Here is a 144,179-nt window from a genome sequence, read left to right on the forward strand (position 1 = left end):
AATGGGATATATCTGAGCACATTGAAGCTTATGTTGACAAAGGAAATATTCTCAGATGAAAAATAAAAGAAGCTTTCTGAGAAACTGCTTTTTGATTTGTGAATTTAACTCACAGAGTTACACAATCATTTTCATGGAGCAGTTAGGTAGTACTGTGTTTGAGAAATTTGAGAAGGGATATTTTGGATCACTTTGAAGCCTATGATGAAAAAGATAATATCCTCAGATAAAAACTAGAATAAAACTTTCTGAGGAAGGACTTTGTGATGTGTGAATTCATCTCACAGCGTTACACCTTTCATTTCATGGAGCAGTTTGCAAAATCTCTTTTCTTGGAATCTGCAATGGGATATTTGGGAGTGCATTGAGGCCTATAGTGAAAAAGGATATATCCTAAGATAAAAACTAGAAAGAAGCTTTCTGAGAAACTGCTTTGTGATGTGTGAATTCATCTCAGAAAATTACGTGGTTCTTTTCATTGAGCAGTTAGATACCTCTGTTTTCATTTAATCTGGAATAGGATATTTGGGAGTGCAATGAAGCCTATGGTGACAAAGGAAATATCCTCAGATAAAAACTAGAAAGAAGTTATCTGAGAAATTTCTTTGTGTTGTGTGAAATCATCTCACAGAGTTAGACCTTTCCATTCATGAAGCAGTTTTCTAACTCTGCTTTTGTGAAATCTACAAAGGTATATTTGGGAGCGCATTGAGGTCTATGGTGAAGAAGAAATATCCTGGGTTAAAAACTAGAAACAAGCTTTCTGAGAAACTCCTTTTTGATGTATGAATTCATCTCACAAATTTACACTGTTCTTTTCATTGAGCAGTTTGCTAACACTGTTTTCTTGGAATCTGCAATGGGATATTTTGGAGCACATTGAAGTTTAGGGTGACAAAGGAAATATTATCATATAAACACTAAAAAGAAGCTTTATGAGAAATTGCTTTGTGATTTGTTATTGCTTCTCAAATAGTTACATGATAATTTTCATGGATAAGTTTCTTAGCAGTGTTTTTAGGGAATCATGAAGGGATATTTTGGATCTCATTGAAACCTATGGTGACAAAGGAAATATCCTCAGATAATATCCAGAAAGAAGCATTCTGAGAAATTTGTTTGTGATATGTGAATTCATATCACAGAGTCACACCTCTATTTTCATGGAGCAACTTGATAACACTATTTTTGGACAATCTGCAAAGGGATATTTTTGAGTGCATTGAGGCCTATAGTGAGAAAGGAATTATCCTAATATAAAAACTAACAGGAATCTTTCCGAGAAACTGCTTTTTGATGTCTGAATTCACCTCACAGAGTTCCACTGTTCTTTGCATTGAGCAGTTTGCTTACTAGTTTTCTTGGAATGTGCACTCTGATATGTCTTATCACATTGAAGCTTATGGTGACAAAGGAAATATCCTCATAGATAAACCAAAAAGATTATTTCTGAAAAACTGCTTTGTGATGCGTGAATTCATCTCACAGAGTTACACCATTTTTTTCATTGAGTAGTTTGATAATATTGTTTTTGTGGAATCTGCAATAGGATATTTGGGAGCACATTGAAGCCTCTGGTGACAAAGGGAATAATCTCATAGATAAATCAAAAAGAAACTGTCTGAGAGACTACTTTGTGATGTGTGAATTCATCTCACCGTGTTACACTGTACTTTTCACTGAGCAGCTTGCAACACTGTTTTCTTGCAATCCTAAATGGAATATTTCAGAGTGCATTGAAGCTTATGGTGACATAGGTAATATCCTCATAGAGAAAGTACAAGGAAGCTTTCTGAGAAACCACTTTCTGATGGGTTAATTCATCTCACAGTGTTACACGATTCTTTTCATAGATCAGTTTGGGATCACTGTTTTTGGGGAATCTGATAAAGGATATTTTGCATGGCATTGAAACCTATGGTGACAAAGGAAATATCCTCAGGTGAAAACCATAAAGAAGCTTTCTGAGAGAGTTCTTTGTGATGTGTGAATTCATTGCACAGAGTTACACCATTGTTTTTACAGGGCAGTTTGCTAACACTATTCTTGTGAAATCTGCAAATGGATATTTGGGAGGGCATTGATGCATATCGTGAATAACAAAATATCCTCAGATAGAAACAAGAAATAAGTTTTCTCAGAAACTGCTTTGTGATGTGTGAATTTATGTCACAGAGCTACATGATTCTCTTCATGGATCAGTTTGGTAGCACTGTTTTTGGAGAATCTGACAAGGTATACTTTGGATCTCATTGAAGCCTATGGTAACAAAGGAAATATAGTCAGATAAAAACTAGAAAGACACTTTCTGAGAAACTGCTTTCTGATGCGTGAATTCATCTCACAGAGTTACACTGTTCTTTTCATCGAGCAGTTTTCTAACACTGTTTTCGTGGAATCTGCGAAGGTATATTTGGAATCTCATTGGAGCTGATAGTGACAAAGGAAATTCCCTCATGTAAGAACTAGAAAGAAGCATTCTGAGAAACCATTTTGTGATGTGTGAATTCATCTCACAGGGTTAAATTGTTCTTTACATTGAGCATTTTGCTAACACTGTATTATTGGAATCTGCAATGGGATATTTCAGAGTGCATTGAAGGTTATGGTGACAAAGAAATATCCACAGACAAAAACTAGTAAGAAGCTTTCTGAGAAACTGCATTGTGATTTGTGAATTCATCTCAGAGACATACACGATTCTTTTCATGCAGTAGTTTGGTAGCTCTGCTTTTAGGGAACCTGAGAAGGGATATTTTGAATCATATTGATGCCTATGGTGACAAAGGAAATATACTTGGATAAGAACTAGAAAGAACTTTTATGAGAAACTGCTCTGTGGTGCGTGAATTAATTTCACAGAGTACACCGTTCTTTTCACTGAGCAGTTTGCTAACATTGTTATCTTGCAAACTGCAAGGGGATATTTGGGAGTGCATAGAGGCCTATGGTGAAAATGGAAGTATCCGCAGATAAAAACTAGAAAGAATCGTTGAGAAACTGCTTTGTGATGTGGGAATTCATATCACAGTGTTACACTGTTCTTTTCATTGAGCAGTTTGCTAACACTGTTTTCATGGAATCTGCAAAGGGGTACTTCGGAGGGCATTGAAGCTTAAGGTGACAAAGGAAATATCCTCACATGAAAACTAAAAAGAAGCTTTCTGAGAAACCACTTTATGATGTGATAATTCATCTCACAGAGATAAATGATTATTTTCATGGATCTGTTTGGTACCTCTGTTTTGGGGAATCTGAGAAGGGATATTTTGGATCTCTTTGAAGCCTATGGTCACAAAGGAAATATCCTCAGATAAAAACTAGAAAGAAACTTTCTGAGAAAGTTCTTTGTGATATGTGAATTCACTTCACAGAGTTACACCTTATTTTTCATGGAACCGTTTCCTAACACTGTTTTTGTGGAACTGGCAAACAGATATTTGGGAGTGCATGCAGGCCTATAGTGAAAAATTAAATATATTCTGATAAAAACGAGAAAGAAGCTTTCTGAGAGACCGCTTTGTGTTGTGATAATTCATCTCACAGTGTTACACGATTCTTTTCTGTATCAGTTTGGTAACACTGTTTTTGGGGAATCTGAGAAAGGATATTTTGGATCAGATTGAAGCCTATGGTGACAAAGGTAACACTCTCTGATAAAAACAAGAAAGAAACTTTCTGAGAAAGTTCTTTGTGATGTGTGAATTCATCTCCTGGAGTTACACTTTTCGTTTCATGGAGGAGTTTGCTAACACTGTTTTCCTGAAATCTGCAATGTGATATATAGGAGTGCATGGAAGCTTATGGGGACAAAGGAAATACCCTCATATAAAAACTAGAAAGAAGCTTTCTGAGAAACGGCTTTGTGATGTGTTAATTCATCTCAGAGAGTTACACAATTGTTTTCATGGATCAGTTTGGTAGCACTGTTTTTGGTGAATGTGAGAAGGGATATTTTGGACCTCATTGAAGTCTATGGTGACAAAGGAGATATCCTCAGATGAAAACTAGGAAGAAGCTTTCTGAGAAAGTTCTTTGTGATGTTTGTATTCATGACACAGATTTACACCTTTCTATTCATGGAGCCATTGCTAACACTGTTTTCTTTGAATCTGCAAAGGGATATTTGAGAGTGCATTGAGGCCTATAGTGAAAAAGGAAACATCCTCAGATAAAAAATAGAAAGAAGACATCTGGGAAACTGCTTTCTGATGTGTGAATTCATCATTCAGCATTACATCATTCTTTTCATTAAGCAGTTTGCTAACACTGCTTTCATGCAATCTGCGAAGGGATATTTTGGAGCTCATTGAAGCCTATGGTGACAAAGGAAATATCATCGCACAAAAACCAAAAGGAAGCTTTCTGAGAAGCTGCTTTGTGATTTGTGAATTCATCTCACAGATGTACACGTTTATTTTAATGGAGCAGTTTGCTAACACTATTTTCGTGTAATCTGCAAAGGCATATTCGCAAGCACATTGAGGCCTGTAGTTAAAAAGGAAATATCATACAGAAACCAGAAAGAAGCTTTCTGAGAAACTGTTTTGTGATTTGTGAATTCATCTTACAGAGTTACCTGATTCTTTTCATGGAGCAGTTTCATAGCACCGTTTCTGGTGAAACTGAGAAGGGATATTTTGGATCGCATTGAAGCCTAAGGTGACAATGGAAATATCCTCAGAGAAAAACTAGAAAGAAGCTTTCTGAGAAAGTTCTTTGTGGTGTGTGAATTCATCTCAGAGAATTAAACCTTTCTTTTCATGGAACAGTTTGCTAACACTGTTTTCATGGAATCTGCAAAAGGATATTTGGGAGCACATTGAGACCTATGGTGTAACAGGAAATATACTCAAACAAACTAGAAAGAAGTTTTCTGAGAAACTGCTTTGTGATGTGGGAATTCATCTTACAGAGTTTCACCGCAGTTTTCTTTAAGCAGTTTGATAATACTTTTTTTTGTGCAATCTGCAGTAGGATATTTGGGAGTGCATTGAAGCCTCTGAAGACAAAGGAAATATCCTCAGATAGAGACCAAAATGAATCATTCTGTGAAACTGCTTTGTGATGTGTGAATTCATCTCACAATGTTACACCATTCTTTTCATTTGGAAGTTTACTAAAACCTTTTTCATGGAATCTGCAATGTGATATTTGGGAGTGCATAGAGGAATATGTTGAAAACGACATATCCTTAGTTAAAACCTAGTAAGAAGATTTCTGAGAAACAGCAATGTGATGTTTGAAATCATTTCACAGAGTTACACCATCCTTTTCATGGATCAGTATGGTAGCGCTGTTTTTGAGGAATCTGCAATAGTATATTTTGGAGTACACAAAAGCCACTGGTGACTAAGGAAATATCCTCAGGGAATAACTAGAAAAAAGCTTTCTGAGACACTTCTTTGCGATTTGTGAATTCATCTCACAGAATTACAGGACTCTTTTCATGGATCAGTTTGGTACCACTGTTTTTGGGTAATCTGAGAAGGGATCACTTGAATCGCACTGAATCCTATGGTGACAGAGGAAATATCCACAGATCAAAACTAGAAAGAATCCTTCTGAGAAACCTCTTTGTGATGTGTGAATTTATCTCTCAGATTTACACCATTCTTTTCACTGATAGGTTTGCTAACACTTTTTTCATGGAATCTGCAATGGGATATTCAGGAGTTCATTGAGGAATATCTTCAAAAAGGAAATATACTCAGATGAAAACTAGAAAGAACCTTGTTGAGAAACAGCTTTGTGATGTGTAAATTCATCTCACAGTGCCACACCATTCTTTTCATGAGGCAGTTTAGTAGCATTATTTTTGGGGATCTGTGAAGGGATATTTTGGATTGTATTGAAGCCTATGGGTATCTGTGAAGGGATATTTTTGATTGTATTGAAGCCTGTGTTGACAAAGGAAATAACCTCAGATAAAAATTAGAAAGAAGCTTTCTGAGAAACTTCTTTGTGATTTGTACATTCATCTAACAGAGTAACACCTGTCTATTAATGGAGCAGTTTGCTAACACTCTTTTTGTGGAATCTACAAAGGTATGTTTGTGAACACATTGAGGCCTATTGTGAAAAAGGAAATATCTTCAGTTAAAAACTAGAAAAATGCTTTCTGAGAAACTGCTTTGTGATGTGTTAATTTATCTCACAGAGTTACTAGATTCTTTTCATGGAACAGTTTTGTAGCCCTGTTTTGGGGAATCTGAAAAGGTATATTTTGGATCACTTTGACACCTATAGTGACAAAGGAAACATCCTCAGACAAAAACTAGAAGGAAGCTTTCTGAGAAAGCTCCTTATGATGTTTGAATTCTTCTCACAGATTTACACTTTTCTTTTCATGGAGCAGTTTGCTAACACTGTTTTTGTTGAATATACGAAGGGATATTTGGAAGTGCATTGAGGCCTATAGTGAAAAAAGAACTATACTCAGATGAAAATGAGAAGGAAGCTTTCTGAGAAACTGCTTTGTGATGTGGGAATTCATCTTACAGATTTACACCATTCTTTTCAATGAGCAGGTTGTTAAAACCTTTTCATGGAATTTGCAGTAGGATATTTGGGAGTGCATTGAAGATTATGGTGACAAAGGAAATAACCTCAGACAAAAAACAAAACAAGCTTTCTGAGAAACTGTTTTGTGATGTGTGAATTCAACTCACTGATTTACAAGTTTCTTTTCATGGAGCAGTTTGCTACCACTATTTTCGTGAAATCTACAAAGGGGTATTCACGAACATATAGAGGCCTATAGTGAAAAAGGAAATATCCGCATACAAAAACTAGAAAGTGGCTTTGTGAGAAACTACTTTGTGATTTGTGATTTCATCTCACAGAGTAACTTGGTTCTATCATGGAGCAGTTTGGTAGCACTGTTTTTGGGGAATCTGAGAAGGGATATTTTGGATTGCATTTGAAGCCTATATGGACAAAGGAAATATTCTAAGATAAAAACTAGAAAGAAGATTTCTGAGAAAATTCTTGGTGATGTGTGGATTCATCTCAAAGAGGTACACCATTTTTTTCTTGAGAAGTTTGCTAACACTTTTTTTGTGGAATCTGCAATGGTATATTCGGGAGCACACTGAGGAACATGGTGAAAAAGGAAATATCCTCAGATTAAAACTAGAAAGAAGGTTTCTGATAAACAGCTTTGTGATGTCTGAATTCATCTCACAGAATTACAGCTTTCTTTTCATGGAGTAGTTTGGTAGCCCTGTTTTTGGGGAATCTGAAAAAGGGATATTTTGGATCGCCCTAAAACCTATGGTGAAAAAGGAAATATCCTCAGATAAAAACTAGAAAGAAACTTTCTGAGAAAGTTCTTTGGAATGTGTGAATTCATCTCACAGAGTTAAACCTTTTTTTCCATGGAGCAGTTTGCTAACACTGATTTTGTGGAATCTGCAAAGGGATATTTTGGAGCACGTTGAGGTCGATAATGAAAAAGGAAATATCATCAGACAAAACGAGAAAGAAGCTTTCTGAGAAACTGCTTATTGAAGTGTGAATTCATCCTACAGAGCCACACTATTCTCTTCATTGAGCAGTTTGATGACACTGTTTTCCTGCAATCTGCAATATTATAATAGGGAGTGCATTGAAGTCTATGGTTACAAAGGAAATATCCTCAGATAAAAACGAAAAAGAAGCTTTCTGTGAAACTGCTTTGCGATGTGTGAATTCATCTAACAGACTTACACTGTTCTTTTCATTGAGAAGTTTGCTAACACTTTTTTTGTGGAATCTACAAATTGATATTTGGGAACACTTTTAGGAACCTGGGGAAAAAGGAAATATCCTCAGATAAAAACTAGAGAGAAGCTTTCGAGGAAACAGCTTTGTGATGTGTGAATTCATCTCACAGAGTTACAGCATACTTTTCATGAAGCACTTTGGTAGCCCTCTTATTGGGGAATCTGATAAGGCATATTTTGGATCACTTTGACACCTGTGGCAAAGAAGAAAATATCCTCAAATAAAAACTAGAGAGAGACTTTCTGAGAAACTGCTTTGGGACATGGGTATTTATCTCACAGAGTTCCACGATTCTTTTCTTGCAGCAGTATGCTAACTGTGTTTTGGTGGAATCAGCAATAGGATACTTGGGATCACATTGAAGCCAATGGTGACAAAGGATATATCCTCAGACAGAAACCAAAAAGAAGCTTTCTGAGAAACTGATTTGTGATGTAGAAATCATCTACCAGATTTATACCTTTCTTTTGATGGAGCAGTTTGCTAACACTATATTCGTGGAATCTGCAAAGAGATATGCAAGCGCATAGAGGCCTATGGTGAACAAGGAAATACCTTCAGACAAACAATAGCAAGAATCTTTCTGAGAAACTGCTCTGTGATTTCTGAATTCATCTCACAGAGTTACAAGATTCTTTTCACAGATCAGTTTGGTTGCAGTAATTTTGGGGAATCTGAGACAGGATATTTTGGATTGCATTGAAGTCTAGGGTGAAAAAGGAAATATCCTCAGATAAAATGACTTTATACACCGTTCCTTTCATAGAGCAGTTTGATCACGCTGTTTTCATTTAATCTGCAATTAGATGTTTAAGAGCACATTGAAGCCTATGGTGACAAAGGATATATCCTCAGATAAAAACCAAAAAGAAGTCTTCTGAGAAACTGCTTTGTGATGTGTGAATTCATCTCACAGAGTTACATTGTTCTCTTCACTGAGCAGTTTGCTAATACTGTTATCTTGGGATTCACAATGGGATATTTCAGAGTGCATTGAAGTATATGGGAAGTATATGTTGAAAAATGAAATATCCTCAGAAGAAAACAAAAAGCAGCTTTCTGTGAAACAACTTTGTGATGTGGGAATTCATTGCACAGAATTATACCCTTCTCTCCATGGCACAGTTTGGTAGCTCTGTTTTTTGGGAATCTCAGAAGGGATATTTTTGATCGCATTGAAGCCTATGGGGACAAAGGAAATGTCCTCAGATAAAAACTAGAAAGAAACTCTCTGAAAAACTTTTTTGTGAGGTATGTATTCATCTCACAGAGTAACACTTTGCTTTTCTTGGAGCAGTTTGCTAACACTGTTCTCGTAAAATATACGAAGCGATATTGGGAGCGAGTAGAGGCTTATAGTGAAAAAGGAAATATCCTCAATAAAAATTAGAAAGAGCTTTCTGAGAAACTGTTTTGTGACATGTGAATTCGTCTCACAGAGTTACACCACTCTTTTCATGGAGAAGATTGGTAGCATTCTTTTTAGGGTATCTGAGAAGGGATATTTTTAATTGCATTGAGGCCTATGGTGAGAAAGGAAATATGCTCTGATTAAAACCAGAAAGAAGCTTTCTGAGAAAGTTCTTTGTGATGTGTGAATTCATCTCACAGTGTGACACTGATATTTTCATTGAGCAGTTTTCTACCACTGTTTTCTTGGAATCTGCAATGGGGTATTTCAGAGCACATTGACATTCATGGTGACAAAGGAAATAACCTCATGTAAAAACTAGAGGGAAGCTTTCTCAGATACTGCTTTGTGCTGTGTTAATTCATATCACAGAGTTAAATGACTCTTTTCATGGATCAGTTTAGTAGCACTGTTTTTGGTTAATTTGAGGAGGGATATTTTGGATAGCATTGAAACATAGGGTGACAAAGGAAATATCCTCAGATAAAAATTAGATAGAAGCTTTCTGAGAAAGTTCTTTGTGATGTTTGAATTCACCTCACAGTTACACCTTTCCTTTCATGGTGCACTTTGCTAACACTATTTCCCTGGCATCTGCAAGGGGATATTTAGGAGTGCATTCAAGCCTGTAGTGAAAAAAGAAACGTCCTCAAATAAAAACTGAAAAGAAGTTATCTGAGAAATTGCTTTGTGATGTGTGAATTCATCTCACAGAGGTACACTATTCTTCTCATTGAGCAGTTTGCTAACACTGTTTTGTTGGAATCCGCATTGGGATATTTCGGAGCACTTTGAAGCTTATGGTGACAAAGGAAATATCCCCAGATAAAAAGAAGTAAAAAGCTTTCTAGAAACTGCTTTGTGATTTGTAAATTCATCTCACAGAGTTACACTGATCTTTTCATTGAGCAATTTTCTAGCACTGTTTTCTTGGAATCTGCAATGGAATATTTCAGAGCACATTGAACCTTATGATGACAAAAGAAATAACCTCATATAAAAGCTAAAGGGAAGCCTTCTCAATAACTGCTTCATGCTGTGTTATTTTATATCACAGAGTTACAAGACACTTTTCCTGGATCAGTTTTGTAGCACTGTTATTGGTTAATTTGAGAAGGGATATTTTGGACAGCATTGAAACCTAGGGTGACAAAGGAAATATCCTCAGATAAATGTTAGATAGAAGCTTTCTGAGAAAGTTCTTTGTGATGTTTGAATACATCTCACAGAGTTACACCATTCTTTTCATGGTGCAGTTTGGTAACAGTTTTTCCCTGGAATCTACAAAGGGATATTTGGGACCGCATTCACGGCTGTAGTAAAAAAGGAAATATCCTCAAATAAAAACCAAAAAGAAGCTCTCGGAGAAACTGCTTTGTGATGTGTGAATTCGTCTCACAGAGTTACACTGTTCTTCTCATTGAGCAGTTTGCTAACACTGTTTTGTGGAATCTGCAATGGGATATTTCGGAGCCTATTGAAACTCATGGTGACAAATGAAATATCCTCAGACAAAAAGTAGTAAGAAGCTTTCTGAGAAATTGCTTTGTGGTTTGTGAATTCAACTTACAGAGTTACACGTTTCTTTTCATGTACCAGTTTAGTAGCACGTTTTTGGGGAATCTGAGAAGGGATATTTTGGATCGCATTGAAGCCTATGGTGACAAAGGAAAAAACTCAGATAAAAACTAGAAAGAAATTTTCTGAGAAACTGCTTTGTGATATGTGGTTTCATATCACAGTCTTACACCTTTCTGTTCATGGAGCAGTTTGCTAACACTGTTTTCGTGGAATCTGCAAAGGGATATTCCAGAGCACCTCGAGGCCTGTAATGAAAAAGTAAACATCCTTAGATAAAAACTAGAAAGAAGCTTTCTGAGAAACAGCTTTGTGATATGTGAATTCGTCTTACAGTGCTACACTGTTCTTTTCATTGAGCAGCTTGATAACACTGTTTTTGAGGAATCTGCAATAGGACATTTTGGAGGGCATTGAAGCCTAGGTGACAAAGGAAATATCCTCAAATAAAAATCAAAAGGAAGTTTTCCGTGAACTTCTTTGCAATGTGTGAATTCATCTCTCAGTTTTACACCTTTCTTTTCATGAAGCAGTTTGCTAACACTATTTTTCTGGAATCTACAAAGGGATATTCATGAGCACATTGAGGCAAAAAGTGAAAAAGCAAATATCCTCAGACAAAACAACAAAGAAACTTATGGAGAAACTGCTTTGTGACTTGTGAATTCATCTTTCAGAGTTACTTGATTCTTTTCATGCGGAAATTTGGTAGCACTGTTTTTGGGGAATCTGAAAAGGGATAATTTGGATCACATTAAAGCCTATGGTGACAAAGGAAATATCCTCAGATAAAAAATTGAAAGAATCATTCAGTGAATCTTCATTATGTGTAAATTCATCTCACAGAGTTACACTGATCTTTTCATTGAGAAGTTTGCTAACACTTTTTTCATGGAATTTGTTATGGGATATTCCAGAGGGCATTGAAGAATATGGTGAAAAAGGAAATATCCTCAGATAAAAACTAGAAAGAAGCTTTCTGAGAAACGTCTTTGTGATGAGTGAATTCATCTCACAGAGTTACACCATTCTGTTCCTGGAGCAGTTTGGTAGACCTGTTTTTGGGGAATCTGAGAAGGGATATTTTGGATCACATTGAAGCCTATGGTAACATAGGAACTATGCCAAAATAAAAGCTAGAAAGAAGCTTTCTGAGAAACTTGTTTGTGATGTGTGAATTCATCTCAAGCAGTTACAGGATTCTTTTCTTGGAACAGTTTGCTAACACTGTTTTTGGGAAATCTGCAATAGGATATATGGGCACACTTTGAAGCCTATAATGATGACGGAAATATCCTCAGACAAAAACCAAAAAGAATCTTTCTGAGAAACTGCTTTGTGAAGTGTAAATTCTTCTCACAGTTTTGCACCTTTCTTTTCATGGAGCAGTTTGCTAACACTGTTTTCGTGAAATGTTCAAAGGGATATTTGGGAGCACTTTGAGGCCAATGCTGACAAAGGAAATATCCTCAGATGAAAAATAGCAAGAAGTTTTCTGAGAAAGTGCTTTGTGATGTGTGAATTGATCTCACAGAGTTACACTGTTCTTTTCATAGAGCAGTTTGCTAACACTGGTTTCTTGGAATCCGCAGTGGGATATTTCGGAGCACATTGAAGCTTATGGTGACAAAGGAAATATCCTCATATAAAAACCAGAAAGAAGATTTCTCAGAAACCGCTTTGTGATGTGTTAATTCCACTCACAGTGTTATACGATACCTTTCATGGATCAGTTTGATATCACTGTTTTTGTGGAATCAGCAATAGGATATTTGGGAGTGCATTGAAGCCTATGGTAACAAAGAAATATCCTCAGATAAAAACTAGAAAGAAGCTTTGAGAAATTTCTCTGTGATGTGTGAATTCATCTCACAGAGTTACACCTTATTTTTCACGCAGGAATTTGCTAACACTGCTTTCATGGAATCTGCAAAGGGTTATTTGGGAGCACACTGAATCCTATGGTGAAAAAGGAAATATCCTCAGATATTAAATAGAAAGAAGCTTTTTGAGAAAGTACTTTGTGATGTGTTAATTAATCTCACAGAGTTACAATGTCCTTTTCATTGAGCAGTATGCTAAAACTGTTTTTTTGGAATCTGCAACAGGAAATTTCGGAGCTCATTGAAGCTTTGGGTGACAAAGGAAATATCCTCAGACAGAAAGTAGAAAGAAGCTTTCTGAGAAACTGATTTGTGAGTTGTGAATTCATCTCACCGCCTTACATGATTCTTTTCATTGAGCAGTTTCATAGCACTGTATTTGGGGAATCTGAGAAGGGATATTTTTGATCACATCGAAGCCTATGGTGACAGAGGAAATATCCTCAGTTTTAAAACTAGATAGAAGCTTTCTGAGAAATTTCTTTGTGATGTGTGAGTTCATCTCACAGAGTTACACCTTTCCTTTCATGGAGCAGTTTGCTATCACTGTTTTTGTGTTATCTGCAAAGGGATATTTGGGAGCTCATGGAAGCTGATGGTGGAAAAGGAAATATCCTGAGATAAAAACTAGAAATAAGGGCCGGGCGCGGTGGCTCAAGCCTGTAATCCCAGCACTTTGGGAGGCCGAGACGGGCGGATCACGAGGTCAGGAGATCGAGACCATCCTGGCTAACACGGTGAAACCCCGTCTCTACTAAAAAATACAAAAACTAGCCGGGCGAAGTGGCGGGCGCCTGTGGTCCCAGCTACTCGGGAGGCTGAGGTAGGAGAATGGCGTGAACCCGGGAGGCGGAGCTTGCAGTGAGCTGAGATCCGGCCACCGCACTCCAGCCTGGGCGACAGAGCCAGACTCAGTCTCAAAAAAAAAAAAAAAAAAAAAAAACTAGAAATAAGCTTTCTGAGAAATTTATTTGTGATGAGTGAATTCATCACACAGTGTTACCCCTTTGGTTTTTTTTGTTTGTTTGTTTGTTTGTTTTTTGAGCAGCTTGGTAGCACTGTTTTTATGGAATCTGCAAAGTTGTATTCGGGAGCTCCTAGAGACTTAGGGTTAAAAAGTAAATACCTTCAGGTAAAAACTGGAGAGAGGCTTTTTGAGAAACGTTTTGTGATGTGTGTATTCATCTCATAGAGTTTAACTGGTTTTTTTTGTTTTTGATGGAACACTTCACCATCACTGTTTTTGTAGTACCTGAGAGGAGTTATTTGGGAGCACATTGAGGCCTTTGGTGACAAAGAAAACATACTCAGATAACAACCAAGAAGTAGCTTTCTGTGAAACTGCTTTGTGATGTGTGAATTCATCTCACAGAATTTTACCATTCTTTCCATTGACAGATTTGCTAACAATTTTTAAGTTTAATCTGCAGTGGGATATTCGGGAGTGCATTGAGGAATATGGTGAAAACTGAAATGTCCTCAGATAAAAACTAGAAAGAAGGTTTCTGAGAAATATCTTTGTGATTTGTGAATTCATCTCCCAGAGTCACATGAGTCTTTTCATGGAACAGTTTGGTATCACTGCCTTTGGGGAATCAGAGAAGGGATATTTTGGATCACATTGAAGCCTATGGTGACAAAGGAAATATCCTCAGATTTAAACTAGAAAGAAGCTTTTTTAAAAACTTCTTTGTAATGTGTAAATTAATCTTACAGAGTTACACCATTCTTTTAATTGATGAGTTTGCTAACACTGTTTTCATGGAATCTGCACAGGTATATATTGGAGCGCATTGAGATCTATGGTGAAAAAGAAAATATTCTCAGATAAAAAGTAGAAAGAATCTTCCTGAGAAACTGTCTTGTGATGTGTGAACTCATCTCATAGTATTATCCTATAGTATTCATTGAGCTGTTTACTAACACTGTTTTCTTGGAATCTGCAATGGGATATTTTTGAGTGCATCGAAGCTTATGTTGACATAGAAAATATCTTCATATAACAACTAGAAATAACCTTTCTGAGAAATCATTTTTTGATGTGTTAATTCATCTCACAGAGTTACACAATCCTTTTCATGGATCTGTTTGGTAGCAGTGTTTTTGGGATATCTGAGAAGAGATATTTTGAAATGCATTGAAGCCTATGGTAACAAAGGAAATATCCTCAGATAAAAACTAGAAAGAGGCTTTCTGAGAAAGTTCTTTGTGATGTGTCAATTCATCTCCGAAAGTTACACCTTTATTTTCTTGGAGCAGTTTGTTAATACTGTTTTCAAATAATCTGCAATGGGATATTCTGGAGCGCATTGAGGCCTATAGTGAAAATGTAAATATTCTCATGTAATAACTAGAAGGAAACTTTCTGAGAAACAGCTTTGTGATGTGTGAATTCACCTTACAGAGTTACAACGATCTTTTCATTGAGCGGTTTGATAACACTGATTTCGTGGTATCTGCAATAGGGTAATGGGGAGGGCATCGAAGCCTATGGTGACAAAGGAAATATGCTCAGATAAAAACGAAAAAGAAACCTTCTGTGAAGCTGCTTTGTGATGTGTGAATTAATCTCACAGAGCAACACCGTTCTTTTCATTGAGAAGTTTGCTAACACTTTTTCGTTTAATCTGAAATTGGATATTTGGGAGTGCATTGAGGAATATGGTGAATAAGTAAATATCCTCAGACAAAAACTAGAAAGAAACTTTCTGAGAAACTGCTTTGTGATGTATGAATTCATCTCACAGAGTTACACTGTCCTTTACTTTGAGTAGTTTACTTACACTGTTTTCTTGGAATCTGAAATCTGATATTTTTGAGCGCTTTGCAGCTTATGGTGACAAAGTAAATATCCTCATATAAAAACTAGAAAGAAGCTTTCTGAGAAGCCTCTTTCTGATGTGTTAATTCATCTCACAAAGTTACATGATTGCTTTCATAGAGCAGTTTGGTAGCACTGTTTTCGGTGCATCTGAAATGGGATATTTTGGATCGCATTGAAACCTATGGTAACAAAGGAAATATCCTCAGATAAAAACTAGAAAGAGGCATTCTGAGAAAGTTCTTTGTGATGTATAAATTTGTCTCAGAGAGTTACACCTTTCTTTTCAAGGAGCAGTTTCGTAGCACTCTTTTGGGGGAATCTGCAAAGGGATTTTCTGGAGCTCAGAGAGGCCTATGGCAAAAAAGGAAATATCTTCAGATAAAAACTGGAGAGAAGGTTTTTGAGAAACTGTTTTGTGAGGTGTGTATTCATCTCAAAGAGATAAATCATTTTGTTGATTGAGCAGTTTTTCCTCACTGTTTTGTGGTGTCTGGGAAGCGATATTTGGGAGCACATTGAGGCTGATGGTGGAAAAGTAAATATGCCAAGAGAAAAACTAGAAAGGAGCTTTATGATAATTTTTTTGCAATGGGTGAATTCATCTCCCAGAGGTAACTGATTCTTTTCATTGAGCAGTTTGGTAACCCTGTTTTTGTGGTATGTACAAGGGGATATTCAGAGCACAGAGAAGCCTATGGTGAAAGAGGAAATACCCTCAGATAAAACTAGAATGAAGATTTCTGAGAGACTCTTTTGTGATGGGCGAATTCATCTCACAGAGTTAAAGCTTTGTTTTCATTGAGCAGTTTGTTAGCACTCCTTTTGTGGAATATGCAAGGGATATTTGGGAGCAGATAGAGGCCAATGTTGAAAAAGGAAATATCTACAGGTAAAAACAGGAGAGAAAGTTTCTGATAACTCGCTTGTGATGTGTGCATTCATCTCATAGAGTCAAAGCTTTCTGTTGAGAGAGAAGCTTGGCATCACTGTTTTTGTGGTGTCTGAGAAGGGATATTTGGGAGCGCATGGAAGCGGATGGTGGAAAAGGAAATATCCTGAGATAAAAACTAGAAAGAAGCTTTCTGAGAAATTTCTTTGGGGATGGGTGAATTCATCACAAAGAATTACATGATTGTTTTCTTTGAGCAGTTTTGTAGCACTGCTTTCATTGATTCTGCAAAGGAATATTTGGCAGCTCCCAGAGGCCTATGGTGAAAAAGGAAATAATTGCAGATGAAAACTGGAGAGAAGCACTTTGAAAAATGGTTTTGTGATGTGTGGATGCATCTCATAGAGTTTAAAATTTTTGTTGATTGAGTAGTTCATCATCAGTGTTTTTGTGGTATCTGAGAGGTGTTATTTGGGAGCACATTGATGCATATGGTGAAAAAGGAAATATCCTCAGATTTAAACTAGAGAGAAGCTTTCTGAGAAACTTTTTTGTGATGTGTGAATTCATCTCACAGAGATAAACCTTTCTTTTCTCTGAGCAGATTGGTAACACTGTTTTGTGGAATATGCAAAGGGATATCCTGAGATACCCCTTCTCAGATTCCCGAAAAACAGTGCTACCAAATTGATCTATGAAAAGAATCGTGTAACTCTGTGAGATGAATTAACGTATCACAAAGCTGTTAGTCAGAGAGCTTCTTTCTAGTTTTTATATGAAGATTTTTCCTTTTCCACCATAGCTTTAATGCCCTCCAAAATATACATTCTAAGACACCAGAAAAACAGTAATGCCAAAGTGCTCCCTCAACAGAAACATTTAGCTCTATTAGATAAATGCACACATCACAAAGGAGTTTCTCCAAAATCTTCTCTCCTGTTTACCTGAAGAATTTTTTTTTGTTACCTTAGGCCTCTATGTGGTCCCAAATATTCCTCTGCATATTCCATGAAAAAGTGCAAACAAACTGCTCCATGTGATGCTGTGAGATAAATGGACCTATCACAAATTAGTTTCTCAGGATGCTTCTTTCCAGTTTTTGTCTGAGGATATTTCCTTTTCCACCATAGGCTTCAATGTGCTCCCAAATATCCCTTCTCAGACACCACAAAAACAGTGATGCCAAAGTGGTCCCTCAACAGAAACGTTTAGCTGTATGAGATGAATGAACTCCTCACAAAGGAGTTTCTCAGAAAGCTTCTCTCCAATTTTTACTATAAGATATTTCTTAATATATATTAAGGTAAATTTTACCTTAAGATATCTTAAGGTAATATTTTTGATCACATTAAAGCCTATGGTGACAAAGGAAATATCCTCAGGAAAAAAAAAAAAAGAAGCTGTCTGAGAACTTTTGTGATGTGTGAATTCATCTCACAGAATTACACCTTTCTTTTCATGGTGGAGTTTCCTAATACTGTTTTTCATGCAATCTGCAAGGAGATATATGGGAGTGCATTGAGTCCTAAGAAATATCCTCAGATAAAACCTAGAAGAAGTTTTCTGACAAAGAAGCTTTCTGTGAATTCATCTCACAGTGTTACATTGCTGTTTTCATTGAGCAGTTTCCTGTAACTCTTTTGTGGAATCTGAAAAGGGATATTTGGGAGCACATTGAGACCTATGGTTAAAAAGGAAATATCCTCAGATAAAATCTAGAAAAAAGCTTTCTGAGAAACTGCTTCGTGATGTGTGAATTCATCTTACAGAGTTACACTGTTCTTTTAATAGATAAGATTGCTAACACTGTTTTCTTGGAATCTCCAATGGGATACTTTAGAGCGCATGGCAGCTTATGCTGACAAAGAAAATATCCTCATATAGAAAGTAGAAAGAAGCTTTCTGAGAATCCGTTTTGTAATCTGTCATTTCATCTCAGAGACTTACACGATTCTTTTCATGGATAATATTGGTAGCACTGTTTTTGGGGAATCTGAGAAGGGATATTTTTGAGCGCATTGAAGACTATGGTGACAAAGAAATATCTTCAGATAAAAGCTAGAATTAAGCTTTGTGAGAGAGTTCCTTTTGATGTTTGAATTCCTCTCATAGATCTTCAAGTTTCTTTTCATGGAACAGTTTCCTAACACTGTTTTCAAGGGATCTTCAAAGGGATATTTGGGAGCACATTGAGGCCTATAGTGAAAAAAGAAATATCCTCAGATAACAACTAGAAAGAATAATTCTGAGAAATAACTTTGTGATGTGTGAATTCATCTCAAAGAGTTACACTGTCCTTTTCTTGGAACAGTGTGGTAACACTGTATACATGGAATCTGCAATAGGATATTTCGGAGCCCACGGAAGCCTATGGTGACAAAGGAAATATCCTCAGATAACAACTAGAAGGAACAATTCTGAGAAACTACTTTGTGAGGTGTGAATTCATCCCACCAAATTACACATTTCTTTTCATGAATGAGATTGCTAACATAGTTTTCGTGGAATCTGCATAGGGATATTTGGGAGTGTTTTGAGGCCTATAATGAAAAAGGAAATATCATCAGAAAAAAAAAAAAAACGAGAAAGAAGCTTTGTGAGAAATTGCTTTGTGATGTGTGAATTTATTTCACAGAGTTACACTTTTCTTTACATGGAGCAGTTTGCTAACACTGTTTTCATGGAATCTGAAATAGGATATTTGGTAGCGCATTGAAGCCTATGGTAACAAAGGAAATATCCTCTGATAAAACTCAAAAAGACGCTTTCTGATGAACTGCTTTGTGATGTGTGAATTCATCTCACAGAGTTACACCTTTCTTTACATGGAGCAGTTTGCTAACACTGTTTTCATGGAATCTGCAAAGGGATATTTGAAGTGAAAAAGAAAATATCCTCAGATATAAACAAGAAAGAAGCATTCTGAGAAACGACTTTGTGATGTATTAATTCACCTCACAGTGTTACACTGTTCTTTCCATGGAGTGGTTTGCTAACACTGTTTCCTTTTAAGCTGAAATGGGATATTTCAGAGCACATTGAAGCTTTTGGTGACATGGGAAATATCCTCATAAAGAAAGTAAAAAGAAGCTTTCTGAGAAACACCTTTGTGATATGTTAATTCAACTCACAGAGTTACACGATTTTTTTTCATGGATAAGTTTGGTACCACTGTTTTTGGGGAATCTCAGAATGGATATTTTGGATCGCATTCAAGCCTATGGTGGCAAAGGAAATATCCTTGGGAAAACTCTAGAAAGAATCTCTCTGAGAAAGTTCTTTGTGATGTGTGAATTCATCTCACAGAGTTACACTGTTCTCTTTATTGAGCAGTTTGCTAACGCTCTTTTCTTGCAATCTGAAATGGGGTATTTAGGAAGGCATCGAAGCTTATGTTTACAAATGAAATATCCTCATATAAAATCTAGAAAGAAGCTATCTGAGAAACTGCTTTGTGATGTGTTAATTCATCTCACAGAGTTACATGATTCTTTTCATGGATCAGTTTGGTAGGACTGTTTTTGTGATGCCTTCGAAGGGATATTTCGGAGCATGTGAAGCCAATGGTGTAAAAGGAAATACCCTGAGATAAAAACTAGATTGAAGCTTTCTGAGAAATTTCTTTGTCATGGGTATATTCATCACACCGAGTTACACCTTTGTTTTCTTTGAACACATTGGTAGCACTGTTTTTGTGTAATCTGCAAAGTGATATTCGGGAGCTCCTTGAGCCCTATGGAGAAAAAGGAAAAAGCTTCAGATAAAAACTGGAGAGAAGATTTTTGAGAAATATTTTTGTGATATGTGTATTCATCTCAGATAATTTAGCCTTTTTGTTGCTTGAGCATTCAGGCATCACTGTTTTTGTGGTATCTGAGAAGAGATACATGGGAGCACATTGAAGATTATGGTAAAAAAGGAAGTATCCTTAGATTTAAACTAGAAAGAAGCTTTCTGAGAAACTGCTTTGTGATAGGTGAATCCATCTCACAGAATTACACCTTTCTTTTCTTTGAGCAGTTTGGTAACACTGCTTTGGGGAATCTGCAAAGGGATATTCAGGAGCACATAGAGTCCAATGGCGAAAAAGGAAATAACTTCAGGTAAAAACTGGAGAGAAGCTTTCTGAGAAACCCTTTGTGATGTGGGTACGCATCTCATAGAGTTAACATTTCTGTTGAGGGAGCACTTTGGCATCACTGTTCATATGGTGTCTGAAAAGGGATATTTTGGACTGCATTGAAGCCTATAGTGGAAAAGGAAATAGGTTAATATAACAACTAGAAAGAAGCTTTCTGATTAACCACTTTGTGGTGTGTTAATTCATCTCACAGAATTACATGATTCTTTTCATGGAGTAGTTTGGTAGCAATGTTTTTGGGGAATCTGAGAAGAAATATTTTGGATCTCATTCAAGTCTATGGTGACAAAGGAAATATCCTCTGACAAAAACTAGAAAGAAGCTGTCTGAGAAAGTTCTTTGTGATGTTTGAATTCATCTCACAGAGTTACACCTTTCTTTTCATAGAGTAGTTTTCGATCACTGTATTCCTGGAAACTGCAAAGGGATATTTGGGAATGCATTGAGCCTATAGTGAAAAAGGAAATATCCTCAGATAAAAACTAGAAAGAAGCTTTCTCAGAAGCTAGTTTGTGATATGTGAATTCATCTCACAGAGTTACACTGTTACTATCATTGAACCGTTGGCTAACACTCTTTTCTTGGAATCTGCAATGGTATGTTTCAGAGATCATTGAAGCTTAGTGTGACAAAGGAAATATCCTCAGACAAAAACTAGAAAGAAGGCTTCTGAGAAACTGCTTTGTGATTTGTGGATTCACCTCACAGAGTTACACGATTCCTTTCAAGGAACAGTATTGTAGCACTATTTGTGGTGAATTCGAGAAAGGATATATTCAATCGCATTGAAGTCTATGGTGACAAAGGAAATACCCTCAGATGAAAAGCAGAAATCAGCTTTTTGAGAAGCTTCTTTGTGATGTATGTATTCATCTCACAGTGTAAAGCTTTCATTCATGGAGCAGACTGTTAACACTGTTTTCATGGAAGCTGTAAAAGTATATTTGTGAGCACTTTGAGGCCTATAGTGAAAAAGGAAATATCCTCAGATAAAAATGAGAAAGAAGATTTCTGAGAAACTGCTTTGTAATGTGTGAATTCCTCTCACAGAATTACACACTTATTTTCTTTGAGTAGTTTTGATAACATTGTTTTCTTGGAATCTGCAATAGGATATTTGGGAGTGCATTGATGGCTCTTGTGATAAAGGAAATATCCTCAGATAAAAACCAAAAAGCATCTTTCTGTGAAACTGCTTTGTGATGTGTCAATTCATCTCACAGAGTTACACTACTGCTTTCACTGAGAAGTTTGCTAACATATTTTTTCTGGAATCTGCAATGGGATATTCTGGAAAACATGGAGGAATATAGTGAAAAAGGAAATATCCTGAGATAAAAACTAGCAAGAAGCTTACTGAGAAACAGGTTTGTGATGTATGAATTGATTTCACAGAGTTACACCATTCCCTTCATGGAACAGTATGGTAGCACTGTTTATAAGGAATCTGCAAAAGGATATTTGGGAGCACATTGAAGCCTATGGTGACAAAGGAAATATCCTGAGACAAAAACCAAAAAGAAGCTCTCTGAGAAACTGCTTTGTGATGTGTGAATTCACCTCATAAATTTACACCTTTCTGTTCATGGAGCAGTTTGCTAACACAATTTTCGTGGAATATGCAAAGAAATATTTCTGAGCACACTGAGGCCTAAAGGGAAAAAGGAAATATCCTGACCAAAACTAGAAAGAATCTTTCTGAGGAACAGCTTTGTGATTTGTGAATTCGTCTCACAGAGTTACACAATACTTTTCATGGAGCAGTTTGGTAGCACTGTTTTTGGGGAATCTGAGAAGGGACGTTTTGGATCGCATTTGATGCCTATGCTGACAAAAGAAATATAAACAGATAAAAACCAGAAATAAGGTTTCTGAGAAACTGCTTTGTTACATGTGTATTCATCTCACAGAGCAACATCTTTCTTTTCATGGAGCAGTTTCCTAACACTGTTTTTGTGGAATCTGCAAAAGGGTGTTTTTTAGGGTATTGAAGCCTATGATGACACAAGAAATATACTCAGACAAAAAACAAAAAGAAGCTTTCTGAGAAATTGCTTTGTGATTGGTGAATTCATCTCACAGAGTAACGGTGTTCTTTTCAATGATCAGTTTGCTTACACTGTTTCCTTGGAATCTGCAATGGGATATTTCAGATTGCATTGAAGTTTACAGTGACAAAGGAAATGTCCTCAGATAAAAACTACAAATAATTTTTCTGAGAAAGTTCCTTGTAATGTGTGAATTCATTTCAAGAAATTACCTTTTCTTTCATGGAGCAGTTTGCTAACACAGTTTTCATGGAATGTGCGAAGGGATATTTGGGAGTGCATTGAGGCCTATGGTGAAAAAGGAAGTATCCTCAGATAAAAACTAGAAAGAAGCTTTCTGAGAAACAGCTTTGTGATGTATGAATTCAACTCACATAGTTAAACCATTCTTTTCATGGAGCAGTTTGGTAATACTGTTTTTGGGGAATATGAGAAGGGATATTTCGATGGCATTAAAGAGTATGGTGACAGGGGAAATAACCTCAGATAAAAACTAGAAAGAAGCTTTCAGAGAAACTTCTTTGTGATGTGTGCATTCATCTCACACAGTAACAACTTTCTTTTCATGGAGCAGTGTGCTAACACTGTTTTCATGGAATATACAAAGGGATATTTGGGAGCGAGTTCTGGCCAATGGTGAAAAACTAAATATCCTCAGATTAAAAACTAGAAAGATGCTTTCAGAGAAACTGCTTTGCGATGTGTGGATTCATCTCACAGAGTTACACAACCCTTTTCATGAAGCATTCGATAGTACTGTTTTGGGAAACCTGAGGCGGGATATTGTGAATTGCATTGAAGCCCATGGTTACAAAGGAAATACCCTCAGATAGAAACTAGAAAGAAGTTTTCTGAGAAATTTCCTTGTGATATGTGAATTCACCTCACAGAGTTACATGATTTTTTTCATGGAGCAATTTGGAAGTACTGCTTTTGGGGCTTCTGAGAAGGGATATTTTGGATCACATTGAGGGCTATGGTGACAAAGGAAATATCTTCAGATAAAAACTAGAAAGAAGCTTTCTGAGAAAGTTCTTTGTGATGTGTGAATTAATCTCACAGTGTTACACATTTCTTCTCATGGAGCAGTTTGCTAACACTGTTTTCGTGGAATCTGCAAAGGAATATTTGGGAGTGCCTTGAGGCCAATTTTGAAAAAGGGAGTATCCTCAGATAAAACTTGAAAGTAGTGTTCTGAGAAACTGCTTTGTGATGCATGAATTCATCTCACAGAGTTACACTGTTCTTGGCATTAAGCAGTGTGCTTACTCTGTTTTTTTTTTTTCTTTTTTTTTGGAATCTGCAATCTAATATTTTGGAGTGCATTGAAGCTTGTGGTGACAAAGGAAATATTCTCATAGAAAGGCCAAAAAGAAGCTTTCAGATAAACAGCTTTGTGATGTGTGAATTCAACTCACAGAATTGCACTGTTCTTTTCATTGAGCAGTTTGCTAACACTGTTTTCTTGGAATCTGCAATTGGATTTTTCAGAGAGCATTGAACCTTAGGGTGGCAAAGGAAATATCCTCAGACAAAAACTGGAAAGAAGCTTTCTGAGAAATGTATTTGTGGTTTGTGAATTCATCTCACAGAGTTACATGATGCTTTTCATGGAACAGTTTGGTTGCACTGTTTTTGGGGAATCTGAGAAGGGATTTTTTGCATCACATTGAAAAATATGGTGAAAAAGGAAATATCCTGAGATAAAAACTAGAAAGAAGCTTTCTGAGAAAGTACTTTGAGATGTGTGAATTCAACTCACAGCGTTGCACCTTTCTTTTCATGGAGCAGTTTTCTAAAACTGCTTTCCTGGAATTTGCAAAGGGATATTTGGAAGTGCCTTGAGGTCTTGAGAAGCTTTCTGAGAAACTCCTTTGTGATGTGTATTCATTTCATAGAGCTACACATTTCCGTTGAGGGAGCACTTTGGCATCACTGTTTTTGTGGTGTCTGAGAAGGGATACTTGGGAGCACATTGAAGCCTATAGTTTAAAAGGAAATATCCGCATATAAAAACTAGAAAGAAGCTTTTTGAGAAACTGCCATGTGATGGGTGAATTCATCTCACAGAGTTACACCTTTCTTTTCATTGAGCAGTTTGGTAGCACCGTTTTTCTGGAATCTGCAAAGAGATGTTCAGGAGTGCATAGAGTTCAATGGTGAAAAAGGAAACAACTTCAGGTAAAAACTGGAGAGAAGTTTTCTGAGAAACTCCTTTATGATGTGTGTATTCACCTCATAGAGCTAAACGTTTCTGTTGAGGGAGCACTTTGGAATCACTCTTTTTGTGCTGTCTGAGAAGGGTTATCTGGGAGCACATTGAAGCTTGTGGTTTAAAAGGAAATATCCACATACAAAAAATTAGAAAGAAGCTTTCTGAGAAACAGCTTTGTGATGTGTGAATTCATCTCACAGTTACACCATTCTTTTCATGGAGCAGTTTGGTAGCTCTGTTTTTGGGGAATCTGAGAAGGGATATTTGGATCACATTGAACCCTATGGTGACAAAGGAAATATCCTCAGAAAAAAACTAGAACGAAACATTCTGAAAAACAGCATTGTGATGTGTGAATTCATCTTAGAGTTTCACCATTCTCTTCATTGAACAGATTAATAGAACACTGTTTTCATGTAATCTACAGTAAGATATTTCAGAGTGCATTGAAGCCTATGGTGACAAAAGAAATGTCCACAGATTAAAGTCCAAAAAGAAGCTTTCTGTGAAACTGCTTTGTGATGTGTGAATTCATCTCACAGAGCTACACCATTGTTTTCATTAAGAAGTTTGATAACACTTTTTTCCTTTAATCTGCTATGGGATATCGAGGAGCGCATTGATTAAAATTCTGAAAAAGGAAATATCTTCAGACAAATACTAGAAAGAAGTTTTCTGAGAAGCATCTTTGTGATATGTGAATTCATCTCACAGAGTTACACCATTCTTTTTGTGGAACAGTTTGGTAGCACTGTTTTTGGGGAGACTGAGTAGAGTTATTTTGTGTCACATTGAAGCCTGTGGTCACAAAGTAAGCATCCTCATTTAAAAACTAGAAAGAAGATTTCTGAGAAACTACTTCATCATGTGTGAATTCATCTCACAGAGTTACGCCGTTGTTTTCATTGAGCTGTTTGATAACACTGTTTTTGTGGAATCTGCAATAGGATATTTGGGAGCGCATTGAAGCCTATGGTGACAAGGAAAATATCCTCTGAGAAAAATAAAAAAGAAGTTTTCTGTGAATTCATCTCTCAGAAATGTACCTTTCTTTTCATGTAGCAGTGTGCTAATACTGTTTTTTTGGAATCTACAAAGGGATAGTTGTGAGCGCTTTGAGGCCAATGGTGAAAAAGGAATTATCCTCACATAAAAACTAGAAAGAAGCTTTCCCAGAAACTGTTTTGTGATGTGTAAATTCATCTCATGGAGTTACAGTCTTCTTTTCATTGAGCAGTGTGCTAACACTGTTTTCTTGAAATCTGCAATGGGTTATTTAGGAGCACATTGAAGATTATGGTGATAAAGGAAATGTCCTCCTATAAAAACTATAATGAAGCTCTCTGAGAAATCTGTTTTGATGAGTTAATTGATCTCACAGAGTTACAGGATCCTTTTCATGGACCAGTTTGGTAGCACTGTTTTTGGGGAATCTAAGAAGGGATATTTTGGATTGCATTGAAGCCTTTTGTGACTAAGGAAATATACTCAGATAAAAACTAGAAAGAAGCTTTCTGAGAAACTTCTTTGTGATGTGTGAGTTCATCACACTGAGTTACACCTTTTTTTTCATGGAGCAGTTTGCTAAGACTTCTTTCCTGGAATTTGCAAAGGGATATTTGGGAGCACCTTGAGGCCTATGGTGAAAAAAGAAACATCCTCAGATGAAAACTAGAAAGAAGCTTTATGAGAAAATGCTTTGTGATGGGTGAATTCATCTGACATAGTTACACCTGTCTTTTCATTGAGCGGTTTGATAGCACTGCTTTTGGGGAATCTGCAAAGGGCAGTTTGGGAACTCATAGAGGTTGATGTTGAAAAAGGTAATGTCTTCAGATAAATACTGAAGAGAAGGTTTATGAGAAACTGTTTTGTGATATGTGTATTCATCTCAGAGAGATAAATCATTTTGTTGATTGAGAAGTTTGGCATCACTGGGTTTGCGCTGTCTGAGAAGGGATATTTGGGAACGCATTGAGGCTCATGGTGGAAAAGTAAATATGCTGCACAGATGAAAGCTAGAAAGGAGCTTTCTGAGAAATTTCTCTGTGATGTGTGAATTCTCCCAGAGGTAAACCATTCTTTTCATTGAGTAGTTTCTTAACCCTGATTTTGTGGAATCTACAAAGGGATATTCGGAGCACAGAGAAGCCTATGGTGAAAAAGGAAATACCCTCTGATTAAAACTAGAAATAAGCTTTCCGACAGGCTGTTTTGAGTTGGGTCATTCATCTCCAGAGGTAAATCTTTCTTCTCATTGAGCAATTTGGTAACACAGTTTTTGAGGAATCTGTAATGGGATATTTGGGATCACGTAGAGGCCCTAGGTGAAAAAAGAAAATTCTTCAGGTAAAAATTGGAGAGAAGCTTTCAGAGAAAATCCCTTGTGATTTGTGCATTCATCTCATAGAGCTAAATGTTTCTGTTCAGGGAGCACTTTGGCATCACTGCTTTGTGGTGTCTGAGAAGGGATATTTTGGAGCACATTGAAGCCTATGGTTCCAAAGGAAATATCCACATATAAAAACTAGAAAGAAGCTTTCTGAAAAAATTATTCATGATGTGTGAGTTCATCTCACAGAATTCCACTGTTCTTTTCATTGAGCAGTTTTCCAACACTGTTTTCTGGAAATCTTCTTTGGAATATTTCAGAATGCATTGAAGCTTATAGTGACAAAGGAAATAACCTCAGACAGAAACAGGAAAGAAACTTTCTGAGAAACTACTTTGTGATATTGAATTCATCTCACAGAGTTACACTATTCTTTTCATGGAACAGTTTTGTAGCACTGGTTTTGGGGAATCTGAGAAGGGATATTTTGGATCACATTGATGTCTATGGTGACTATGGATATCCTCAAATAAAAACTAGCAAGAAGCATTCTGAGAAATTTGTTTCTGGTGTGTGAATTCACCTCATGGAGATATAACTTTCTTTTTATGAAGCAGTTTTCCAGCACTGTTTTTGGGGAATGTGACAAGGGATATTTTGAATTGCATTGAAGCATCTGGTGACAAAGGAAATATCCTCAGATAATAATTAGAGAGAAGCTTTCTGAGAAACTGTTTTGTGATGTTTGAACTCATCTCACAGAGTTACACTGTTCTTTTCATTGAGCAGTTTGCTAATACTGCTTTCTTGGAATCTGCAATTGAAAATTTTGGAGTGCATTGAAGCTTATGGTAACAAAGGAAATAACCTCGTATAAAAATGAGAAAGAAGCTTTGTGTGAAACTGATTTGTGCTGTGTGAATTCATCTCACAGAGTTACACCGTTCTTTTGATTGAGCAGTTTGGTAACATTGGTTTTGTGGAATCTGCAAAGGGATATTTGGGAGCGCATTGAAGACTACGGTGAAAAAGGAATTCTCCTCCAGTAATAACTCGAAAGAAGCTTTCTGAGAAACTGCTTTGTGATGTGTGAATTCATCTCACAGTTACATCGTTCTGTTTATTGAGCAGTCTGATAACACTGGTTTCAGGGAATCTGTAATAGGATACTTGGGAGTGGATGGAAGTCTATGGTGACAATGGAAATATCTTCAAATAAAAACCAAAAAGGAAGCTTTCTGAGAAACTGCTTTGTGATGTGTGAATTCATCTCGCTGATCTAGACCGTTCATTTCACTGAGACATGTGCTAACACTTTTTTCGTTTAATCTGCAGTTTGACATTTGGGTATGCATTGAAGATTATGGTGAAAAAGGAAATATCCTCCCATAAAAACTAGAAAGAAGGTCTCTGAGAAGCTCCTTTTAATGTGTGTATTCATCTCACAGAATTACACCACTGTTTTCATGGAGCAGTTTGGTATCATTGTTTTTGGGGTATCTGAAAAGGGATATTTTGAATTGCGTTGAAGCCTATGGTGACAGAGCAAATATCCTCAGATAAAAAGTAGAAAGAAGCTTTCTGAAAAAATTCTTTGTAATGTCTGAATTCATCTCACACAGTTACACTTTCCTTTTCACGGAGGAGTTTTCTAACACTCTTCGTGGAATCTGCAAACAGATATTAGGGAACGCATTGAGGCCTATAGTGAAAAAGGAAATATCCTCAGATTAAAACAAGAGAGAAATTTTGTCAGAAACCACTTTTTGATGCGTTAATTCATCTCACAGAGCTACATGATTCTTTTCATGGATCTGTTTTGTAGCACTGTTTTTGGGGAATCTGAGATGGGATATTTTGGATTGCATTGAAGCCTATGGTGACAAAGGAAATATCCACAGATAAAAACTTGAAAGAAGCATTCTGAGGAAGTTCTTTGTGATGTGTGAATTCATTTCACAGAGTGATGCCTTTCTTTTCATGGAGCATCTTGCTAGCACTCCTTTCATGAAAACTGCAAAACTATATTTGGGAGCCCATTGAGATGTATAGTGAAAAGTGAAAAATCCTCAGATAAATACTAGAAAGAAGCTTTCTGAGAAACTGCATGTGATGTTTGAATTCATCTCACAGAGTTACACTGTTCTTTTCATTGAGCAATTTGCTAACACTGGTTTCTTAGAATCTGCAATGGGATATTTCAGAGAGCCTTAAAGTTTATGGTGACAAAGGACATATCCTCAAATAAAAACTAGAAAGAAGAATTCTGAGAAACCGCTTTGTGATGTGTTAATTCATCTCACAAAGTTACAATATTCTTTTCATGTAGCAGTTTGGTAGCACTGTTTTTGGGGAAACTGAGAAGGGATATTTTGGATTGCATTGAAGCCTATGGTGACTAAGGAAATATCCTCAGATTAAAAACTAGAAAGAAGCCTTCTGTGAAACTGCTTTGTAGTGTGGGAATTCATCTCACAGATTTACACCTTTATTTTCATGGAGCAGTTTGCTAACTCTGCTCTCTTGGAATCTGCAAAGGGATATTTGGGAGCACATTGAAGCCTGTAATGAAAAAGAAAATATCCTCAGATAAAAGTTAGAAAGAATCTTTCTGAGAAACTGTTTTGTGATGTGTGAATTCTTCTCACCAAGATACACCGTTTTTTTCTTTGATCAGTTTGCTCACACTTTTTTCGTGGAATATGCAAAGGGATATTTGGCAGTGCATTGAAGCCTATGTTTACAAAGCTTTCTGAGAAAGTGCTTTATTATGTCTGAATTCATCTCACTGAGTTACACTGTTCTTTTCATTGAGCAGTTGGCTAGCACTGTATTCTTGGAATCTGCAATGGGATATTTCAGGTGCACTGAAGCTTATGGTGACAAAGGAAATATCCTCATATGAAAACTAGAAAGAAGCTTTCTGAGAAACTGCTTTCTATATGCTAATTCATCTCACATAGCTGCATGATTCTTTTCTAGGATCAGTTTGGTAGCAGCGTTTTTGAGGAATCTGAGAAAGGATATTTTGAATCACATTGAAGCCTTTGTTGACAATGGAAATATCATCAGATAAAATCTAGAAGGAAACTTTCTGAGAAACTTCTTTGTGATGTGAGAATTTATATAACACAGATACACCGTTCTTTTCATTGAGATGTTTGCTAACGCTTTTTTCATGGAATGTGCGATGGGATATTCCAGATCACCTTGAGGAATATGGTGAAAAAGAAAATATCACCATATAAAAACAAGAAAGAATCTGAGAAACAGCTTCATGATGTGTGAATTCATATCATAGAGTTCCACCGTTCTTTTCATGGATCAGTTTGGTAGCACTGTTTTTGGGGAATCTGAGAAGGGATATTTTGGATTGCATTGAAGCCTATTGTGACAAAGGAAATATCCCCAGAAAAAGACTGCAAAGAAACTTTATGTGAAACTTATTTGTGATGTGTGAATTCGTCTCACAGAGTAACATGATTCTTTTCTTGAAGCTGTTTTGTAACATTGTTTTTGTGGAACCTGCAATAGGATATTTGAGAGCACATTGAAGCCTATAGTGACAAAGGAAATACCCTCAGACTAAAACTAGAAAAAAGCTTTCTGAGAAATAGCCCTGTGATGTGTGAATTCACCTCTCAGATTTACACCTTTCTTTTCTTAGAGCATTTTGCTAACACTCTTTTTGTGGAATCTACAAATGGATATTCGGGAGCACATTGAGGCCTGGTGTAAAAGGAAATCCTCAGATAAAAACTAGAAAGATGCATTCTGAGAAACTGGTTTGGATTTGTGAATTCAACTCACAGAGTTACACTTTTTTTCATTTAGCAGTTTGTTAACACTGTTTATGTGGAAACTGCAAAGGGATATTTGCAAACGCCTTCACTCCTATAGTGTAAAAGGAAATATCCTCAGATAAAAACTAGAAAGAAGCCTTCTGAGAAAGGACTTTGTGTTGCGTGAATTCACCTCCAAGAACTACAACTTTTCTTTCAAGAAGCAGTTTGCTAACACTGTTTTTGTGAAATCTGCAAAGGAATATTTGGAAGCACATTGAGCCCCACAGTGAAAAAGGAAATATCCCCAGCTAAAAAACTAGAGAGAAGCTTTCTGAGAAACTGTTTTGTGATGTGTAAATTCATCTCACAGAGTTACACCGTTCTTTTCATTCAGTAGTTTGATAACACTGTTTTTGTGAGATCTGCAATAGGATATATGGGAGCATATTGAAGCCTTTGGTGACAAAGGATATATCCTCAGATAAATAACAAAAAGAACCCTTCTAAGAGACTGCTTCATGATGTGTAAATTCATCTCACTGAATTACACTGCTCCTTTCTTTGAGTAGTTTGCTAACACTGTTTTCTTGGAATCCGCAGTGGGATATTTTGGAGTGCATTGAAGCTTATATTGACATAGGAAATATCCTCAGATAAAAACTAGAAAGAAGCTTTCTGAGAAACTGCTTTCTGATGTGTGAATTCATCTTAATTAGTTCCAACTTTCTTTTCATGGAGCAGTTTGGTAGCACTGTTTTTGGGAAACCTGAGAAGGATGTTTTGGATCTCATTGAAGCCTATGGTGACAAAGGAAATATCCTCAGATATAACCAAAAAGAACTTTCTGAGAAACTGCTTTCTGATGTGTGAGCTCATCTCACAGAGTTATAGTGTTCTTTTCATTGAACAGTTTGCTAACACTGTTTTCGTGGAATCTGCAATATAATATTTTGGATTGCATTGAAGCTTATGGTGACAAAGGAAATATCCCCCATGAAAACCAAAAAGAAGACTTCTGTGAAGTTGCTTTGTGACGCTTGATTTCATCTCAAAAACTTAAACCTTTCTTTTCATTGAGAAGTTTCTTAACACTTTTTTCATGCAATCTGCAATTTGATATTCAGGAGCTCAGTGAGAAATATGGTGAAAAAGGAAATATCCTCAGATAAAAACTATATAGAAGATTTCTGAGAAACTGCTTTGTGATGTCTGAGTTCATCTCACCGAGTTATACCATTCTTTCCATGGAACAGATTGCTAACACTGTTTTCATGTAATCTACAAGGGGATATTTGAGAGTGTATTGACGCCTACAGTAATAAAGGAAATATCTTCAGATAAAAGCTAGAAAGACGCTTTCTGAGAAAGTACTTTGTGATGTGTGAAGGCATCTCACTGAAATACAGCTTTCTTAACAGGGAGCAGTTCACTAACACTGTTATCGTGGAATCTGCAATGGATATTTCGGAGCACATTGAAGCTTATGGTGAAAAAGGAAATATCCTCAGATAAAAACTAGAAAGAATCTTTCTGAGAAACTGCTTTGTGATGCTGAGTTCATCTGACAGAGTAACACTATTCTTTTCATGGAACAGTTTGGTAACACTGTTTTTGGGGAATCTGAGAAGGGATATTTTGGATCCCAATGAAGCCTAAAGTGACAAAGGATATATCATCAGATAAAAATTAGAAAGAAGCTTCCTGAAACCCTTCTATGTGATGTGTGAATTTACCTCACAGTGTTACACCTCTCTTTTCATGAAGCAGTTTGCTAACACAGTTTTTGTGGAATCAGAAAATGAATATTTGGAAGCACATTGATGCCTATGGTGAAAAAGGAGATAGTCTAATATAAAAACTAGAAATAAGCTTTCTGAGAAAGTGCTTTGTGATGTGTGAATTCATCTCAGAGATTTACACTGTTCTTTTCATTCAGCCGTTTGCTAACACTGTTTTCTTGGAGTCTGCAATGGGATATTTCAGAGCACATTGAAGTTTATGGTGAGAAAGCAAATATCCTCATAAAAAAACTTGAAACAAACTTTCTGAGAAACCACTTGTGATGTGTGAATTCACCTCTCAGAGCTACACGATTCTTTTCATGGAACAATTTAGTGGTACTGTTTTTGAGGAAACTGAGAAGATATATTTTTGATCGCATTGAAACCTATGTTGACAAAGGAAATATACTCAGATAAAAACTAAAGAAGCTTTCTGAGAAACTTCTTTGTGATGTGTGAATTGATTTCACACTGTTACACCTTTCTTTTCATGGAGCAGTTTCCTAATACTCTTTTCTTGGAATCTGCAAAGGTTTACTTGGGAGTGCATTGAGGCCTATGGTGAATAAGGAATAAGGATATATCCTCAGATTAAAACCAAAAATATGTTGTCTGAGAAACTGCTTTGTGATATATGAATTCTTCTCTCAGAGTTACACTCGTTTCCTCATTGAGCAGTTTGCCAACACTGTTTTCTTGGAATCTGCAATGTGATATTTTGGAACATGTGGAAGCTTATGTTGACAAAGAAAATACCCTCAGACAATAACTAGAAAAACGCTTTCTGAGAAACTACTTTATGATTGGATGCACTGTTTTTGGGTAATCTGAGAAGGGATATTTTGGTTTGAATGGAAACCTACGGTGACAAAAGAAATATCCTCAGACTAAAACTAGAAGAAGCTTTCTGAGAAACTTCTTTGTGATGTGTGAATTCATCTCTCAGAATTACACGATTGTTTTCATGGAACAGTTTGGTAGCCTTGTTTTGGGGGAAAAGGAGAAGGCATATTTTGGATTCCATTGAAGCCTATGGTGACAAAGGAAAAAACCTCAGATTAAAGTTAGAAAAACGCCTCATGAGAAATTGCTTTGTGAAGTGTGAATTCATCTCACAGAATTACACTGTTCTTTTCATTGAGCATTTTGCTTACACTGTTTTTGAAGAATCTACAAAGGGATACTTGGGAGCGCATTGGTGCCTATAGTGAAAAAGGAAATATCCACAGACAAAAACTACAAAGAATCTGTCTGAGAAACTGCTTGTTGATGTGTGAATTCACATCACAGGGTTACACCATTGTTTTCATTGAGCTGTTTGATAACACTCTTTTTGTGGAATCCGTGAAGGGATATTTGGGAGCACATTGAGGCCTACAGTGAAAAAGGAAATATCCTCAGATAAAAACTAGAAATAAACTTTCTGAGAAACTGCTTTGTGATGTGTGAGTTCACCACACAGAATTGCACTGTTCTTTTCATTGAGCAGTTTGCTAACACTGTTTTGTTGTAATCTGCAATGGGATATTTCAGAGTCCATTGAAGCTTATGGTGACAAAGGAAATATACACAGAGAAAAACTAGAAGGATCCTTTCTGAGAAACTTCTTTGTGATTAGTGAATTCACGTCATGGAGTGACATGATTCTTTTCATGGAACATTTTCATAGCACTACTTTTGGGCAATCTGAGAAAGGATATATTGGATCACATTGAAGCCTATGGTGACAAAGGAAATATCGTCAGATAAAAACTAGAAAGAAGATTTCTGAGAAACACCTTTGTGATGAATGAATTCATCTCACAGAGTTACACTATTCTTTTCAATGAGCAGTTAGCTAACATTGTTTTCATGGAATCTGCAAAAGGATATTTGGGAGCACAATTAGGCCCATAGTGAAAAAGGAAATATCCTCAGATACAAACTAGAAAAAAGTCTTCTGAGAAACCGCTTTGTAATGTGTGAATTCAGCTCAGAGTTACACTGTTTGTTTCACTGAGCAGTTGACTGACACAGTTTTCTTGAACTCTTCAATGGGATATTTCAGAGCACATTGAAGCTTATTGTGAAAAAGGAAATACCCTCAGACAAAAGTTAGAAGGAAGCTTTAAGAGAAAGTGCTTTTGATTTGGTGACAAAGGATATATCCTCATGTAAAAACTAGAAAGAAGCTTTCTGAGAACCTGCTTTGATATTGATTAATTCATCTCATAGAGTTCCACTATTCTTTTCATTTATCACTTTGGTAGCATTGTTTTTGGGGAAAGTGAGAAGAGATATTTTGGATTTATTTGGGTTGCTTTGAAGCCTATGGTGACTAAGGAGATGTACTCAGATAAAAACTAGAAAGAAGCATTCTATGAAAGTTCTTGTGATGTGCGAATTCATCTCACAGAGTTACACCTTTTTTTTTCATGTTGCGATTTGGTAACACTGTTTTCGTGGAATCTGCAAAGGAATATTTGGGAGCACATTGAGGCCTATAATAAAGAAAGAAATGGCCGGGCGCGGTGGCTCAAGCCTGTAATCCCAGCACTTTGGGAGGCCGAGACGGGTGGATCACGAGGTCAGGAGATCGAGACCATCCTGGCTAACACGGTGAAACCCCGTCTCTACTAAAAAATACAAAAAACTAGCCGGGCGAGGTGGCGGGCGCCTGTAGTCCCAGCTACTCAGGAGGCTGAGGCAGGAGAATGGCGTAAACCTGGGAGGCGGAGTTTGCAGTGAGCTGAGATCCGGCCACTGCACTCCAGCCTGGACAACAGAGCGAGACTCCATCTCAAAAAAAAAAAAAAAAGAAAAAAGAAAGAAATATCCTCACATAAAAACAAGAAAGAAGTTTTCTGAGAAACTGCTTTGTGACGTATGCATTCATTTCAAGGAATTACACTGTCCTTTCCATTGAGCAGTTTGACAACACTGTTTTGCTGGAAACTGCAATAGGATATTTGGGAGCGCATTGAAGGATATGGTGATAAAGGAAATATCTTCAGATAAAAAACAAAAAGAATCTTTCCGAGAAACTGCTTTGTGTTGTCTGAATTCATCTGACAGAGTTACACAATTCTTTTCATGGATTAGTTTGAAAGCACTGTTTTGGGGGAATCTGAGAAGGGATAATTTGGATCACATTGAAGCCTAATGTGACATAGGAAACATCCTCAGATAAAAACCAGAAAGAAACTTTCTGAGAAAGTTCTTTGTGACGTGTGAATTCATCTCACAGACTTCCACTTTGTTTTCATGGAACAGTGTGTTAACACTGTTTTCGTGGAATCTCCAAAGGGATATTTTGGAGCGTATGGAGGCCTATGGTGGAAAAGGAAACATCCTCTGATAATAACTAGAAAGAAGCTTTCTGAGAAACTGCTTTGTGTTGTATGCATTCATCCCACAGAGTTACACCTTCCTTTTCATTGAGCAGTTTGCTAAAACTCTTTTCTAGGAAACTGCAATGGGATATTTTCCAGCACATTGAAGCTTATGGTGCAAAAGGAATTATATTCAGACAAAAACTAGAAGGAAGCTTCCTGAGAAACTGCTTTGGGATTCATGAATTCATCTCACAGAGTTACACGATTCTATACATGGAGCAGTTTGGTAGCACTGTTTATGGGGAATGTGAGAAGGGATATTTTGGATCGCATTGAAGCCTATGGAGACCAAGGAAACATCTTCAGATAAAAACTAGAAAGAAGATTTCTGAGACAGTTCTTTGTGATGTGTGAATTCATCTCACAGAATTACACTTTTCTTTTCATTGAACAGTTTGGTTGCACTGTTTTTGGGGAATCTGAGGAGGGATGTTTTTGGATCACCATGAAGCCTGTGGTGACTAACGAAATATCCTCAGATAAATACTAGAGAGAAGCTTTCTGAGACAGTTCTTTGGGATGTGTGAATTCATCTCACAGAGATACACCTTTCTTTTCTTGGAGCAGTTTGCAAACACTGTTTTTGTGGAATCTGCAAAGGGATATTTTTCAGCACATTGATGCCTATGGTGAAAATGGAAGTATCCTCAGATAAAAACTAGAGAGAAGTTTTCTGAGGAACTGCTTTGTGATGGATGAATTCATCTCACAGAGCTATGCCATGCTTTTTTTAGAGACTTTTGATAACACAGTTTTCATAGAGTCTGCAATAGGATATTTGGGAGTGCAATGAAGTATTTGGTGACCAAGGAAATATCCTCATAGAAAACCCACAAGAAGCTTTCTGAGAAACTACTTTGTGATGTGATAATTTATCTCACAGAGTTACATAATTCTTTTCATGGATCAGTTTGGTAGCACTGTTTTTGGGGAACCTGAGAATGGGTATTTTGGATTGCATTGAAGTCTATGGTGACTAAGGCAATATCCTCAGGTAAAAATTAGAAAGGAGCTTTCTGAGAAAATTCTTTGTGATATTTGAATCCATCTCACAGAGTTAACCTTTGTTTACAAGGAGCAGTTCGCTAGCAGTTTTTTGTGGAATATGCAAAGGGATATTTTGGAGGGCATTGAGGCCTATGGTGTAAAAGGAAATATCCTCAGATAAAAACTGAAAGAAGCTTTCTAAGAAAGTGCTTTCTGGTGGGTGTTTTCGTGTAATGTGCAAAAGGATGTTTGGGAACGACTTGAGGCCAATGGTGAAAAACGAAATATCCTCAGATTAAAACGAGAAAGAAGCAATTTGAGAAACCACTTTGTTATGTGTTAGTTCATCTCACAGAGCTACACGATTCCTATCATGGATCATTTGGTAGCACTGTTTATGGGGAATCTGAATAAGAATATTTTAGATCGCATTGAAGTCTATGGTGGAAAAGGAAATATCCTTAGATAAAAACTAGAAAGAAGCTTTCTGATAAAGTTCTTTGTGATGTGTGAATTCATCTCACAGAGTTGTTACACAAACCTTTTCATGAATCGGTTTCCTAACATTGTTTTCATGGAATCTGCAAAGGGATATTTGGGAGCGCTTTGAGGCCTATAGTGAAAAACGAAATATCATCAGAAAAAAACGAGAAAGAAGCTTTCTGAGAAACTGCTTTTTGATGTGTGAATTCATCTCACAGAGTTACATGGTCCTTTTCAGTTATAAGTTTGATAACACTGTTTTCGTGGAATCTGCAATAGGATATTTGTGAGCGCATTGAAGCCTATTGTGACAAAGGAAATATTCTCTGATGAAAACCAAAAAGATGGTTTCTGAGAAACTGCTTTGTGATGTGTGAATTTTTCTCACAGAGTTACACTATTCCTTTAATTGAGCAGTATGCTAACACTGTTTCCTTGGAATCTGCAAAGGGACATTTCAGAGTACATTGAAGCGTATTGTGACAAAGGAAATATCCTCAGACAAAAACTGGAAAGAAGCCTTCTGAGAAATCGCTTTGTGGCATGTTAATTTATCTCACAGAATTACACAATTCTTTTCATGGAACAATTTGGTAGCACTGTTTTTGGGGAATCTGAGAAGGGATATTTTGGATCTTATTGAAGCCTATGTTGAAAAGGAAATATCCTCAGATAAATCTTTTAAAAAGCTCTCTGGGAAAGTTCATTGTTATGTGTGAATTCATCTCACAGAGTTACAAGCACTGTTTCTGGGGAATCTGACAAGGGATTCTTTGGATTGCATTGAAGCCTATGGTGACAAAGGAATTATCCTCAGACAAAAATCAAAAGGAAGCTTTCTGTGAAACTGCTTTGTGATGCATGAATTCATCTCACAAAGTTACACCATTGTTTTCTTTGAGAAGTTTGCTAACACTTTTTTCGTGGAATCTGCAATGGAATATTCGGGAACACATAGAGGAATATGGTGAAAAACGAAATATGCTCAGATATAAACTAGTAAGAAGCTTACTGAGAAACAGCTTTGTGATAGTTGAATTCATTTCGGAGAGTTACATTCTTTTCATGGAACAGCATGGTAGCACTGTTTTCGGGTAATCTGCCATAGGATATTTGAGAGTACATTGAAGCCTATGGTGACTAAGGAAATATTCTCAGACAAAAACCAAACAGAAGCTTTCTGAGAAACTGCTGTAATGTGTGAATTCCCCTCACAAATTTACACTTTTCTTTTCATTGAACAGTTTGCTAACACTATTTTTGTGGAATCTGTAAAGGGATATTCGTGAGCTCATTGAGGCCAATGGCGAAAAAGGAAATATCCTCAGACAAAAACTAGAAAGAAACTTTCTGAGAAACTGCTTTGTGATTGTGAATTCATCTCACTGAGTTACACCTTGAGCAGTTTGGTACCACTGTTTTTGTGGAATCTGCAAAGGGATACTCAGAAGTGCCTACAGTCCAATGGTGAAAAAGGAAGTATCTTCAGGCAAAAACAGGAGAGAAGCTTTCTAAGAAACTCCGTTGTGATGTGTGTATTCATCTAATAGAGTTAATAGTTTCTGTTGAGGGAGAACTTCGGCATCACTGTTTTTGTGGTGTCTGAGAAGGGATATTTGCCTGACTTGTCATCGAGCAGTTTGCTACCACTGTTTTCGAGAAATCTGCAAATGAATATATAGCAGTTCATTGAGGCCTATAGTGAAAAAGAAATATCCTCAGATAAAAACTAGAAAGTATCTTTCTGAGAAACTGGTTGGTGTTGTGTGAATTCATCTCACAGAGTTACATTGTTCTTTTCATTCATCATTTTGCTAACACTCTTTTTGTGGAATCTGCAATAGCATATTTTGGGGCACATTGAAGCATATGGTGACAAAGGAAATATCCTCAGGTAAAAACTAGAAAGAAGTTTTATGACAAACAGTGTTGTGATGTGTGAATTAATCTCACAGAGTTACACCATTCCTTTCATGGAGCAGTTTGGTAGCATTGTTTTTGGGGAATCTGAGAAGGGATACTTTGGATCACATTGAAGCCTAGGGTGACAAAGTTAATATCCTCAGATAAAAAATAGAAAGAAGCTTTCTGAGAAAGTTCTTTGTGATGTGTGAATTCAACTCACAGAGTTACACCTTTTTTATCATGGAGCAGTTGGCAAACTCTGTTTTCGTGGAATCTGCAAAGGGACATTTTGAGTGCTTTTAGGTCAATGGTGAAAAACTAAATATCCTCAGATAAAAATAGAAAGAATCTTTCTGAGAAACTACTTTGTGATGTGTGAATTCACCACATAGAGTTACACCTTTCTTTTCATTTAGCAGCTTGCTAACACTGTTTTCTTGGAATCCGCAATGGGCTATTCCAGGATGCTTTGAAGCTTATAGTGTAAAAGGAAGTATCCTCATATTAAAACTAGAAAGAAATTTTCTGAGAATCCGCTTTGTGAAGTGTTAATTCATCTCACACAGTTACGTGATTCTTTTCATGGTTCAGTTTCATCACACTGTTTTTGGGGAATCTAAGAAGGGATGTTTTGGATCGCATTGAAACCTATGGTGACAAAAGAAATATCCCCAGATAAAAGATAGAAAGAAGCTTTCTGAGAAAGTTCTTTGTGAAGTGTGAATTAATCTCACATAGTTACACCTTTCTTTTCATGGAGCAGCTTGCTAACACTGCTTTCCTGGTATCTTCAAAGGGATACTTGGGAGTGCCTTGAGGCCTGTGGTGAAAAAAGGAAATATCCTTAGAGAAAAACTATAAAGAAGCTTTCTGAGAAACTGCTTTGTGATGGGTGAATTCGTCTCACAGAGTTCCATCTTTCTTTTCATTGTGCAGTTTGGTAGCAGTGTTTTTGGGCTATCTGCAAAGGGATTTGCAGGAGCTCATAGAGGAATATGGTGAAAAAGGAAATATCTTCAGATAAAAACTGGAGAGAAGGCTTTTGAGAAACTGTTTTGTGGTGTGTGCATTCGCTTCCTGGAGATAAATCATTTTGTTGATTGAGCAGTTTGGCATCACTGTTTTTGTGGTGTCGGAGAAATAATAGTTGGGAGTGCATTGAGGCTGATGGTGGATTAGAAAATATGCACAGATAAAAACTAGAAAGAAGATTTCTGATAGACTGTTTTGTGATGGGTGAATTCATCTCACAGAGTTAAATCTTTCGTTTCATTGAGGAGTTTGTTACCACAGTTTTTGTAAAATATGCAAAGGGATATTCGGGAGTGGATAGAGGCCAATGTTGAAGAGGAACTATCTTCAGGTAAAAACTGGAGAGAAAGTTTCTGATAACTCTTTTGTGATGTGTGCATTCATCTCATAGAGGTAAAGCTTCCTGTTGAGAGTACTTTGGCATCACTGTTTTTGTGGTGTCTGAGAAGGGATATTTGGGAGCACATGGAAGCTGATGGTGGAAAAGCAAATATCCTGAGATGAAAACTAGAAAGAAGCTGTCTGAGAAATTTCTTTGTGATGGGTGAATTCATCACACAGATTAAACTTTTGTTTTCTTTGAGCAGTTTGGTAGAACTGTTTTTGTGGAAACTGCAAAGGGATATTTCAGAGCCCACAGAGGTCTAACATGAAAAAAGAATATTCTCCAGGTAAAAACTGGAGAGAAGCTTTTGGATATACTCCTTTGTGATGCGTGCATTCATCACAAAGAGCTAAACGTTTCTGTTGAGGGAGTACTTTGGCATCACTGTTTTTGTGGTGTCTGAGAAGGGATATTTGAGAGTGCATTGAAGCCTATGGTGACAAAGGAAATATCCTCAGACAAAATACAAAAAGATACTTTCTGAGAAACTGCTTTGGGATGTGTGAATTCACCTCACAGATTTACATCTTTCTTTTCATGGAGCATTATGCTAACACTATTTTCGTGGAATCTGCAAAGGGATATTTGAAGCGCAAAGAGGCAAACGGTGAAAAAGGAAATATCCTCAGACAAAAACTAGAAAGAAACTTTCTGAGAAACTGCTTTGTGATTTGTGAATTCATCTCACAGAGTTACACAATTCTTTTCATGGAACAGTTTGGTAGCACTGTTTTTGGGGCATCTGAGAAAGAATATTTTTGATCGCGTTGAAGTCAATGGTGACAAAGAAAATATACTCAGATAAAATCTAGAAAGAAAATTTCTGAGAAGCTTCTTTGTGATGTGTGAATTCATCTCACAGAGTTACACCGTTATTTTCATTGAGCTGTTTGATAACACTGTTTTCGTGGAATCTGAAATAGGATACTTTGTAGCACATTAAAGCCTATGGTGACAAAAGAAGTATCCTCAGAGCAAAACCAAAGAAAGCTTTCTAAAAACTGCTTTGTGATGTGTGAATTCATCTCACAGTTTTCCACCTTTCTTTTCATGTGGCAGTGTGCTAACACTGTTTTCGTGGAATCTGCAAAGGGATATTCAGGAATGCATTGAAGCCTATGGTGAATAAGGAAATATCCTCAGATAAAAACTAGAAAGAAGGTTTCTGAGAAACTGCTTTGTGATGGGTGAATTCCTCTCACAGAGTTACACCTTTATTTTCATTGGGCAGTTTGGTAGCACTGTTTTTGGTGATCTGCAAAGGGATTTCCAGCAGCTCGTAGAAGGCTTTGGTGAAAAAGGAAATATCTTCAGATAAAAACTGGAGAGGTTTTTGAAAAGCTGTTTTGCGATATGTGAATTCAACTCATAGAGATGAAGCACTTTGTTGATTGAACAGTTTGGCATCACTGTTTTTGGGATGTCTGAGAAGGGATATTTGGGAGTGCATTGAAGCTGAGGGTGGAAAAGTAAATATGCAAAGTTTAAAACTGGAAAGGATCTTTCTGAGAAATTTCTTTGTGATGGGTGACTTCATGTCCCAGAGGTAAACGATTCTTTTCATTGAGCAATTTGGTTAACCTGTTTTTGTGGACCTACAAAGTGATATTTGGAGTGCAGAGATGCCTATGGTGAAAAAGGAAATACCCTCAGATAAAAACTAGAAAGAAACTTTCTGAGAGACTGTTTTTTGATTGGTGAATTCATCTCACAGAGTTAAATCTTTCCTTTCATTGAGCAGTTTAGTGACACTGTTATTGTGGAATATGCAAAGGTATATTCAGGAGCGGATACAGGCCAAGTTTGAAACAGGTAATATCTTCAGGTAAAACCTGGAGAGAATGTATCTGATAACTCCTTTGTGAAGTGTACATTCATCTCATAGAGGTAAAGCTTTCTATTGAGAGAGCAGTTTGGCATCACTGTTTTTGTGGTGTCTGAGAAGGGATATTTGGGAGTGCGTGGAAGCCAATGGTGTAAAAGGAAATATCCTTAGATAAAAACTAGAAAGAAGCTTTCTGAGAAATTTCTTTGTGATGGGTGAATTCATCACACAGATTAAACTCTGGGTGGAAAAGTAAATATGCAAAGTTTAAAACTGGAAAGGATCTTTCTGAGAAATTTCTTTCTGATGGGTGACTTCATCTTCCAGAGGTAAACAATTCTTTTCATTGAACAGTTTGGTTACCCCGTTTTTGTGGAATCTACAAAGTGATATTTGGAGCACAGAGCTGGCTGTGGTGAAAAATGAAATACCCTCAGAAAAAAACTAAAAAGAAGCTTTCTGAGAGACTGTTTTGTGATGGGTGAATTCATCTCACAGTGTTAAATCTTTCTCTTCATTGAGCAATTTGTTACCACATTTCATTTGGAATACAGAGGGGATATTTGAGAGTGGATAGATGCCAATGTTGAAAAAGGAAATAACTTCAGCTCGAAACTGGACAGAAAGTTTCTTTTAATTCCTCTGTGATGCGTGCATTCATCTTATAGAGGTAAATCTTTCTGTTGGGAGAGCAGTTTGGCATCACTGTTTTTGTGAGGTCTGAGAAGGGATATTTGGGAGCACATGGAAGCTGATGGTGGAAAAGGAAATATCTTCATATTTAAACGAGAAAGAAGCTTTCTGAGAAACTGCTTTTGAATGGGTGAATTCATCTCACAGAGTTACACTGTTCTTTTCATTATTTTCTATGAATCTGCAATGGGATTTCTTGTAGCACATTGAAACTCATGGTGTCATAGGAAATATGCTCACAGAAAAAGTAGAAAGAAGCTTTCTTAAAAATTGCTTTGTGCTGTGTTAATTCATCTCACAGAGTCACATGATTCTTTTCATGGATCAGTTTGGTAGCACAGTTTTTGGGGAATCTGAGAAGGGATATTTTGGATTGCATTGAAGCCTATGTTGACCAAAAAAAAAAAAATCCTAAGATAAAAACTAGAAAGAAGGTATCTGAGAAAGTTCTCTGTGATGTGTGAATTCATGTCACAGAGTTATACCTTTCTTTTCATCAAGCAGATTTTTAGTACTGATTTTGGGGAAACTGAGAAGGGATATTTTGGATGACATTGAAGCCTATGGTGACCAAGGAAACACGTCAGATAAAAATTAGACAGAAGCTTTGAGAGAAACTGCTTTGTGATGTGTGAATTCATCTCACAGAATTACCCCTATCTTTCCATGGGTCATTTGCCAACACTGTTTTCGTGGAATCACCAAAGGGATATTTGGAGGACATTGAGGCCTATACTGAATAGAGAAATATCCTCAGATAAAAACTAGAAAGAAGCTTTCTGAGAAACTGCTTTGTGATGTGTGAATGAAGCTCACAGAGATACACGATTCTTTTCATGGATCATTTTGGTGGCACTGCTTTTGAAGAATCTGAGAAGGGATATTTGGAATCGCATAGAAGCCTACGGTGAAAAAGGAAATATCTTCAGATAAACACTAGATAGAAGCTTTCTGAGAAAGTTATTTGTGATGCATGAACTCATCTCACAGAGTTACACCATTCTTTTCATTGAGCAGCTTGTGAAAACTCTTTTTGTGGTATCTGCAAAGGGATATTTGGGAGCACATTGAGGCTTACGGTGAAAAACGAAATATCCTCAGATAAAACTGGAAAGAAGCTTTGTGAGAAACTGCTTTGTAATGTGTGAATTCATCTCACAGATCTGCTCTGTGCTTTTCATTGAGCAGTTTGCTAACCCTGTTTTCTTGGAATCTGCAGTGGGATATTTCAGAACACATTGAAGCTTATGTTGACAAAGGAAATACCATTGTATATAAATTAGAAAGAAGCTTTCTGAGAAACTGCTTTGTGATGTGTGCATTTATCTCACAGAGTTACACTCTTCTCTTCATTGAGCAGTTCGTTAACACTATTTTTGTGGAAACTGCAATATGATATTTCAGATTGAAATATAAGCTTATGGTGCTAAAGGAAATAGCCACAGAAAATACGATATTTTGGATTGAAATACAAGCTTATGGTGATAAAGGAAATAGCCACAGAAAATACGATATTTCGGATTGAAATATAAGCTTATGGTGATAAAGGAAATATCCACAGAAAAAAACTAGAAAGAAGCTTTCTGACACACTTCTTTGTGATTTGTGAATTCATCTCATAGCGTCACAGCTTTCATTTCATTGTGTAGTTTGCTAACACTGGTTTTGTGGAATCTACAAAGGGATATTTGGGAGCGCATTGCAGCCTATGGTACAAAAGGAAGTATTCTCAGATAAAAACTGGAAAGAAGCTTTCTGATAAACTGCTTTGTGATGTGTGAATTCATCTCACAGAGTTACATTGTTCTTTTCATTGAGCAGCTTGATAATACTCTTTTTGTGGAATTCGCAACACAATATTTGGGAGTGCATTGAAGCCTATGGTGACACAGGAAATACCGTCGTATAAAAATTATAAAGAAGCTTTCTGAGAAACTGCTTTGTGATGTGTGAATTCATCTTACAGAGCTACACTGTTCTTTTCATTGAGCAGTTTGATAACACTAACGCTGTTTATGTTGAATCTGCAATGGGATGTTTTGGAGCACATTGAAGCTTATGGTGACAAAAGAAATATCCTCAGAAACAAGCTAGAAAGAAGTTTTTTGAGAAACTGCATTGTGATGTGTGAATCCATCTCATGGAGTTACACAATACTTTTCATGCAGCAGTTTGGTGGCACTGTTTTGGGGGAATCTGAGAAGAGATAATTTGGATTACCTTAAAGTCTATGGTGACAAAGGAAATATCCTCAGTTAAAAACCAGAAAGAAGCTTTCTGAAAATCTTCCTGGTGATGTGTTAATTCATCTCACAGAGTTACACCTTTCTTTTCTAGGAGTAGTTTGCTAACACTGTTTTCGTGGAATGTACAAAGGGATATTTATGAGTCCATTGAGTCTTATGGTGAAAAAGGAATTATCCTCAGATAAAAACTAGAAAGAAACTTTGTGAGAAACTGCTTTGTGATGTGTGAATTCATCTCACAAGGTTACACTGTAGTTTTTATTGAGCAGTTTCCTTACACTGTTTCCTTGGAGTCTGCAATGGGATATTTCACAGTGCATTGAAGTTTAGGGTGACAAACAACATATCGTCATATAAAAACCAGAGAGAAGCTTTCTGAGAAACTGCTTTGTGATGTTTTCATTCATCTCCCAGATTTACATGATTATTTTCATGGATCAGTTTTGTAGCACTGTTTTTGGGGAATCTGAGAAGGGATATTTTGGATCATATTGAGGCCTATGGTGACAAAGAAAATATCCTCAGATAAAAACCAGAAAGAAACTTTCTGATAAAGTTCTTTGTGATGTGTGAATTCATCTCAGAGAATTACACTGTTCTTTTCATTGAACTGTTTGCTAACTCTGTTTTTGTGGAGTCTGCAAAGGGATATTTGGGAGCACATTGAGGCCTATAGTGAAAAAGGAAACATGCTCAGATAAAAACTAGAAAGAAGTTTTCTGAGAAACTGCTTTGTGGTTTATGAATTAATCCCACAGGGTTTCATGATTCTTTTCATGGAGCAGTTTGGTAGCACTGTTTATGCAAAATCTGAGAAGGGATGTTTTGGATTGCATTGAAGCCTATGTTGACAAAGGAAATACCCTGAGATAAAAACTAGAAAGAAGCTCTCTGAGAAACTGCTTTGTGACTAGTGAATTCATCTCACAGAGGTAAATCATACTTTCCTTTGAACCTTTTGATAACACTGTTTTCTTGGAGTCTCCAATAGGCTATTTGGGAGTACAAAGAAGAATATTGTGATAAAGTAAATATCCTCATTGAAAAACCAAAAAGAGGCTTTCTGAGAAACCACTTTGTGACGTGTGAATTTGTCTCACAGCGTTACACTGTTCTGTTCATTGATCAGTTTGCTAACACTGTTTTCTTGGAGTCTGCAATGAGTCTACAAGAAAACACTGTTTTCTTGGATATTTCTGAGTGCATTGAAGTTTACAGTGACAAAGGAAATGTCCTGAGACAAAAACTAGAAAGAAGCTTTCTGTAGAACTGCTTTGTGATTTCTGAAATCATCTCACAGAGTTACACCTTTCCTTTCATGGAGCAGTTTGGTAGCCCTGTTTTTGTAAAATCTGAGAAGGGATATTTTGGATCACATTTAAGCCGATGGTGTCAAAGGAAATATCCTCAGATTAAAACTAGAAAGAAGCTTTCAGAGATACTTCTTTGTGATGTGTTTATTCACCTCACAGAGTTACACTGTTGTTTTCATTGAGCAGTTTGCTAACACTGTTTTCTAGGAATCTGCAATGGGATATTTCAGAGCGCATTGAAGCTTATGGTGACATAGGAAATACATTCGTATAAAAACTAGAAAGAAGCTTTCTGAGAAACTGCTTTGTGGTGTGTTAATTCATCTCATAGAGTTACACAATCCTTTTCATGGATCAATTTTTTAGCACTGTTTTTGGGGAATCTGAGTAGGGATATTCTGGATATCATTGAAGCCTAGGATGACAAGAAATTATCCTCAGATAAAAACTAGAAAGAAACTTTCTGAGAAAGGCTTTGGTGATGTCTGAATTCATCTCACAGTGTTACACCTTTGTTTTCATGGAGCAGCTTGTTAACACTGTTTTCGTGGAATCTGCAAAGGGATATTTGGGACCCCATTGAGGCCTACAGAGAAAAAATAATTATTCTCAATTAAAAACTAGGAAGATACTTTATGAGGAACTGCTTTTTGATGTGTGAAATCATCTCACAGAGATACACTGTTCATTACATGGAGCAGTTTGGGGTCGGTGTTTTTGGGGAATTTCAGAAGGGGTATTTTGGATCGCATTGACGCCTATGGTGACAAAGAAAATATTCTCTGATAAAAAGGTAGAAAGATGCTTTCTGAGAAAATTTCTTCTGCTGTGTGAATTCATGGGACCGATTTAACCCTTTCTTTTCATTTAGTAGTTTCCTAACACTATTTTCCTGGAATCTGCAAAAGGATATTTGGGAATGCATTGAGGCATATGGTGAAGAAGGAAGTATCCTCAGATAAAATCTAGAAAGAACCTTTCTGAGAAACAGCTTTGTGATGCATAATTTCATCTACCAGAGTTACATCGTTCTTTTTGATGAGCAATTTGATGACACTGTTTTTGTGGAAACTGCAACAGCATATTTGGGAGTGCATTGAAGCCGAAGGTGACAAATGAAATATCTTCAGACACAAAACGAAAAGAAGCTTTCTGAGAAACTGCTTTGTGATGTGTGAATTCACCTCTCTGTTTTACACTGTTCTTTTCATTGAGCGGTTTGCTATCACTGTTTTCTTGGAATCTGCTATGGGATATTTCAACGCATTAAAGCTTATGGTAACAAAGGAAATATCCTCAGACAAAAACTAGAAGGAAATTCTCTGAGAAGCTGCTTCATGGTTTATGAATTCATCTCACAGAGTTACATGATTCTTTTCATGATGCAGCTTGTTAGCACAGTTTTTGGTCAATGTGAGAAGGTGTATTTGGATCTCATTGAAGCCTATGGTGACAAAGGAAATACCCTCAGGCAAAAACTAGAAAGAAAATTTCTGAGAAACTGTTTTGTGATTTGTGAATTCACCTCACAGTGTTATACCTTTCTTTTCATGGGGCAGTTTGCTAACACTGTTTTCCTGGAATCTGGAAAGGGATATTTGGGAACGCATTAAGGCCTAGAGTGAAAAAGGAAGTATCCTCAGATAAAAACTAGGAGATACCTTTCTGAGTTCCTGTCCTTGTTCATCTCACAGAGCTACACCATACTTTTCATGGAGCAGTGTGCTAAAACTGTTTTCATGGAATATGCAATGGGACATTTGGGAGTGCATTGAGGCCTATAGTGATGAAGGAAATGTCCTCAGATGAAAACTAGAAAGAAGCTTTCTGAGAAACTGCTTTGTGATGTGTGAATTCATCTCACAGAATTACACCATTCCTTTCAATAAGCAGTTGATAGCACTGTTTTCGTGGAATCTGCTAGGATTCCACGAGTGGGATATTTGGGAGGGCATTGAAACCTATGGTAACAAAGGACATATTCTCAGATGAAAACCAAGAAGATGCTTTCTGAGAAACTGCTTTGTGTTTTGTGAATTCATGTCACAGAGTTACACAATACTTTTCATGGAGCAGTTGGGTAGTACTGTTTTTGGGGAATCTGAGAAGGGATATTTTGGATTGCCTTGAAGCCAATGGTGACAAAGCAAAAATTATTAGATATTAACTAGAAAGAGACTTCCTGAGAAACTGCTTTGTGATGTGTGAATTCATCTGACAGAGTTACACTGTTCTTTTTATTGAGCAGTTTGCTAACACTGTTTTCTTGGAATCTGCAATGGGATACTTCAGAGTTCTTTGAGACATATGGTGGCAAAGGAAATATCCTCTTATAAAAACTTGAAAGAAGCTTTCTGAGAAACCATTTTCTGATGTGTTAATTCATCTCACAGAGTTTCATTATTCTCTTCATGGAACTGTTTCTTAGCAGTGTTTTTGGGAAATCTGAGAAGGAATATTTTGGATCGCATTGAAGCCTATGTTGACAAATTAAATATCCTCAGATAAAAACTAGAAAGAAGATTTCTGGGAAAATTCTTTGTGATGTGTGAATTCATCTCACGGAGTAGCACCTTTCTTTTCCTGGAGCAGTGTGCTAACACTTTTTTCATGGAATCTGCAATGGGATATTCCGGAGCCCTTTGATGCATATAGGGAAAAATGAACTTTCCACAGATAAAAAGTAAAAGAAGCCTTCTGAAAAACAGCTTTGTGATGTGTGAATTCGTCTTACAGAATTTCACCATTATTTTCATTGAACAGCTTGATAACACAGTTTTCATGCAATCTGCAATAGGATATTTGGGAGTGCATTGAAGCCTGTGGTGACAAAGGAAATATCCACAGGTAAACGTCCAAAAAGAAGCTTTCTGTGAAACCACTTTGTGATGTGTGAACTCACCTCACATAGTTACACCATTCTTTTCCTTGAGAAGTTTGCTAACACTTTTTTTGATTAATCTACTACGGGATAATTGGGAGCACATTGATTAATACGGTGAAAAAGGAAATGTACTCAGATAAAAACTAGAAAGTTTTCTGAGAAACAGCTTTGTGATATACGAATTCATCTCACAGTTACACCATTCTTTTCATGTAAAAGTTTGGTAGAGCTCTTTTTGGGAAATCTGAGAAGGGATACTTCAGGTCACATTGAAGCCTATGGTGACAAAGGAAATATCCTCAATTAAAAACTAGAAGGAAAATTTCCGAAAAACTACTTCATGATGTGTGAATTTATCTCAGAGAGTTACACTGTTGTTTTCATTGAGCAGTTTGATAACACTGTTTTCGTGGAATCTGCAATAGGATATTTGGTAGAGCACTGAAGCCTATGGTGACAAAGGAAATATACCTCCGACAAAAACCAAAAAGAAGCTTTCTGCAAAACAGCTTTGTGATGTGTGAATTCAACTCACAGATTTACACTTTTATTTTTATGGTGCAGTGTGCTAACACTATTTTCCTGGAATTCTCCAAAGGGATATTAGTGAGCACATTGAGGTAAATGGTGAAAAAGGAAAATCCTCCAATAAAAATAGAAATATTTTTTCTGAGAAAGTTCTTTGTGATGTGTGAATTCATTTCACAGAGTTGCACCTTTCTTTTCATGTAGCAGTTTCACAACACTGTTCTTTTGGAATCAGCAAAGGGATATCTGTGAGAGCTTTGAAACCTATGGTGAAAAAGGAAATATCGTCACATAAAAACTAGAAAGAAGCTTTCTCAGAAACTGCTTTCTGATGTGTAAATTCATCTCACAGTGTTATACTGTTGTTTTCATTGAGCAATTTGCTAATACTGTTTTCTTGGAATTTGCAATGGGATATTTAGGAGTGCACTGAGAAGCCTATGGTGATAAAGGAAATATCCTCAAATATAAAATAGAAAGAAGCTCTCTGAGACACCACTTTGTGATGTGTTAATTCATCTCACAGAATTACACGATCCTTTCCATGAATCAGTTTGCTAAAACTGCTTTCCTGGATGTGCAAAGGGATATTTGGGAGCACCTTGATGGTTATGGTGAAAAAAGAAACATCCTCAGATAAAAACTAGAAAGAAGCTTTATGAGAAACTGCTTTATGATGGGTGAATTCATCTCACAGAGTTACACCTTTCTTTTAATTGAGCAGTTTGATAGCACTGTTTTGGGAGAATCTGCAAAGGTATATTTGGGAGCTAATAGAGGCCGACGGTGAAAAAGGAAATATCTACAAATAAAAACTGGAGGGAAGGTTTTTGAGAAACTGTTTTGTGATGTGTGCATTCACCTCATAGAGATAAACCATTTTTTTGAATGACCAGTTTGGCCTCACTGTTTTTGTGATATTTGGGAAGGCATTGAGGCTGATGGTGGAAAAGTAAATATGCTGCACAGATGAAAGGTAGAAAGGAGCCTTCTGAGAAATTTCTTTGTGATGGGTGAATTCATCTCCCAGAGGTAAACCATTCTTTTCATTGAGCAGTTTGTTAATCCTGTTTTTGTGGAATCTGCAAAGGGATTTTCGAAGCACAGAGAAGCCTATGGTGAAAAAGGATATATCCTCAGATAAAAACTAGAAAGAAGCTTTCTGAGAGACTGTTTTGTGATTTGTGATGGGTGAATTCATCTCACAGGGTTACATTTTTCTTTTCATTGAGCAGTTTGGTAACACTTTTTTGTGGAATCTGTAATGGGATATTTGGGAGCACATAGAGTCCTAAGGTGAGAGAAGAAAATTCTCCAAGTAAAAACTGGAGAGAAGCTTTCAGAGAACACCCTCTGTGATTCACGCATTCATCTCATACAGCTAAACATTTCTCTAGAGGGAGAACTTTGACATCACTGTGTTTGTGTTGTCTAAGAAGGGATATTTGGGAGCACATTGAACCATACGGTTTAAAAAGAAATATCCGTATATAAAAACTAGAAAGAAGCTTTCTGAGAAACTCCTTTGTGATGTGTGAATTCATCTCACTGAGTTACATTGTCCTTTTCATTGAGCAGTTTGCTAACACTGTTTTCTTGGAATCTGCAATTTGATATTTCGGAGCACATTGTAGCTTATGGTGACAAAGGAAATATCCTCATGAAAAAAAAAAAAACTAGAAGGAAGCATTCTGAGAAACCACTTTGTGATGTGCTAATTCATCTCACAGAGTTCATGATTCTTTTCATGGAACAGTTTGGTAGCACTGTTTTTGGGGAATCTGAGCAGGGATATTTTTGGACGCATTGAAGACTATGGTGACTAAGGAAATATCCTCAGATAATTACTAGAAATAATCTTTCTGAGAAACCTGATTCTGATGTGTGAATTCACCACACAAAGGTACAACTTTCTTTTCATGGAGCAGTTTCCAGCAGTGTTTTTAGGGAATTTGAGAGGGATATTTTGAATTGCATTGAAGAATGTGTTGACAAAGGGAATATCCTCAGATAATAACTAGAAAGAAACTTTCTGAGAAACTGCTTTGTAATGTGTGAATATATCTCACCGAGTTGCACTGTTATTTTCATAAAGCAGTTGGCTAACGCTGTTTTTGTGGAAAATGCAAGATAATGTTTGTGAGCACATTGAAGCCTATGGTGATAGAGAAAATATGCACAGATAAAAAGCAAAAAGACGCTTTCTGAGAAATTTCTTTGTGATGTGTGAATACATTTCACAGATTTATAATGTCATTGAGCAGTCTGCTAGCACTGTTTTCTTGGAATCTGTAAAGGGATATTTCACAGAGCTTTGACGATTACAGTGACAAAGGAAATATCCTCAGAGAAAAACTAGAAAGCAGGTTTCTCAGAAACCTCTTCCTGATGTGTGAATTCACCTCACAGAGTTACAAGTTTATTTCCATGGAGCACTTTACTAACACTATTTTCGTGGAATCTGTAATAGGATACCTGGGAGTGCATTGAAGTCTATGGTGACAAAGCAAATATCGACAGAGAAAAACTGAAAAGCTTTCTGAGAATCTGCTTTGTGATGTGTATATTCATCTCACAGAGTTACACGGTTGTTTTCATTGAACAGTATGCTAACACACTTTTCGTGGAATCTGCAATAGGATATTTGGAGCACATTGAAGCCTATGGTGAAAAATGAAATGTCTTCAAATAATAACTAGAAAATAGCTTTCTGAGAAACTGCTTTCTTTGTGACTTTGGAATTCATCTAACAGAGTTACACTGTTGTTTTGATTGAGCAGTTTGCTACCACTGATTTCTTGGAATCTGCAATGGGATATTTCAGAGTGCATTGAAGCTTATTTTGACAAAGGAAATATCCTCAGATAAAAACTAGAAAGAAGCTTTCCAAGAAACAGCTTTGTGAGGTGTGAGTTCATCTCACAGAGTGACACCACTGTTTTCACAGAGAAGTTGGGTAGCACTGTTTTTGGGGAATCTGAGAAGGGATATTTTGAATCACCTTGAAGCCTATGGTGACAAAGGAAATATCTTCAGGAAAAAACTAGAAAGAGGCTTTCTAAGAAACTTGTTTGTGATGTGTGAATTCATCTCACTGAGGTAAGTACACATTCTTTTCATGTAGCAGTTTGCTAACACTTTTTTCATGGAATCTGCAAAAGGATATTTGGGAGCACATTGAGGACTATAGTGAAAAAGGAAATATCCTCCGATAAAAACTAGGAACAAATTGTCTGAGAAACTGCTTGAAAGCCTATGGTGACTAAGGATATGTCCTCAGATAAAAACCAAAAAGAAACTTTCTGAGAAACAGCTTTGTGATGTGTGAATTCATCTCACAGAGTTACACTGTTCTTTTCATTGAGAAGTTTGCTAACACTGTTTTCAAGGAATCTGCAAAGGGATATCTGGGAGCGCATTGAGGCCTGTAGTGAAAAAGGAAATATCCTCAGATAAAAACTAGAAAGAAGCTTTCTGAGAAACGTTTTGTGATGTGTGAATTCACCACATGGAGTTACACCGTTCTTCTCATTGAGCTGTTTGATAACACTGTTTTCGTGGAATCTGCAATAAGATATTTGGGAGGGAATTGAAGCCTATAGTGAAAAAGCAAACACCGTCAGCTAAAAAGCAAAAGGATGCTTTCTGCAAAACTTCTTTGTGATGTTTGAATTCATCTCACAGACTTACAGTGTTCTCGTATTTAGCAGTTTGGTAACACTGGTTTCTTGGAATCTGCAATGGGATATTTTGGAGCGCACAGAGCTTATGGTGACAAAGGAAATATCCTCATATAAAAAGTAGAAAGAAGTTTTCTAAGAAACTGCTTTGTGATAGGTTAATTCATCTCACAGAGTTACATGATTCTTTTCATTTAGAAGTTTGTTTGTGCTGTTTTGGGTGAATCTGAGAAAGGATATTTGGAATTGCATTGAAGCCTATAGTGACAAAGTAAATATCCTCAGGAAAAAACTGGAAGGAAGCTTTCTGAGAAAGTTCTTTGAGATGTGTGAATTCACCTAATAGACTTACACCATTCTTTACATTGAACAGTTTGATAACCCGGTTTTCATGGAATCTGCAACAGGATATTTGGGAATGCATTGAATCCTTTGGTGACAAAGGAAATATCCTCGGATAATAAACCAAAAAGAAGCTTTCTGAGAGACTACTTTTGGATATGTGGATTGAGATCATGGAGTTACAGTGTTCTTTTCATTGATCAGTTTACTAACACTGTTTTCTTGGAATCTGGAATAGGATATTTGGGAACACATTGAAACCTATGGTGACAAATAAATATCCTTAGATAAAAACGAAAAAGATGCTTTTTGAGAAACTGCTTTGTGATGTGTGAATTCATGTCACAGAGTTACACTGTTCTTTTCAACGAGCAGTTAGACAGCACTATTTTTGTGGAATATGCAATAGGAAATTTGTTAGCACATCGAAGCCTATGATGACAAAAGAAATATCCTCAGATAAAAACTAGAAGGAAGCTTTCTAAGAAACTGATTTGTGATGTGTGAATTCATCTCCAAGAGTGACACTGTTCTTCTCATTGAGCAGTTTTCTGAAACAGTTTTCTTAGAATCTGCAATGGGATATTTCAGAGCGCATTGAAGCTTACGATCACAAAGGAAGTAGTCTCAGATAAAAACCAGAAAGAAGCTATCTGAGATATTTATTTGTGATGAGTGAATTCAACTCACAGAGATTTAGCTTTCTTTTCTTGGAGCAGTTTGCTAGCACTGTCTTTGTGGAATCTGCAAAGGGATATTTGAGAGTGCTTTGAAGCCTATGGTGAAAAAGTAAATATCCTCAGATAAAAACCAAAAAGAAGCTTTCAGAGAGATTGCTTTGTGATGTGTCAATTGATCTCACAGAGATACACTGTTCTGTTCATTAAAAAGTTTACTAACAGTGTTTTCTTGGAATAAGCAATGAGATATTTCAGAGCTCATGAAACTTAGGGTGACAAAAGAAATACCCTCATGTAAAAACTAGAAAGAAGGTTTCTGAGGAAATGTTTTGTGATGTGTGAATCATCTCACAGAGTTGCAAGATTCTTTTCATGGATCAGTTTGGTATCACTGTTTTTGGGGAATCTGAGAAGGGATATTTTGGATTGCATTGAAGCCTATGGAGACAAAGGAAATGTCCTCAGATAAAAACTGGAAGGAAGCTTTCTGAGAAAGTTCTTTGTGAAGCGTGAATTGATCTCGTAAAGTTACAGCTTTCTTTTCGTGGAGGAGTTTGCTAACACTCTTTTCATGGAAACTGCAAAGGGATATTTGGGAGTACCATGAGGCCTACCTTGAAAAAGGAAGCATCCACAGATAAAAACTAGAAAGAAACTTTTTGAGAAACTGCTTTGTGTTGTGTGAATTCATCTAACAGAGTTACACAATTATTTTCATACAGTAGTTTGCTAACACTGTTTTGGTGGAATCTGCAAAGGGATATATGGGAGCGACTTGAGGCCTATGGTGAAAAAGGAAATATCCTCAGATAAAAACTAGAAAGAAGCTTTCTGGGAAACTGCTTTGTCATGTGTGAATTCATCTCATATAGTTTCATGGTTATCTTCAATGAACGTTTGCTAACACTGCTTTCATGGTATCTGCAATAGGATATTTGGGAGAACATTGAAGCCTATATTGAAAAAGGAAATATCCTGAGAGAAAAACCAAAATTAAGCTTTCTGAGAAACTGCTTTGTGATGTGTGAATTTATCTCATAGAGTTACACTGTTATTTTCATTTACCACTTTGCTAACACTCTTTTCTTGGATTCTGCAATGGGATATTTCTGAGCACATTGAAGCTTTTGGTAACAAAGGAAATATCCTCATATAAAAACTAGAAAGAAGCATATTGAGAAACCGTTTTATGATGTGTTAATTCATCTTACAGAGTTAACATGATTCTTTGCATGGATCAATTTGGTAGCACTGTTTATAGGGTATCTGAGAAGGGATAGTTTTGATCACCTTGAAGCCTGTGGTAACAAAGGAAATATGCTCAGATAAAAACTAGATAGAAGCTTTCTGAGAAAGGTTTTTGTGATGTGTGAGTTCAACTCACAGAGATACACCTTTGTTTTCATGGAGGAGTGTCCTAATACTGTTTTCGTGGAATCTGCAAAGGGATATTTGGGAGCGCATTGAGGCCTAGTAAATATCCTCAAGTAAAAATTAGAAAGAAGCTTTCTGAGAAACAAATTTGTAATGTGTGAATTCATCTCACAGAGTTACACCATTCTTTTCATGGAGCAGTTTGTTAGCACTGCTTTTGGGGAATCTGAGAAGGGATATTTTGGACTGCATTGAAGCCTAAGGTGACAAAGGAAATATCCTCAGATAAAAATTAGAAAGAAACTTTCTGAGGAAGTTCTTTTTGATGTGTTAAATCATCTCACAGAGTTACACCTTTGTTTTCATGGAGCTGTTGGATAACACTCTTTTAGTGGAATCTGCAATAGGATATTAGGAGTGCATTGAAGTCTATGATTACAAAGGAAATATACTCAGATAAAAACAAAAAAGAAGCTTTCCATGAAATTGCTTTTGATGGGTGAATTCACGTCACTTTGTAACACTGTTCTTTTCATTTAGAAGTTTGCTAACACTTTTCTCATTTAATCTGCAATGGAACATTCTGGAGCACATTGAGGAATGTGATGAAAAAGGAAATATCCTCAGATAAAAACTAGAAAGAAGCTTTCAGAGAAACTCCTTTGTGATGTGTGCATTCATCTCATAGAGCTAAACGTTTCTGCTGAGGGAGTACTTTGGCATCACTGTATTTGTGGTGTCTAAGAAGGGATATCTGAGAGCGTCTTGAAGCCTGTGTTGGCAAAGGAAATATCCTCAGACAACAACCAACAAGAAGCTTTCTGAGAAAATGCTTTATGATGTTTGAATTCATCTCACAGATTCACATCTTGCTTTCTATGGAGCAGTTTGCTAACGCTGTTTTCATGGAATCTACAAAGGAATATTCATAAGTGCATTGAGGCAAATGATGTAAAAGGAAATATCCTCAGACAAAAACTAGAAAGATGCTTTCTGACTACCTGCTTTGCAATTTGTGAATATATCTCACAGAGTTAAATGATTCTTTTCATGGAGCAGTTTGGTAGCACTCTTTTTGGAGAATCAGAGAAGGGATAATTTGCATTGCATTGAAGACTATGGTGACATTGGAAATATCCTCACATAAAATCTGAAAAGAACCTTTCTGAGAAACTTCCTTGTGCTTTGTGAATTCATTTCACAGAATTACAAGGTTCTTTTCATTGAGAAGTTTGCTAACACTTTTTTCATGGAATCTGCGATGGGAAATTATGGAACATATTGAGACCTATGGTGAAAAAGGAAATATCCTCAGATAAAAACTAGAAAGAAGCTTTCTGAGAAACTCCTTTCAGATTTGTGAATTTATCTCACAGAGTTACACCATACTTTTCGTGGAGCAGTTTGTTAGCACTGATTTTGGGGTATTTGAGAATGGATATTTTGGATTGCTTTGAAGCCTGTGGTGACAAAGGAAATATCTTCTGAGGAAAACAAGAAAGAAGCTTTCTGAGAAATTTCTTTGTGATGTGTGAATTCATCTCAGAGTTCCACCTTTCTTTTCATGGAGCAATTTGCTTACACTTTTTGTGATATCTGCAAAGTGATGTATGGGAGTGCATTCAGGCCTATGGTGTGAAAGGAAATATCCTCATTAGAAACTGGAAAGTAGCTTTCCGAGAAACTAATTCCAGATGAGTGAATTCATCTTACAGAGATACACTCTTGGTTTCATTGAGCAACTTGATAACACTGTTTTTGTGGAATCTGAAATAGGATATTTGGGAGTGCATTGAAGCCTATAGTGACAAAATAAATAACCTCAGAGAAAAACCAAAAAGAAGCTTTCTGAGAAACTGCTTTGTGATGTGTGAATTCATCTCACAGATTTACACCTTTCTTTTCATAGAGGAGATTGCTAACACTGTTTTACTGGAATCTGCAAAGGGATATTCACGAGCCCATTGAGGCTTATGGTGACAAAGGAACTATCCTCAGATAAAAGCCAAATAGAAGCTTTCTGTGAAACGGCTTTGTGATGTTTGAATTCATCTCATAGAGTTACACCAGTCTTTTCATTGAGAAGTTTGCTAAAAGTTTTTTCGATTATTCTGCAAAGGGATATTCGAGAGCACCTTGAGAAATATGTTGAAAATGCTAATATCCTCAGATAAAACTAGAAAGAAAATTTGTGAGAAACAGCATTGTGATATGTGAATTTATCTCACAGAGTTACACCTTTCTTTTCATGCAGCAGTTTGCTAACAGTCTTTTCATGGAATCTGCAAAGAGATATTTGGGAGTGCACTGAAGCCTATAGTGAAAAAAGAAATATCCCCAGATAAAAAAGTAGAAAAAATCTTTCTGAGAGACTGCACTGTGATGTGTGAATTCATCTCACAGAGTTCCGTCGTTCTTTTCATTGAGCAGTTTGTGAACACTGTTTTTGTGGAATCTGCAATAGGATATTTGGGAGTGCATTGAATCCTTTGGTGACAAGGAAAATATCCTCAGATAAAAAGCAAAAGGAAGCTTTCTGAGAAACCACTTTGTGATGTGTGAATTCATCTCACAAAGTTACACTGTTGTTTTCCTTGAGAAGTTTGCTAAAATTGTTTCTTTGGGATCTGCAATGGGATATTGCACATAAGAGTGATGCACATAAGAGTGCATTGATGCTTATGGTGACAAAGGAAATATCCTCATATAAAAACTACAAAGAAGGTTTCTGAGAAACTGCTTTGTGATTTTTGAATTTTTGTCACAGAGTTACATGATTCTCTTCATGGAGTAGTTTTGTAGCACTGCTTTTGGGGAACCTGAGAAGGGATATTTGGGATCATATTGAAGCCTATGGTGCCAAATAAAATACCTCAGATAAAAACTAGAAAGAAGCTCTATGATAAACTGCTTTATGACGTATCAGTTCATCTCACAGAGTTACACTGTTCATTTCCTTGAACAGTTTGCTAACACTGTGTTCTTGGAATATGCAATGGGATATTTAGGAGAACATTGAAGCTTATTGTGACAAAGAAATATTCTCAGACATAAACCAAAAAGAACATTTCTGAGAAACCGCTTTGTGATCTGTGAATTCATCTCACAGATTTACACATTTCTTTTCATGGAGCCATTTGCTAACATCTGAGAAGGCATATTTTAGATTGTATTGAAGCCTAGGGTAACAAAGGAAATAGCCTCAGAGAAAAACCAGAAAGAAGCCTTCTGAGAAACTTCTTTGTTATGTGGAAATTTATCTCACAGAGTTACATGATTCTTTAAATGGTGGAATTTGCAAACACTATTTTCATGGAATTTGTAACGGGAGTGCCATGAGGCCAATGGTGAGAAAGGAAATATCTTCAGATAAAAACTAGAAAGAAGATTTCAGAGAAATTGCTTTGTAATCTGTGAATTCAGCTAACAGAGTTACACTGTTCTTTGCCTTGAGCAATTTGCTTACACTGTTTTCTTGGAATCTGCAATCTGATATTTTGGAGTGCATTGACATTTATGATCACAAAGGATATATCCTCATACAAATACTAGAAAGAAGCTTTCTGAGAAACTTCTTTCTATGTGTTAATTCATCTTACACAGTTACATGATACTTTTCATAGAGCAGTTTGGTAGAACTGTTTTTGGTGAATCTGAGAAGCGATATTCTGGACTGCATTGAACTGTAAGTTGACAAAGGAAATACCGTCAGATTAAAATTAGAAAGCAGCTTTCTGTGAAAGTTCTTTGTGAGGTGTCAATTCATCTTACAGAGTTACACCTTTCTTTTCATGGAACAGTTTGCTAACACTGTTTTCATTGAATTTGAAAAGGGATATTTTGGAGCGCATTGAGGACTATAGTGAAAAAGAAAGTATCCTCAGATAAAAATTAGAAAGAGTCTTTCTGAGAAACTCCTTTGTGATGTGTGAATTCATATCAAAGAGATACACTGTTCTTTTCATTGAGAAGTTTGCTCACACTGTTTTTGTGGAATCTGCAATAGGATATTTGGGAGCACATTTAAGTCTATAATGACAGAGGAAATATCCCCAGTTAAAAACCAAAAAGAAGTTTTCAGAGAAACTGCTTTGTGTTGAGGGAATCCATTGCACAGAGTTACACTGCTGTTTTCATTGAGCACTTTGCTATCATAGTTTTCTTTGAATCTTCAATGGTATGTTTCATAGTGCATTGTAGCTTTTGGTGACAAAGGAAATACCACCATATAAAGACTAGAAAAAAGCATTCTGAGAAACTGATTTGTGATGTGTGAATTCATCTAACAGGGTCACACGATCCTTTTCAAGGATCAGTTTGGTAGCACTGTTTTTGGGTAATATGAGAAGGAATATTTTGGACTGCATTGAAGCCTATGGTGACAAAAGAAATATCCTCAAGTAAAAACTAGAAATAAAGTTTCTGAAAAAGTTCTTTATGATGCATTAATTCGTCTCAGTTACACCTTTCTTTTCATAGAGTACTTTGCTAACACTGTTAACTGAGTTCTGCAAAGGGATATTTGGGAGTGCATTGAGGCCTGAGGTGAAAAAGGAAATATCCTCAGATAAAAACTAGAAAGAAGCTTTCTGAGAAACTGCCTTATGAAGTGTGAATTCATCTCACACAGATACACTGTTCTTTTCATTGAGCAGTTTGTGAACACTCTTTTCTTGGAATCTGCAATGGGATACTTTGGAGTGCATTGAAGCTTACGGTGACAAAGGACATATCCTCATATAAAAACCAGAAAGAAGGATTCTGAGACACCGCTGTGTGATGTGCTAATTCATCTCAAAATGTTACATGATCCCTTTCAATCACCATTTTGGTAGCAGTGTTTTGGGGGAATATGAGAAGGGATATATTGTATCATATTGAACCCTATGGTGACAAAGGAAATAACTACAGATAAAAACCAGAAAGAAGCTTTCTGAGAAAGTACTTTCTGATGTATTAATTCAGCCCACGGAGTTACACCTTTATTTTCATGGAACACCTTGCAAACACTGTTTCCCTGGAATCTGCAAAGAGATATTTGTGAGTGCATTGAGGTCTACGGTGAAAAAAGAAATATCCTCAGATAAAAACTAGAAAGAATCTTTCTGAGAGACTGCTTTGTGGTGTTTGAGTTCATCTCCCAGAGTTACACCATTCTTTTCATGGAATAGTTTGGTTGCACTGTTTTTGGGGAGTCTGAGAATGGATATTTTGGATTGAATTGAAGTCTAAGGTGACAAAGGAAATATCCTCAGATAAAAATTAGAAAGAAGCTTTCTGAGAAAATTCTTTGTGATTTGTGAATTCATCTTACCGATTTACAACTTTTTTTCATGCAGCAGTTTGCTAACACTGTTTTCGTTTAATCTGCACAGGGATATTTTGGAGCGAATTGAGGCCTGTAGTGAAAAAGAAAATATCCACAGATAAAAACTAAGAAGAATCTCTCTGAAAAACTATTTTATGGTGTGTGAATTCATCTTACAGTGTTACACCATTCTTCTCATTGAGCAGTTTGCTCACACTGTTTTCAGGGAATCTCAAAAGGGATTTTGGCAGTGCATTGAAGTCTAGGTTCACAAAGGAAATATCCTCAGAAAAAACCAAATATAAACTTTCTGAGAAACTGCTTTGTGATGTGATAATTCAACTCACAGTGTTACATGATTGTTCTCATGGATCAGTTGGGTAGCACCATTTTTAGGGAAACTGAGAAGGGATATGGTGGATCGCATTGAAGCCTATGGTGGCAAAGGAAATATCCACAGATAAAAACCAGAAATAAACTTTCTGAGAATGTTCTTTGTGACATGTGAATTCATCTCACAGAGTTACATTGTTCTTTGCATTGAGCAGTTTACTAACACTTCTTTTGTGGAATCTCCTAAGGAATCTTCAGGAGTGCCTTGAGGCTTATGGAGAAAAGGGAAATATCAACAGATAAAAACCAGAAAGAAATTTTCTGAGAAACTGCTTGGTGATGTGTGAATTCATCTCACAGAGATACATTGTTGTTTTCACTGAGCAGTTTGTTAACGCTGTTTTCGTGGTATCTGCATGGGATATTTGGGATCACATTGGAGCCTATGGTGACAAAGGAAATAACCTCAGATAAAAACCAAAAAGAAGTTTTCTGAGAAATTGATTTGTGGTGTGTGAATTCATCTCAGAGTTACACTGTTCTTTTCATTGAGCAGTTGGCTAGCACTGTTTTCTTGGAATCTGCAATGGGATATTTCAGAGCACATTGTAGCTTATGGTGACAAAGGAAATATCCTCATATAAAAACCAGAAGGAAGATTTTTGAGAAGCTCCTTTGTAATGCTTTAATTCCTCTCACAGAGTTAAACAATCCTTTACATGGTTTATTTTGGTAGCACTGTTTTTGGGGAATCTGAGAAGGCATATTTTGGATTGAACTGAAGCCTATGGTGAAAAAGGAAATAATCTCAGATAAAAATTAGAAAGAAGATTTCTGAGAAACTGTTTTGTTTCTGCTTTGTATGAATTCATCTCACCAAGTTACACTGCTCTTGGCATTGAATACTTTGGTTACACTGGTTTCTTGGAATCTACGATCTGATATTTTGAAGCGCATTGAAGCTTATGGAGACAAAGGAAACATTCTCATATAAAAACTAGAAAGAAGCTTTCTGAGAAACACCTTTGTGCTTTGCAATACAGCTCATAGAGTTACACGATTCCTTTCATGTATCAGTTTGGTAGGATTGTTTTTGGTGAATCTGAGAAAGGATATTTTGGATTGCATTGAAGCCAATAGTGACAAAGGAAACATCCTTAGATAAAAATTAGAAAGAAGCTTTCTGAGAAACTTCCTTGTGATGTGTGAATTCATCTAACAGAGCTGCACCTTTCTTTTCATTGAACAGTTTGCTAACACTGTTTTCGTGGAATCTGCAAAGGGACACTTGGGAGCATAATGAGGACTATAGTGAAAAAGGAAGCATCCTCAGATAAAAGCTAGAAAGAACCTTTCTGAGAAAGTTCGTTGTGATGTGTGAATTCATCTCACAGATTTACACTGTTCTTTTCATTGAGCAGTTTGCTCACAATTTATTCTTGGAATCTGAACTGGGATATTTTGGAGCACATTGAAGCTTATGGTGACAAAGGAAATATCCTCATACAAAAACTAGAAAAAAGCATTCTGAGAAACAGCGTTGACATGTGCTAATTCATCTCATGGAATTACACGACTCTTTTCATGTAGCTATATGGTACCAATATTTTTGGGAAATCTGAGAAGGGATATTTTGGATCGCATTTAAGCCTAAGGTGACAATGGAAATATCCTGATATAAAAACGGAAAAGAAGCTATCCAATAAGCTGCTTTGTGATGTGCGTGCGAATTCATCTCACAGGGATACACTGTTCTTTTCATTGAGTAGTTTGCTCACACTGTTTTCTTGGAATCTGCAATGGGTTATTTCAGAGCATATTGAAGCTTATACAAAGGAAATATCCTCAGTCAAAAACTAGAAAAAAGTTTTCTGAGAAACTGCTTTGTGACTTGTGAATTCATCTCACAGAGTTACACCTTTCTTTTCATGGATCAGTGTGGTAGCACTGTTTTTGGGGAATTTGAGAAGGGATATTTTGCATCGCTTCAAAGCCTATGGTGACAAAGGAAATATCCTCAGATACAATCTATAAATAAGCTTTCTGAGGAACTTCTTTGTGATGTGTGAATTCATCTCGCAGTGTTACACCTTTCTTTTCATGGAGAAGTTTGGTCGCACTCTTTCTGGGGACTCCGAGAAGGGATATTTTGAATTATATTCAATTCTATGGTGACAAAGGAAATATCCTGAGATAAGTAATAGAAAGAAGTTTTCTGAGAAACTGCTTTGTGATGTGTGAATTCATCTCACAGAGTTACACAATTCTTTTCTTGGGGCAGTTTGGTAACACTGTTTTGTGAAATCTTCAAAGGGATATATGGGAGTGCATTGAAGCCTATGGTGACAATGGAAATATCCTGAGATAAGAACCAAAAAGTAGCTTTCTGATAAGCTGCTTTGTGATGTGAGAATTCATCTCACAGAGTTACACTCTTCTTTTGATTGAGCAGCTTTCTCACACTGTATTCTTGAAATTTGCAATGGGATGTATCAGAGATCATTGAAGCTTATGGTGACAAAGGAAACAAACACAGAAAAAACCTCTAAAGAAACGTTCTGAGAAACTGCTTTATGATTTGTGAATTCATCACACAGAGTTACACAATTCTTTTCATGGAGTAGTTTGGTAGAATGGTTTTTGGAAAATCTGAGAACTGATATTTTGAATTGCAGTGAAGCTTAAGGTGACACAGGAAATATCTTCAGATAAAAACTAGAAGGAAGCTTTCTGATCAACTTCTTTGTGATGTATGAATTCATCTCAGAGAATTACACCTTTCTTTTCACGAAGCGGTTTCCTAATGCTGTTTTCGTGGAATATGCAAAGAGATATTTGGGAGTGTTTTGAGGCCTATGGTGAAAAAGGAAATATCCTCAGATAAATGCTAGAAAGAAGCTTTCTGAGAAACTGCTTTGTGATATGTGAATTCATCTCAGAGAATTACACCTTTCTTTTCAATGAGTAGTTTGGTTACACTGTTTTCTTGGAATCTGCAATTGTATATTTCGGAGCACATTGAATCTTACAGTGATAAATGAAATATGCTCACATAAAAACTAGAAAGAAGCTTTCTGAGAAACTGCTTTGTGATGTCCTACTTCATCTCAAAGATTTACACTATTCTTTTCATGGATCAGTTTGGTAGCACTCTTTTTGTGTAATCTGAGATGTGATATTTCAGATCAAATTGAAGAATATAGTGACAAAGGAAATATCCTCAAATAAAAACTAGAAAAAAGAATTTTGAGAAACTTCTTCATGATGTGTGAATTTATCTCACAGAGGTACACTTTTCTTTTCATTTTGCAGTTTGTTAACACTATTTTCTTGGAATCTGCAATGGGATAGTTCAGAGTGCATTGAAACTTATGGTGAAAAAGGAAATATCCTCATGTAAAAATTAGAAAGAAGCTTTCTGAGAAAGCTCTTTGTGTTGTGTTAATTCATCTCACAGAGTTACACGTTTTTTCATTGATCAGTTTGTTAGAACTGTTTTTGGGGAATATGAAAAGGGATATTTTGAATTTCATTGAAGCCTATCATGACAAAGGAAATATCCTCAGATAAAAAACTAGGAAGAAGCTTTCTGAGAAAGTTCTTTGTGACGTGTGAATTCATCTCACAGATTTACACGTTTCTTTTCATGGAGCAGTTTGATAACACTGTTTTCGTGGAATCTGCAACTGGATATTTAGGAGTGCATTGAGGCCAATAGTGATAAGGAAATATCCTCAGTTAAAAACTGGAAAGAATCTTACTGAGAGACTGCTCTGTGGTGTGTAAATTCATTGTACAGTTTTACACCATTCATTTAATTGAGCAGTTTGATGATACTGTTTTCGTGGAATCTGCAATAGGATATCTAGGAGTGCTTTGAAGTCTTTGGGGACAAAAGAAATAGCCTCAGATAAAAACCAAAAAGAAGCTTTCTGTGAAACTGCTTTGTGATGTGTGAGTTCAACTTACAGAGTTACACCATTGTTTTCATTGAGAAGTTTTCTAACACTTTTTCGTGGAATCTGCAATGGGATATTCCGGAGCACATTGTGGAATATGGTGAAAAAGGAAATATCGTCAGATAAGAGCTTGGAAGAACCTATCTGTGAAACAGTTTTGTGATGTGTGAATTCATGTTACAGAGCTACACCACGCTTTTCATAGAGCAGTTTGGTAGAACTCTTTTTGGGGATTCTGAGAAGGGATATTTTGAATAGCATTGAAGCCTACGGTGACAAAGGAAATATCCTCAGATAAAACCTACAAAGACCCTTTCTGAGAAAATGTTTTGTGATGTGTGAATTCATCACACACATTTTCATGATTCTTTTCCTGGAGCAGTTTGATAACACTCTTTTAGTGAAATGTACAATAGGATATTTGGGAGTGCAGTGAAGTCTATATTGACAAAGGAAATATACTCAGACACAAACCAAAAAGAAATTTCCTGAGAAAGAGCTTTGTGACATGTGAATTCACCTCACAGATTTACACGCTTCATTTCATGGAGACTTTGCTAACACTATTTTCATGAAATCTACAAAGGGATATTCAGGAACGCATAGAAGCCTGTGGTAAAAAAGGAAATATCCAAGTATAAAAATTAGAAAGAGGCTTTCAGAGATACCGATTTGTGATGTGTTAATTTATCTCACAGAGTTACACGATTCTTTTCATGGATCAATTTGGTAGAACTGTTCTTGGGGAACGTGAGAAGGCATATTTTGGATCGCATTGAAGCCTATCGTATCAAAGGAAATATCCTCAGATAAAAACTAGAAAGAAGCTTTCTGAGAAAGTTCTTTGTGATGTGTAAATTCATTTCTCAGAGTTACACCTTTCTTTTCATGGAGCCTTTTGATAAAGCTGTTTTCATGGAATCTGTAAAAGGATATTTGGGAGTGCATTGAGGCCTATAGTGAAAAAGGAAATATCCTCAAATAAAAACGAAAGAATCTTTCTGAGAAACTGCTCTGTGATGTGTGAATTCATCATATAGCATTACCCGTTAGTTTTATTGAGTACTTTGATACACTGTTTTCGTGGAATCTGCAACAGAATCTTTCGGGGTGCATTGAAGTCTATGGTGACAAAGGAAATATCCTCAGACAAAAATCAAAAAGTAGCTTACTGTGAAACTGCTTTGTGATGTGTGAATTCATCCTTTTCATTGAGAAGTCTACTGACACTTTTTTCACGGAATCTGCAAGGAGATATTCCAGAGCACATTGAGGAATATGGTGAAAAAGGAAATATCCTCAGATAAAAACTAGAAAGAACCTATCTGAGAAACAGCTATGTGATGTGTGAATTCATCTCACAGAGTTACACCATTCTTTTCATGGAGCGGTTTGTTAGCACTGCTTTTGGGGAATCTGAGAAGGGATATTTTGAATAGCATTGAAGCCTATGGTGACAAAGGAAATATCCTCAGTTAAAAACTAGAAAAAAGCTTTCTGAGAAACTGCTTTGTGATGTTTTAATTCATCTCACAGATTTACTTGATAGTTTTCTTGGAGTAGTTTGCTAACACTGTTTTCATGGAATCTAAAATATGATATTGTGGAGTGCTTTGAAGCCTACGTTGACAAAGGAAATATCCTCAGGCAAAAACCAAAAAGAAGCTTTCTGAGAAACAGCTTTGTGTTTTGTGAATTCACCTCACAGATTTACACCTTTCTTGTCATGGAGCACTTTGCTAACACTATACTCGTGGAATCTACAAAGGGATATTCGGGAGCGGGGGTGAAAAAGGAAATATCCTCAGATAAAAACTAGAAAGAAGCTTTCTGAGAAACTGCTTTGTGATTTGTGAATTCATCTCACAGAGTTACTTGATTCTTTTCATGGAGCTGTTTTGTAACACTGATTTGGGGAATCTGAAAAGGGATATTTTGGATTGCATTGAAGCCTATGGTGACAAAGGAAACATCCTCAGATTAAAATTAGAAAGAAGCTTTCTCAGAAACATCTTTGTGATGTGTGTATTCATCTCACAGAGTAATACCTTTTTTTTTCATGGAACAGTGTGCTAACAATGTTTGTGAGCTATCTACAAAGTGATATTTGGGAGCGAGTTGAGACCTATGGTGAAAAAGGAAATATCAACAGATAAAAACTAGAAAGAAGCTTTCTGAGAAAATTCTTTGTGATATGTGAATTCACCTTACAGTATTACACTGTTCTTTTCATTGAGCAGTTTGCAAACACTGTTTTCTTGGATTCTGCAAAGTGATATTTTGGAGCACTTTGAAGCTTATAGTGACAAAGGAAATATCCTCATATAAAAATTAGAAAGAAGCTTTCTGAGAAACTGCTTTGTGATGTGTCAATTCACCTCACAGTGTTTCGTGATTCTTTTCATGGAACAGTTTTGTAACTGTTCTTAGGGAATCTGAGGAGGGATACATTTGATTGCATTGAAGCCTATGGTGACAAGGAAAATATCCTCAGACAAATAGCGAAAAAAAGCTTTCTGAGAAACTGCTTTGGATGCGTGAATTTATCTCACAGCGTTACATGATTCCATTCATACATCACTTTGTTAGCACTGTTTTTGGGGAATCAGAGAAGGGATATTTTGGATTGCATTGAAGTCAATGGTGACAAGGTATTATACTCAGATAAAAACTGGAAAGAAGTTTCTGAGAAAGTTATTTGTGATGTGTGAATTCACCTCACAGAGTTACACATTTCTTTTTCATGGAGCAGTTTGCTAACACTGTTTTCATGGACTCTGCAAAAGGATATTTGGGAACACTTTGAGGCCCATAGTGAAAAACGAAATATCCTCAGATAAAAAGTAGAAAGAAGCTTTCTGAGAAACTGCTTTGTGATGTGTTTATTCATCTCACAGAGTTACAAGATATTTTCAATGGAGCAGTTTGGTAGCACTGTTTTTGGGGAATCTGAGAAGGGATATTTTCGATCGCATTGAAGCCTATAGTGACAAAGGAAATATCCTCAGATAAAAAGTAGAAAGAAGCTTTCTGAGAAGCCTCTTTGTGATACCTGTATTCATCTCACAGAGTAAAACATTTCTTTGCATGGAGCAGTTTGCTAACACTGTTTTCATAGAATCTGCAAAGGGCTATTTGTGAGCGTTTAGAGGGCTATAGTAAAAAAAGAAATATCCTCAGATAAAAATTAGAAAGAAACTTTCTGAGAAACTGCTTTGAGATGTGTGAATTCACCTCACAGAGTTACACTGTTATTTTAATTTAGCAGTTTGACTACACTGTTTTCTTGGACTACACAATAAGATATTTGGAAGTGCATTGAAGTCTACTGTGACAAAGGAAATACCCTCTGATCAAAACCAAAAAGAAGTTTTATGTGAAACTGCTTTGTGATGTGTCACTTCACCTCAAAGAGTCACACCATTCCTTTCATTGAGAAGTTTCTAAAATTTTGTTCCTGATATCTGCAATGGGATATTCCAGAACTCAGTGAGGAATATAGTGAAAAAGGAAATATCCTCAGATAAAAGCTGAAAAGAAGCTTTCTGAGAAACTGCTTTGTGATGTGTGAATTTGTCTCACAGAGTTACACCACACTTTTCATGGAGTTTTTTAGCACTGTTTTTGGGGAGTCTGAGAAGGAATATTTTGGATCAAATTGAAGCCTACAGTGACAAAGGAAATATCCTCAGACAAAAACTAGAAAGAAGCTTTCTGAGAAACTGCTTTGTGGTGTGTGTATTTATCTCACAGAGTAACACCATACTTTTCAAGGAGCAGTTTTCTAACACTGTTTTTGTGTTACCTACAAAGTGATATTTGGGAGCCAGTTGAGGCCTATGGTGAAAAGGGAAATATAATCAGAAAAAAAAAACTAGAAAGAATCTGAGAAACTGTTTTGTGATTTGTGAATTCATCTCATAGTAACATGATTCTTTTCATGGAGCAATTTGGTAGCACTGTTTGTGGGGAATCTCAGAAGGGATATTTTGAATCGCATCAAAGCCTATGGTGACAAAGGAAGTATCCTCAGATAAAACTGGAAAGAAGGTTTCTGAGAAAGTTCTTTGTTGTGTGTGAATTCATCTCACAGAGTTACACATTTCTTTTCATGAAACCATTTGTTCACACTGTTTTCTTGGAATCTGTCAAGGGATATTTGGGAGCACATTGAGACCTGTGGTGAATGAGGAAATATCCTCAGATAAAAATCAAAAAGAAGCTTTCTGTGAAACTGCTTTATGATGTGTGAATTCAACTCACAGAGTTACCCCATTCTTTACATTGAGAAGTTTTCTACAGTTTTTTCATGGGATCTCCAATGGTATATTCTGGAGAGCATTGAGGAATATGGAGAAAAAGGAAATATTCGCAGATAAAATCGAGAAAGAAGGGGTGTGAGAAACAGCTTTGTGATGCGTGAATTCATATCACAGAGTTACACCATTCTTTTCACGGAACAATTTGGCTGCACCGTTTTTGGGGAATCTGAGTAGGGATATTTGGGATTGCATTGAAGCCTAGTGTGACGATGGAAATATAATCAGATAAAACCTAGCAAGAAACTTTCTGAGAAACTTCTTTGTGTGATGTGTTTATTCATCTCACAGAGTAACACCTTTCTTTTCATGGAGTTATATGCTAACACTGTTTTTGTGGAATCTACAAAGTGATATTTGGGAGCGAGTTGAGACAATGGTGAAAACAAAAATATCCTCAGATAAAAACTAGAAGGAAGCTTTCTGAGAAACTGCTTTGTGATGTGTGAATTCATCTCACAGATTTACACCACTCTTTTCATGGAGCAGTTTGCTAAAACTGTTTTCATGGAATCTGAAATAGGATATTTCGGAGTGCATGGAAGCCTTTGGTGACAAAAGAAATATTCTCAGACAAAAAACAATAAGCTCTCTGTGAAACTGTTTAGTGATGTGTGAATTCATCTCACACTGTTACACCTATATTTTCATGGTGCACTTTAGTAGCACTCTTTTTGGGGTATGTGAAAAGTGATATTTTGGATCACATTGAAGCCTACAGTGACAAAGGAAATATCCTCAGACAAAAACAAGAAAGAAGCATTCTGAGAAACTGCTTTGTGATGTATTAATTCATCTCAGAGAGTTACATGATTTTTTTCAAGGATCAGTTTAGTAGCACTATTTTTGGGGAATCTGAGAAGGGTTATTTTTGTTTGCAATGGAGCCATGGTGACAAAGGAAATATCCTCAGATAAAAACTAGAAAGAAGCTTGGAGATATTTCTGTGTGATGTGTGAATCATCTCACAGAGTTACACTTTTCTTTTCATGGAGCAGCTTGTTGACATGGGTTTCATGGAATCTGCAAAGTGATATTTGGGAGCGCACTGAGGCCTATACTGAAAAAGGAAATATCCTCAGAAAAAAACTGGAAAGAAACATTCTCGGAAACTGCTTTGTGATGTGTGAATTCATCTTACAGAATTATACCATTCTTTTCATTGAGCAGACTGATAACACTGTTTTCATGGATTCTGCAATAAGAGTTTGGGGAGCACATTGAAGCCTATGGTGACAAAGGAAATATCCTCAGAAAAATATCAAAAGGAAGCTTTCTGTGAAATTTATTTGTGATGTGTGAATTCATCTCACAGTGTTACACCGTTCCTTTCTTTGAGAAGTTTGCTAACACTTTTTCCCTGGAATCTGCAATGGTATATTCTGGAGTACATTGAGCCCTATGATGAAAAAGGAAATATCCTCAGAAAAAAACAGAAAGAAGCTTTCTGAGAAACAGCTTTCCAGTGTGTAAATTCATCTCACAGAGTTAAACTGTTTTTTTCATTAAGCAGTTCGCTAACACTGTTTGTTTGGAATTTGCAATGGGGTCTTTTGGAGAGCATTGAAGCTTACGGAGACAAAGGAAATATCCTCTAGACAAAAACTAGAAAGAAGCTTTCTGAGAAACTGCTTTGTGATTTGGGTATTCATCTCACAGAGTTACGGGTTTCTTTTCATGAGCAGTTTGGTAGTACTGTTTTTATGGAATCTTCAATGGGATATTTTGGAGTACATTGAGGCTTAGGGTGACAAAGGAAATATCCTCAGACAAAAACTAGATAGAAACTTTGTGAGAAACTGTTTTGTGATTTGTGAATTCACCTTACAGAGCTATACGATTCTCTTCATGGAGCAGCTTGGTAGCACTGTTTTGGAGGAGTCTCAGAAGTGATATTTTACATTGAGTTGAAGCCTATGGTGACAAAGGATATTTTGTATCGCATTGAAGCCTATGGTGACAAAGGAAATACCCTCAGATAAAAACTAGAAAGAAATTTTCTGATAAACTTTTGTGATGTGTGAATTCATCTCACAGACTTACACAATCCTTTTCATGTAGTAGTCAGCTAACAGTGTTTTTTTGGAATCAGCAAAGGGATATATGGTAGCACATTGAGGCCTATGGTGAAAAAGGCAATATCTTCAGATAAAAATTGTAAAGAATCATTCTGAAAAACTGCTTTGTGATGTGCAAATTCATCTCACTGTGTTACACTGGTCTTTTCTTGACCCATTTGCTAACACTGTTTTCATGGAATCTGCAATGGGATAATTTGGAGCATATTGAAACTTATGGTGACAAAGTAAATATCCTCAGAAAAACACTAGAAAGAAGCTTCCTAAAAAACTGCTTTGTGATGGGTGAATTCATCTCACAGAGTTACACCTTTATTTTCTTTGAACAGTTTGGTTATACAGTTTTTATGAAATCTACAAAGGGATATTCAGGATCGCACGGAGTTCAATGGCAAAAAAGGAAATATCTTCAGGTAAAAACTTGAGAGAAGCTTTCTGAGAAACTCCTTCATGAAGTGTGCATTCATCTCATAGAGTTAAACTTTTCTGTTGAGGGAGCACTTTGGCATCACTGTTTTTATGGTGTCTGAGAAGGGATATTTGGGAGCTCATTGAAGCCTGTGGTGGAAAAGTAAATATCCTCATATAAAACCTGGAAAGAAACCTTTTGACAAACCACTTTGTTATATGTCAACTCATCTCACAGAGTTACGTGATTCTTTCCATGGAGCAGTTTGGTAGCACTGTTTTTGGGAAATCTGAGAAGGGATATTTTGGATTGCATTGAACCCTATAGTGACAAAGGAAATATCTTTACAGAAAAACTAGAAAGAAGCTGTCTGAGAAGGTTCTTTGTGATATATGAATTCATCTCACAGAGTTTCTCCTTTCTTTTAATGGAGCAGTTTGCTAACACTGTTTTTGTGGAATCTGCAAAGGGATATTTGGGACAAAATTGAAGCCTGTGATGAAAAAGGAAATATACTCAGATAAAAAGCAGACACAGGCTCTCTGAGAAACTGCTTTGTGATATGTGAATTCATCTCACAGATTTACAGTGTCCTTTTCATTGTGCAGTTTTTAAACAATGTTTTCATGTAATATACAATAGGATATTTTGGAACGCTTTGAAGCCTATGATGACAAATGAAATATTCTATGATAAAAACTAGAAAGAAGCTTTCTGAGAAACTGCTTTGTGATTTGTGAATTCATCTCACAGAGTTACAGGTTTCTTTTCATAGAGCAGTTTGCTAGCACTGTTTTTATGGAATCTGCAATGGAATATTCGGGAGCTCGTAGCAGCCTACAGTGAAAAAGGAAATAACTTCAGATAAAAACTGGAGAGAAACATTTCCAGAAATGGTTTTGTGACTTGTGTATTCATCTGAAAGAGTTTAACTTTTTCGTTGATTGAACACTTCAGCATCACTGTTTTTGTGGTATCTCAGAGGATATATTTGGGAGCACATGGAAACCTATGGTTAAAAAGGAAATATCCTCAGATATTAACTAGAAAGAAGTTTTTGAGAAACCGCTTTGTGATATGTTAATTCATCTCATAGAGTTACATGATTCATTCCATGGAGCAGTTTGTTACCACTGTTTTTGGGGATTCTGAGAAGGGATATTTTGGAGCGCATTGAAGCCTACAATGACACAGGAAATTTTCTCGGATAAAAACTAGAAAAAAACTTTCTGAAAAAGTTATTTGTGATGTGTGAATTCATCTCAGAGAATTACACCTTTCTTTCCATGGAGCCAATTGCTAACACTGTTTTCGTGTTATTTGTCAACGGATATTTGGGAGCTCATCAAGGCCTATGGTGAAAAACAAAATATCCTCAGATTAAAACTAGAAAGAAGCTTTCTGAGAAACTGCTTTGTGATGTGTGAATTCATCTCACAGAGCTACACCGTTCTTTTCATGGAGCTGCTAGATAACACTGTTTTCGAGGAATCTGCAATAGGATATTTGGGAGGGCAATGAAGCCTACTGTGGAAAAGGAAACATCTTCAGAAAAAAGCCAAGAAGAACTTTCTGCAAAACTTCTTTGTGATGTTTGAATTCATCTCACAGAGTTACACTGTTCTTTTCATTCATTTAGCAGTTTGGTAACACTGTTTTCTTGCAATGTGCAATGGGATATTTTGCAGTGCACAGCAGCATACGGTGACAAAGGAAATATCCTCATATAAAAAGTAGAAAGAAGCCTTCTGAGAAACCGGTTTGTGATGTGTTAATTTATCTCAAAGAGTTACACGATTCTTTTCATTTAGCAGTTTGGTTGCACTGTATTTGGGAATCTGAGAAGAGATATTTGGGATCACATTGAAGCCTATGTTGACAAAGTAAATATCCTCACATAACAACTAGAAGGACGCTTTCTGAGAAAGTTCTTTGTGATGTGTGAATTAACCTAACAGACCTAAACCATTCTTTATATTGAGCAGTTTGATAACCCTGTTTTCGTGAGATCTGCAACAGGATATTTGGGAGCACATTGAATCCTATGGTTGCAAAGGAAATATCCTCCAAAAATAAACCGAAAAGAAGCTTCTTGAGAGATTGCTTTGGGATGTGTGAATTGATCTCACAGAGTTATACTGTTCTTTTCAATGAGCAGTTTACTAACACTGTTTACTTGGAATCTGCACTAGGATATTTCAGAGCACATTGAAACCTATGGTGACAAAGAAATATCCTCAGATAAAAACCAAAAAGATGCTTTCTGAGGAACTTCTGTGTATTATGTGAATTCATCTCACAGAGTTACACTGTTCTCTTCAATGAGCAGTTTGATAACACTGTTTTAGTGGAATATGCAATACGATATTTGTTAGTGCATTGAAGCCTATGGTGACAAATGAAATGTCCTCAGATAAAAACTAGAAGGAAGCTTTCTAAGAAACTGCTTTGTGATGTGTGAATTCATCTCACAGAGTGACACTGTTCTTCTCATTGAGTAGTTTGCTGAAACTGTTTTCTTGGAATCTGCAATGGGATATTTCGGAGTGCATTGGAGCTTATGGTTCCAAAGGAAATATTTTCAGATTAAAACCAGAAAGAAGCTGGGTGCGGTGGCTCATACCTGTAATCCCAGCACTTTGCAAGGCTGAGGTGGGCAGATCACAATGTCAGGAGATGGTGACCACCTTGGCTAACACAGTGAAACCCTATCTCTACAAAAAATACAAAAAAATTAGCCGGACATTGTGGCAGGTGCCTGTAGTCCCAGCTACTTGGGAGACTGAGGCAAGAGAATGGTGTGAAATCAAGAGGCGGAGGTTGCAGTGAGCTGAAATCATGCCACTGCACTCCAGCCTGGGCGACAGAGCCAGACTTTGTCTTTAAAAAAAAAAAATCAGAAAAAACTTTTCCAAAAATTATTTGTGGCATGTGATTTCATCTCACAGAGCTACATATTTCTTTTCATGGAGCAGTGTGCTAGCACTGTTTTCGTGGAATCTGCAAAGTGATATATGCGAGAGCATTGAGGCTTATGGTGAAAAAGGAAATATCCTGAGATAAAAACTAGAAAGAAGCTTTCTGAGATATTTTTGATGTATCAATACAACTAACAGAGGTTCAGCTTTCTTTTCTTGGAGCAGTTTGCTAACACTGTTTGCATGGAATATGCAAAGAATATTTGGGAGTGCATTGAAACCTATCATGAAAAAGGAAATATCCTCAGATAAAAACCAAAAAGAGGCTCTCTGAGAGACTGTTTTCTGATGTGTGAATTCATCTCACAGAGTTACACTGTTTTTTTCATTGAGCAGTTTACTAACAGTGTTTTCTTGGAATATGCAATGAGATATTTCAGAGCACATTGAAGCTTAGGGTGACAAAGGAAGTATGCTCATGTAAAAACTATAAAGAAGTTTTCTGAGGAAATGATTTGTGACGTGTAAATTCATCTCACAGAGTTACAGAATTCTGTTCATGGAGCAGTTTGGTATCACTGTTTTTGGGGAATATGAGAAGGGATATTTTGGATTGCAGTGAAGCCTATGGAGACAAAGGAAATATTCTCAGTTAGAAACTACAAGGAAGATTTCTGAGAAAGTTCTTTGTGATGTGTGAATTGATCTCATAGAGTGACAGCTTTCTTTTCATGGAGGAGTTTGCTAACACTGTTTTCATGGAAACTACAAAGGAATATTTGGGAGCGCCTTGAGGCCTACCTTGAAAAAGGAAGCATCCACAGATAAAAACTAGACAGAAGCTTTTTGAGAAATTGCTTTGTGTTGTGTGAATTCATCTAACAGAGTTACACACTTCTTTTCAGACAGCAGTTTTCTAATACTGTTTATGTGGAATCTGCAAAGCGATATATGGGAGCGACTTGAGGACTATGGTGAAAAAGGAAATATCCTCAGATAAAAACTAGAAAGAAGCTTTCTGAGAAACTGCTTTGTGATGTGTGAATTCATCTCACAGAGTTACATGGTTCTTTCAATTAACAATTTGTAAACACTGCTTTCATGGATCTGCAAAGGGATATTTGGGAGAGCATTAAAGCCTATATTGAAAAAGAAAATATCATCTGATAAAAACCAAAAGAAGGTTTCTGAGAAACTACTTTGTGATGCGTGAATTCATTTCATGGAGTTACACTGTTCTTTTCATTTACCACATTGTTAACACTCTTTTCTTGGATTCTGCAATGGGACATTTCCGAGCACATTGAAACTTATGGTGACAAAGGAAATATCCTCATATAAAAACGAGAAAGAAGCATACTGAGAAACTGATTTATGTTGTGTTAATTCATCTCACAGAGTTACACAATTCTGTTCATAGATCACTTAGGTAGCACTGTTTTTGGGGAATCTGAGAAGAGAAAGTTTTGATCTCCTTGAAGCCTATGGTGACAAAAGAAATATGCTCAGATTAAAACTAGAAAGAAGCTTTCTGAGAAACGTTTTTGTGATGTGTGAATTCATCTCACAGAGTTACACCTTTCTTTTCATGGAGGAGCTTGTTAATACTGGTTTCCTGGAATCTGCAAAGGGATATTTGGGAGCACAATGAGGCCTAGGATATATCCTCAGATAAAAACTAGAAAGAAGCTTTCCAAGAAACAACTTTGTGATGTGTGAATTCATCTCACAGAGTTACACCATCCTTTTCATGGAGTAGTTTGGTAGCGTTGCTTTTGTGGAATCAGAGAAGGGATATTTTGAACTGCATTGAAGCCTAAGATGACGAAGGAAATATCCTCAGATAGAAACTAAAAAGAAGCTTTCTGAGAAAGTTCTTTTGATGTGTGAAATCATTTCACCAAGTTATACCTTTGTTTTCTTGGAGCTGTTGGATAACACTCTTTTAGTGGAATCTGCAATAGGATATTTGGGAGCACATTGAAGCCTACGGAGTCAAACAAAATATGCTCAGATATAAACCAAAAAGAAGCTTTATGAGAAACTGCTTTGTGATGCATGAATTCACCTCACTGAGTAACACTGTTCTTTTCATTTAGAAGTTTGCTAATACTTTTTTCTTTTAATCTGCAATGGAATATTCGGGAGTCCATTGAGGAATACGGTGAAAAAGGAAATATCCTCAGATAAAAACTAGAAAGAAGCTTTCAGAGGAACTTATTTGTGATGTGTGCATTTATCTCATAGATCTAAATGTTTCTGTTGAGGGAGCACTTTGGCATCACTGTATTTGTGGTTTCTGAGAAGGGATATCTGAGAGTGCATTGAAGCCTATGGTGGCAAAGGAAATATCCTCAGACAACAACCAACAAGAAGCTTTCTGAGAAATGGCTTTATGATGTTTGAGTTCATCACAGATTTACACCTTGCTATACATGGAACAGTTTACTAACACAATTTTCATGGAATCTGCAAAGGAACATTCCTAAGTGCATTGAGGCAAATGATGAAAAAGGAAATATCCTCAGACTAAAAATAGAAAGAAGCTTTCTGACAAACTGCTTTGTGAACTGTGAATTCATCTGACAGACTTACACGACTCTTTTCATGGAGCAGTTTGGTAGCACTCTTTTTGGAGAATCAGAGAAGGGATAATTTGGATCGCATTGAAGACTATGGTGACATAGGAAATATCCTCACATAAAATCTAAAAAGAAACTTTCTGAGAAACTTCCTTGTGCTTTGTGAATTCATTTCACAGTGTTACACCGTTCCTTTCATAGAGAAGTTTGCTAACACTTTTTTTGTGGAATCTGTGATACAATATTATGGAGCTCATTGAGGCCTATGGTGAAAAAAGAAATATTCTTATATAAAATCTACAAAGAAGCTCTCTGAGAAACTGCTTTCTGATTCCTGAATTCATCTCACAGAGTTATACCATTTTTTTCTTGGAGCAGTTTGGTAGCACTGTTTTTGCAGAATTTGAGAATGGATATTTTGGATTGCGTTGAAGCCTATGGTGAAAAAGGAAATATCTTCTGAAAAAAAAACAAGAAAGAAGCCCTGTGAGAAATTTATTTGTGATGTGTGAATTCATCTCACAGAGTTCCACCTTTCTTTTCTGGAGCAGTTTGCAAACACTGTTTTTGGGGAATCTGCAAAGTGATGTACGGGAACGCTTTGAGGCCTATGGTGTGAAAGGAAGTATCCTCAGATAAAAACTGGAAAGAAGTTTTCTGAGAAACTAACTTCAGATGGGTGAATTCATCTCACAGAGATACACTCTTGTTTTCATTGAGCAGTTTGATAACACTGCTTTCGTGGAATCTGAAATAGGATATTTTGGAGTGCACTGAAGCCTATGGTAACAAAGTAAATTCCCTCAGAGAAAAACCAAAAAGAAGCTTTCTGATAAACTGCTTTGTGATGTATGAATTTGTCTCACAGATTTACACCTTTCTTTTCATTAAGGAGTTTACTAACACTGTTTTCCTGGAATCTGCAAAGGGATATTCACAAGCCCATTTAGGTCTATGGTGGTAAAGGAAATATCCTCAGACAAAAACTAGAAAGAAGTTTTCTGAGAAACTGTTTCATGATGTGTGAAATCGTCTCTCAGAGTTACACCATTACTTTCAATGAACAGTTTGATAACACTGTTTTTGAGGAATCTGCAGTAGAATATTTGGGAGCCCATGGAAGCCTATGGTGACAAAGGAACTATCATCAGATAAAAGCCAAAGAGAAGCTTTCTGTGAAACGGCTTTGTGATGTGTGAATTCACCTCATAGAGTTACACCAGTCTTTTCATTGAGAAGTTTGCTAACAGTTTTTTCGATTATTCTGCAAAGGGATATTCGAGAGCACCTTGAGGAATATGTTGAAAATGCTAATATACTCAGATAAAACTAGAAAGAAAGTTTGTGAGAAACAGCATTGTGATATGTGAATTCATCTCACAGAGTTACACCTCTCCTTTCATGAAACAGTTTGCTAGCACTCTTTCGTGGGATCTGCAAAGGGATATTTGGGAGTGTGCTGAAGCCTATAGTGAAAAAGGAAATATCCTCAGATAAAAAGTAGAAAAAATCTTTCTGAGAAACTGCCTTGTTATGTGTGAATTCATCTCACAGAGTTCCACTGTTCTTTTCATTGAGCAGTTTGTGAACACTGTTTTCGTGGAATCTCCAATACGATGTTTGGGAGCACATTGAAACCTATGGTGACAAAGGAAATATCCTCAGATCAAAACTAGAAAGAAGCTTTCTGAGAAACTCTTTTGTGATTTGTTAATTCATCTCACAGAGTTACAGGTTTGTTTTCATGGAGCAGTTTGTTAGTACTGCTTTTATGGAATTTGCAATGGGATATTTGGAAGCTCCTAGTGGCCTAAGGTGATAAAGGAAATAACTTCAGATAAAAACTGGAGAGAAACTTTTCCAGAAACAGTTTTGTGATGTGTGTATTCATTTGAAAGAGTTTAACTTTTTCTTTGATTGAACACTTCAGCATCATTGTTTTTGTGGTATACAAGAGGAGATATTTGGGAGCACATTGAAGCCTATGGTTATAAAGGAAATATCCTCAGATTTGAACTAGAAAGAAGCTTTCTGAGAAACTCCTTTGTGATGGGTGAATCCATCTCACAGAGGTTCAATTTTGTTTTCATTGAGCAATATGGTAACACTGAATTTGTGGAACCTGCAAAGAGATATTTGGGAGTGCATAGAGTCCAATGACATAAAAGGAAATATCTTCAGGTAAAAATTGGAGAGAAGCATTTTGAGAAACTCCTTTGTGATGAGTGCATTATCTCATAGAGCAAAATGTTTCTGTTGAGGGAGTACTTTGGCATCACAGTTTTGGTGGTGTCTGAGAAGTGATATTTGGGAGCACATTGAAGCCTATGGTGAAAAAGGAAATATCCTCAAAAACTGGAAAGAACCTTTCTGAGAAAGTACTTTGTGACGTTTACACAGACTTACAACTTCATCTACAGACTTACAACTTTCTTTTCATGGAGCAGTTTGCTAACATTCTTTACGTGGAATCTGCAAGGGACATTTGGAACAACATTGAAGCCTGTGGTGAAAAAGGAAATATCCTCAGATTAAAACCAGAAAGAAACTTTTTATGATACTGCTTTGTGATGTGTGAATTCATCTCACAGCATTACACTATTCTTTTCATTGAGCAGTTTGCTAACACTCTTTTCTGGCAATCTGCAATGCAATATTTTGGACCACATAGAAGCTTATGGTCACATATTAAAATCCTCATAGAAAAAGTAGAAAGATGCTTTCTGAGAAACGGCTTTGTGATGTGCTAATTAATCTCACAGAGTTACATGATTCTATTCATAAGTCAGTTTAATAGCACTGTTTTGAGGAATCTGAGAAGGAATATTTTGGATCACCTTGAAGCCTACAATGACAGAGGAAATATTCTCAGATAAAAACTAGAAAGAAACTTTCTGAAAATGTTCTTTGTGATGTGTGAATTCATCTCAGAGAGTTACACCGTTCTTTTCATGGAGCCTATTGCTAACAATGTTTTCCTGTTTTCTGCAAAGGGATATTTGGGAGTGCATCGAGGCCTATGGTGAAAAACAAAATATCCTCAGATTAAAACTAGAAATTAGCTTTCTGAGAAACTGCTTTGTGATGTGTGGTTTCATGTCACAGAGTTACACTGTTCTTTTCATTGAGAAGTTGGCTAACACTGTTTTCGTGGAATCTGCAAAGGGATATTTGGGAGCGCATTGAGCCCTATAGTGAAAAAGGAAATATCCTCAGGTAAAAACTAGAAGAAGCTTTCTGAGAAACTGAATTGTGACGTGTGACTTCATCTCACAGAGTTACACTGTTCTTTTCATTGAGCTGTGTGATAACACTGTTTTCCAGGAATCTGCAATAGGATATTTGGAAGGACATTGAAGCCTACTGTGAAAAAGGAAACATCCTCAGAGAAAAACCAAGAAGAAGCTTTCTGTGAAACTTCTTTGTGATGTTTGAAGTCATCTCACATAGATACATTGTTCTTTTCATTGAGCAGTTTGTTAACACTGTTTTTTCTTTTACTCTGCAATGGGATATTTTAGAGTGCACAGAGGCTTATGGTGACAAAGGAAATATTCTCATATAAAAAGTAGAAAGAAGCTTTCTGAGAAACCGCTTTGTGATGTGTTAATTTATCTCAAAGAGTTACACAATTCTTTTCATTTAACAGTTTCGTTGCACTGTTTTTGGGGAAGCTGAGAAGGGATAATTGGAATCGCATTGAAGCCTATGTTGACAAAGTAAATATCCTCAGATATAAACTAGAAAGAAGCTTTCTGAGAAAGTTCTATGTGACGTTGAATTAACCTAACAGACTTAAACCATTCTTTATATTGAGCGTTTTGATAACCCTGTTTTCATGGAATCTACAATATGATATTTGGGAGCGCATTGAATCCTATGATGACAAAGAAAATATCCTCAGATAATAAACCAAAGAGAAAATTTCTGATAGATTGCTTTGAGATGTGTGAATTGATCTCACAGATTTACACTGTTCTTTTCAATGAGCAGTTTACTAACACTGTTTTCTTGGAATCTGCACTAGGATATTTTCGGAGCACATTGAAACCTATGGTGACAAAGAAATATCCTCAGATAAAAATCAAAAAGATGTTTTCTGAGAAACTTCTTTGTAATGTGTGAATTTATCTCACAGAGTTACACTGTTCTGTTCAATGAGCAATTTGATAACTCTGTTTCCATGGAATACACAATAGGATATTTGTTAGTGCATTGAAGCCTATGGTGACAAACAAAATGTCCTCAGATAAAGACTAGAAGGAAGCTTCCTAAGAAATTGCTTTGTGATGTGTGAATTCATCTCACAGAGTGACACTGTTCTTCTCATTGAGCAGTTTGCTGAAACTGTTTTCTTGGAATCTGCAAAGGGATATTTCGGAGCACATTGAAGCTTATGATCACAAAGGAAATATTCTCAGATAAAAACCAGAAAGAAGCTTTCTGAGAAAGTTCTTTGTGATATATTATTTCATCTCACCGAATTACACTTTTCTTTTCATGGAGCACTTTGCCAGCACTGTTTTCATGGAATCTGCAAAGGGATGTATGGGAGTGCATTGAGGCCTATGATGATAAAGGAAATATCCTCAGATAAAAGTTAGAAAGAAGCATTCTGAGAAACAGAGATGTCATGTGTTAATTCATCTCACGGAGTTACACGATTCTTTTCATGTAGCAGTATGGTAACAATGTATTTGGGGAATCTGAGAAGGGATATTTTGGATCACATTGAAGCCTATGGTGACCATGGAAATATCCCGAGATAAAAACGAAAAAGAAGCTATCCATTAAGCTAGCTGCTTTCTGATGTGTGAATGTATCTCACAGGGTTACAAGGTTCTTTTCATTGAGCAGTTTGCTCACATAGTATTCTTGGAATCTGAAATGGGTTATTTCACAGCACACTGAAGCTTGTGATGACACAGGAAATATCCTCAGACAAAAACTAGAAAGAAGCTTTCTGAGAAACTGTTTTGTGACTTGTGAATTCATCCCACAGAGTTACACCTTTGTTTTCATGGAGCAGTTTTGTGGCACTGTTTTTTGGAACCTGAGAAGGGATATTTTGCATCAGTTTGAAACCTATGCTGATGAAGGAAATATCCTGAGATAAAATCTATAAAGAAGCTTTCCAAGGAAATTTTTTTTGGTGTGTGAATTCATCTTACAGTGTTACACGTTTCTTTTCATGGAGAAGTTTGGTCGCACTGTATCTGGGGAATCTGAGAAGGGATATTTTGAGTTGCATTCAAGCCTATGGAAATATCCTCAGATAAGTAATAGAAAGAATCTTTCTGAGAAACTGTTTTGTGATGTGTTAATTCATCTTACATAGTTATACGATTCTTTTCTTGGAGCAGTTTGGTAACAGTGTTTTTATGGACTCTGCAAAGGGATATTTGGCAGTGCATTGAAGGCTAATGTGACAAAGGAAATATCCTGAGATAAAAACCAAAAGAAGGTTTTCGATAAGCTGCTTCATGATGTGTGAATTAATCTCACAGAGTTACACTGTTCTTTTCATTGAGCCGTTTTCTCACATGGTATTCTTGGAATCTGCAATGGGGTATATCGGAGAATATTGAAGCTTATGGTGACAAAGGAAATATCCTCAGAGAAAAGTTCTAAAGAAACTTTCTGAGAAACTGCTTTGTGATTTGTGAATTCATTGCAGAGAGTTACATGATTCTTTTCATGGAGCAGTTTGGTAGAACTCTTTTTGGGAAATCTGAGAATTGAGATTTTGAATTGCATTGAAGCTTAGGGTGACAAAGGAAATATCCTCAGATAAAAACTAGAAGGAAGCTTTCTGAGAAGCTTCTTTGTGATGAATTCATCTCAGAGAGTTACACCTTTCTTTTCATGGAGGAGATTGCTAACACTGTTTTCATTGGATCTGCAAAGGATATTTAGGAGCACTTTGAGGCCTATGGTGAAAAAGAAAAAGTATCATCAGATAAAAACTAGAAATAAGTTTTCTAAGAAACTGCTTTGTGATGTGTGAATTCATCTCATAGAGTTACACTCTTCAATGAACAGTTTGATAACACTGTTTTCTTGGAATCTGCAATGGGATATTTCAGACTGCATTGAATCTTATGGTGACAAATAAGAGATCCTCATTTAAAAACTGGAAAAACGATTTCTGAGAAACTGCTTTGTGATGTCCTACTTCATCTCAGAGTTACACAATTCTTTTCATGGGTCAGTTTGGTAGCACACTTTGTGGAATCTGAGATGTTATATGTTGGATCACTTTGAAGAATATGGTGACAAAGCAAATATCCTCAAATAAAAACTAGAAAGAAGCCTTCTGAGAAACTTCTTCATGGTGTGTGAATTCATCTCACAGAGTTACACTCTTCTTTTCATTGAGCAGCTTTCGAACACTAGTTTCTTAAAATCTGTAGTGGGATAGTTCAGAGCATATTGAAGCTTAAGGGGACAAAGGAAATATCCTCATGTAAAAATTAGAAAGAAGCTTTCTGAGAAACTGCATTGTGTTGTGTTAATTCATCTCACAGAGTTACATGATTATTTTCATGGATCTGTTTGGTAGAACTGTTTTTGGGGACTCTGAGAAGGGATATTTTGAAATGTATTGAAGCCTATCATACAAAGGAAATATCCTCAGATAAATACTAGGAAGAAACTTTCTTTTTTGTTTTTATTTTTTATTTTTTATTTTTGAGACCAAGTCTTGCTCTGTCGCTCAGGCTGGAGTGCAGTGGGATAAACTCGGCTCACTGCAACCTCCGCCTCCTGGGTTCACTCTATTCTCCTGCCTCAGCCTCCTTAGTAGCTGGGACTATAGGCGCTCACCACTACGCCTGGCTATTTTTTTGTATTCTTTAGTAGAGATGGGGTTTCACTGTGTTAGCAAGGATGGTCTCGATCTCATGACCTCGTAATCCACCCACCTCAGCGTCCTAAAGTGCTGGGATTACAGGCATGAGCCACCGTGCCCGGCCCAGAAGAAACTTTCTGAGAAAGTTGTTTGTGATGTGTGAATTCATCTCACAGATTTACACGTTTCTTTTCATGGAAGAGTTTGATAACACTGTTTTCGTTGAATCTGCAAAGGGATATTTGGGAGTGCATTGAGGCCAATAGTGTAAAAGCAAATATCCTCAGTTAAAAACTGGAGAGAATCTTACTGAGAAACTGCTCTGTGATGTGTGAATTCATCATACAGATTTACACCATTCGTTTAATTGAACAGTTAGATGACATTGTTTTCGTGGAATCTGCAATAGGATATTTTTGAGTGCTTTGAATCCTTTGGGGACAAAGGAAATATCCTCAGATAAAAAAACAAAAAGAAGCTATCTGTGAATCTGCTTTGTGATGTGTGAGCTCACCTTACAGAATTACACCATTGTTTTCATTGAGAAGTTTTCTAACACTTTTTTTTGTGGAATCTGCAATGGGATATTCCAGAACACATTGTGGACTATGATAAACTTCTTTTTGATTTTTGTTTGAGGATATTTCCTTTGTCACCATTGGCTTCAATGCACTCCGAAATATCCTATTGCATAGTCCACAAAAACAGTGTCATCAAAATACTCGAGAAAATAGAGGTGTAACTCCATGAGATGAATTCACACATCACAAAGCAGTTTCTCACAGAGTTACACGCATCTTTATATAGAGAAGTTTGGTAGCATTCTTTTTGGGGTATCTGANAGTTACACGCATCTTTATATAGAGAAGTTTGGTAGCATTCTTTTTGGGGTATCTGAGAAGGGATATTTTGAATAGCATTGAAGCCCATAGTGACAAAGGAAATATCCTCAGTTAAAAACCAAAAAGAAGCTTTCTGAGAAACTGCTTTTTGATGTGTGAATTCATCTCACAGATTTATATGATTCTTTTCTTGGAGCAGTTTGCTAACACAGTTTTCGTGGTATCTTAAATAGGCTATTTTGGAGCATATTAAAGTCTATATTGACAAAGGAAATATCCTCAGACAAAAACCAAAAAGAAGCTTCCTGAGAAACATTTTTGTGCTGTGTGAATTCACCTCACAGATTTACAGCTTTCTTTTCATGGAGCACTTTGCTAACACTCTTTTCAAGAAATCTAAAAAAAGGGATATTCGGGAGTGCATTTAGGCTGAGGGTGAAAAAGGAAATATCTTCAGGTAGAAACTAGAAAGAAGCTTTCTGAGATACTGGTTTGTGATTTTTGAATTCATCTCCCAGAGTTACTTGATTCTCCTCATGGAGCTGTTTTGTAGCACTGTTTTTCGGGAATCTGAGAAGGGATATTTTGGATTGCATTGAAGCCTATGGTGACAAAGGAAATATCCTCAGATCAAAACTGAAAAGAAGCTTTCTGAGAAACTGCTTTATGATTTGTGAATTTTTCTCACAGAGTTACACGATTCTTTTCATGGAGCAGTTCAGTTACACTGTTTTTGGGGAATATGGGAAGGGATATTTTGGATCATCTTGAATCCTATGGTGACAGAGAAATATAAACAGATAAAAACTAGAAAGAAACTTTCTCAGAAACTTCTTTGTGATGTGTGTATTCATCTCACAGAGTAACACCTTCCTTTTCATGGAACAGTTTGCTAACAATGTTTGTGTGCTATCTACAAAGTGATATTTGGGAGCAAGTTGAGACTTATGGTGACAAAGAAAATATCCTCAGATAAAAACTAGATAGAAGATTTCTGAGAAAATGCTTTGTGATATGTGAATTCATCTCACCCAATTACACCACTAATTTCATGGAGCAGTTTGCTAATACTGTTTTCTTGGAATCTGCAATAAGATATTTCGGACCACATTGAAGCCTATGGTGACATACGAATTATCCTCAGACAAAAATCCAAAAGAAACTTTTTGTGAAACTGCTTTGTGATGTGTGAATTCATCTTCCAGAGTTACATCTTCTTTTCATAGAGCAGTTTGCTGACACTGCTTTTGTGGAACCTGCAAAGGGATATTTTTGAGTGCATTGAGGTTTATAGTGAAAAAGGAAATATCAACAGATAAAAACCAGAAAGAAGGTTTATGAGAAACTGCTTTGTGATGTGTGAATTCATCTTACAGTGTTACACTGTTCTTTTCATTGAGCAGTTTACAAACACTGTTTCTTTGGAATCTGCACTGGGATATTTTGGAGCACTTTGAAGCTTATAGTGACAAAGGAAATATCCTCATATAAAAATTAGAAAGAAGCTTTCTGAGAAACCACTTTGGGATGTGTCAATTCAACTCACAGTGTTACATGATTCTTTTCATGAAACAGTTTGGTAACACTGTTTTTGTGGAATCTGAGGGGGGATACATTTGATCGCATTGAGCCTATCATGACAAAGGAAGTATCCTCAGATATAAACTAGAAAGAAGCTTTCTGATAAACTTCTTTGTAATGTTTTAATTCATCTGACAGTTTTACATCTTTCTCTTCATAGAGCAGTTTGCTAACACTGTTTTCATGGAATCTGTGAAAGGATATTTGGGAGCACATTGAGGCATATAGTGAAAAAGGAAATATCCTCAGATAAATACTAGAAAGAAGCTTCCTGAGAAACTGCTTTGTGATGTGTGAATTCGTCTTAGAGATACACCTTCCTTTTCAGGGAGCAGTTTGGTAGCACTGCTTTTGTGGAATCTGAGAAGGAATATTTTGGATGACATTGAAGCCTATATTGACAAAGGAAATATTATCACATAAAAACTAGAAAGAAGCTTTCTGATAAACTTCTTCATGATGTGTAAATTCATCTCACAGAGTTACACATTTCTTTTCATGGAGCAGTTTGCTAACACTGTTTTCGTGGAATCTGCAAAGTGATATTTGGGAGTGCATTGCAGCCTATAGTGACAAAGGAATTATCCTCAGATAAAATCCAAAAATAATCTTTCTGAGAAACTGCTTTGCAATGTGTGATTTCATCTCACAGAGTTATACCATTCTTTTCATTGAGAAGTTTGGTAACACTTTGCTCGTTTAACCTGCAATGGGATCTACAGGCGCACATTCTGGAATATGGTGAAAAAGGAAATATCCTCAGATAAAAACTAGATAGAAGCTTTCTGAGAATGTTCTTTGTGATACGCTAATTCATCTCACACAGCTACAGCTTTCTTTTCATGGAGAAATTTGCTAACACTGTTTTTTTGGAATCTCCAAAGGGATATTTCGGAGCACATTGAGGCCTATCTTGAAAAAGGAAGTGTCCACAGATAAAAAGTAGAAAGAAGCTTTCTGAGAAACTTTTTTGTGATGTCTGAATTCAGCTCTCAGAGATACACCATTCTTGACATTGAGCAGTGTGATAACACTGTTTTGTGAAATCTGCAATAGGATATTTAAGAACACATTGAAACCTGTGGTGACAAAGGAAATAACCTCAGATAAAAACTAGAAAGAAGGTTTCTGAGAAAGTACTTTCTGATGTGTTAATCCATCCCACAGAGTTACACCTTTATTTTCATGGAGCAGTGTGCAAACACTGTTTCCCTGGAATCTGCAAAGGGATATTTGGAAGAGCATTGAGGCCTAAGGCGAAAAAGGAAATATCCTCAGATAAACCCTAGAAAGAAGCATTCTGAGAAACTGCTTTGTGATGTGCGAATTCATCTCACAGAGCTACACTGTGCATTTCATTGAGCAGTTTGCTAACATTGTTTTGTTGGAATCTGCAATGGGATATTTTGAAGCGCATTGAAGCTTATGGTGACAAAGAAAATATTCTCAGACCAAAACTGGAAGGAAGCTTTCTGAGAAACTGCTTTGTGATTTCTGAATTCATATTATAGAGTTACACAATATCTTTCATGAAGCACTTTGGTAGCACTGTTTTTGGGGAATCTGTGATTGGATATTTTGGATCGCATTGAAACCTAGGGTGACAAAGGAATTATCCTCAGATAAAAACTAGAAAGAAGGTTTCTCAAAAACCGCTTTGAGATGTGTTAACTCATCTCACAGCATTGTACAATTCACTTCACGAATAAATCTGTTAGCACTGTTTTTGAGGAATTTGAGAAAGGATATTTTTTTATCATTTTGAAGCCTATGGTGACAAAGGAAATATCCTCAGATAAAAACGAGAAAGAAGATTTCTGAGAAAGTTCTTTGAGGTGTGTGAATTCACCTCACAGTGTTACACCTTTCTTTTCATGTAGCAGTTTGCTAACACTGTGAACGTGGAATGTACAAAGGGATATTTGGGAGCACATTCATTCCTATATGAAAAAAGAATTATCCTCAGATAAAAATTAGAGAGAAGTTTTCTGAGAAACTTCTTTGTGATGTGTGAATTCATCTCACAAAGTTACACTGTGCTTTTCATTGAGCAGTTTGCTAATACCATTTTCTTGGAATCCACAATGGAATATTTTGGAGTGCATTGAAGATTATGGTGTCAAAGGAAATACCTCAGACAAAAACTGGAAAGAAGCTTTCTGAGAAACTTCTTTGTGACTTGGGAATTCATCTCACAGAGTTACATGATTCTTTTCAAAGAGTTGTTTGGTAGCACTGTTTTTGGGGGATGCGAGGAGCATTATTTTGGATCGCATTGAAGCCTGTGGTGACAAAAGAAATATCCTCAGATAAAAACTGGAGAGAAGCATTCTGAGAAAGTTCTTTGAGATGTGTGAATTCATCTCACAGAGATACACCTTTCTTTTCATGGAACAGTTTGCAAACACTGTTTTTGTGGAATCTGCAAAGGGATATTTTTGAGCACCTTGAGGCCTATGGTGAAAATGGAAGTATCCTCAGATAAAACTAGAGAGAAGTTTTCTGAGAAACTGCTTTGTGATGGGTGAATTCATCTCACAGAGCTATGCCATACATTTCTTTGAGCCTTTTGATAACAGTTTTCATGGAGTCTGCAGTAGGATATTTGGGAGTGTGACAAAGTATTTGCTGACGAAGGAAATATCCTCATAGAAAAACCACAAAGAAGCTTTCTGGGAAACCACTTTGTGATTTGATAATTTATCTCACAATGTTACACAGTTCTCTCCATGGATCAGTTGGGTAGCACTGTTTTTGGGGAACCTGAGAAGGGATATTTTGGATCGCATTAAAGCCTATGGTGACTAAGGAAATATCCTCACATAAAAACTAGAAGGAGGCTTTCTGAGAAAGTTTTTTGTGACATGGGATTTCATCTCACAGAGTTACACCATTCCTTTCATTGAGTACTTTGCTAACACTGTTTTCGTGGAATCTGCAATAGGATATTCGGGAGCGCTTTGAAGCCATTTGTGACAAAGAAAGTATAAGCAGATAAAAACCAAAAAGAAACTTTCCGATAAACTGCTTTGTGACGTGTGAACTCAACTCACAGACTTATACTGATTTTTTCATTGAGCAGTTTGCTCACACTGTTTTCTTGGAATCTGCAATGGGATGTTTCAGAGCACATTGAAGTTATGATGACAAGGAAATATCCTCAGAAAGAAGCTAGAAACAAGCTTTTTGAGAAACTGCTTTGTGTTACGTGTTACACAATCCTTTTCATGGAGGAATTTGGTAGCACTGTTTATGCGGAATCTAAGAAGGGATGTTTTGGATCACATTAAAGCCTATGGTGACAAAGGAATTATCCTCATAGAAAAACTAGAAAGAAGTTTTTCGAGAATATGCTTTGTGATGATGAATTCAAGGCACAGAGTTACACTGTTCGTTTCATGGAGAAAATTCTTTGTGATATGTTAATTTGTCTCAGAGAGTTAACCTTTCTTTATAAGGAGAGTTAGCTAACACTGTTTTCTAGGAATATACAAAGGGATATTTTGGAGGGCATTGAGGCCTGTGGTGAAAAAGGAAATATCCTCAGATAAAAACTAGAAAGAAATTTTCTGAGAAACTGCTTTGTGATGTGTGAATTCCTCTCACAGAGTTACACTGTTCTTTTTCATTTAAAAGTTTGCTAACATTGTTTTTGTGAAATCTGCAATGGGATATTTCAGAGTGCATTGAAGGTTATCGTGATGAAAGAAATACCCTCATATAAAAACTAGAAAGAAGCTTCCTGAGAAACTGCTTTGTGACGTGTGAATTCATCTCACAGAGTTATACTGTTCTTTTCATTGAGAAGATTGTTAACAATGTTTTCCTGGAATCTGCAAAGGGTTATTTGGGAGTGCATTGAGGCCTATGGTGAAAAACAAAATATCCTCAGAGAAAAACTAGAAAGAAGCTTTCTGAGAAACTTTGTAATTTGTGAATTCATCTCACAGACTTATACTCTTCTTTTTTTCATTGAGCAGTTTGCTAACACTGTTTTCGTGGAATCTGCAAAGAGATATTTGGGACTATATTTGGGAGTGCCTGGAAGACTATATTGAAAAAGAAAATATCCTCAGATAAAACTAGAAAGAAGCATTCTGAGAAACTGCTTTGTGATGTGTGAATTCATCTCACAGATTTACACCATCCTTTTCATTGAGCTGTTTGATAACACTGTTTTCGTGCAATCTGCAATAGGATATTTAGAGTGCATTGAAGCCTATTGTGACAAAGGAAATATCCTCACATAAAAACTAGAAAGACGCTTTCTTAAAAAGCTCTTTTTGATGTGTGAATTCATCTCACACCTTTACACCTATCTTTTGATGGAGCAGTTTGCTAACACCGTTTTCGTGGAATCTGCAAAAGGTTATTTGGGAGGACAATGAGGCCTATGGTGAAACTCTAAATATCCTCTGATAAAAACTAGAAAGAGAAAATGCTTTGTGATGTGTGAATTCATCTCACAGAGTTACACTGTTCTTTCATTGAGCAGTTTTCTTGGATTCTGCAATGGGATATTTTGGAGTGCATTGAAGCTTAGGGTGACAAAGGAAATATCCTCAGACAAAAACTAGAAATAAGCTTTCTGAGAAAATTCTTTGTGTTTTTTGTATTCATCTCATAGAGTTACACGACTCTTTTCATGGAGTAGTTTGGTAGCACTGTTTTTGGGGAATCTGAGAATGGATATTTTGGACCGTATTGAAACCTATGGTGACAAAAGAAATATCCTCAGATAAAAAGTACAAAGATGCTTTCTGTGAAAGCTCTCTGTGGTGTGTGAATTCATTTCACAGAGTTACAACTTTCTTTTCATGGAGAAGTTTGCTAATTCTGTTTTCGTGCAACCAGCAAAGCCATATTTGGGAGCACATTGAGGCCTATAGTGAAAAAGGAAATATCCTCCAATAATAACTATAAAGAAGCTTTCTGAGAAACTGCTTTGTGTTGTGTTAATTCATCTTACAGAGTTACACCATTCTTTTCATTTAGCAGTTTGATAACACTGTTTTCTTGGAATATGTAATGGGATATTTCGGAGTGCATTGAAGCCAATTTGACAAAGGAAATATCCTAAGGAATAAATATCTAGAATAAATACCTAGAACCAAGCTTTCTGAGAAACTGCTTTGTGACTGATTAATTCAGATCTCAGTGTTACATGATACTTTTCATGGAGCAGTTTGGTAGCCTTGTTTCTGGGGTATCTCAGAAGGGATATTATGGATTGTGTTGAAGCCAATGGTGACAACAGAAATATCCACAGGCAATAACTAGAAATAAGCTTTCTGAATAAATGCTTTGTAACATATGAATTCATCTCACAGGATTACACTGTTCTTTTCATTGAGCATTTTAATGACACTCTTTTCATGGAAGCTATGAAGGAATATTTGGATGCACATTGAGGCCTACAGTGAAAAACGAAATATCCTCAGATAAAACCTAGAAAGATGATTGCTGAGAAATTCCTCTGTGATGTGTGAATTCATCTCACAGAGTTAAATCATTCTTTTCTTTGTGCTGTTTGATAACACTGATTCCGTCGAATCTTCAAGGGGATATTTGGGAGCGCATTGAATCCTATGGTAACACAGGATGTATACTCAGATAAACACAAAAAGAAGCTTTCTGAGAAACTCCTTTGGAATGTGTGCCTTCATCTAACAGTGTTACACGATTCTTTTCAAGGAGCAGTTTGCTAACTCTGTTTTCGTGGAATCTGGAATAGGATATTTGGGAACACATTGAAGTCTATGGTGACATAGGAAATATCCTCAGATGAAAACAAGAAATAAGCTTTCTGAGGAAATTCTTTGTGATAAGTGAATTCATCTCACAGAAGTAAACCTTTCTTTTCATGGAGAAATTTGCTAACATTGCCTTCCTGGTATCTGCAAAGTGATAATTTGGAGCACATTGAAGCTTATGGTTAAAAAGGAAATATCCTCAGATAAAAACTAGAAAGAAGTTTTCTGATAAACTGCTTTGTGATGAGGGAATTAATTTCACAAAGTTACACCACTCTTTTCATTGAGCAGTTTGATGACACTGTTTTCTTCGAATCTGCATTGGCATATTTCAGAGCAGACAGAAGCTTATGGTGACAAAGGAAAAAGTCTCATGTAAAAACTAGAAAGAAGATTTCTGAGAAACCACTTTGTGACATGTTAATTCATCTCACAGACTTAAATGATTCTTTTGATGGATCAGTTTGATGGCATTGTTTTTGGGGAAAATGAGAAGTGATATTTTGGATTGATATAGTAAATATCCTCAGATAAAAAGTAGAAAGAAGCTTTTTGAGAAAGTCCTTTGTGATGTGTGAACTCATCTAAGAGAGTTACATGATTATTTTATTGGAATAGTTTACCAACACTGTTTTTGTGGAATCTGTAATAGGATATTTGAGAGCACCTTGAAATCTATGGTGATAAAGGAAACATCCTCAGACACAAACCAAAAAGAAGCTTTCTAAGAAATTGCTTTGTGATGTGTGAATTCATCTCACAGATTTACACCTTTCCTTTCATGGAACTGTTTGCTAGCACTATTTTCTGGAATCCACAAGGGACATTCACGAGCGCATTGAGATCTGTGATGAAAAAGTATATATCCTAGAAAGAAACTTTCTGAGAAACTGCTTTGTGAGGTGTGAATTCATTTCACATAGGTACACTTTTTGTTTCCTTGAGCAGTTTCATAGCACTGTTTTTCGGGGATCTGAGAAGGGATAAATTGGATGACATTGAGTCTATGATGACAAAGGAAATATATTTAGACAAAAACCAAAAAGAAACTGCTTTGTGATTCCTGATTTCATGTCACAGACTTACACCTTTTTATTCATGAATCCATTTGCTAACACTCTTTTCGTGGAATCTGCAATGGGATATTTGGGAGCACTTTGAGGAATATAGTGAAAAAGGAAATATCCTCAGATAAAAACTAGAAAGAAACTTTCTGAAAAACAGCATTTTGATGTGTGAATTCATCTCACAGAGTTACCCCATTTTTTTCGTGGGGCATTTTGGTAGGCCTCTTTTCAGGAATCTGAGAAGGGACATTTTGGAACGCATTGAAGCCTATATTGAAAAAGGAAATATCCTCAGATAAAAACTAGAAAGAAGTTTTCTGAGAAACTGTTTTGTGATATGTTAATTCACTTCACAGAGTTACAGGATTATTTTCTTGGAGCAGTTTGCTAACACTGTTTTTGTGGAATCTGCAATAGAATAGTTGGAAGTGCATTGAAGCCTATAGTGACAAAGGAAATATCTTCAGACAAAAACCAAAAAGAAGATTTCTGAGAAATCAGTTTGTGATGTGTGAATTAATCTCACAGATTTGCACCTTTCTTTTCATGGAGCAGTATGCTAACACTATTTTCATTTAATCTGCAAAGGGATATTTGTGAGTGCATTGAGTCTCATGGTGAAAACATAAATATCCTCAGATAAAAATTAGAAAAAGTCTTTCTGAGAAACTGCATTGCAAACTAAATCTTCTTTATGATGTGTGAATTCATCTCACAGAGTTACACTGTTCTTTTCATTGGGAACTTTGCTAACAATTTTTCATGGAATCTGCAGTGGGATATTTGGGAGCTCATTGAGGAATATGGTGACAAGAAAATATCCTCAGATAAAATCTAGAAAGAAGCTTTCTCAGAAACAGGTTTGTGATGTGTGAATTCATCTCAGAGTTACACTGTTCTCTTCATCGAGCAGTTTGCTAACACTGTTTTCTTGAAATCCACAATGTGACATTTTGGAGCACACTGAAGCTGAGGTGACAAAGGATATATCCTCAGAGAAAATATAAAAAGAAGGTTTCTGAGAAATTGCTTTCTGATTTGTGAATTCATCTCACAGAGTTACAGCATTTTTTTCATGGATCAGTTTGGTAGAATTGTTTTTGGGGAATCTGAGAAGTGATATTTTGTATCACATTGATGCCTACGGTGAAAAAGGAAATATATTCAGATACCAACTTGAAAGAAGCTCTCTGAGAAAGTCTTTGTGATTTGTGAGTTCATTTCACAGAGTTACATTTTGCACTTCATGGAACAGTTTTCTAACACTGTTTTCGTGGAATCTACAAAGGGATATTAATGAGTGCATTGAGTAATACGGTGAAAAAGGAATTATCCTCAGATAAAAACTAGAAAGAAGCTTTGTGAGAAACTTCTCTGTGATGTGTGAATTCATCTCACAGGGAGACATTGTTCTTCTCAGTGAGCAGTTTCCTAATGCTGTTTCTTTGGAATCTGCAATGGGATATTTCGGAGTGCATAGAAGCTTAGGGTGACAAATGACATATCATCATATAAAAACTAGAAAGAACCTTTCTGAGAAACTGCTTTGTGATGTGTTAATTTATCTCCCAGATTTACACGATTCTTTTCATGGATCAATTTGGTAGCACTGTTTTTGGGGAATCTTAGAAGGGATATTTTGGATCATGTTGAAGCCTAAAGTGACAGAGGAAATATTCTCAGATAAAAACTAGAAAGAAAGTTTCTGATAAAGTTCTGTGTGACGTGTGAATCATCTCACAGCATTACACCTTTCTTTACATGGAACAGTTTGCTAACACTGTTTTCGTGGAATCTGCAAAGGGATATTTGATAACACATTGAGGCCTACAGAGAAAAAGGAAATATCCTCAGATAAAAACTAGAAAGAAGCTTTCTGAGAAACTACTTTTTGGTTTATGGATTCATGTCCCAGTGTTACACGATTCTTTTCATGTAACAGTTTGGTAGCACTGTTTGTGCGGAATCTGAGAAGGGATGTTTTAGATCGCATTGAAGCCTATGGTGACAAAGTAAATATCCTCAGATAAAAACTAGAAAGAAGCTTTCTGAGAAACTGCTTTGTTATGTGTGAATTCATCCCACAGAGCCACATTGCCCTTTTCATTGAGGAGTTTGCTAACACTATTTTCTTGGAATCTGGAAGGCAATATTTTGGAGTGCATTGAAGCTTATGGTGACAAAGGAAATATCCTCAGAGAAAAACTGGAAAGAAGCCACTTTATGATGTGTGAATTCATGTCACAGAGCTATACCGTGCCTTTCATTGAGCAGTTTGATAACACCATTTTCTTGGAATGTGAAATAGGATATTATGGATCACATTGAAGGCTAGGGTGACAAAAGAAATATCATTACAGGAAAAGCAAAAAGAAACTTTCTGAGAAACTGCTTTGTGATGTGTGAATTCATCTCACAGAGTTACACTGTCTTTTTCATTGAGGAGTTTGCTAACACTGTTTTCTTGGAATCTGCAATGCCATGTTTTGGAGTGCATTGAAGACTGTGGTGACAAAGGAAGGATATTATGGATCACATTGAAGCCTATGGTGACAAAGGGAAATATCTGCAAAGGGATATTTGGGAGTACATTGAGGGCTATGGTGAAAAAGGAATTATCCTCAGGTAAAAACTAGAAAAAGGTTTTCTGAGAAATTATTTGTGATGTGTGAATTCGTCTCACAGAGTTACACCTTACTTTTCATGGATCAATTTGATAATACTGTTTTCAAGGAATCTGCAAAGGGGTATTTGGGAGTGCACTGAGTCCTATAGTGAAAAAGGAAATATCCTCAGATAAAAAATAGAAATAAGCTTTCTGAGAAACTGCTTTGTGATTGGTGAATTCATCTCACAGAACAAAGCTGTGCTTTTCTTTGAGCATTTTGATAACACTGTTTTTATGGAGTCTGCAATAGTATATTTGGGAGTGCAATGAAGAAGATGGTGAGAAAGGAAATATCTTCACAGAAAAACCAAAGAGAAGCTTTCTGAAAAACCACTTTGTTATGCAATAATTTATCTCACATAGTTACATGATTCTTTTCATGGATCAGTTTGATAGCTCTGTTTGTGGGGAACCTGAGAAAGGATATTTTTGATCACATTGAAGCCTATGGTGTCTGAGGAAATATCCTCAGATAAAAACTAGAAAGGAGCTTTCTGAGAAAACTCTTTATGGTATGTGAAATCATCTCACAGGCCGGGCGCGGTGGCTCAAGCCTGTAATCCCAGCACTTTGGGAGGCCGAGACGGGCGGATCACGAGGTCAGGAGATCGAGATCATCCTGGCTGACACGGTGAAACCCCGTCTCTACTAAAAAATACAAAAAACTAGCTGGGTGAGGTGGCGGGTGCCTGTAGTCCCAGCTACTCGGGAGGCTGAGGCAGGAGAATGGCGTAAACCCGGGAGGCGGAGCTTGCAGCGAGCTGAGATCCGGCCACTGCACTCCAGCCTGGGCGGCAGAGCGAGGCTCCATCTCAAAAAAAAAAAAAAAAAAAAAAAAAAAAGAAATCATCTCACAAATTGCACCTTTCTTTTCAAGGAGTATTTCACTAACACTGTTTCATGGAATATGCAAAGGGATATTTGGGAGTGCATTGAAGCCTACGGTGAAAATGGAAATATCCTCAGATAAAAACTAGAAAGAAGCTATCTGAGAAACTGCTGTGATGGGTGAATTCATCTCACAGAGTTAAGCTGTGCTTTTCTTTGAGCCTTTTGATGACACTGTTTTCATGGAGTCTGCAATAGGATATTTGGGAGGGTATTGAAGCCTATGGTGACAAAGGAAGTATCCTCAGAAAAATATAAGAAAAAAGCTTTCTGAGAAACAGCTTTTGTGTGTGTGAATTCATCTCACAGAATTACAGTGTTATGTTCATTGATCAGTTTTCTAACACTGTTTTCTTGTAATCTGCAATGGGATATTTCGGAGTGCATTGAAGTTTATGGTGACAAAGGAATTATCCTGAGACAAAAACTGGAAAGAAGCTTTCTGAGGAACTCCTTTGTGATTTCTGAAATCATCTTACAGAATTACACCTTTTCTTTCATGGAGCACTTTGGTAGCCCTGTTTTTTGGGAATCTGAGAAGGGATGTTTTGGATCGCCTTGATGCCTATGGAGTCAAAGAAAATATCCTCAGACTAAAACTAGCAAAAGCTTTCAGAGAAACTTCTTTGTGATGCGTGAATTCATCTCACAGAGTTACAACTTTCTTTTCATGGAGTGCTTTGCTATTGTTGTTTTCCTGGAATCTGCAAGGGGATATTTGGGAGCACACTGAGGCCTAAAGTGAAAAAGAAAATATCCTCAGATTAAAAATAGAAAGAAACTTTCTGATAAACTTCACTGTTTTCTAGGAATCTACAATGGGATATTTTGGAGCGCATTGAAGCTTATGGTGACAAAAGAAATACATTCATATAAAAAATAGAAAGAAGCTTTCTGAGATACCGCTTTGTGATGTGTTAGTTCATCTCCCAGAGTTACACAATTCTTCTCATGGATAATTTTTTAGCACTGTTTATGGGGATTCCGAGTAGGGATGTTTTGGAAAGCATTGAAGCCTAGGGTGACAAGAAATTATCCTCAGATAAAATCTAGAAGGAAACTTTCTGAGAAAGACTTTGGTGATATCTGAATTCATCTCACAGAGTTACACCTTTGTTTTCATGGAGCAGTTTGCTAACACTGTTTTCGTGGAATCTGCAAAGGGATATTTGGGACCGCATTGAGGCCTATAGTGAAAAAAGAATTATTCTCAGATGAAAACCAGGAAGAAACTTTGTGAGAAACTGCTTTGTGATGTGTGAATTCATCTCACAGAGATACAGTTTTACTTTCATGAAGCAGTTAGGTAGCAGTGTTTTTGGGGAATCTAAGAAGGGATATTTTGGATTGCCTTGATGCCTATGGTGACAAAGGAAATATCCTCTGATAAAAAAGTGGAAAGAAGCATTCTGAGAAAGTTCGTTGTGTTGTGTGAAATCATATGACTGATTTAACCCTTTCTTTTCACAGAGTAGTGTGCTAACACTGTTTTCCTGGAATCTGCAAAGGGATATTTGGGAACGCATTGAGGCATATGGTGAAGAAGGAAGCATCTTCAGATAAAAACGAGGAAGAACCTTTCTGAGAAAGAGCTTTGTGATGTGTGAATTCATCTCACAGTGGTACACCATTCTTTTCATTGAGCAGTTTGATAACACTATTTTCGTGGAAACTGCAATAGGATATTTGGGAGTGCACTGAAGCCTACAGTGACAAAGAAAATATCCTCAGATCAAAACCAAAAAGAAGGTTTCTGAGAAACTGCTTTGTGATGGGTGAATTCATCTTTCTGGGTTACACTGTTTTTTCATTGAGCAGTTTGCTAACCCTGTTTTCTTGGAATCTGCTATGGGATATTTCAGAGCACATTAAAGCTTATGGTGACAAAGGAAGTATCCTCGGACAAAAACTGGAAAGAAACTTTCTGAGAAACTGCTTTGTGATTTGTTAATTCATCTCACAGAGTTACAGGATTCTTTTCATGGTGAAGTTTGTTAGCACTGTTTTTGGTCAGTCTGAGAAGGTATATTTTGATCTCATTGAAGCCTATGGCTTCAAACAAAATCTCCTCAGATTATAAGTAGAAAGAAGTTTTCTGAGAAAGTTATTTGTTATGTGTGAATTCACCTCACAGTGTTACACCTTTCTTTTCATGGAGTAGTTTGTTAGCACTGCTTTCCAGGAATCTGAAAAGGTATATTTGGTACGTATTGATGTGCCTACAGTGAAGAAGGAAGTATCCTCAGACAAAAACTAGAAGGAACCTTTCTGAGAAACTACTTTGTGATGTGTGATTTCATCTCACAGAATTATACTGCTCTTTTCATAGTGCAGTTTGATAACACTCTTTTCATGGAATCTTCAATAGGGTATTTGGGAGTGCATTGAAGCCTATGGTGACAAAGGAAAATATCCTCAGATGAAAACCAAAAAGAAGCTTTCTGAGAAACTGCTTTGTGATCTATGAATTCATTTCATAGAATTACACCGTTTCTTTCAATGAGCAGTTTGATAACACTGTTTTCGTGGAATCTGCTATAGGATATTTGGGAGGGCATTGAAGCCTATGGTGACAGAGGACATATTCTCAGATAAAAACCAAAAAGAAGCTTTCTGAGAAACTACTGTGTGATGTGTGAATTCATCTCACAGAGTTACACTGTTCTTTTCATTGAGCAGTTTGATAACACTGTTTTCTTGGAATCTGGAAGTGGATACTTGAAAGTGCTTTGAGCCATGTGGTGACAAAGGAAATATCCTCATGTAAAAACTAGAAAGAATCTCTCCGAGAAACCACTTTCTGATTGTTAATTCATCTCACATAGTTTCAAGGTTTTCTTCATGGAACAGTTTCTTAGCAGTGTTTTTGATGAACCTGAGAAGGGATATTTTGGATCACATTGAAGTCTATGTGGGCAAATTAAACATCCTCAGATAAAAACTAGAAAGAAACTTTCTCATAAAGCTCTTTCTGAGATGTGTGAATTAATCTCACAGAGTAACACCGTTCTTTTCTTGGAGCAGTTTGCTAAAACTGTTTTCATAGAATCTGCAATGGCATATTCCGGAGCCGTTTGATATCTACAGTGAACAATGAACCTTCCTCAGATACAAACCAGAAAGAAGCCTTCTGAAAACCAGGTTTATGATGTGTGAATTCATCTTACAGAGCTTCACCGTTCTTTTCTTTGAGCATTTTGATATCACAGCTTTCATGTAATCTGTAATAGCATATTTGGGAGTCCATTGAAGCCTATGGTGACAACAGAAATATCCACAGATAAAAGTCCAAAAAGAAGCTTTCTGTGAAACAGCCTTTTGATGTGTGAACTCATTTCACAGAGTTACACAGTTCTTTTCATTGAGAAGTTTGCTAACACTTTTTTTCGATTAATCTGCTATGGGATATTGAGGAGTACATTGATTTATATGGTGAAAAAGGAAATATACTCAGATAAAAACTAGAAAGAACTTTTCTGAGAAGCACTTTTGTGATATGTGAATTCATCTCACAGAGTTACACCATTATTTTCATGTAACAGTTTGGTAGCACTGTTTTTGGGGAATCTGAAAAGGGATATTTTGGGTCATATTGAAGCCTATGGTGACAAAGAAAATATCCTCAATTAAAAACTAGAAAGAGGATTTCGGAGAAACTACTTCATCATGTGTGAATTCATTTCACAGAGTTACACTGTGATTTTCATTTAGCAGTTCGATAACACTGTTTTTATGGAGTCTGCAATAGGATATTTGGGAGAGCATTGAAGCCTATGGTGAAAAAGGAAATATCCTACGACAAAAACCAAAAAGAAGTTTTCTGAGAAACCACTTTGCTATGTGTGAATTCATCTCATATATTTACACATTTCTTTCTATGGAGCAGTGTTCTAACACTATTTTCGTGGAATCTGCAAAGGAATATTCGTGAGCACATTGAGGCACATGATGAAAAAGGAAATATCCTCAGATAAAAACTAGAAAGAAGTTATCTGAGAAAGTTCTTTATGATGTGTGAATTCATCTCACAGAGTCATACTTTTCTTTTCATGGAACAGTTTGCAAACACTGTATTTGTGGAACATGTAATGGAATATTTCAGAGTGCTTTGAAGCTTATGATGACCAAGGAAATATTCTCAGACAAAAACTAGGAAGAAGCTTTCTGAGAAAATGCTTTGTGATGTCTTCATTCATCTCACAGAGTTACACAATTCTTTTCATGGATCAGTTTTGTAACACTGTTTCTGAGGAATCTGAGAAGGAATATTTTGGATCTCATAGAACCCTATGCTGACAAAGGAAATATCCTCAGATAAAAACTAGAAAGAGACATTCTGAGAAACTTCTTTGTGATGTGAGAATTCATCTCACGGAGTTACACCTTTCTTTTCATGCAGCACCTTACTATCATTGTTTTCATGGAATCTGCAAAGGGATATTTGGGAGTGTATTGAGGCCTATAGTGAAAAGGGAAATATCCCCAGATAAAAACTAGAAAGAAACTTTCCAAGAAACTGCTTTGTTATGTGTGAATTCAACTCACAGAATTACACTGTTCTTTTCATTGAGCAGTTTGTTAACACTGTTTTGTTGGAATCTGCAATAGGATATTTTGGAGCACATTGTAGCTTATGGTGACAAAGGAAATATCCTAAAAAAAAAAAAAAAACTAGAAAGAAGCGTTCTGAGAAACTGCTTTGTGATGTGCTAATTCATCTCACAGACTTCACAATTCTCCTAAGATAACAACTGGAAAGAAGCTTTCTGAGAAACTTGTTTCTGTTATGTGAATTCACTTCATGGAGATACAACTTGCTTTTCATGGATCAGTTTTCCAGCACTGTGTTTGGGGAATTTGAGAAGGGATATTTTGAATTGCATTGAAGCGTATGGTGACAAAGGAAATATCCTCAGATGACAACTAGAAAGAAGCTGTCTGAAAAATTTCTTCGTTATTTGTGAATGCATCTCACAGAGTTACACCTTTCTTTTCAGGGAGCAGTTTTGTAACACTGTTTCCGTGGAATCTGCAAAGGCATATTTGGGAGCACATTGAGGTGTATAGTGAAAAGGGAAAAATCCTCATTTAAAAACCAGAAAGAATTTTTCTGAGAAACTGCTTTGTGATGTGTGAATTCATCTCACAGTGATACACTGTTGTTTTCATTGAGCAGTTTGATAGCAGTTTTCATGGAATCTGTCATATTCAATTTTGGAACATATTGAAGCCTTTCGTGACAAAGGAAATATCGTCAGATAATAACTAGAAAGATGCTTTCTGAGAAACTGCTTTCTGATGTGTGAATACGTTTCACATAGTTACACTGTTATTTTCATCAAGCACTTTGCTAACACTGTTTTCTTGGAATCTGCAATGGTATATTTTGGAAAGCCTTGAAGTTTATGGTGGCAAAGGAAATGTTCTCGTGTAAAAACTAGAAAGAAGCATTCTGAGAAACGGATTTGTGATGTGCTAATTCATCTCACAGGGTTACCTGATTCCTTTCATGGAGCCGTTTAGTAGCACTGCTTTGGGGGAAAATGTGAAGGGATATTTTTGTTTGCATAGAAGCCTATGGTTACTCAGGAAATATCCACAGATAGAAACAAGAAAGATTCTTTCTGAGAAAGTTCTTTGTTATGTGTGATTTCATCTCACAGAGTTACAACTTTCTTTACATGGAGCAGTTTGCTAACACTGTTTTCATGAAAACTGCAAAGGGATATTTGGGAGCACATTGAGGCCTATGGTGAAAAAGGAAATATCCTCATAAAAAAATTTAGAAAGATTTCCGAGAAACTGCTTTGTGATGTGTGAATTCATCTTTCAAAGTTACACTGTTCTTTTCATTGAGCAGTTTGTTACCACTGTTTTCTTGGAATCTGCATTGGGGTATTTCAGAGCACATTGAAGCTTATTTGACAAAGGAAATATCCTCAGACAAAAACTAGAAGGAAAGTTTCAGAGGAAAAATTTTGTGATATGTGAGCTCATCTCACGGAGGTACACCACTGTTTTCATGGGGCGATTTGGTAGCAGTGTTTTTGGGGAATCTGAGAAGGGATATTTTTAATCACCTTGAAGCCTATGGAGACAAAGGAAATACCTTCTGATAAAAACTAGAAAGAAGCTTTCTAAGAAACTTGTTTGTGATGTGTGAATTCATCTCACCAAGGTACACCATTCTTTTCATGTCGCTGCTTGCTAACACTGTTTTCGTGGAATCTGCAAAGGGATATTTGGGAGCGCATTGAGGATTATAGTGAAAAAGGAAATATCCTCACATAAAAACTAGAAATAAATTTTCTGAGAAACTGCTTTGTGAAGCGTTAATTCATCTCACAGAGTTACTCCGTACTTTTCATTGGGCAGTCTGATAACACGATTCGTGGAATCTGTAATAGGATACTTGAGAGCACATTGAAGCCTATGGTGACAAAGGAAATATCCTCAGATAAAAACCAAAAAGAAGCTTTCTGAGAAATTGCTTTGTGATGTGTGAATTCATCCCACAGTGGTACACCATTCTTTTCATTGAATAGTATGCTAACACTGTTTTCGTGGAATCTGCAATAGGATATTTTGGAATGCATTGAAGCCTATGGTGAAAAATGAAATACCTTCAAATAATAACCAGAAAATAGTTTTCTGAGAAACTGCTTAGTGATATTTGAATTCATCTCAATGGTTATACTGTTATTTTTATTGAGTAGTCTGCTACCACTGTTTTCTTGGAATCTGCAATGGGATATTTCGGAGCACATTGATGCTTATTTTGACAAAGGAAATATCCTCAGACAAAAACTAAAAGGAAAGTTTCTGAGAAACAACTTTGTGACGTGTGAGTTCTTCTCACAGTATTATACCACTGTTTTCATGGAGCTGTTTGGTAGCACTGTTTCTCGGGAATCTGGAAGGGATATTTTGAATCACCTTGAAGCCTATGGTGACAAAGGAAATATTTTCAGATAAAAACTAGAAAGAAGCTTTCTAAGAAACTCGTTTGTGATATGTGAATTCATCTCACAGAGGTACACTTTACTTTTCATTTAGCAGTTTGTTGAAACTCTTTTCGTGGAATCTGCAGGGGATATTTGGGAGCACATTGAGGACTGTAGTAAAAAAGGAAATATCCTCAGATAAAAACTAGAAAAAAATTGTCTGAGAAACTGCTTTGTGATGTGTGAATTCATCTCACAGAGTTACACCATACTTTTCATTGGGCTGTCTAATAACACTGGTTTTGTGGAATCTGTAATAGGATACTTGGGATCGCATTGAAGCCTATGGTGACAAAGGAAATACCTCAGATAAAAAATAGAAATAAGCTTTCTGAGAAACTGCTTTTGTGAAGTGTGAATTCATCTCACAGAGATACACCATTCTTTTCATTGAGCAGTATGCTAACACTGTTTTCGTGGAATCTGCAATAGGACATTTTGGAGCGCATTGAAGTCTTTGGTGAAAAACAAAATATCTTCAAATAATAACTAGAAAATAGCTTTCTGAGAAACTGCTACGTGATGTGTGAATTCATCTCACAGAGTTACTCTGTTCTATTCATTGAGCAGTAGGTTAACACTGTTTTCATGGATTCTGCAAAGGGAAAATATTCACATTGATGCCTATGGTGACAAACGAAATATCCTCAGATTAAAACTAGAAAGAAACTTTCAGAGAAACTTCTTTGTGATGTGTGATTTCATCTCACAGAGGTACACCTTTCTCTGCATGTAGCAGTTTGCTAAAAATGTTTTCATGGAATCTGCAAAGGGATATTTGGGTGCGCATGGAGGACTGCACAGAAAAAGGAAATATCCTCAGATAAAAACTAGAAAGAAATTGTCTGAGAAACTGGTTTGTGATATGTGAATTCATCTCACAGAGTTACACCATACTTTTCATTGGGCAGTCTGATGAAACTGGTTTCGTGGAATCTGCAATAGAATACTTGGGAGCACATTGAAGCCTATGCTGACAAAGTAAATATCCTTAGCTAAAAACTGAAAAGAAGCTTTCTGAGAAACTTCTTTGTGATGTGTGATTTCATCTCACAGAATTACGCCGTTCTTTTCATTGAGCAGTATGCTAACACTGTTTCCGTGGAATCTGCAATAGGATGTTTTGGAGTGCATTGAAGCCTATGGTGAAAAAGGAAATATCCTCAAATAATAACTAGAACATAGCTTTCTGATAAACTGCTTAGTGATGTGTGAATTCACCCCACAGAGTTACACTGTTCTTTTCAGTGAGCAGTAGGTTAAAGCTGTCATCTTGGAATCTGCAAAGGAATATCTTAGAGTACATTGAAGCTTATGATAACATAGGATATATCCTCATATAATAACGATAAAAAAGTTTTCTGAGAAACTGTTTTGTGATGTGTTAGTTCATCTAACAGAATTACATGATTCTTTTCATGGAGGAGTTTTGTAGCATTGATTTTGGGGAATCTGAGAAGGGATATATTGGATCACTTTGAAGCCTATGGTAACCAAAGAAAAATCTTCAGGTAAAAACGAGAAAAAAGATTTCTGAAGACCTTCTTTGTGATGTGTGAATTCATCTCATGGAATTACACCTTTCTTTCCATGGAGCAGTTTGTTGACAATGTTTTCGTGAAATCTGCCAAGGGATATTTTGGAGAGCATTGATGCCAATGGTGATAAAGGAAATATCCTCAGATGTGAACTAGAAAGTAGCTTTCTGAGAAACTGTTCTGTGATGTGTGAATTCATCTCACAGAGATACATTGTTCTTTTAATTGAGAAGTTTGCTAACACTCTTTCCTTAGAATATGCGTGGGGATATTTCAGAGCATATTGAAGCTTATGGTGACAAAGAAAATATCCTTAGACAAAAAAACATAAAGAAGCTTTATGAGAAACTACTTTATGATGTGTTGATTCAACCCACAGAATTACACGATTCTTTTCATGGATCAGTTTGGTAGCTCTGTTTTTCGGGAATCTGAGAAGAGATATTTTGGATTGCATTGAAGCCTATGTTGAGAAAGGAAATATTCTCAGATAAAAACTAGAAAGAAGCTGTCTGAGAAATTTCTTTGTTATTTGTGAATTACTCTCATAGTGTTACACCTTTCTTTTCATGGAGCAGTATTGTAATACTTTTCGTGGAATCTGCAAAGGCATGTTTGGGAGCGCATTGAGGCATATAGTGAAAAGGAAAAAATCCTCATTTAAAAACAAGAAAGAAGTTTTCTGGGAAACTGCTTTCTGATGTGTCAATTCATCTCAAAGAGTTACACTGTTCTTTTCATTGAGCAGTTTGATAAAACTGTTTTTGTGGAATCTGCCATATTATATTTGGGAACACATTGAAACCTGTGGTGACAAAGGAAATATCCTCAGATAAAAATCACAAAGAAGTTTTCTGAGAAACTGCTTAGTGATGTGTGAATTCAACTCACAGAGTTACACTGTTCTTTCATTGGGCAGTTTGTGAAAGCCATTTTCTTGGAATCTGTAATGGGATATTTTGGAGCACATTGAAGCTTATGGTGACAAAGGAAATATCCTCATACCAAAACCAGATATAAGTTTTCTGAGAAACCGCTTTGTGTTGGGTTAATTCATCTCACAGTGGTACATGATTCTTTTCATGGAGCAGTTTGGTAGCACTGCATTTGGGGAATCTGAGAAGGGATATTTTGGATCTCATTGAAGCCTATGGTGACAAAGGAAATATACTCAGACAAAACCAAAAAGAAGCTTTATGAGAAACTGCTTTGTGACTTATGAATTCATCTCACAGTGTTACATGATACTTTTCAGGGATCAGTTTGGTAGCACTGTTTTTCTGGAATCTGAGAAGGGATATTTTGGTTCGCATACAAGCCTATGGTGACAAAGGATATATAATCAGATAAAAACTAGAAAGTAGCTTTCTGAGAAACTTCTTTGTGATGTGTGAATTCATCTCATCGAGTTACAACTTTCTTTCTGTAGAGGAGTTTCCTGACATTCTTTCTTAGTAATCTGCAATGCGATATTTGTTAGTGCATTGAAGCCTATGGAGAAAAAGGAAATAACCCCAGATAAAAACTAGAAAGAAGCTTTCTGAGAAACTGCTTTGTGATGTGTGAATTCACTTCACAGAGTTACACTGTTCTTTTCATTTAACAGTTTGATAACACTGTTTTGTGGAATCTGCAATAGGATATTTGGGATCGCATTGAAGCCTATGGTGACAAAGGAAATATTCTCAGGTAAAAATAAAAAAGATGCTTTCTTTGTAACTGCTTTGTGATGTTTGAATTCGTCTCACAGAGTTACACTTTTGTTTTTATTGAGCAATTTGCTAACACTGTTTTCTTGGAATCTGCAATGGGATATTTCAGAGCACATTGAAGCTTATGATGACCAAGTAAATTTCCTCAGACAGAAACAAGAAAGAACCTTTCTGAGAACCTGCTTTGTGATTTGTGAATTCATCTCAGAGTTATACTTTAATTTTCATGGAGCACTTTGGTAGTACTGTTTTAGGGGCATCTGAGAAGGGATATTTTTGATCGCATTCAAGCCGAAGGTGAAAAGGAAATATACTCAGATAAAAACTAGAAGGAAGTTTTCTGAGAAACTTCTTTGTGATGTGTGAATTTATCTAACAGAGTTACACCTTTCTTTTCACAGAGCAGTATCCTAACACTCTTTTCGTGGAATCTGCAAAGGGATTTTTGGGAGCACATTGAGTCCTTTGGTGAAAAACGAAATATCCTCAGATAAAAATAGAAAAAAGCTCTCTGAGAAACTGCTTTGTGATGTGTAAATTCATCTCACAGTGTTACAGTGTTCTCTGCATGGGGAAGTTCGCTAACACTCTTTTCTTGGAATCTGCAATGGGCTATTTCAGAGCGCATTGAATCTTATGGTGAAAGGGAAATATCCTAATATAAAAATTAGAAAGATGCTTTCTGAGAAACTGATTTGTGATATGTTAATTCATCTCACAGAGTTACACGATTCTTTTCATGTATGAGTTTTGGAGCACTGGTTTTCGGGAATCTGAGAGGGGATATTTTGAAGTGCATTGAAGCCTAGGGTGACAAAGGAAATATCCTCAGATAAAACCTAGAAAGAAGCTGTCTGAGAAAGTTCTTTTTGATATGCAAATTCATCTCATAAAGTTACAGCTTTCTTTTCCTTGAGTAGTTTTCTAACACTGTTTTGGTGGAATCTGCAAAGGGATATCTGGGAGCACTTTGATGTGTATAGGGAAATTGAAAATATCCACATATAAAAATGGGAAAGAAGTTTTCTGAGAAACTGCATTGTGATGTGTGAATTCATCTCACCACGTTACACTGTTGTTTTCATTGAGCAGTTTGATAACAGTGTTTTCATGGAAACTGCCATATTATATTTGGGAGCACATTGAAGCTTGTGGTGACAAAGGAAATAGCGTCAGATAAAAAATAGCGAGAAGCTTTCCAAGAAATTTCTTTGTGATAGATGAATTCATCACAGAGATTTACACATTTACTTTCTTTTAGCAGTTTGATACCACTGCTTATATGAAATCTGCAAAGGGATATTCAGGAGCTCCCAGGAGCCCTACGGTGAAAAAGGAAATAACTTCAGATAAAAACTGGAGAGAAGCTTTTCTAGAAACGGTTTTGTGATGTGTGTATACATCTCATAGATTTTAAAATTTTGTTCATTGAACAGCTCAGCATCACTGTTTTTGTGGTATCAGAGAGGAGATACTTGGGAACACATTGAAGCCAGTGTTGAAAAGGAAATATCCTCAGATTTAAACTAGAAAGAAAGTTTCTGAGAAACTGCTTTGTGATGGGTGAATTCATTTCACAGAGTTACACATTTCTGTTCATTGAGCAGTTTGGTAACACTGTTTTTGTGGAATCTGCAAAGGGATATTCGGGAGTGTATAGAGTCCAATGGCAAAAAAGGAACTATCTTCAGGTACAAACGTGAGAGAAGCTTTCTGAGAAACACCTTTGTGAAGTGCACATTCATCTAATAGAGTTAAACTTTTCGGTTGATAGAGCACTTTGGCCTCACTTGGGAGCACATTGAAGCCTACGTTGGAAAGGGAAATATCCACATATAAAAACTAGAGAAAAGCCTGTGTGTGTTCATCTCATAGAGAAACACCTTTCTTTTCATGGAGCAGTTTGCTAACACTGTTTTCATGGAATCTGCATAAGGATATTTTTGAGAGCTTTGAGCCATATAGTGAAAAAGGAAATATCCTCAGATAAAAACTAGAAATGTACTTTCTGAGAAACTGCTTTGTGATGTGTGAATTCATCTCACAGAATTACACTTATTTTCATTGAGCAGTTTGATAACACTGTTTTCTTGGAATATGCAACAGGGTATTTGGGAGTACATTGAAGTCTATTGTGACAAAGGAACTATCCTCAGATCAAAACCATAAAGAAGTTTTCTGTGAAACTACTTTGTGATGTGTCAATTCACCTCACAGCATCACACCATCCCTTTCACTGAGAAGTTTGCTAACAGCTTTATTCTGGAATCTGCAATGGGATATTCCAGAGCTCATTGAGGAAAATGGTTAAAAAGGAAATATCCTCAGATAAAAGCTGAAAAGAAACTTTCTAAGAAACCGCTTTGTTATGTGTCAATTCATCTCACAGAGTTACACCATTCTTTTCATGGGGCAGTTTGGTAGCACTGTTTTTGGGGAATCTAAGAAGGGATATTTTGGATTGCATCAAAGCCTATGGTTACAAAGGAAACATCCTCAGATGAAAACTAGAAAGAAAGTTTCTGAGAAAGTTCTTTGCTCTGTGTGAATTCAACTCACAGAGTTACACCTTTCTTTTCATGGAGCCATTTGCTAACACTGTTTTCGTGTAAGATACAAAGGGATATTTGGGAGCCAGTTGAGGTCTATGGTGAAAGAGGAAATATCCTCAGATAAAAATCAAAAAGAAGATTTCTGAGAAACTGCTCTGTGATATCTGAATTCATCTGACAGAGTTACACCACTGTTTTCATTGAGAAGTTTGCTAACACTTTTTTCGATTAATCTGCTATGGGATATTGGGGAGCACATTGATTTATATGGTGAAAAAGGAAAGATACTCAGATAAAAACTAGAAAGAACTTTTCTGAGAAGCACCTTTGTGATATGTGAATTCATCTCACAGAGTTACACCATTATTTTCATGTAACTGTTTGGTAGCACTGTTTTTGGGGAATCTAGAAGGGATATTTTGGGTCACATTGAGGCCTATGGTGACAAAGGAAATATCCTCAATTAAAAACTAGAAAGAGGATTTCTGAGAAACTGCTTCATCATGTGTGAATTCATTTCACAGAGTTACACTGTGGTTTCTATTTTGCAGTTTGATAACACTGTTTTTGTGGAGTCTGCAATAGGATATTTGGGAGAGCATTGAAGCCTATGGTGAAAAAGGAAATATCCTATGACAAAAACCAAAAAGAAGTTTTCTGAGAAACCACTTTGCTATGTGTGAATTCATCTCACACATTTACACATTTCTTTCTATGGAGCAGTGTTCTAACACTATTTTCGTGGAATCTGCAAAGGGATATTCGTGAGCACATTGAGGCACACGGTAAAAAAGGAAATATCCTCAGATAAAAACTAGAAAGAAGCTATCCGAGAAAGTTTTTTGTGATGTGTGAATTCATCTCACAGAGTTATACTTTTCTTTTCATGGAGCAGTTTGCCAACACTGTTTGTGGAACATGCAATGGAATATTTCAGAGTGCTTTGAAGCTTATGATGACCAAGGAAATATTCTCAGACAAAAACTAGAAAGAAGCTTTCTGAGAAAATGCTTTGTGATGTCTTCATTCATCTCACAGAGTTACACAATTCTTTTCATGGATCAGTTTTGTAACACTGTTTCTGAGGAATCTGAGAAGGAATATTTTGAATCGCATAGAACCCTATGGTGACAAAGGAAATATCCTCAGATAAAAACCAGAAAGAGGCATTCTGAGAAACTTCTTTATGATGTCCGAATGCATCTCATGGAGTTACACCTTTCTTTTCATGCAGCACCTTATTATCATTGTTTTCATGGAATCTGCAAAGGGATATTTGGGAGTGTATTGAGGCCTATAGTGAAAAGGGAAATATCCCCAGATAAAAACTAGAAAGAAACTTTCCAAGAAACTGCTTTGTTATGTGTGAATTCAACTCACAGAATTACACTGTTCTTTTCATTGAGCAGTTTGCTAACACTGTTTTCTTGGAATCTGCAATGGGATATTTTGGAGCCCGTTAGGGCTTATTGTGACAAAGGAAATATCCTAATAAAAAACCAAGAAAGAAGCATTCTGAGAAACTGCTTTGTGATGTGCTAATTCATCTCACAGAGTTCACAATTCTTTTCATGGAGCATTTTGGTAGCACTGTTTTTGGTGAATCTGAGAAGGGATATTTTGGATCACATTGCAGTCAATGATGACCAAGGAAATATCATAAGATAACAACTGGAAAGAAACTTTTTTGTGATGTGTGTGTTCATCTCACAGAGTATTCATCTCACACATTTCTTTTCATGGAGCCATTAGCTAACACTATTTTTGTGGAATCTACAAAGTGATATTTGGGAGTGAGTTGAGACGATGATGAAAAATGAAATATCCTCAGATAAAAACTGGAAGGAAGCTTTCTGAGAAACTGCTTTGTGATGTGTGAATTCATCTCACAGAGTTACACCGCTCTTTTCATGGAGCAGTTTACTAACACTCTTTTCTTGGAATCTGCAATAGGATATTTTGGAGTGCATTAAAGCCTTTGGAGCAAAGGAAATATTCTCAGACAAAAAAAAAAGCTTTCTGTGAAACTGCTTAGTAATGTGCAATTCATCTCACAGACTTACACCTTTATTTTCATGCCGCAGTTTGGTCACACTCTTTTTGCGGAATCCAAGAAAGGATATTTAGGATTGCATTGAAGCCTTAAGTGACAAAGGAAATGTTCCCAGACAAAAACTAGAAATAAGCATTCTGAGAAATGGCTTTGTCATATATTAATTCATTTCAGAGAGTTACATGATTGCTTTCAAGGATCAGTTTTGGAGCACTGTTTTCGATTGCAATGAAGCCTATGGTGACAAAGGAAATATCTTCAGATAAAAACTAGAAAGAAACTTTCTCAGATATATCTTTGTGATGTGTGAATTCCTCTCACAGAGTTACACATTTCTTTTCATGGAGTGGTTTGCTAACACGGTTTCATGGAATCTGCAAAGGGATATTTGGGAGTGCACTGAGGGGTAAACTGAAAAAGGAAATATCCTCAGAAAAAAAACTCGAAAGAAACATTCTGAGAAACTGCTTTGTGATGTGTGAATTCATCTTACAGAATTATACCATTCTTTTCATTGTGCAGTCTGATCACACTCTTTTCGTGGGATCTCTAATAAGATATCTGGGAGCACATTGACGCATATAGTGACTAAGAAAATATCCTCAGAAAAGAAACAAAAAGAAGCTTTGTGTGATACTTCTTTGTGATGTGTGAATTCATCTACACAGTGTTAAACCATTCCCTCCATTGAGAAATTTGCTAATGCTTTTTTCCTGGAATCTGCAATGGTATATTCAGGAGTGCATTGAGGCCTATTGTGAAAAAGGAAGTATCCTCAGAGAAAAACTAGAAGGAAACTTTCTGAGAAACAGCTTTCTGGTGTGTGAATTCATCTCACAGAGTTACACTGTTCTTTTCATTGAGCAGTTTGCTAACATTGTTTAGTTGGAATTTGCAATGGGATCTTTTGAGCGAGTTGAAGCTTACTGTGACAAAGAAAATATGCTCAGAAAAAAACCAGAAAGAAGCTTTCTGAGAAATTACTTTCTGATTTGTGAATTCATCTTACAGAGTTACAAGTTTCTTTTCATAGATTAGTTTGGTAGCACTGTTTTTATGGAATCTGCAATGAGATATTTTGGATCACATTGAAGGCTATGGTGACATAAGTAATATCCTCAGAGAAAAACTAGAAAGAAGCTTCCTGAGAAATTGCTTTGTGATTTGTGAATTCATCTCTCAGAGGTACACCTTTCTTTTCAATGAGCAGTTTGGTAACACTGTTTTTGGTTAATCTGAGAAAGGATATTTTGTATCACATTGTAGCCTATGGGGAGAAAGGAAATACCCTCAGATAAAAACTAGAAAGAAATTTTCTGAGAAACCTTTTGGTGATGTGTGAATTCATCTTACAGACTTACACATTTCTTTTCATGTAGCAGTTGGCTAACAATGTTTTTATGGAATCAGCAAAGAGGTACATGGGAGTACCTTGAGGCCTATGGTGGAAATATCCTCAGATATAAACTAGAAAGATGCTTTCTGAGAAACTGCTTTGTGATGCTTGAATTCATCTCACAGAGTTGCAGTGTTCCTTTCATTGAGCTGTTTGGTAACACTGTTTCCGTGGAATCTGCAGCAGGATATTTGGGAGGGCATTGAAGCCTATGGTGAAAAAGGAATCATCCTCAGATAAAAAACAAAGAGAAGCTTTCTGTGAAACTTCTTTGTGATGTTTGAATTCGTCTCACAGAGTTACATTCTTCTTTTCATTTAGTAGTTTGGTAACACTGTTTTCTTCTAATTGGCAATGGGATATTTTGGAGCGTACAAAAGCTTATAGTGACAGAGGAAACATCATCATATAAAAAGTAGAAAGAAGTTTTGTGCCGGGCGCGGTGGCTCAAGCCTGTAATCCCAGCACTTTGGGAGGCCGAGATGGGTGGATCACGAGGTCAGGAGATCGAGACCATCCTGGCTAACACGGTGAAACCCCGTCTCTACTAAAAATACAAAAACTAGCCGGGCGAGGTGGCAGGCGCCTGTAATCCCAGCTACTCGGGAGGCTGAGGCCGGAGAATGGCGTGAACCCGGGAGGCGGAGCTTGCAGTGAGCTGAGATCCGGCCACTGCACTCCAGCCTGGGCTACAGAGCGAGACTCCGTCTCAAAAAAAAAAAAAAAAAAAAAAAAAAAAAAAAAAGAAGTTTTGTGAGAAACCGCTTTGTGATGTGTTAATTTATCTCAAGTAGTTTCACGATTCTTTTCATTTAGCAGTTTGATTGCACTGTTTTTGGGGAATCTGAGAAGGGATATTTTGGATTGCATTGAATTCTATAGTGACAAAGTAAATATCCTCAGATAAAAACTAGAAAGAAGCTTTCTGAGAAAGTTCTTTGTGATGTGTGAATACATCTCAGTGTTACATGTTTCTTTTCGTGGATCAGTTTGAGAACACCGTTTTTGTGGAATCCACAAAGGGATATTTTGGAGTGCATTGAGACCAATAGTGAAAAAGGAAATATCTTGAGATAAAAACTGGAAAGAATCTCACTGAGAAACAGCTTTGCGATGTGTGAATTCATCACACAGATTTACACCACTCGTTTAATCGAGCAGTTTGATGACACTGTTTTCATGGAAATTGCAATAGGATATTTTGGAGTGCATTGAAGCCAATGGTGACAAAGGAAATATCCTCAGACAAAAACCAAAAAGAAGCTTACTGTGAAACTGCTTTGTGATGTGTGAAATCATCTTAGCAAGTTACACTATTCTTTTCATTAGGAAGTTTGCTAACACTTTTTTCATGGAATCTGCAATGGGATATTCCAGAACACATTGAGGAATATGGTGAAAAAGGAAATACCCTTAGATAAAAACTTGAAAGAACCTATCTGAGAAACAGCTTTGTGATGTGTGAATTCATCTCAGAGAGAAACACCCCTCATATCATAGAGAAGTGTGGTAGCACTCTTTCTGAGAAACTTCTTTGTGATGTGTGTATTCATCTCACAGAGTAACAAATTTCTTTTCATGCAACAGTTTGCTAACAATGTTTGCATGCTATGTAGCAAGCTGCAACCTATGGTGCAAAAGGAAATATCCTCAGATAAAAACTAGAAAGAAGCTTTTTGAGAAATTGCTTTGTGATGTGTGAATTCATCTCACAGAATTATACCACTAGTTTCCTAGAGCAGTTTGCTAATACTATTTTCTTTGTATCTGCAATAAGATATTTCAGAGCGCATTGAAGCCTATGGTGACACACAAAATACCCTCAGACAAAAACCCAAAAGAAACATTCTTTTAAACTGCTTTGTAATGTGTGAATTCATCAACCACAGTTATATCTTTGTTTTCACTGAGTAGTTTGCTGACACTATTTTTGTGGAATCTGCAAAGGGATATTCGGGAGCGCATTGAGGCATATAGTTAAAGAGGAAATCCCCTCAGATAAAAACCAGAAAGAAGGTTCCTGAGAAACTGCTTTGTGATGTGTGAATTCATCTTACAGTGTTACACTGTTCTTTTCATTGATCAGTTTGATATCACTGTTTTTTTGGAATCTGTGATGGGATATTTTGGAGCACTTTGAAGCTTATAGTGATAAAGGAAATATTCTCACATTAAAACTAGAAAGAAGCTTTCTGAGAAACTACTTTGTGATGTGTTAATTCAATTCACAATGTTACACGATTCTTTTCATGGAACAGTTTGGTAACACGGTTTTTGGGGAATCTGAGGAGGGATATATTTGATCACATTGAAGCCTATGATGACAAAGGAAATATTCTCAGATAAAAACTAGAAAGAAGCTTTCTGAGAAAGTTCTTTTTAATGTTTGAATTTATCTGACAGGTTTACACCTTTCTCCTCATAGAGAAGTTTTCTAACACTGTTTTCGTGTAATCTGCAAAGGGATATTTGGGAGCACATTGAAACCAATGGTGACAAAGGAAATATAGTCAGATAAAAACGAGAAAGAAGCTTTCTGTGAAACTGATTTAAGGTGTGTAAATTCATCTCTCAGAGATACTCCATTCTTTTCATTGAGAAGTTTCCTAACACTGTTTCCACAGAATCTACAAAGGGATATTTGGGAACAAATTAAGGCCTATGGCAAAACAGGAAATATCCAAAAATAGAAACTAGAAAGAAGTTTTCTGAGAAACTGCTTTGGGAAGTGTGAATTCATCTAAGAGAGTTACAGCACCCTTTTCATGGAACAGTTTGGTAGCACTGTTTTTGAGAAAACTGAGAAGTCATATATTGAATTGCATTGAAGCCTATGGTGAACAAAGTAATATCATTAGATAAAAATTAGAAAGAAGATTTCTTAGAAACTGCTTTGTGACGTGTGAAGTCATCTGGCAGAGTTACATGATTCTTTTCTTGCAGCAGTTTTTCAACACAGTTTGCGTGGAATATGCAATGCGATATTTTGGTGTGCATAGAAGCTTATGGTGACAAAGGAAATATCCTCAGATAAAAACTAAAAAGAAGTTTTCTGAGAAACTGCTTTGTGATGTGTGAATTCATCGCACAGAGTTACCCCTTTCTTTTCATGGAGCAGTTTGCTAACACTGTTTTCATGGAATCTGCAAAGGGATATTTGGGAGCACATTGGGCCTATGGTGAAATAGGAAATATCCTCAGACAAAAACTAGAAAGCAGGTTTCTGAGAAACTGCTTTGTGTTGTGTTAATTCATCTTACAGAGAAAACACAGTACTTTTCATGGAGCAGTTTTATAACACTGTTTTCGAGGAATCTGCAACAGGATATTTTAGAGCACATTGAAGCTTCTGGTGAAAAAGGAAATATCCTCAGATAAAAACCAAAAACCACCTTCTGTGAAACTACTTTGTGATGTGTGAAGTCACCTCACAATGTTACACTGTTCTTTTGATTGAGAAGTTTGTTAACATTTTTTTCATGGAATTTGCATAAGGATATTCTGGAGCTCATAGAGGAATATGGTGAACCGGGAAATATCCTAAGATAAGAACTAGTAAAAAGATTACCGAGGAAACAACTTTGTGATGTGTGAATTCACTTCAAAGATTTACACCATTTTTTCATGCAGCAGTATGGTAGCACTGTTGTTGGGGAATCTGCAGTAGGATATTTGGAAGTGCATTGAAGCTTATGGTGACAATGGAAACATCCTCAGACAAAAACCAAAAGGAAGCTTTCTGAGAAACTACTTTGTGAATTCATTTCACAAATTTACACCTTTCTTTTCATGGAGAAGTTTGCTAACTGTATTTTCGTGAAATCTGCAAAGGGATATTCGTGGGCTATTGAGGCCTAGGGTGAAAAAGGAAATATCCTCAGACGAAAAATAGAACGAGGTTTTCTGAGAAAATGCTTTGTGATTTGTTAATTCATCTCACATAGTTTCATGATACTTTTCGTGGAGCACATAAGTAGCACTGTTTTTGGGGAATATGAGAAGTGATATTGTGGATAGCATTGAAGCCTATGGTGACAAAGGAAATGTCCTCAGACAAAAATTAAAAAGAAGCTTTCTGAGAAAGTACTTTGTGATGTGTGAATTCATCTCAAAGAGATACACCTTTCTTTTCATGGAGCAGTTTGATAATACTGTTTTCATGGTATCTACAAAAGGATATTTGGGAGTGAGTTGAAGCCTATGGTGTAAAAGGAAATAGATTCAGATAAAAACAAGAAAGAATCTTTCTGAGAAACTCCTTGATACCTGAATGTATCTCAGATTTACACCTTTCTTTACATAGAGCAGTTTGCTAACACTATTTTCGTGAAATCTTAAAGGGATATTCATGAGCACATTGAGGCCTATGATGAAAAAGGAAACATCCTCAGAGAAAAACCAGAAAGAAACTTTCTGAGACACTGCTTTGTGATTTGGAATTCATCTCACAGAGTTACATGATTCTTTTCATGGATCAGATAGGTAGCACTGTTTTTGGGGAATTTGAGAAAGGATATTTTGGATCACATTGCAACCCATGGTGACAAAGGAAATATCCTCAGATAAAAACTAGAAAGAAGCTTTCTGAGAAACTGCTTTGTGATGTGTGAATTCATCTCACAGAGTTACAATGTTCTCTTCATGGAGCAGTTTGCTAATACTGTTTGTGTGGAATTTGCAAACTGATATTTGGGAGTGCATTGAGACCTATATTGAAAAAGGAAATATACTCAGATAAAAAATACAAAGATGCTTTCTGAGAAATTGCCTTGTGATGTGTGAATTCATCTCAAAGTGTTACACTTTCCTTTGCATTGAGCAATTTGATTACACTGTTTTCAAGGAATTTGCAATAGGATATTTGGGAGCGCAATGAAGCCTATGCTGACAAAGAAAATATCCTCAGATAAACCAAAAAGAAGCTTTCTGAGAAGCTGCTTTGTGATGTGTGAATTCATCTCACAGAGTTACACGGTTCTTTTCATTGAACAATTTGCTACCACTGTTTTCTTGCCTTCCGCAATGGGATACTTCTGAGCAAATTGAAGCTTACGGTGACACAGGAAATATCCTCAGACAAAAACTACAAAGAAGCTTTCTGAAAAACTGCTTTGAGATTTGTGAATTCATCGCACAGAGTTTCACGGTATTTTTCATGGAGCAGTAAGGTAGCACTGTTGTTGGGGAATATGAGAAGGGATATTTGGATAGCATTGAAGCCTATGGTGACAAAGGAAATATTCTCAGATAAAAATTTTAAAAAAGCCTTCTGAGAAAGCACTTTGTGATGGGTGAATTCATCTCACAGAGGTACACCTTTCTTTTCATGGAGCAGTTTGATAACACTGTTTTCATGGTATCTACCAAAGGATATTTGGGAGCAAGTAGAAGCCTATGGTGAAAAAGGAAATACCCTCAGATAAAAACTAGAAAGAAGCTTTCTGAGAAACTGCTTTGTGATGTGTGAATGTATCTCACACATTTACACCTTTCTTTTCATGGAGCAATTTGCTAAGACTATTTTCATGTATTTTTCAAAGAGATATTCATGAGCACATTGAGGCCTGTGGTGAAAAAGGAAATATCCTCAGAGAAAAACTAGAAAGAACCTTTCTGAGAAACTGCTTTCTGATTTCTGAATTCATATCACAGAGTAACACCATTCTTTTCATGGAACAATTTGGTAGCAGTGTCTTTGGGGAATCTGAGAAGGGACATTTGGGATCACATTGAAGCCTATGGTGACAAAGGAAATATCATTGAATAAAAATAAGAAAGAAGATTTCTAAGAAACTTCTTTGAGATGTGTGAATTCATCTCACAGAGTTAATCTTTTCTTTTCATAGAGCAGTGCTAACACTGTTTTCTTGTAATCTGCAAAGGGATATTTGGGGGCGCATTGACGCATAGAGTAAGAAAGGAAATATTCTCAGATATTAAATAGAAAGAAACGTTCTGAGAAGCTGCTTTTTGATATGTCAATTCATCTCACAGAGTTATACCTTTCTTTTCATTTAGCAGTGTGTTATCACTGTTTTTGTGGAAACTGCAAAGGGATATTTGTGAACGCCTTCATACCTATAGTGAAAAAGGAAATATCCTAGATAAAAGCTAGAAAGAATCTTTGTGAGAAAATTCTTGGTGTAGTTTGAATTCATCGTACACAGCTACACCTTTCTATCAAGGAGCAGTTTGCTTACACTGTTCTTGTGGAATCTGCAAATGAATATTTGGAAGTACATTGAGGCCCATAGCGAAAAAGGAAATATCCCCAGATAAAAACTAGAAAGAAGCTTTCTGGGAAACTGCTTTGGTATGTGTAAATTCATCTCACAGTATTACACCATTCTTTTCATTGAGCAGTTTGATAACACTATTTTCGTGGAATCTGCAGTAGGAAATTTTGGAGGGCATTGAAGCTTATGGTGACAAAGGAAATATCCTCAGGCAAAAACTAGAAAGACAATTTCTGAGAAATTGTTTTGTTATTTGTGAATTCGTCTCACAGAGTTACACGATTCTTTTCATGGAGCAGTTTGGTAGCACTGCTTTTGGGGAATCTGACAAGGAATATTTGGGATCACATTGAAACCTATGGTGATAAAGGAAATATCCTCAGATAAAAACTAGAATGGATCATTCTTAGAAAGTTCTTTGTGATGAGTGAATTCATCTCACAGAGTTACACCACTCTTTTCATTGAGTAGTCTAATAACTCATTACATGGAATCTACAACAAGATATTTGGGAGTGCATTGAAGCCAATGGTGATAAAGAAAATATCCACTGATAAAAACCAAAGAAAATGCTTTCTGTGAGACCGTTTTGCAGTGTCTGAATTGAACTCACAGAGTTACACTGTTATTTTCATTGAAGAGTTTGCTAACATTAATTTCTTGGAATCTGCAATGAGATATTTTGGAGTGTTTAAAGTTTGTGGTGACAAAGGAAATATCCTCAGATAGAAAATAGAAAGAAGTTTTCAGAGAAACTGCTTTGTGATTTGTGAATTCATCTCAAGGAGTAACACGTTTCTATTCATGGAGCAGTTTGGTAGCACTGCTTTTTGTGAATCTGAGAAGGGATATTTGTATGACACTGAAGCCTATGTTGACAAAGGAAATATCCTCACATGAAAACTAGAAAGCAGCTTTCTGAGAGACTTCTTCATGGTGTGCAAATTCATCTCACAGAGTTACAACTTTCTTTTCATGGAGCAGTTTGCTAACACTGTTTTCATGGAATCTGCAAAGAGATTTATCGAAGCACATCAAAGATTATGGTGACAAAGGAAATACAAACAGATAGAAACCAAAAATAAGCTTTCTGAGCAACTGACTTGTGATATGTGAATTCACCTCACAGAGTTATACGATTCTTTTCATTGAGAAGTTTGCTAACACTTTTCTCATTTAATCTGCAATGGGATATTTGGGCAAACATTCAGGAATATAGTGAAAAAGGAAATATCCTCAGATAAAAACTAGTAAGAAGATTTCTGAGAAAGTTCTTTATGATGTGTGAATTCATCTCACAGAGCTACATCTTTCTTTTCATGTAGCAGTTTGCTAACACTGGTTTTGTGGAATCTCCAAAGTGATATTTGGGAGTGCATTGAGGCGTATGTTGAAAAAGTAAGTATCCACAGATAAGAAGTAGACAGAAGCTTTCTGAGAAACTGATTTGTGATGTGTGAATTCTCCTCACGGAGTTACACAGTTCATTTCATTGAGTAGTTTGCTAACAGTGTTTTCCTGGAATCTGCAAAGGGATATTTGGGAGTGCATTGAAGCCTATGGTGATGAAGGTAATATCCTCAGATAGAAACCAAAAAGAAGGTTTCTGAGAGACTCCTTTGTGATGTGTGAATTGAACTCACACAGATACACTGTCCTTTACATTGAGCAGTTAGTTAGCACTGTTTTCTTGGAATCTGCAATGGGATATTTCAGAGAACATTGAAGGTTATTGTGACAAAGGAAATACCAGAGAGAAATACAAGAAAGAAGTTTTCTGAGAAACTGCTTGTGATTTGTGAATTCATTTCACAGACTTACACGATTCTTTTAATGGAGCAGTTTTGTAGCAGTGTTTCCAGGGAATCTGAGAAGGGATATTTTGGATCACAGTGGGGCAATTTGCTAACACTGTTTTCGTGGAATCTGCAAGCGGATATTTGGGAGCTCATGGAGACCTATGGTGAAAAAGGAAATATCCTCAGACAAAAACTAGAAACAAGCTTTCTGAGAATCTGCTTTGGGATGTGTGAATTCATCTCACATAGTTACAGTGTATTTTTCAATGAGCAGTTTGATAACACTGTTTTCTTGGAATCTGCAATGGGATATTTCAGAGTGCATTGAATCTTATGGTGTCAAAAGAAATTTCCTCACATAAAAACTAGAAAGAAGCTTTCTAAGAAACTGCTTTCTGATGTCCTAATTCATCTCACAGAGTTACATGATTCTTTTCATAGACCAGTTTGGTAGCACTGTTTTTGGGGAATCTGAGAAGGGATATTTTGGATCACATTGAAGAATATGGTGACAAGGGAAATTTACTCACATAAAACGAGAAAGTACGTTTCTGGGAAAGTCATCTGTGATGTGTGAATTCATCTCAGAGAGGTACGCCTTTCTTGCTTTGGAGCAGTTTGCTTACACTGTTTTCATGGAATCTGCAAAGGGATATTTGGGAGAGCATTTAGGCCTACTTTGAAAAAGGAAATATCCTCAGATAAAGGCTAGAAAGAAGCTTTGTGAGAAACTGCCATGTGATGTGTGAATTCATCTCAGAGTTACACTGTTGATTTCATTGAGCAGTTTGCTAATACTGTTTTCGTGGAATCTGCAATGTGTTATTTCAGAGTGGATTGAAGCTTAGGGTAACATGAAATATCTTCAGACAAAAGCAAAAAGAAGCTTTCTGAGACACTGCTCTGTGATTTGTGAATTCATCTCAGAGATTTACATGATATTTTTCATGGAGTAGTTGAGTAACAACTTTTTTGGGGAATCTGAAAAGGGATATTTTGGATCACATTGAAACCTATGGTGACAAAGGAAATATCCTCAGATATAAACTAGAAAGAAGCTTTCTGAGAAAGTTCTTTGTGATATGTGAATTCATCTCACAGACGTACACCTTTCCATTCATGGAGCTATTTGCTAACATTGTTTTCATGGAGTCTGCAAAGGGATATTTGGGAACGTATTGAGGCCTATGGTGAAAAATGAATATCTTCAGGTAAAAACTAGAAAGCAGCTTTCTGGAAAACTGCTTTGTGGTGCGTGAATTCATCCCACAGAGTTACAGTGTTCTTTTTATTGAGTAGTTTGCTAACGCTGTTTTCATGGAATCTTCAAAGGGGTATTTGGGAGCACATTGAGGCCTATAGTGAAAAGCGAAGTACCCTCAGATAAAAACTAGAAAGAAGCTTTCTGAGAAACTGCTTTGTCATGTGTGAATTCATCTCACAGAGTTACACTGTTCTTTTCTTTGAGCTGTTTGATAACACTGTTTTCGTGGAATCTACATTGTGATATTTGGGAGCCCATTGAAGCTTATGGTGACAAAAAAAAATTATCCCCAGAAAAAAACCAAAAAGAACTTTCTGAGAAACTGCTTTGTGATGTGTGAATTCATCTCACAGAGTTACACTGTTCTTTTCATTGAGTAGTTTGCTAGCACAGTTTTCTTGGGATCTGCAATGGGATATTTCAGAACACATTCAAGCTTATGTGAAAAAGTAAATATTCTCATACAAAAAATAGAAAGATGCTTTCCGAGAAATTTCTTTGCATTGATAATTCTTCTAACAGGGTTACATGATGCTTTTCATGGATCACTTTGGTAGTACTGTTTTTAGGGTATGTGAGAAGGGATATTTTGGTTTGCATTGAAGCTAATGGTGACAAAGGAAATATCCTCAGGCAAACTCTAGAAAGAAACTTTCTGAGAAACTGCTTCATGATTTGTGAATTTGCCTCACAGAGTTACACGATTCTTTTCATGGAGCAGTTTGATTACACTGTTTTTGGGGAATCTGAGAATGGATATTTTAGATCGCCTTGAAGCCTATGGTGACAAAGAAATAATCTCAGATAATAACTAGAGAGAAGCTTTCTGAGAAAATGCTTGGTGATCTGTGAATTCATCTCACAGAGTTACATTGTTCTTTTCATTCAGCAGTTTGATAAAACTGTTTTTATGGAATCTGCAATAGCATGTTTGGGATCATATTGAAGCGTATGGTGACAAATGAAATATCCTCAGATAAAAACTAGAAAGAAGCTTACTGACAAACCGCATTCTGATGTTTCAATTCATCTCACACAGTTACATGATTCTCTCCATGGAGCAGTTTGGTTGCACTGTTTTCGGGAAATCTGAGAAGGGATAGTTTGAATCACATTGAAAAATATTGCGAAAAAGTAAATATCCTCAGATAAAAACTATAAAGAAGATTTCTGAGAAAGTCCTTTGTGATGTGTGAATTCAACTCACAGAGTTACACCTTTCTTTTCTAGGAGCAGTTGGCAAACACTTGTCTCGTGAAATCTGAAAAAGGGACATTTTGAGTATTTTTAGGCTTATGATGAAAAAGTAAATATCCTTAGATAAAAACTAGAAAGAAGTTTTCTGAGAAACTCCTTTGTGATGTATGAATATATCACACAGAATTACACCTTCCTTTTCATTGAGCAGTTTGCTAACACTGTTTTCTTGGAATCCGCAATGGGCTATTTTGGAGTGCTTTGAAGCTTATGGTGACAAAGGAAATATCCTCATATAAAAACTAGAAAGAAGCTTTCTGAGAAACCACTTTGTGATGTGTTAATTCATCTCACAGAGGTACATGATTCTTTTCATGGATTTGTTTGGCACACTGTTTTTATGGAATCTGAGAAGGGATATTTTGGATCGCATTGAAACTTATGGTGACAAAAGAAATATCCTCAAATAAAAACTAGACAGAAGCTTTCTGAGAAAGTTCTTTGTGATGTGTGAATTCATCTCACAGTCACACCTTTCTTTTCATGGAGCAGTTCGCTAACACTGCTTTCCTGGTATCTGCAAAGGGATATTTGGGAGTGCCTTGAGGTCTATGGTGAAAAAAGAAATATCCTCAGATAAAAACTATAAAGAATCTTTCTGAGAAACTGCTTTGTTATAGGTGAATTTATCTCACAGAGTTACATCTTTCTTTTCATTGTGCAGTTTGGTACCACTGTTTATGGGGAATCTGCAAAGGGATTTTCAAGAGCTCATAGAGGTCTATGGTGAAAAAGGAAATATCTTCAGATAAAAACTGGAGGAAGGTTTTTGAGAAACTGTTTTGTGATGTGTGCATTCATCTCATAGAGATAAACCATGTTGTTGATTGAGCAGTTTGGCTTCACTGTTTTTGTGGTGTCTGAGAAGGGATGTTTGGGAGTGCATTGAGGCTAATGGTGGATTAGCAAATATGCACAGATAAAAACTAGAAAGAAGCTTTCTGAGAGACTGTTTTGTGATGGGTGAATTCGTCTCACACAGTTAAATCTTTCTTTTCATTGAGCAGTTTGTTTACACTGTTTTTGTGGAATATGCAAAGGGATATTCAGGAGCAGATAGAGCCCAATGTTGAAAAAGCAATTATCTTCAGTTAAAAACTGGAGAGAAAGTTTCTCATAACTCTTTTGTGATGTGAGCATTCATCTCATAGAGGTAAATCCTTCTGTTGAGAGAGTGGCACAATGAAGCTTATGGTGACAAAGGAAATATCCTCAGACAGTAACTAGAAAGAAGCTTTCTGAGAAACTGCTTTGTGATTTGTGAATTCATCTCACAGAGTTACACAATTTTTTTCATAGAGAAAATTCCTGATAACTCCTTCTTGATGTGTGCATTCATCTCATAGAGGTGAAACTTTCTGTTGAGAGAGTACTTTGGCATTACTCTTTTAGGGTGTCTGAGAAAGAATATTTGGGAGCCCATGCAAGACAATGGTGGAAAAGGACATATCCTGTGATAAAAACTAGAAAGAAGGGTTCAGAGAAATTTATTTAGATGGCTGAATTCATCAGACAGAGTTACAACTTTGTTTTCTTTAAGCAGTTTGGTAGCACTGTTTTTATGGAATCTGCAAAGGGATATTCAGAAACACCTAGAGGCCTACAGTGGAAAAGGAAATAACTTCAGATAAAAACTAGAGATAAACTTTTTGAGAAGCAGTTTTGTGATGTGTGTATTTTTCTAAAAGCGTTTAAACATTTTGCTGATTGAGCAGTTCATCACCACTGTTTTTGTGGTATCTGAGAGGTGTTATTTTTGAGCACATTGAAACCTATGGTGAAAAAGGAAATATCCTCAGATTTGAACTAGAAAGAACCTTTTTGAGAAACTTCCATGTGATGAGTGAACTGGAATCTGCAAAGGGATATTCAGAAGCGCATAGAATCCAATGGCAAAAGAGGAAATATCTTCAGGTAAGGAGAGAAGGTTTCTGAGAAACTCCTTTGTGATGTGTGTATTCACCTCATAGAGCTAAATGTTTCTGTTGAGGGAGCACTTTGGCATCACTGTTTTTGTGGTGTCTGAGAAGGGATGATTGGGAGCACATTGAAGCCTATGTTTTAAAAGGAAATATTCGCATATAAAACCTAGGAAGAAGCTTTCTGAGAAACAGTTTTATAATGTGTGAATTCATCTCACAGAGTTACACCATTCTTTTCATGGAGCAGTTTGGTAGCACTGTTTTTGGGGAATCTGATAAGGGATATTTTGGATTGCATTGAAGCCTACAGTGACAAAGGGAATATCCTCAGATAAAAACTAGAAAGAAGTGTTCTGAAAAACAGCTTTGTGATGTGTGAATTCATCGTACAGAGTTTCACCACTCTCATTGAGCAGTTTGATAGCACTGTTTTCGTGAAATCTGCAATAGGATATTTTGCTGTGCATTGAAGCCTATGGTGACAAAGGAAATATCCACAGATAAAAGTTCAAAAAGAAGCTTTCTGTGAAACTGCTTTGTGATGTGTGAATTCATCTCACAGAGTTACACAATTCTTTTCATTGAAAAGCTTGCTACCACTTTTTAGGTTTAATCTGCTATGGTATATTTGGGAGTGCATTGATTAAAATGGTGAAAAAGGAGATATCCTCAGATAAAAACTAGATAGAAGTTTTCTGAAAAACATGTTTTTGATATGTGAATTCCTCTCACAGAGTTACATCACTCTTCATGGAACAGTTTGGTAGCACTGTTTTTGGAGAATCTGAGAAGGGATATTTGGGTCACATTGAAGCCTATGGTGACAAGGGAAATATCCTCAATTAAAAACTACAAAGATGATTTCTGAGAAACTACGTAATGTGTGAATTCATCTTATAGAGTTATGCTTTTGTTTTCATTGAGCAGTTTGATAACACTGTTTTCATGGAATCTGCAATAGGATATTTGGGAGTGCATTGAATCCTATGGGGAGAAAGGAAATATCCTCAATTAAAAACTAGAAAGAAGATTTCTGAGAAACAACATCATGTGTGAATTCATCTCACAGAGTTGCGCTGTTGTTTTCATTGAGCAGTTTGATAACATTTTCGTGGAATCTGCAATAGGATATTCAGAAGCGCATTGAAGCCTATGGTGACAAAGGAAATATCCTCAGACAAAAACGAAAAAGAAGCTTTTTTGAGAAACTGATTTGTGATTTGTGAATTCATCGCACAGAGTTGTACCTTTCTTTTCATGTAGCAGTTTACTAACACTGTTTTTTTTTGGAATCTGTAAAAGGATATTTGTGAGCGCTTTGAGGCCTATGGTGAAAAAGAAAATATCCTCACATAAAAACTAGAAGAAGCTTTCTCAGACACTGCTATCTGATGTGTAAATTCATCTCACAGAGTTACACTGTTCTTTTGATTGAGCAGTTTGCTAACACTGTTTTCTTGGAATCTGCAATGGGATATTTCAGAGCGCATTTTAGCTTATGGTGACAAAGGAAATATCCTCATAAAAAAAACCAGAAGAATCATTTGGAGAAACCACTTTCTATGTGATAATTCATCTCACAGAGTTCACGATTCATTTCGTGGAGCAGTTTTTTAGCACTGTTTTTGGGAATCTGAGAAGGGATATTTTGGATCACAATGATGTCTGTGGTGACTAAGAAAATATCCTCAGATAAAAACTAGCAAGAAGCCTTCTGAGAAACTTGTTTCTGATGTGTGAATTCACCTCACAGAGATATAACTTTCTTTTCATGGAACAGTTTTCCAGCACTATTTTTGGGAAATCTGAGAAAGGATATTCTGAATTCATTGAAGCGCATGGTGATAAGGGAAATATCCTCAGATAATAACTAGAAAGAAGCTTTCTGAGAAGCTTCTTTGTGATCAGTGAATTCATCTCAGAGAGTTACACTGTTCTTCTCATTGAGCAGTTTGCTAACACTGTTTTCTTGGAATCTGCAATGGAATATTTTGGAGTGCATTGAAGCTTATGGTGACAAAGGAAATAACGTCCTATAAAAATGAGAAAGAAGCTTTCTGTGAAACTGATTTGTGATATGTAAATTCATTTCACAGAGTTACACCTTTCTTTTCATTTTGCAGTTTGGTAACATTGTTTTCGTGGAATCTGCAAAGAGATATTTGAGAGTGTATTGAAGACTATGGTGAAAAAGGAAATATCCTCAAATAATAACTAAAAAGAAGCTTTCGGAGAAACTGCTTTGTGATGTTTGAATTCATCTCACAGAGTTACACCATTCTTTTCATTGAGCAGTCTGATAACACTGGTTTCATGGAATCTGTAATAGGATACTTTAGAGCGCATTGAAGCCTATGGTGACAATGGAAATATCCTCAGATAAAAATCAAAAAGGAAGATTTCTAAGAAACTGCTTTGTGATGTGTGAATTCATCTAACAGATTTAGACCGTTCTATTCATTAAGTTTGCTAACACTTTCTTCATATAATCTGCAATGGGATATTCGGGAGGGCATGGAGGATTATGGTGAAAAAGGAAATATCCTCACATAAAAACTAGAAAGAAGGTTTCTGAGAAACAACTTTTAATGTGCCTATTTAACTCACAGAATTACACCGTTGTTTCCTGGAGCAGTGTGGTAGCACGGTTTTTGGTTAACCTGAAAAGGGATATTTGAATTGCATTGAAGCCTATGGTGACAAAAGAAATATCCTCCAATAAACACTAGAAAGAAGCTTTTTGAAAAAGTTCTTTGTGATGTCTGAATTCATATCACACAGTTACACCTTTCTTTTCATGGAGCAGTTTGCTAACGCTCTTTTCATGGAATCTGTAAATGGATATTAGGGAATGCATTGAAGCCTATAGTGAAAAAGGAAATATCCTCAGATTAAAATGAGAAAGAGATTTTGTGAGAAACTGCTTTTTTATGCGTGAATTCATCTCACAGAGTTACACAATTCTTTTCATGGATCTGTCTGGTAGCGCTGTTTCTGGGGAATCTGAGATGGGATATTTTGGATCGCATTGAAGCCTATGGTGACAAAGGAAGTATTCTCAAATAAAAACCAAAAAGGAACTTTCTGAGAAAATTCATTGTGATGTGTGAATTCATCACACAGAGTTACACCTTTCTTTCCATGGAGCATCTTTCTTACACTCTTTTCATGGAATCTACAAGGGATATTTGGGAGTACATTGAGGCATATTGTGAAAAGGAAAATATCCTCAGATTAAAACTGGAAAGAAGCTCTCTGACAAACTGCTTTGCGATGTGTGAATTCATCTCACAGTGTTACACCATTCTTTTCATTGAGCAGTTTGCTAACGTTGTTTCTTGGAATCTGCAATGTGATAATTCAGAGTGCCTTGAGGCTTATGGTGACAAAGTACATATCTTGAAATAAAAACTAGAAAGAAGCATCTGAGAAACCACTTTCTGATGTGTTAATTTATCTCAGAGTTACATGATTCTTTTCATGTAGCAGTTTGGTAGCACTGTTTTTGGGGAAACTGAGAAGGGATATTTTGGTTTGCATCGAAGCCTGTGGTGACTAAGGAAATATCCTCAGATAAAAAGTAGAGAGAAGCTTTCTGAGAAACTTCTTTGTGATGTGTGAATTCATCTCACAGAGATAAAGCTTTCTTTTCATGGAGCAGTGTTGTAGCACTGTTTTTGGGGAATCTGAGAATGGATACTTGGAATTATATTGAAGTGTATGGTGACAAAGGAAATATCCTCAGATAAAAACTAGAAGGAAGCTTTCCGAGAAAGTTCTTTGTCATGTCTGAATTCATCTCACAGATTTACACCTTTTTTCTCATGGAGCAGATTGCTAACACTGTTTTTGTGGAATCTGCAAAGGGATATTTGGGACAACATTGAAGCCTGTGGTGAAAAAGAAAAAATCGTCAGATAAAAACCGGAAAGAATCTTTCTGAGAAACTGCTCTGTCATCAGTGAATTCATCTCATGGAGTTACAGCATTCTTTTCATTTAGCAGTATGCTAAGAATGTTTTCTGTAATCTGCAGTAGGATATTTTGGAGCATTTTGAAGCCTATGGTGAAAAAGGAAATATCCTCAGATAAATATCAAAAATATCCTTTCTGAGAGACTGCTTTGTGATGTGTGAATTCATTTCACAGAGTTAAACTGCTCCACTTTTTGGAATCTGCAATGGGATATTTTCGAGCTCTTTGAAGCTTAGGGTGACAAAGGAAATAGTCTCAGAACAAAACTGGAATGAAGCTTTCTGAGAAACTGCTCTGTGATTTGTGAATTCATCTCACAGAGTTACATGACCTTTTCATGGAGCAGTTTGGTAGCACTGATTTTCTGAATTCTCAGAAGTAATATTTTACATTTCATTGAAGCTTATGGTGGCAAAGTAAATATCCTCGGAAAAAAACTAGCCAGGCACCATGGCTCACACCTGTAATCCCAGCACTTTGGGAGACCGAGGTGGGTGGATCTCGAGGTCAGGAGATCGAGTACATCCTGCCTAAGATGGTGAAACCCCATCTCTGCTAAAAATACAAAACAAACAAACAAACAAAACTAGCTGGGCGTATTGGCGGGCACCTGTAGTCCCAGCTACTCGGGAGACTGAGACAGGAGAATGGCATGAACCCAGGAGGCGGAGCTTGCAGTGAGCAGAGATTGCACCACTGCTCTCCAGCCTGGGCGATGAGCAAGACTGCATCACAAAAAAGAAAGAAAGAAAGAAAAAACTAGAAAGAAGCTTCCCTAGAAACTACTTTGTGATTTTTGAATTTGTCTCACTGAATTACACCTTTCTTTTTATTTAGCACTTTGGTGGCAATTTATTAGTTAATCTGAGAAAGGATATTTTGGAACTCATTGAAACCTACGGTGACAAAGGAAATACCCTCAGATAAAAACTAGAAGGAAATTTCTGAGAAACTTCTTTGTGATGTGAGAATTCATCTCACAGAGTTATACATTTCTTTTCATGGAGCAGTCTACCTACACTGTTTTCGTGGTATCTGCAAAGGCATATATGTGGGTGCATTGAGGTCTATGATGAAAAAGGAAATATCCTCAGATAAAAACTAGAAAGAAGCTATCTGAGAAACTTCTTTGTGATGCGTGAATTCATCTCACAGTGTCACACTGTTCTTTTCATTGAACAGTTTGCTAACACTGTTTTCTTGGAATATGCAATGAGATATTTTGACTGCACAGAAGCTTATGGTGATAAAGGAAATAACCTCATATAAAAGTAGAAAGATGCTTTCTGAGAAACTGCTTTGTGATGTGTTAATTCATCTCATGGAGTTCCACGATTCTTTTCATTTAGCCATTTGGTTGCACTGTCTTCGGGGAATCTGAGAAGGGATATTTCGGATTGCATTGAAGCCTGTGATGGCAAAGTCAATATCCTCAGATAAAAACTAGAAAGAAACTTTCTGAGAAAGTTCTTTGTGATGTGTGAATTCATCTAGTAGACTTACACCGTTCTTTACATTAAGCAGTTTGATAGCCCTGTTTTCATGGAATCTGCAACAGGATATTTCGGAGTGCATTGAATCGTATGGTGACAAAGGAAATATCCTCAGATAATAAACCAAAAAGAAGCTATCTGAGAGATTGTTTTGTGATGTGTGAATTGATCTCACAGAGTTACACTGTTCTTTTCATTGAGCAGTTTACTAACACTGTTTTCTTTGAATCTGTAATGGGATATTTCAGAATGCATTGAAGCTTATGGTGACTAAGTAAATATCCTCAGACAAAAAGTAGGAAGAAGCTTCCTGGGAAACTGCTTTGTGATGAGTCAATTTATGTCACAGAGTTACATCATTCTTTTCATGGAGAAGTTTGTTAGCACTGTTTTTGTGGAATCTGCAGAGGGATATTTGGGAGTTCATAGAGGCCTAATTTCATAAAATATAATTCTTCAGGTAACAACTGGAGAGAAGGTTTTGGAGAAACCCCTTTCTGATATGTGTATTCATCTCATAGAAATAAACGTTTCTTTTGAGGTAGCACGTTCACAACACTGTTTTGTGATGTCTCAGAAGGGATATTTGGGAACACATTGAAGCCTATGGTGGAAAAGTAAATATCCTCACGTAAAAACTAGAAAGAAGCTTTCTGAGAAACCACGTTGTGATGTGTTAATTCATTTCTCTGAGTTACACGATTCTTTTCATGGAGCAGTTTGGTAGCACAGTTTTTGGGGAATCTGAGAAGGGATATTTTGGATCACCTTGAAACCTATGGTGACAAAGGTAATATCCTAAGATAAAATCTAAAAAGAAGCTTTCTGAAAAACTGCTTTGTGATGTGTGAATTCACCTCACAAAGTTACACCATTCTTTTCATTCAGCAGATTGCTAACAATGTTTTCTTGGGATCTTCAGTAGGATATTTGGGAGCACATTGAAGCCTATGGTGAAAATGGAAATATCCTTAGATAGAAACCAAAAAGAAGCTTTATGAGAAACTGCTTTGTGATGGATGAATTCATCTCACAGAGTTATACTATTCTTTTCATTGAGCAGATTGCTAACACTGTTATCTTGGAATTGGCAATGCGATATTTTTGAGCACATTGAAGCTTAGGATGACAAAGGATAGCCTCAGAACAAAACTGAAAAAAACTTTTTGAGGAACTGCTTTGTGATTTTTTAGTTCATCTCACAGAGTTACATGATTCTTTTCATGGAGCACTTTGATCTCACTTTTTTTATGGAATCTTCAATGTTGAAAAAGGAAATATCCTCAGATTTAAACTAGAAAGAAGCCGATGGTGGAAAAGGAAACATCCTCAGATAAAAACTAGAAATCTTTCCAAGAAATTCCTGTTATGGGTGAATTCATCACACAGGGTTACACCTTTGTTTTCGTTGAGCAGTTTGGTAGCACTGTTTTTGTGGATTCTACAAAGGGATATTCGGGAGCTCCTAGAGGCCTACAGTGAAAAACGAAATAACTTCAAATAAAAACTGGAGAAAAGCTTTGCAAGAAATGGTTTTTGGATGGGTCTGTTCATCTCATGGAGTTTAACCTTTTTGTTGATTGAGCAGTTCAGCATCATTGTTTTTGTAGTATCTGAGAAGAGATCTTTGGGAGCATATTGAAGCCTGTGGTGAAAACGGAAATATCCTCAGATATGAACTAGAAAGAACCTTTCTGAGAAACTGCTTAGTGATGGGTGAATTCATCTCACAGACTTACACCTTTCTTTTCATTGAGCAGTTTGGTAACACTATTTTGTGGAATCAGAAAAGGGATATTCGGGCACGCGTTGAGTCCAACGGCAAAAAAGGAAATATCTTCAGGTAAAAACTGCAGAGAAGCTTTCTGAGAAACTCTTTGTGATATGTACATTCATCTCATAGTTAAACGTTTCTGTTGAGGGAGCACTTTGGCATCATTCTTTTTGTGGTGTCTCAGAAGGGATATTTGGGAGTGCATTGAAGAATATGGTGGAATAGGAAATATCCTCAGATGACAATTAGAAATTAACTTTTTTTCTGAGAAACTACTTTTTGACAGGTGAATTCATCTCACAGAGTTAAACCACTCTTTTCATTGCACAGTTTGGTAGCACAGTTTTTGTGGACTCTGCAGTGGGATATTTGGGAGCTCATAGAGGCCTAAGGTGATAAAAGAAAATTCTTCTGGTAGAAACTGGAAAGAACCTTTTAGACAAACTCCTTTGTGATGTGTGCATTCGTCTCATAGACCTAAACGTTTCTGTTGAGAGAGCACTTGGGAATCACTGTTTTTATGGTGTCACAGATGGGAAATTTTGGAGCTCATTGAAGCCTATGGTGGAAAATGAAATATCCTCAGATAAAAACTACACAGAAGCTTTCTGAGAAACTGCTTTGTGATGGGTCAATTTATCTCACAGAGTTACATCATTTTTTTATGAAGCTGTTTTTTAGCACTGTTTTTGTGGAATCAGCAGAGTGATATTTTCGAGCGCATAGGGGATTGAGGTGAAGAAAGAAATTTCTTCAGGTAACAATTAGAGAGAAGCTTTCCGAGAAATTCCTTTGTGATGTGTGCATTCCTCTCATAGAGCTCTACATTTCTGTTGAGGGAGCATTTTGGCTTCACCGTTTTTGTGGTGTCTGAGAAGCACATTCTGATATTTAGGAGCACATTGGGGCCTATGGTGAAAACGGAAATATCCTCAGACAAAAACTAGAAAGAAGCTTTCTGACAAACTGCTTTGTGGTGTGTTAATTCATCTCACAGAGCTGCATGATCCTTTCCTAGAAACAGTTTGGTAGCCCTGTTTTGGGGGAATCTGAGAAGGGGTATTTTGGATCACATTGAAGCCTATAGTGACAAAGAAAATATCCTCAGACAAAAAAAAAGAAGCTTTCTGAGAAACTGCTTTGTGATGCGTGAATTCATCTCACAGAGTTACAACATTCTTTTCATTGAAAAGTCTGCTAACACTTTTTTTTTGTGGAATCTGCAATGGGATATTCTGGAGTGCATTGAGGAATATGGTGAAAATGTTAATATCTTCAGATTAAAACTGGAAAGAAGCTTTCAGACAAACAGCTTTGTGAGGAATGAATTCATCCCACAGAGTTACACCATTCTTTACATGGAGCAGTTTAGTAGCACTGTTTTGGGGGAATCTGAGAAGGGATACTTTGGATGTCATTGAAGCCTATAGTGACAAAGGAAATACCCTCACATAAAAACTAGAAAGAAGCTTTCTGAGAAACTGCTTTGTGATGTGTGTATTCATGTCACAGAGTTACAGGATTCTTTTCTTGGAGCAGTTTGCTAACACTGTTTCTGTGGAATCTGCAATAGGATATTTGGGAGTGCATTGAAACCTATGGTGACAAAGAAAATATCTTCAGGCAAAAATAAAAAAAAAGCTTTAGTAGAAACTGCTTGTGATGTGTGAATTCATCTCACAGATATACACTTTTCTTTTCAGGGGGCAGTTTGCTAACCCTACTTTCGTGTAATCTGCAAAGCAATATTTGCGAGCGCATTGAGGCCAACAGTGAAAAAGGAAATATCCTCATACAAAAACTAGAAAGAAGCTTTCTGAGAAACTACTTTGTGATTTGTGAATTCATCTCACAGAGTTACATGATTCTTTCATGGAGTAGTTTGGTAGCACTGGTTTTGGGGAATCTGAGAAAGGATATTTTAGATTGCATTGAAGCCTTTAGTTATGAAGGAAATACCCTCAGATAAAAACTATAAAGAAGCTTTCTGAGAAATTTATTTGTGATGTGTAGATTCACCTCACAGAGTTACACCAATCTGTTCATTGAGAAAGTTGTTAACGCTTTTCTCGTGGAATCTGCAATGGGATATTCGAAAGTGCATTGAGGTATATGGTGAAAAGGTAAATATCCTCAGATAAAAACTAGAAAGAAGCTTTCTGAGAAACCACTTTGAGATGTGTTAATTCATCTCACAGAGTTATAAGATTCTTTTCATGCATCATTTTGGTAGCACACATTTTCTGGAATCTGAGAAGGGACAATTTGGATTGCATTGAAGCCTATGGGGACAAAGAAAATAACCTCAGACAAAAACCAAAAAGAAGCTTTCTGAGAAACTGCTTTGTGATGTGTGAATTCATCTCACAGAGTAACACCTTTCTTTTCATGGAACAGTTTGTTAACTCCGTTTTTGTGGAATCTACAATGTGATATTTGTGAGCTACTTGAGATGTATGTTGAAAAATGAAATATCCTCAGATGAAAACTAGAAAGAAGCTTTCTGAGAAACTGCTTTGAGATGTGTGAATTCATCTCATGCAGTTACAGTACTCTTTTCATGGAGCAGCTTGCTAACACCATTTCCATGGAATTTGTAATAGGATATTTTGGAGTGCTTTGAAGCTTTTGGTATGGTAGCACTGTTTTGGGGGAATCTGAGAAGGGATATTTTGCATCACAATGAAGCCTAGGGTGAAAAAAGGAAATATCCTCACATAAAAACTAGAAAGATGCGTTCTGAGAAACTGTATGTGATGTGTGAATTCATCTCACAGAGTTACACTGTCCCTTACATTGAGCAGTTTGCTTACTCTGTTCTCTTGGAATCTGCAATCTGATATTTCAGAGCACATTGAAGCTTATGGTGACAAAGGAAATATCCTGAGATAAAAACTACAAAGAAACTTACTGATAAATCATTTTGTGAAGTTTTAATTCATCTAACTCAGTTACACAATTCTTTACATGGAGCAGTTTGCCAGCACTGCTTTTGGTGAATCTGAGAAGTGATATTTTGTTTGGCATTTAAACCTATGTTGGCAAAGGAAATATCATCAGAAAAAAACTAGAAAGAAGCTTTCTGAGAAAGTTATTTGTGATGTGCAAATTCCTCACACAGAAGTGCACCTTTCTTTTCATGGAGAAGTTTGGAAACACTGTTTTTGTGGAATCTGGAAATGTATATTTGGGATCACATTGAGACCTATGGTGAGCAAGACAATATCTTGTCATAAAAACTAGAAAGCTTTCTGAGAACCTACTTTGTGATGTGTGAATCCATCTCAAAGAGTTACATTGTTCTTTTCATTCAGCAATTAGCTATCACTGTTTTTGTGGAATCTGCAGTAGGATATTTGGGAGAGTATTGAAGCCTATGGTGACAAAGGAAATACCCTCATAGAAAAATAAAAAAGACGATTTCTGAGAAACTGCTTTGTGATGTGTGAATTCATCTCACAGACGTATACTGTTCTTTTCATTGAGCAGTTTGCTAACACTGTTTTCTTGGAATCTGCAATGGGATATTTCAGAGTGCATTGAAGCCTAAGTTGACAAAGGAAATATCTTCAGACAAAAACTAGAAAGAAGCTTTCTGAGAAACCACTTTGAGATTTCTGAATTCATCTCACAGATCTACATGATTCTATTAATGGAACAGTTTGGCAGCACTGGTTTTCGTGAATTTGAGAAGGGATATTTTGGATCACATTGAAGCCTATGATCACAATGGAAATATCCTCAGGTAAAAACTAGAAAGATACTTTCTGAGAACGTTTTTGTGTTGTGTGAATTCACCTTACAGAGTTACACCTTTCTCTTCTTAAACAGCTTGGTAACACAGTTTATGGGGAATCTGAGAATGAATATTTGGATCACATTGAAGCTATGGTGGAAAAGGAAATATCCTGAGATGAAAACTAGGAAGTACTTTCTGAGAAACTGCTTTGTGATGTGAAAATTCATCTCACAGAGTTACACTGTTTATTTCATTAAGCAGTTTGCTAACACTGTATTCTTGGAATCTGCAATGGAATATTTCAGGGCACATTGAGGCTTATAGTGAAAAAGGAAATATCCTCAGATGAAAACTACAAAGAAGCTTTCCATGAAACTGTTTTATGTTGTGTGAATTCATCTCACAGAGTTACACTGCTCTTTGCATTGAGCAGTTTGCTAACAGTTTTTTCGTTTAATCTGCAGTGGGATATTCAGGAGTGCTTTGAGGAATATGGTGAAAAAGAAAATATCCTCAGATAAAAACTAGAGAGAGTTTTTCTGTGAAACATCTTTGTGACATGAGAACTCATCTCAAGAGTTACACCATACTTTTCAAGGAACAGTTCGGTAGCACTGTTTTTGGGGAATCTGAGAAGTATTTGCTGAAGTATCTTCAGATAAAATCTAGAAGTAAGCTTTCTGAGAAACTACTTTAAGAAGTGTGAATTAATCTCACAGAGTTACACTGTTGTTTTCATTGAGCAGTTTGATAACTCTATTTTCATGGAATCTGCAATAGGATATTCTGGAGTACATTGAAGCTTATGGTGACAAAGGAATTATCTTCTGACAAAAACCAAAAAGAACTTATCTCAGAAACTGCTTTATGATGTGTGACTTCATCTCACCCATTTATACCTTTCTTTTCATGGAGCAGTTTGTCAACACTAAATTCGTGGTATCTGCAAAGGGATATTCACAAGCACCTTCTGGCTAATGGTGAGAAAGGAAACATTCTACAACAAAAACGATAAAGAAGCTTTCTGAAAAACTGCTTTGTGATTTGTGTATTCATCTCACAGAGTTACATGATTCTTTTCATGGAGCAGTTTAGTGGCACTGTTTTTGGGGAGTCTGAGAAGGGATATATTGGATCGCATTGAAGTCTATGGTGACAAAGGACATATCCTTAGTTAATATCTAGAAAGAAAGCTTCTGAGAAAGTTCGTTGGAACATGTGAATTTGTACCACACAGTTACACCTTTCTTTTCCTGGAGCAGCTTGCTAACACTGTTTTCATGGAATCTGCAATGGGATATTCTGGAGCGCTAAAATGTCTATAGTGAAAAAGGGAAGATACTCAGATAAAATCTAGAAAGAAGCTTTCTGAGAAAGTTCTTTGTGATGTATGAATTCATCTCACAGAGTTACACTGTTCTTTGCATTGAGCAGTTTGCTTACACTGTTTTTTGTAATCTGCAATCTGATATTTCGGAGCACATTGAAGCTTATGTTGACAATGGAAATATCCTCACATAAAAACTAGAAAGAAGCTTTCTGACAAATTGCTTTGTGATGTTTTAATTCATCTCACGCAGTTACAAGATTCTTTTCATGGAATAATTTAGTAGCACTGTTTTTGGTGAATCTGAGAAGGGATATTTTGGATGGCATTTAAACCTATAGTGACAAAGGAAACATTCTCAGATAAAAAATAGAAAGAAGGTTTTTCAGAAAGTTCTTTGTGATGTGTGAATTCAACTCATAGAGTTACACCTTTCTTTTCATGGAGGAGTTTGCAAACACTGTTTTCATGGAATCTTCAAAAGGGATATTTGGGAGTACTTTGAGGCCAATGGTGAAAAGTTAAATATCCTCAGATAAAAAGTAGAAAGAAGAATTCTGAGAAACTGCTTTGTTATGAGCAGTTTGCTAACATTGTTTTCTTGTATTCTGCAATGGGATATTTTGGAGTGCATTGAAGCTTATGGTGAAAAAGGAAATATCCTCATATGAAAAATAGAAGGAAGCTTTCTGAGAAACTGCTTTGTGATGTGTTAATGCATCTCACAGTGCAACACGATACTTTTCATGGATCAATTTTGTAGCATTGTTTTTGGGGCATTTGAGAAGGGATATTTTGGATCGCAATGAAGGTTATGATGACAAAGGAATCTTCAGAAAAAAACTAGAAAGAAGCTTTCTGGTAAACTGAATTGTGATTTGTGAATTCATCTCACAGAGCTACACCATCGTTTCCATTGAGCAGTTTTATAACACTTTTTTGGTGGAATCTGTAATAGGATATATTGGAGCACATTGATGTCTATGGAGACAAAGAAAATATCCTCAGATAAAACTAGATAGAAGCTTTCTGAGAAACTGCTTTGTGTTGTGTCAATTCATCTCACATAGTTACACAGTTCTTTTCACTGAGCAGTTTGCTAACACTATTTTCTTTTAATCTGCAATGGGATATTTTGGAGCGCATTGAAGCTTATGGTGACATTGGAAATATCCTCAGATAAAAACGAGAAGGAAGCTTTCTGAGAAAGTTCTTTGTGATGTGTGAATTCATCTCATAGAGTTACACTTTTCTTTTCATGGAGCAGTTTGCTAACACTGTTTTCATGGAATCTGCAAAGGACACTTTGGAGTGCAGTGAGGCTGATGGTGAATAAAGAAATATCCTCAGATTAAATCTAGAAAGAAGCTTTCTGAGAAACTGCTTTGTGATAGGTGAATTCGTCTCACAGAGCTACACCATTCTTTTCTTTGAGCAGTTTGATTATACAGTTTTCATGGAATCTGCAAAAGGATATTTCTGAGTGCATGGAAGCCTACTGTGACAAAGGAAAATTCCCATTGAAATACCAAAAGGAAGCTTTCTGAGAAACTGCTTTCTGATGTGTGCATTCAAGTCACAGAGTTACCCTTTTCTTTTCATTGAGCTGTTTGCTCACACTGTTTCTTGGAATCTATGATGGGATATTTCAGAGTGCTTTGAAGCTTATTGTGAAAAAGTAAATAACCTCAGACAAAAACTAGAAAGAAACATTCTGAGAAACTATTTTGTGATTTGTGAATTCATTGCACAGAGTTACAAGATTCTTTTCATTGAGCAGTTTAATATCACTGTTTTCAAGGAATCTACAGTAGGATATTTTGGATAGTTTTGAAGCCTATGGTGACAAAGAAAATATCCTCAGATAAAAGCTAGAAAGAAGCTATCTGAGAATGTTCTTTGTGATGTGAGAATTCATCTCCAGAGTTACAGATTTCTCTTTATGAAGCAGTTTGCTAACACTGTTTCCATGGAATCTGCAAAGTGATATTTGGGAGCGCTTTGAGGCCTATGTTGAAAAAGGAAATATCCTCAGGTAAAACCTAGAAAGAAGCTTTCTGAGAAACTGCATTGTGATGTGTGAATGCATCTCTCAGAGTTTCACTGTATTTTTCATTGAGCAATTTGCTAAAACTGTTTTCTATGAAACTGCAGTGGGATATTTCTTAGTGCAATGAAGCTTATGGTTACAAAGGAAATATTCTCAGATAAAAACACTGTTTCATGGAATCTGTTTTATGATATTTGGGAGCGCATTGAAGCCTACGGGGACAAAGGAAATATCCTCAGATAAAAACCAAAAAGAAACCTTCTGAGAAACTGCTTTGTCAAGTGTTAATACATCTGACATAGATACAATTTTCTTTTAACTGAGCAGTCTGCTAAAACTCTTTTCTTGGAATTCTCAAAGTGATAATTCAGAGGGCATTGAAACTTATGGTGACAAAGGAAGTATCCTCAGAGATAAACTGGAAAAAAGGTTTCTGAGAAACTGCTTTGGATGTGTGAATTCTTCTCACATAGTTACACAATTCTTTTCGTGGATCACTTTGTTTGCACTGTTTTTGGGGAATCTGGGAAGGGATATTTGGGATCGCATTGAAGCCTGTGGTGACAAGGAAATATCTTCAGATAAAAACTGGAAAGAAACTTTCTGAGAAAGTTCTTTGTGATGTGTGAATTCATCTCACAGAGTTCCACCTTTCTTTTCATGGAGCAGTTTGCTAACAGTGTTTTCGTGGAATCTGCCAAGGATATGTGGCAGCACTTTGAGGCCAATAGTGTAGAAGGAAATATCCTCAGATTAAAAACTAGAAAGAAGCTTTATGAGAATATGCTTTGAGATGTGTAAGTTAATGTCACAGAATTACACCATTCTTTTCACACAGCAGTCTGCTAAAACTGTTTTTGTGGAAACTGCAATAGGATGTTTGGGAGCTCATGGAAGCCTATGGTGATGAAGGAAACATCCTCAGATAAAAACCAAAAAGAATCCTTCTGAGAAACTGCTTTGTGATGTGTGAATACATCGCACAGAGTTACAGTGTTCTTTTCATTGAGCAGTCTGCTAACACTGTTTTCTTGGAATGCACAAAGGGATATTTTGGAACGCATTGAAGTCCATGGTGACAAGAAAATATACTCCGATAAAAACGGGAAAGAAGCCTTCTGAGAAACTTCTTTGTGATGTATGAGTTCATCTCACAGCATTTCACTTTTCTCTTCAGTCTAAGGTGAAAAAAGAAATATCCTCCGATAAAAAATGGAAAGATGCTTTCTGAGAAACTGCATTGTGATGAGTGAATGCATCTCACAGAGTTACACTGTTCTTTTCATTGATCAGTTTGCTAACACTGTTTTCCTGGAATCTGCAATGGGATATTTTTTAGTACAATGAAGCTTATGGTGACAAAGGAAATATCCTCAGGTAAAAACTAGAAAGAAGCTCTCTGAGAAAGTTCTTTGTGGTGTGTAAATTAACCTCACAGAGTTACACCTTTCTCTCCATGAAGCCGTTTGCTAACACTGTATTCATGCTATCTGCAAAGGGACATTTTTTAGTGCATTGAGGCCTATGGTGAAAAAGGAAATATCCTCAGTTAAAAAGTAGACAGAAGCTTTCTGAGAAACTGCATAGTGATGTGTGAATGGATCACACAGAGTTACACTGTTCTTTTCATTGATCACTTTGCTAACACTGTTTTCTTGTAATCTGCAATGGGATATTCCTTAGCACAATGATACTTATGGTGTCAAAGGAAATATCCTCAGATAAAAGCTAGAAAGAAGCTTTCTGAGAAACTGTTTTGTGATGGGTTAATTCATCTCATAGAGTTACACCATTCTTTTCTTTGATCAGTGTGCTAACACTGTTTCATGGAATCAGTTTTTGGATATTTGGGAGCACATTGAATCCTATGGAGACAAAGGAAATATCTTCAGATAAAAACCAAAAAGAAACCTTCTGAGAAATTGCTTTCTGATGTGTGAATATATCTCACAGAGTCACAGCATTCTTTTAATTGCACTATCTGCTAGCACTGTTTTCTTGGAATCCGCAAAGGGACAATTCATAGGGCATTGAAGCTTATGGTGACAAAGGAAATATCCTCAGAGATAAACTGGAAAGAAGATTTCTGAGAAACTGCTATCTGATATGCGAATTCATCTCACAGAGTTACACTTACCTTTCATGGAGCAGTTTGTTACCAGTGTTTTTGGGTAATCTTTGAAGGGTTATTTTGGATTACATTGAAGCCTACACTTACAAAGGAAGTATCCTCAAATGAACACTAGAAAGGAACTTACTGAGAAACTTCTTTGTGATGTGTGAATTCATCTCACATAGTTACACCTTTCTCTTCATGATGCAGTTTGCTAACACTGTTTTCGTGGAATCTGCAAAGTGATATTTGGGAGCACATTGAAGCCTATGGTGAAAAAGGAAATATCCTCAGAGAAAAACTAGAAAGAGGCTTTCTGAGAAACTGCATTGTGAGGTGAATGCTTCTCACAGAGTTACACTATTGCTTTCATTGGTCAGGTTGCTCACACTGTTTTCTTGGAATCTGCAATGGGATTTTTTTTGGGCAATGAAGCTTATTTTGACAAAGGAAATATCCTGAGATAAAAACTAGAAAGAGGCTTTCTGGGAAACTTCTTTGAGATGGGTTAATTCATCACACAGAGTTACACCCTTCTTTTTATTGAGCAATCCATTAACACTGTTTTGTGGAATCTGTTTTAGTATATTTTTGAGTGCATTGAACTTAATGTGACAAAGGAAATGTCCTCAATAAAAACCAAAAAGAAACTTTCTGAGAAACTGCTTTGGATGCCTGAATTCGTCTCACAGAGTTACACGATTCTTTTCATGGATCGCTTTACTAGTACTGTTTTTGTGGAAACTGTGAAGGGATATTTTGGATTGCATTGAAGCACATGGTAACAAAGGAAATATCCTCAGATAAATAGCGAATAGAAGCTTTCTGAGAAATTGCTTTGAATGTGTGAACTCATCTCACAGAGTTACATGATTGTTTTCATGGATCACTTTGTTAGCACCGTTTTTGGGGAATTGGAGAAGCAATATTTTGGATCGCATTGAAGCCTGTGGTGACAAGGAAATATCCTCAGATAAAACCTGGAAAGAAGCTTTCTGAGAAACTTCTTTTTGATGTGTGAATTCATATCAAAGT

This window comes from Theropithecus gelada, chromosome 19 (assembly GCF_003255815.1).
Source record: "Theropithecus gelada isolate Dixy chromosome 19, Tgel_1.0, whole genome shotgun sequence".
NCBI lineage: Eukaryota > Metazoa > Chordata > Mammalia > Primates > Cercopithecidae > Theropithecus > Theropithecus gelada.